The 105,112-nt window shown below is 38.8% G+C and overlaps 3 protein-coding genes across 7 annotated transcripts; 2 read left to right on the top strand and 1 right to left on the bottom strand.

Annotated features, from left to right (window-relative positions):
- Positions 1–742: 742 nt before the first annotated feature.
- MLANA (melan-A) lies at positions 743–7,782 on the top strand. The gene is made up of 5 exons (XM_048290491.1): positions 743–847; positions 1,729–1,827; positions 4,277–4,373; positions 6,454–6,555; positions 7,506–7,782. Exons 2-5 carry the CDS (start codon positions 1,754–1,756, stop codon positions 7,572–7,574), a joined length of 342 nt encoding a protein of 113 aa, XP_048146448.1. The 5' UTR covers positions 743–847; positions 1,729–1,753; the 3' UTR covers positions 7,575–7,782.
- Positions 7,783–14,103: 6,321 nt separating this feature from the next.
- KIAA2026 (KIAA2026 ortholog) lies at positions 14,104–68,414 on the bottom strand. Of its 2 annotated transcripts, XR_007200701.1 has the most exons (9): positions 67,754–68,414; positions 65,072–65,272; positions 56,984–58,416; positions 49,790–49,866; positions 44,224–44,313; positions 32,090–32,205; positions 25,471–25,658; positions 17,946–23,337; positions 14,104–14,497 (listed from the first exon to the last, which is right to left on the bottom strand). XR_007200701.1 is itself a non-coding variant. In XM_048290490.1 (8 exons), exons 1-8 carry the CDS (start codon positions 68,302–68,304, stop codon positions 19,727–19,729), a joined length of 6,267 nt encoding a protein of 2,088 aa, XP_048146447.1. In that variant the 5' UTR covers positions 68,305–68,414; the 3' UTR covers positions 15,154–19,726. The 2 variants fall into 2 exon arrangements, 1 of the variants encoding a protein (XP_048146447.1); XM_048290490.1 differs by lacking the exon at positions 14,104–14,497 and having other exon boundaries at positions 15,154–23,337.
- An 8,534-nt stretch (positions 68,415–76,948) lies between these two features.
- On the top strand, positions 76,949–104,818 carry LOC125320477. 4 transcript variants are annotated; one of them, XR_007201127.1, is made up of 8 exons: positions 77,736–77,814; positions 80,781–80,951; positions 90,157–90,279; positions 92,224–92,295; positions 94,871–94,959; positions 96,868–96,960; positions 97,112–97,207; positions 104,303–104,378. XR_007201127.1 is itself a non-coding variant. In XM_048292849.1 (7 exons), exons 2-7 carry the CDS (start codon positions 80,840–80,842, stop codon positions 104,489–104,491), a joined length of 678 nt encoding a protein of 225 aa, XP_048148806.1. In that variant the 5' UTR covers positions 76,949–77,124; positions 80,781–80,839; the 3' UTR covers positions 104,492–104,818. The 4 variants fall into 4 exon arrangements, 3 of the variants coding, with proteins under 3 accessions (XP_048148806.1, XP_048148805.1, XP_048148807.1); XM_048292849.1 differs by lacking the exons at positions 77,736–77,814; positions 97,112–97,207 and adding an exon at positions 76,949–77,124 and having other exon boundaries at positions 104,303–104,818; XM_048292848.1 differs by lacking the exon at positions 97,112–97,207 and having other exon boundaries at positions 104,303–104,818.
- The last annotated feature ends 294 nt before the right edge of the window (positions 104,819–105,112 follow it).

The raw sequence follows: 105,112 nt of genomic DNA, 5'->3' as shown, positions 1-105,112 counted from the left end.
AGCCTGGTGCACAGCTTTAAAGACAAGTGAAAACTTAAAAGTGTTTAATCCTTCAAACTTAAAAAATCTGTGGAAGGACAGAGAGGCTCAGATTAATGATTCATTAGGATACATGACAAGCAGAACCTAGCTCTTGTATCTTCTCTCTCTTCTAGCAGTAACTAACTGCTGGTATATCATAGTACCCAGACCTCTGAATCAATCACAGACTGCCATTTCTTGCCTAATCTTGTCAATGGAATTACTACACAGTTACCACAGGCAAAGGCCAGGCTTCATTAGTTCTGCAGCCCATGGGGCAGACTCTCTTTTTGTTGCAGTGTTCGCTTCTTTGTATAGAGTTAAACTGTATTTACCTTAATCTGAGACACTTTTGTCATAGTGTAATGAATTTTGGTCCACATATGCTAGTTAGCACAGTGTTAAAACGGTGCAAAAACTGTGCATAAACAAAGCTATAGTAAATACATGGAAATATACCAGTCCTCTGTAACAAAATAACCAGCCTTAGATCAAAACATGTTTGAATCTATAAACAGTCTGCCCACTCTAGGAGCTTGTACTTATTGGGCAGGTAAAAAGGTGTTGGTCTGTCTCTCAGAGCACATGTAAATAATCAAGTAATAATAGATTTTTCTGCTGCTTTTTAAGAGGGAAGAATGCAGAAGAAAATGAGAAGTTGTGTCCTCAGCCCTTTCAAGCTAATTAATGCATTCAGAGGCTGTACTGAAAGGAATTTAAACTCGTGATAGTCATAAGAGGACAGATCAAAGGAGAAAAAAACAGACCAAGTCAAAGAAAGCTGCACATGCCTTCAGTTAACAGACAGAATACAGGTCCGAAGGAGGTAAGATTTATATTTTTTTATTTTACATAAAATTTTCAGTTTTGCTTTAAAGTTATGCTTTAGAAGAGGCTTGACTGTCTCTAAGTGAACTCATAATATTTTCTTTCATTGGCTAGAATTCTCTTCAGTAAAGTCATCATGTTTTATAATTTACCTCTATAGGATAGGTAGGTTAGCCAGATACTATCAAGTAGGATCCGTTGTTGTGCTCTTCAGATTACAGAAACATGATTACTTGTGGATTCCTTCTTCATTATATTTGATTGAACATATTTTTAACTGTTCAAACAGCTGTGATCATCACCTTAAGACTGGGAATTAAGATTGTAAAGATTGGGAATTAAGACTGTAATATAAATTCCCTACACATCTGAGTTTAGACTGTCAGCAGACATAAATCAATATTTCCATCTGAAATTCAACAGATCTCTGAGAGTCTCCAGTGACTGAAAACCTGTCCCCTGAGTGTTTACAGGGAATAACAGAATAGACAAACAACTATTTGTTAGAACAATATTAGTTTTTCTTCTTAATAGGTTTTCTTGACCAGGTAAATTGCCCTTTTTTCTATATTCTAGATTTTGCTTCAGAATTCTGCCATCCCTTGGTACCAAAAAAATCACATCAAATTCTGCAAACTCTGTTACACTCAGCTGCAAACACCTTGATGTCAGTGGTGATACTCATATATATAGTTACGGTTTTGAGTTTTATCTTAAATTGGGACAGTTGCATATGTATATGGATCTAATTGATTCTGAAGGTATCAGATTATCCTGCCTCTCTAAAAAGCTCCCGTTAAAACAAAGGAGCTGATAATACTATGCTTTAAAGGTAATAAATTGTTTATCACACTGAGACACTATGTTTCTACCCTGTAGGTTTGAGCAGGACCAACCTCACAAAATGCCCAGAAGATATAACCACCTGGATGGCAACTATTTCAAAGGGAAAGGACACGCCTATTTTGCAGCAGAAGAGTAAGCATAAATCAAAACCTATGTTAGCATGTAAGCTGGTGAAAAAATTTGCATTGAAAGAAAACCAGAAAATTGTATAAAAAAAGTCACTGTTGGATATAGAGTGAGTGCATTTAACTATCTTTAAGGAGCCCTCAAAGTTAAGAAAAAACAGAACTGTAGAATTCAAAAATCAAAAGTTAAATCATATGATCACAAGTCATTAGCCTTTACCAGGTTTATTGAGGCTTATTTAAAATTTACTTTTGACGCTGTTGCAAGGTGATCTGTATACTAAATTTATACTTAGATTCACAGACCTCTCTTAGGAACCTCAAAGGGACATTGTCTCACCCTAAAGAACGGGGGAAACTCTGTGGAGAAGTGGTTAAAAAAAAAGCAGATGAAGACATCAATGCCATACAAAAGTGACTTCCAAAACTATTTCTGGCTAATATTTTTTATCTTTGAATTACAGTAAAATATGTTTGGTCTGGGATTATTAGAGACACCACCCAGCTGGTGATGTTTTATTACATTAGACAAATAATTCCAGTGTGCTTGGGATGTCTGTATGTGGATTGTACTACTGGTACTGGCTTACTGGGCCTCAAATTTAATTACTTGTTCATACTGCAAGATAGTTGCTCCTCCAGGATCAGCTCTGGCAAAAAGAATAAATAAAGGGGAAAGCTCTCTCATAGTACATACAAAGCAGTTCAGTTCTTTAAAAAAAAAAAAGCTGGTTAGTCATGTTTCAGCACTTGAAACTAGGCATGCTCACCTCTAACTCTAAGTGCTGTGAATTCTAGTGGCTGCAATTATAAGTAGTTTTTCTAGATATGCAAAAATGACACTCTCGGTACAAAGTGTAGTCCAGATATGAGCCCAGATTCTGAGTAGCACAGCTTCAGCTTTAACTGGAATTGCAGAAAGTTGCATACACACTTTCCATACTAGCTTCTGAGTAGTTAGGGAAGGAGTTAGATGGCAAATGTGCAGTCAGAAGTACCAGCTCCAGAAATGACATACGTTCTGGGGGCATGCAGGCTAATGGATAGCTAAAACTACTCAACATGTGAAAAGCAGAAAGTCTAAAAATGTAGAGAGGGCAGCTGCCTGGAGAAGCAGTCTCTCCAAGTTTAAACCATCCTGGCAAGAGTAGCAAAACCAGTGGAGCCATCTCATATCTTTGGCTGCATCAGAAAGTGACTGCTGTGAGCTCTGTTCTTGGGTTAAACAGGCCTCCAGGCCACACAAAGTCTTCAAGGGACAGGAGCACTTACAAGATACATGTACTTCGGAAAAAGAAAATCCCTTTGTCTCCAAGGGGCCTCATGACTCAAATAGCACACGAGACGTTCAGACAAAAAGGCAGCCTGTTCTGCCACACAAATCTCCTTGCATCTCCTTTCAGGCTTCTTTGTTCACTCCTTCATGAGACTTGGGGTCAGTGAAAATGACAGCAAATAGATATAAAACCTCTCTGATAAGTCACATATGCCACTACTCAGTCCCAATGGAAAAGCCTGGGGTAATTACTGCAAGGCAACTGGGCATAAGATACACAGAAGTATGTTAGAATGGGTTTATCCTGATTCACATAGTAATTTTTTCCCTGCATACTCTTTTCCCTTTAACTGTTTCACCATATTCTTCTGTTCCTGAATAGGCAAAGAACAAAAAAAAAAGGGAATTAATTCCATATATCTCAACAGGGAGGATATTAACACTGAAGGAAGGGTTTTTGTGACTAGGAAATTTGCAATTACTTTGTCAGCTTGCTTTTTGACATAGAGTGGAACTGTGCTGCTTTTGTCAAGTGCCCAGTGAGCAGTGGGAAGGATGTTTTACAGCACAGTTTGCAAAGTGCATTTTCCCTAAAATGACCCAGTGACACCAATACTGTGCCTAGTATGTCACACAAGAACTAAATCCTTATAGAGCCCTTTATGAATAATGCAAAGCTTCTTAGACATGTTTTAAGGTTGTAATGTGTTTTATGTATCCAAAAAGCCCTTCCATCAATAGCAGTTGTTGCAATATGATGCAATTAGTATACATTTTTAAATATTTGTTGCCTAGAGAAATTTAGCAAATAAACATAAGCTGCATCATTGCATATATGGCATTTAATTTATTTCACATTCACTTGCAATATCACAATGCTGTGATTTGCTAGATTTACAGACAGGCATGTTTTTGGAATCAGTAGTCACTGGAAGATAATTATTTTCAAAGAAATATATTTTTAAAATACTTAAGAACTTGGTAGAGAAATTAGCTAACTGTGAAATCTACAGAAACTGGCTGAAGTTACTGATACTTTGCCTATTTTCTGAGGTAAATTCTGCTCCATGCCTTCCTCTTACAACAGGATGCTGACACAAACTTTTGGCCTAACCATTCTTGCTCCTGGGAGGATGCATCTAGTTGCAGTGCTAATGATTTTATTTTGCTTTCCCAACAGAGCTCTGGGTATTGGACTTTTCATTTTGGTGCTGGCAATTTTACTTGCCTTTGGCTGCTGGTATTACAAAAGACGTAGTGGCTACAAAAGTCTGCGGGTAAGTGTGGCAGCTCATTTTCTATCATGCTATTATTTTGACAATACATTACCTTGACTTGCATGACATTGATGCAGAGAACATCAAATCTGTAACATGACATCGTTATCTCAGGTAGTGTTTACACTGACATATGTCACAGACAAAACCACACAATATGAAACACAACCTTTCCTGAAGAACTTGCAAGCCAGACAAAGTGGTAAGAGGAACCAGAAACAAAGGGACATTAAACCAGTTGCCCAACTTTGCACAACATATCAGTAGAAAAATTTATTTCTAGGAATTATTATATTTATATTTACACAAAATGAAGAGGTGTTCTGTGTCCTTTCACTTAAATAAAAGTAATATATTCACTATTGATAAGATTTACCCTAAATAAGGACAGATATGATTAGAGTAAATCTAGGAAGCAGAGAAGAAAAATAACTAACTTGTTACAAGCAAGTAAATATGCTCACATATGGGGGATGTGTGATTCATCCATATAAAATTTGACTTGCAGTTTTAAGGCTTACAACAAAAATGGGGCAGGTTTGAGATTCGTTTTCTAAACACTACTTTAAAATATTCTAATCTGTGTCTTCTTAGATAATATTTTTAAAAAAGGTACAACCTTTCTTATAACATCTGTTGTTAAAAGTCCCAAACCTTTTTTTTTGAAGTTTTGCTCCCCCTCCTAACAAAGGAGGTCTATTTTAATCCTTTAAAGTGAAAGCTTGTTACGGTTTAACCCCAGACAGCAATTAATCACCATGTAGACACTTGCTTACTTCCCACTGCCACCCTGGTGTGGAGGAGAATCAGAAAGAAAAGGTGAACTTCATGGGTTGAGATAAGAACAGTTAAATAATTGAAACAAAATATAATCATCTATTACTACTACTACAACTCATCATAGTAATGAAAAAGAGAGAGAGAGAGGAGTAAAACCCCAAAGGAACAAGTGATGCCCACTAGAGTTTCTCACACCCAACTGATGCCCATCTCATTCCTGAGCAGCGATCAGCCCCTCCCAGAAAAATCCCTCATTTATATACTGGGTGTGATGTTCTCTGGTATGGAATATCCCTTTGGCTAGTTCAGGTCAGGTGTCCCAGACATGAGCCCTCCCAGCTTCTTGTGCACCTGCTCTGTGACAGAGCATGAGTCACTGAAAAGTGCATGACTTAGAGTAAGAGCTACTGAGCAAAAACCAAATCATCACTGTGTTATCAGCGTGAGTCTCATAACGAATCCAAAACAAAGCACTGTACCAGCTGTTTAAAAGAAAATTAACTCTACTCCAGCTGAAACCAGGACAAAGCTTTATCCAAATATATGTTTTGCAGTAAGTATCTTTTAGTTTTCCTAATATTTTGAAGATTTGGGATTAAAAAACCCAGCAGAGCTCTCATCTAAGTCAGCAAATCCATTTCCTTGCTGTTTCTGATAACTTTGTCCCATTCCCTTTCCAATTATCTATCCAATACATGTATCAACTGGCAGAATATCTAAAAACTGAACTTTCATAGTGAAATGTTGCAAAAATGAAAGTAATACTTGAAAAACCCTTTCAAAAATCAAACCAAATGCCTGCTTTATACAGCCTGGCAAAAATCATAATCTGTGTTTTAATTCTTGCTCATCACAGATTGCTACTTTCTGGTTTGGAAAATCACATTTTTCTTAGGCTATTTTTGGCTAAGGGAGAACTGGTACAGCATGTGTACAAAAGAAATGTTGAAAAAATGGAAAACAAAAAGGTTGGGGATTAAGGAAAGAAATGGGTGACATAAAAAGGAGGAGGCATTTGGGTACATGAGATGTCAATTCCTGCATCAGTCCAGGACCTAAAACATGTGATACTTATTTTTCTGGCACTGTAATTGGATTACATAGGAGAGAGAGAGTATGTCTCAGCAGAGACAGCCTGAAGTGCTAGGTAAACACACTTGCATTGTGTCTGGCCCTAATCCCAGATTCTAATACGTACTGTAAATGTGCTGTCAAATTTTAAATTATGCATAATTTGCTCCAACTTCACAGTCTTTTCTTCCTTTCGCTTTCCCCGTATTTTTTTTATGATCTGTCACAGAGCAAAAACACTAGTATGAGCACAATACGAAAGGTGGTAGGTGAGGAAGCAATACTGGACTGCAAAATGGCTCTGCAGGACTACAGAGACTTTAATTCTGTGGTAAGTTGCAACTCAAGATCTCACTTACTTAAAACTGAGTAAGACATGGTGAGACAATATTGTTAAACAGGCACTTGATGACTTCCCCCTTGGTGTATGCTCTCATAGACTGAGTCTTCAGTGCCTCAACTTATAAAATAGTATTTTGAAAAATTCGTACTGTGAAAAATTTAAAAAATGTTAAAAATCTACTATTTAGAATTCTTATTTCAAAAATTACTTTCTTCAACTTACATTTATTCTTAAGTCATATGATCATTATGTAATCTATTAGAATAATGCAAAGCTGAAATATACTGAAAAAAACCAAGTATCTCCCTAATTGATTTTCTGCCATTCTGACAAACAACAAATGGATTGTGTCTGGTATACTATACTCTGACAAACATTGTCAGGGAACATTATAAAACTTCAAGGTATTAGCTCTTCTAATCATTATGGAAAGATGAACATTTAAACTTTCAATTTTCAAAAAGGTAAATTAAGTGATAAATACATATAAATGGGTGTGTTCAAATTGCTTTAGAATTGAGAAAACGCTAACTTACAACCAATTTCAAATAAGCTGCTCAAGTTTTTAACACTAGAAATAAGACAATGTGCCTGCATCAGGACTCTCAATGAAAAGCCTCAATATTTATCTGAACTATCAATATAAAACACCCCAGATATACATAAGAAAAATATTCCTGCCTTTATAACACTGGAAATTCTCTCTTTGGATGAACAATAGCAATAAAATGAATCTGATGCAAAACCAGAAAACATACTACCAAAAAAGTAACCTTAAAAAAATAGACACAATGAATGAGCTCAGCTACTTTAAGTCATAGAACTGTAACTAATATGGGGGTAAACAGCTTAATGCATGTTTAATGTAATTTTCTTGTCATTTTTATTGTAATTCAATTGGTTTTTTTGATCTTTCACACCCATTTTCCTTACCATAGGTACCTGATGCTCCACCAGCTTATGACAAAATTGCTGCAGATCAGTCACCACCACCTTATTCACCATGATAACATGAAATTTGAAGTCCTAAACATACTGATTACATTTCTTCATGCTCGCTATTAATTTCCCGTATATGCTTAACTTTCTCAAAGCTCAAATCAAACAAAAGAAAACAACATGTTTTCATTAGCAGTTGGTGAAAAGTATTCCCGCTTAATTTACAGAACTGGTCCTTGAAATGCCTTAATAAATCTGAATGTGCTTTCGTTTAAAGCTTTTTACTTCTTGTAGTCAGATTAATACATTAGGGTCTGGTCATCTTGAATTCTTCATAGGTCTACACAGATCTGTAATCACATACTATTCAGTATCAGTCAGAGTAAAAAGTGATGGCACCTTTGTTTTCATCTTCCTCATTTAGTCTCCCTTTCTTTAAAAAATTTTTAAAAACCCAAACCAACTATTCCTTAGAATGTGAGGTACAAGAATCTGAAACAAAATGAACCAAACCATTTGACTACATGTCTTCTTACAGACTGTTTTCTTCACCAGCAGTTTTAAAATTAACTTCCAAAAAGCGACTGTTTTACAACACATGTTTACCTCACATCACTTGTTTATGTACCTGTAATTAAAAATTCCTTACAAAAAAAAAAGATCAGTCTAGGCAATCTAGGAGTTTCTGCTTGGAGTTCATATTATTTCATACCTGTGAATGGGTATAATGACATCACCTTTAGTTCCTTGTGGCAGTCATGTGAGAGAGCAAAAGAACTTTGTAAATACAAAGCTTTACATGTAATTTCTTTCTAATATGATGAAACTATATAAGAAAATGCAAGAAAACCATGTTTCTTGAAGAATACAGAAGACAGCAGACTCCAAGATGTTAATTTTCCCAGCTTGCCAGAACACTAGCAGTAATTAAAAACAATGAATTTTGATATGCATAAATTGGCTACATACATTTTGTAGTTATTGTTTATTTAGCTTTTTTGTTACTGCTTGCTTGCCAGATTATTACTTAGTATTATATGCAGATCAACAAATTTATAAACAAGGCATGGTATCTCACAGTAGGAGGCAGCTAAAACTATTCAACACTCATTAGAATCAAAAGTAGTTACAGAAGAAAACTGATTTCATAAAGTAATGATTAAGTATTAGTAAAGAATCTAGTTCTTTGTCATCAATTACGCAAATACAAACACCTTAAAACAAAAAAAGTTTTAAACACAAGGCACGTTTACTTGCCTAACAAACTCCATCCATGTTGATAAATAATAAGACATAGCTTTTTTTAAATGTTTCTTTTGTAGTAAGAATGGTTATATAGATTAGTAAAATTGTTGGAAGGTAATAAATATCAGTAATTCCTGTGAAAGGTTTTAATCTATCCAAAAATTTTCATAAATTTAGTTGATATATTTATTTAGAAACTTAAGAGATACGCTTTGACTTAAAAAGCTGTCTTACCTGTGTCATTTCTGCCTGTCAGGAAAAAGACTATGGAATTATTTAGCAACAGGAAGAAGAATACACAGGAAAATATTAAAAATGCCAGCTTATAGCTAGTAAGCACTAGAGATGGAGAACACAACGGCTGATTAATTTTTTTGCAGGACTGGTAAGCTAAAGCTTGGGGCTGATATCTTAAGCAACTCAGTGCTCTGCATTTCTCTACTCTAGGGCAGCATTCCTTCAAAAAACTGTATAGTGCTACAGTGGAATAGAACTGACATACGCATTCATGTCTGAGAAAAGAATTTATTAAAAAATTAATAGAGATTATTTACTATAAAGTAATAAAGTGCTTAGAGTTCAAAAAGCTTCACTTAATTGCACACATTTTTAGTAGTGTCAGAATTAAATATATTACGAGCTGTTGCAAAAGCGTTAACATTGATGAAGTAGGAATATTAATTTCTTTGTGGAACTGTGTAAGGCCAAATTGTTAGAACTCGTCAGCAGCCACAGCTAGAGCAATTAAACTTTGACGTGAATTTATAGGTACTCAAAGGATAGATAAGCCCTCTTGGAAATCTACCCTTAGTTTTCAGAAAGTCCTCTCCTTTCTTCTCCCCATGAAAGCACTATTTTTGCTTTATAGACACAGTTAGACAGTGGTCTCAGATTTAAGCGTGTTAAAATAAGAGCATGAAATAGAGCTACACAGAGCACTCTATTAAATAGGTGTAAACGTCATCACTCATGCTGACCATCACTCTAAATTCCGTTTTTCAAATCTGGCTCTATACCCACTGATGGTACGCTGCAGAGTCTCGTTGCTGACTCCTTAAAAAAATACTGATACAAGACGGATCAGACCTTGAAAACAAGAGACCTGTAATTGTCAAAGCTGCATGCTGCAAGAACTGGTACTTTTGTATTACATTCAATAACACTGCACTTTACCAAAGACTAGTTAAAACATTCCACGACATCTGTTCCTTTAAAGAGAAATGCATAGAAATGTCTCAACTACCATACATGGAAAACATCGTATAGGGCGTTCAACCCCCTTGGAAGTCTTTCAGATTAGACAGTTGCATGACCCCAGAGTAGCAACTGGTCACCAAAATTTAGATTCATAATTTCTTTAGTTTGGTCATGTATGTAACAGGGAGGATGTAAAAGTCACAGACCTCCTACTCCTCTGGTTTTTACCCTCTTTGCAATCAGGCTGCAATCAGATGCCTTGTATTACAACCATAATTCTGAACAAACATGGTATTTGTGCTTCATTTTCTTCCATCAAAAAAACCTAATAAAGAAATTCATGTGTAATTTGAGTTTTTCCCCATGATGCTGATGAAGAGGTGCCTGGTCATAGCTGGAGAATGAAGCTCTGCTTGCTGCTCATCTGCACTATCAGAGCAGCAGATGCACAGTTATTAAAGCTTACCCACACAAGAGGATCTTAGGAACTTCTCCATAGCTATGCATGCAACCCTTACGTAGATGCAATTAATACGGCAAAAACAGACCTCTTGCTAAAATAGTGCGCTTTGGTCTGATCAGTAAATGAGAATGGCAACAGGAGTTACATTGTCTGCGTTTGGATTCCTGGTAAGATCCTGCTGGATCACCTACTTTCTAATGCAGCTACAAGCCTCAATGTAGTCTTTAAAGATTCTAGAATATTGGTCAGCCATCCCAGCCATTGAACAAAGGTAAAATGCAGCAGGTCCTGATGAGTTCAATCTTCCTGGCTTTCTGCATCATGCAGCAAAACACTCGCTGAGCCAAGAGCCAAAAGGTATATTCTACACATGTCAGAGAAATATGCTGAAAGAAAGAACCACAAACTTCCCATAGGAAGCACTTGCTTTTTTAGAGTCTCACTAGTCCAGTGTAACGTGACTGGCATTTGCATCTGGTTGGTAGGACAATCCAGTGACATTGACCTCAGCAATCTCTTTTGGCTTAACTCCTGCTAGAGCTGGGGATGTATGTATATTATCCTGGCCCTAAGAACTGTATTAGTATTAGCCATATTCCTTGTAATTTTCCAGTGACATATTTTGATTCATGTTTATGTCTAATATTGGTAAAATATCCATTACTTTGTTAGTGTTATGTCAATGTACTCACATGACATAAGAGTATATTTTTTTTGCCTTTAAAAGCAAACTTCTTTTTACTTCTTATGTAAAGGAAAACGTTAATGAGTTTCTCGGTCTTTGGAGAAGTAGCATTTATTCACTTGTACTTTTCTGCTGACTGCATATTGAACTGTGCAACAAGGTTGAAAGGTTGTTGTGTGTTCACGGCATTTCATTAAACATATTTTACTGCCTGTTAGAGCTAAAAAGTGCTTGAAAATTTCCAGTGTTGTCTCTTGGACACACATCTGCACTGAACTTTATATGCAGTAATAAAGGTAAACTAGCAGCAGTATAAATTTTAAAAAGCTATCTACAGCTACTATCTACACGTCCCATACGTGATGCCAGCTAAAATCCAGCACTTGTGCACTTTTTGGAATTGACACTCCATATTTTGCATCCTTAGAGAACCTCCAATTTTCACTTTACTTCCTTTCCCCAAAAAGTTTTTGGTTCAAAGGCAGCAGCCTTAGATTTCTAATGAACAGAATGAACTATTGCTTCCCTTGCTGTCAAAATCTAGCTCTTCTAGATGTTATGTCCACGTAGACTCTACTCTTGTGCCAGTACAGAAGACTACATTTTTGGGGGTAGTAGTGTTCCTAACTGCCTTGTGCTCGAAGCAATATGAAAGAGAAAGGCTTATTATCCATCTCATCCTTGTCCACCATGAACCATCTCTCAAATCACACTGGATCACATCTCTCACACTGGAACAGATTGCCCAGAGAGGCTGTGGAGTCTCCCTCAGTGAAAATATTCAAGAACCATCTGGAGCAATCCTATGCAATGTGCTCTGGGATAATCCTGGTCGAGCAGAGAGATTGGACCAGGTGACCTGCTGTGGTCCCTGCCAACCTGACCCATTCTCTAATTCTGTGATTTTATTACATTTATTCATCAAAAAAAGAACCAGACTACTGGGCCCTATTTAACTAGAGAAAAAAGGGCAGAATGTATAATCCCTTGTGGCAACACTATGGACATTAAATGCCACAAATACTATTGACATTAAATGTCACAGTTATTGCCTCCTCTTGTTGCCCCCGAAAGCTCTTTGCATGAGATAGCTGCAAACTCCAGTCTTGGTGGATTCACATGGATGAAAATCTGAACAATGCTTGAACAGCACATGTGTCTTCACAATTCCAAACCATTTTAGTATAGCTCCAATTACATGTTGGACCACGTGCTTTACTTGCTCCTTTCCTGAGAGATACACCACAAGAACTCAAATCAGTACAAAACAAAGAGTGATGGCCTAATATAAATACTTCAGTCTTTCAATACTAATGTTGTAAAGTCTTTTCAACTCCATTAGCTTCCATCTCTGGAGGGGAGAAACAGAATTCTCTGCTGCATGTTTGCTATGTTCTCTGCTTACACAGAAAAGCAAGCTTCCCTCTTCACACTTCTTTTTTTCATTTACCTTACCATTAGCTGCATTCTTGTAGCTATAAGGGGAAAGATCTGACTCATTTTTGTTGAAAATAATTTTCTTAAGAAAAAGGTGTAATCTTCCAAGTTCTATCAAGTTGTCCTTTCTCACTTACCTTGGCAAAAGTAATTGATTTCTGTTTCTCCATAGCACCACATACACCTCAAGTAACTCGCTGCTCCTGACACTCTGGAGCAAAAGAGTGGCCCTTTTTAGACACTGTTCAGTGCTAGGTTTGATTCTATAGATGTTTGCAAGAGGAATTTTAGGATTGTCATCTGGTAGCCATACTCAAAAAAACCTTAGAACTGCTTCAGAATTTGCATTACAACAATGAAATCATATGGTAAGTGTGAATATTCCCTGACATTAATCTCCTGTAGAGAAATCCTTGCAAGGATTAAAAGGTGTCAGATGTCTGTCTTGAAATAAATTACTCCAATTTCTGTATCTCCAGGAAACTCAACCTGAATGTTTTTGGTATTGATACAGATTTAAGAAGACTGTTTTTCTTACATTTGTAATTCCCAGGATATGCAGCCCACATGACCTTCACTTACTGGATTTTGGCCCCAACAACAATTTTGATCAACTCCTCATTCCAAACTTCTGCTGTTTAACAGGATTCATGCACCTTCCTACCACTTCTTATAAATGGAGAAGCAGTTTTATGCTTTTATATCACTGTTTTTCTGCTCTGATTCTCTGAATCACTGCTCACCTTTTTCCAGTACCTCTTTCTTTGGCTGCAAAATTGGCCCTTTCATGTCACAGACAAGCTCAGGCTGAATTCACACAATTCTCCTGGAATTACTGTTGGAGGCTGTGTATACATACTGGGAAAATTAACTCATACTTTCCACTAAGCATTCTCTACTGGCCACTACAGTGAGTGAAACGCCCAGCCCAAGGTGCAGCTCATACAAGGACAGAACTGCTGCACCAGTCATATCACTTGCATTTCATGTGCCTAAGTAAGAAACTCACTTTCAGACATGGGCTCTCTTTTAACAAAATGTTTTGGTTTTCCATCAGTTTCTTAGGCCATGGCAGGAGGCAAATATTTCAGACAGGCCTCTGCCACTTTTTGTTCTTCTAAGTTCACATTGCAAAAAGCACTCTACTGGCAAGAAAAATATTTTGAAGGCATAACATGTAGTTGAACTGTAGAATACTGTCCAGACAAGCCTCAATCATGCTACTGTAACTTTAGTATTGGTGTGTTGCTAATATGAGTTGACAAGGTTTTTTAAAAATAGACAAAGCAATTCCTCCTTCCCAGTAGCTAAAACTGATTATAATACTCAAAATACCTGCTTTTTATATTGTGTAAATGGAATCCACCATGATTATTTATTATAAGGAAGACACCCTGTGGCTACATAGTAGTACCCAGTCACTAATCCCTCTCTGTTATTCAATGTCACTGCTGCATGAGATTTTTAAAAAGAGTGAAAAATGATTTTACAAATAACAGCATGTTATATGGACAGATTTCAACGTATATGCTGGTACCAGATGCCAATGACCTACTGACAGCCAAAATAGTCTGATTTTATAGTTGTTTATTCCGAGATGGAATCAATATGAACAACTAATTAAAGAAGTATATTGTCTTCTTTTCATGGTATCGGCATTGACAAGCAAAGCTCTAAAGCCTGAAGACAATCACAAAAATCACAGTTGCTTCTTTACTATCTTGCTTCCTTTTGCTATTTAATTTTTATAAATGCTATTTGTCAATGCTCCTCACATTCTTGAAAATAATTGCATTTTCCAAATATTTTCTTCATTGTTAGAAGTCGGAATAGGGGAAAATAAAGCAGTAATCTAGGTATCTAACCTTTAGTTATGGATGGGATGCTGGAAGGAGTCGGGACCAAGGATTCTATTCCCAGTTCCTTCATGTTGCTATGAGAACTCAAAACTTCATTGTCTTCATCTGTAAAAAGTGGGAAATCATATTTATGCACTGTTTAATAGACCTTCTGTGTAGCAAATATAATTTCAAGAAATATTATAAGCAATTAATTACATTTTCTTTGCATTACTTTTACATACCATTTTCATTTAATGTGTTTAGTTCAGCTGAGATTTTAATAAAAGATACTGTAAAGAACACCAACTTTCTGAAGAACTTCTGGACCAGTCACATATGAAACAATGAAGCTTCCCGGTTTCCAAGTTTATGCAAGACATTCAGGTGCGATTACTGACCAGACAGTTCAGTATTTTGAGAAAAGAAGAGAATACATAGAGATTTATCAAGATCTTAAAGTCTGCTTTTATGCCATTATAGTTTCAAGGAAAATTTTTTAAAATAACATTGCTCTGTGTCACATTTACAAAGTGGCTTCTTCAACAACTAAAAAATCTTTATGTGGATGCCAATCTGTATAAAATGACCATATACAGACTATGTTGTATCCTATGCACAAAAATAATGAGATTTGAAAAGCATCATGTTGAAAATCATTATAGCAGTTTGTCCTTTTACATCTTCAAGAGAGCTAAACCAAGCAAAAATAGGAATAGAGAGTGCCAGACTTGCAGTCAGCAATAATCTGGTTTAAAGATCATGCCTTTAGAGCTACAATATTCTACAAGTGGTATAGTTTTATTGGATGAGTTGGGTTGACACTGATGCGAAGTTGGTTTACAATTTATATTTCTACAAAAATGTTAGTAAGAGGCTAAATAATAGTCAGAAACCAACCCACAAACATTGAAATAATTATTATGAAAGAAAAGTCATCAACACACTGCTGAATAGCTCATAGGGCTTTTAGAACATGCACTCTTCTGATACCACATCTCAAGGATATAGTGAAATTGAAAAGGTACACACAGCAATGACAGCAACTGATTACTTCCATAAAATAAATAATTGAATTCACAATTTCTCTTTATTCTAGAAAAGAGACAACCAACATGGCAAAGGTCTACATAGGCCACATGGAAAAATAACAAAGAGCAAAGGTTTATTGTATCTTACAATATAAATATTATTTGCATCAAACGAAACTAGCAGGTACCAGGTTTGGAAACCAAAAAGGAGATTTATTTACGAACTCTTTACCACCGGATGCTGTGAATGGTAATAGTTTGTTTACATGCTTCCATGAATTCTTGAAAGGATTGGTATATTTCATCAAGAGAAATACACTGAAAGCTATTAAATTGAAAAAAATCACAGCTGTGTGAGGAAGACTCTGGCTTAGTGGATACTAAAAGACTATTCAGGCCTGTTATTGTGTTCTTTTGGAATGCTGTTCCTGAGTGCTTCAAGAGACTAGGTGATGCTGGGATAGATAGCCATAATAATCAGATAGACAGACCTTAAGTCTGATGCAGTATTATTAATCTTATTTTTCTTATTATTTGAGTCAGTAAACTCATTTGAGGTGCAGCTTACAGGGAGCAGTCTACATGAGTTTAAGTCTTTGTGAGCATCTCTGGCCATTCTATTTAAAAGAAACAGTCCTTAACAAATGCAACAAATATTCATGCTTTAATAAAAATAATTAATTTACTTTAAAATTCATTTGGGCTATTAAAATTCTGCACTACAACATAGTATAAGCAAAACCAACTGTGAACCACACACACTGTGGAAGCTATGGACACCCTTCAAATACTAGTTTTTAGTAATTTTCTGACCTACTCCAATGGACTAATTCTCTTCACTCACTTACCAGGAGAATTTTTGCTTCCCTTTTTGCATTGAACCCTTTGCTATGTCGCATAGTGAAATCAGCACAGGTTTGAAAGACTTGATAGTAACACACTTGGCTTGAACAGATACTTCTATGACCCCTAAGACTTGTGAAATTTAATTGCTTCTAGCGTGGCAGAATCCCTATGAGAAAATGGCAGCACACATGGGGGTTTGAACTGCGAAGCAATATTAGTGTCGTTTTCTACTCATAACAAAGCAAAACTATTGTGCAGAACATGTCCATTCAGGTAAATGAAAGGATGTAATTCAAAATATTCAAAGTCATTATTAAACCTATAATTTTGAATGTAATATAGTGTATGAATACTTGTATACAATATCTGAGGGTGTCTAAAAAGAAGGCATTTTACAAGCTCTGAAAAGCTGAACATGTTTTCTTAAAAGGCTGATTTATATATCTATGTCTATATGTTTCATTAAATGTCTTTTTAACTTCAAGTCAAGATGCAGGCAGTTCTGCTTTTTTATTGTGTCTGTGAATATAATCTACTTTTTTACAGTTCTTTTTGTGCTACTGGTAGCACTACACATTTGCTAGAGAGCAAAAGGTACATAGCAAATTGTCAATGGGTATTCACGTTCATCTGAAAAAAAAGCCTTACCTCTGTCTGACATTCATACTATCAGAGAAGAGTATTGGGAATAGGAATTTTATTCACAAAAATTACTAAAATTTGGTTTTACATAATGAATGTTGCAAGCCCATTACATAGTAGTCTGAAGACTTTCTCCAATAGGATTTGGACTTCAAACACGTCCAGCAGAGAATAAAAATCCATGAAAACTCTAATCAAATGGAAACAAACTATTCATGTTGTAAAGTTTATGTCTGCCAAATTATAAAGTATTTATGAAAATCATAAAATACTATAATATTAATTCAGAAAACTTCTTGGAAATCATTCAAGCAAGTTACTCGAGTCCTGAGTTCCTAAGTTCAGCTTTTCTAAGTTTTCTCTTTATTAGAACCAATTATAGCATAAATCTTCCTACTACATTAGCACACAGAAAAATGCCACGCAAGAATTTTTTCTTCATCAAGAACAACTCCAATACTAGAACCAAGTCTCGAGTTTTCCAAACAATGTAGAGAACTCATGCTACAGTAAACATAAATTTAAAAAAAAAACAGGAAAAACAACCACTGCAAGAAAAGAGAAAAATCCATAAAACCAAGTCCCAAGGTTCAACCAGTGAAATGGAAATAAGATGAGTTGCTGGTATATATGGTTTTAGAGTATGTAAAATGTCCATGAAGAAACTGCCATTCTCTGCCATCTCCCTCTGTTGGAAAAGTCACCTGCAGCATTCAACCGTAAAATGCAGTCAGACTTAAAAATCCGTAGCACTGTAAACTCTGGCAGGCAGACACCCTTACTACCAGGTGTCTTCAAAATCAGTTACAAAACACCTTTCACGAGAAGTAGGAAAAGCATAGCAGGTAGCTTTCTCTACATCTAAACAAACCTTCTCTCCTTCCAAAATTGACAGCTTCCATCTTTCCCAGCCCTGAGGTAAGATGGAGATTTCTGGTCCACAAAGATGCAATTTCCCAATGCAATTTTTTCAGTAAGTGCAAAAGGAAAGGTCCCTATGGAAGGCACAAGCCTTTCTTCCCCCCACTTTCCCAGAACTTTAGCTAAATACCTACCAGGTTACTTTTCAGAACAATTTAAAGGCAGCCGACACAGAGGAAGTAAGATGTGGTCCTGTTCTTCAGCCCAACATCTGAACTGCCAAACTGTGTACAGCAAAAAGGGAAGGGAAGTAGAAAATTCAACAGGATGAGGAGCAAAGGTTGAAGTTTCATCTTTATGAAATTCAGTCTAAGAACACTACTAAATACAGATAAATAAGCTTTTATCCCCTTTGAAGTCATAGCTATTTAGAAGGCAACTATCATTCATAAGCTCTTCTGAAATCTTCCCTTCTAGTTTCTAAAAAAACCCCAAACCAACAAACTTCACAGAAAAATTCAACACATACGAAGACGGCAATTCTAAAATCATCATCTTCCATAAGATGGGCACCCTTTTTCTGTATGCAAAGCCACAAAAGATATCAAAAATCTTATCTCCATGAGCACTGCAGCAGGTAGCTGTGAACTCAGCAGATCTGCAGAAAATAACCCAAAGGCTTTATCAGATCAAATGCTGAAATCTAAGCCAATAAATACTGAATACACTGTACAAAAAGGGAAGGTTTATGCAATGTGTGATTTATCCCCATTCAAAGTATTAATAAAGCTTCTTTTAATCTCATGTGATGTTTTAGCACTCTCCTTCCAGATAGACCACTTACAAGCTAAAGAAAAAATACAGATCTAGAAAGCATGACCAATGAAAAAAATGGGTAGTTTGTTATGGCTAGATGGAAGATGAGTGAGTGACCTTGTTACAGTTACCAGATATGTGGAAATGCATACAAGGCTGTAAAACAGAGAACAATGAATTGTTCAACAGATCTTTGAGCTTTAAGACAAAGCATGGCAGTCAGTGTGACTTAGACTGGCGTTTAGGAAGCCATTGTAGCCTTACCACTTCACTGGAGTTATTCAGGCAACATAACCAAATCATTAAGAATGGATGAAGTATGGGTTATCCTGCCCTATATCATGAGGAACAATAAGGAGGCCTTCCTTCCAAATCCTGTCAAATCACGTGAAACGTAAAATCAGAGAAGAACAGAAGAGATTAAATAATTTCATTCTACCATACACCAAAGAAGGATGTATATATATACACACACACATATATATATATTTATGCATGTACATATGTATGTATGTATGTATTCTCCCACGGTGTAACAGATATACATATTTTTAACTACTGCCAACACAAAGCAGTACAGCAACTTGATTTATTACATGCAGATTCTTCTGCATTGTTGCTAAACAGTACACTGGTCCAATGTTACTAAAATACTTAAAAAACTATACATTATGTAAACAAAACTTAAATAAGACAGCATAGTTCTTTGTACATATTGTTTAGCTCAGGTTTTTAGGAGTTCAGGAATATGTACAATTCTATACTACTGATTGCATTTTTACAATGCATAATTTTTTTTTTTAAAGAAACAAGTCAAAAATAAATTTGACAAATAAAAAGGAGATATATATCGTCATAAACACACTGGCAAACAGTCAACAATGTAAGATGGAACATGTGCAAAAGGCGAGATTTCACCAAACTGTTTAATGAATTCATTGGTCATTTCTTAGCCTTTTACTAGAGAACTCTCTGAAAACTTCTGACAAACTAAAATTTTTCTTTCTCCAAATCCCCACGTGTAAACAGGTAAGGACCGTAACCTTAGTAATATTGAGTAAATCAATGTTTAAAACATTGTAAGAAATTATTCAATAGTTACAACTTCCAAAGTTTGAAGAATGCCCCAGAATTTCAAAGTGGCTCATTTGCAGTAAATTCAGGATGCAGCTTTGTCAGGTTTATCAAGGCAAGATGACTGAGATGCAGGGAAGACAGTGGTAGGATTTCTGCTTGTGGAAACAACAACAGGAAGCAGTGATGAAGACAGGGAAGAAACTTTTGGTGATGGAGTATTTAGAGCATTCAGTATAGCTCCCTCTGGACTAACCAACAGTTTTTTGATAGAAGTGTCTGAGTGATACACTGAAGTGTTGCTTGGTAAATGAGAATTTGGAGGATGAACAGCAGAAACAGAAGATGTGGCAACATTAACAGGAGATTTTGTCGCTGAAGATACAGACAGAGTTACCGCAGACAGTGGAGTACATGATCCAGCTGGAGTACTAAATATCTGGGGTGTTGCATGTACAATGGGTAAAGCATCTGAAGCTCCAAAACAGTTCACAATTTTTGTAGAGCTTTTCAAAGGATGTTTTGGTATCTGCCAACTTAATGAATGACTTGGTGCTAGGACAATTTTCGAGGTTATTGTATTAACAGTTGGTACACCTTGAGGCTCTTGACCATGGTTAATTGTTAAAGGAGTCTGTTTTGTATTACAGGAGAGAAGAAGAACATGGCTGCCAGCTCCAAGGCCTTGCAGTGGAACAACAAAACGAGTACCATTAATCACTATCTGAGTTCCAGGTGCCAAAGGCACACAGGTGTTAATGACTATTTTCTGTTGAATGGAAGGTTCACTCAACTGACCTCCTGTTTTGCTTGTTACAGGTGGTGAAGCATCAGATATCTGAATGGTAGAAGCACAAGTGTAAGCATGACTTTGTTTCTCTGTACTGGGAGGCACCTGCTGGCAGTTTAGGGCAGAAAAATTGGGAAAACTAATGACTTCACCTGTATTGGGTGATGGAGGGGGCAACACACCCTGAGATTTGTGAATACCTGCATGACTTGACACAGCAGTTGAAATTCCTGATGACTGAAACTGAACCAGCGTGGGCAACTGGCTTTTTGGTACTGGAAGAGGAGCTGGAACTGCTGCCAACTGAGGAACTGTATGTAACATCTTGTGGGGGGTGGCTGCAGATCCAGGCAAGCTAATGACTGGAAATTGCAGAGCAGATGCTAAATTTTGAGGAGATGCTGTTGGCTGTGTTGAAATCAGCACAGATGAAGCAAGATGTCCTGTTTTCACAGTGGATATACCCACAGTATTTCCAATATTTGATGTACAAAGTCGATTACCCAGAACTGGCCTTATTCTTGAGGGATCATTGCCACCAATCAAGACAGTAGGCTGTGTCCCAGAGGAAGTCCCACTTGATGTTACTGAAACAGATTCTACGTGTGCACTTGATGTTGTTATTGTAAAGGCATTTTCGGCTTTTGTTGCAACACAAACAGATTCATTAGCTGACAGAGTAAAACTTGGAACAGGAACCACAGTACTACTTGTCAAGGATGGGGCCAAGGCTGTGCTCTTTTTGTCTTCTCCTTTAGAAATGCCAGAGTGCAATATATTAACTGGTAGGCCCTCCTGTGCACTGCCTTTAGTATTTACAATGGTCTGACCTATATTTAGTCCAATTTTCACATCTTTTACTTGAGCAGTAGTTGGTGTTGAATTAATTTTTATCGGTGCTCCTACTGTAGATGGGATCAAAACCAACTGTGGTTGCTCTGCGGCATTAACAAAGTTTTTGGTTAGGGAAGAAGGAAGGTTCTGTTTCAATGTCTCTGCAGGTAGACTGGTGGTTAATGGGCCACTGGCAATTTGTGTGTTAATGAAAACCAGCTTCTGAGCATTAACAGCAGTGGATGCTGGAGAGGGTATAATACTGTCCCCTGATGCCCTAGAGGGAGATAAAATTGGTGGATTTGTGATTAATGTAAATTTCTGGACTGGAGTACCACTGATTAAATCTCCATTTGTTGCGGAATCAGACTCAGATTGTGTAACAGATTTTGTTTTGGTTTTAGTATCCTCTTGATGCTGCACAGAAGAATTTGGAGTTTTGATATTATTACTTTGTCCAGTGCTAGTCACACTAACAGGACTGTGTGGAGTCACAGACACCAAATTGCTAGCTAATGAAATGGAGGATAAAGGAGAAGACATATGGCAGGAGTTCTCTCTTACTTGACACAAAGAATCCCGAACAGCTGGCTGCTGTAGTGTGAATTTGGTACTTTTCTCCATTGTCTGGGTAGTATCAGCAGGGAAAACTCTAATATTAACAGAAGAAGCTGTTGAGGGGGCAAATCCAGAAGGAGATGATTGTCCAATATGTGGGAGACCAGATGTGGCTGTTGCTACAGATGGAAGACTGGAGCATGGTACCGCTGTGGTTTTTGGCACAAGAAAGGCCTGAAGCTGAGATGCGTAAGTGAAAACTGAACTAGGACATAAACTACTAGGTGAAATCTGATCTGGGTTTGTTTGCACTTTAACAATTCCGGTGTTTCCACCTCGTGTTGTGACCAGAATAGATTGTGATTCTCTTACACACACTGTCTTCAGCTCTTGCTTAGTTTCAAGGGATTCAGTTTGCTGCTGTGATGCAAGACTATGAGAGGCAGAATCAGTGTTTGTAGATGCACTTAATGCTGTTGCTGGTGTCAATGATCGGCTAGCTGTGGAAAGAGTAGGTGAAGCCAAAGACACAGGCAATGTAGCAGTTGAAACTGTAGTCTTGATTTTGTCACTTTCAGTTCGGCTTACCTTAATTGTTGACGATAATAAGTTATCTGCTGAAGTTACATCAGGCAATGGTTGTGTAGTGTTCATGGGACCAGCCACTTGTGATGAGTGGGTAGTATTCATGTTAAAAATTGTAGTGGGTGACTGAGTGGCATTTGCAGGGCCTGTTACCAGAACAGGTGTTAAAGAAACACTGACGTTTGACATTTTTGGTAAAGATGTACAGTGCATCTCAAATGATTTTTGTTGTAGTGACTGAATGTCCTTGGACACAATTTTTTCTTCCTTCTCCTGAAGAAGAAAATTCTTAGGTAAAATAAGAACTTGTTGCATGACTTTTTCTCCAGTTTTAGGGTCAATCATAGCTTGCATTTGAATTTTCGCTGAGCTGTTGGGAACATCTATTGGTACACAGTGGCCATTTGGCATTTTGTATACCATTTGTAAAGGAGTCTTAGAACTGGCCTGGCAGGGCAATGCTGGTTTGATCAGTGATGATTCCAAAGGTGGTAAAACTGACTTTTCAGAAGAAGATACGTTCATGCCTGCAGGAGGCAACAGTTGATTTGTTAAGGTCACTTTGTTCCCAGTATTCTTGGCAAGCAAGGCCTGGATGGGTTTGGTCCCTTTTGGAAAGTTTGATACTGATGTTGCAGGATCTGTCAAGGAAAGCAACTCTAGAGTTGACCCTTCAAATTGTTTCAGCTCAGTCACGCAATCTGACTGCAGGCTACTTTCTGCACTCTGGACCACAGCCTCATTAGTGTTCAGTTTAGCTTTCTTCCTTGGTGAAAGCTCATTAGTGCTTTGATCAAGACAACTATTTTGCTTGAACTGTCGTTTAATGCATTTGGGCAGTGTCTTCTGTATTTCTTTAGAAGCTGATTCTTTTTTCAAAATTCTGTTTTTTCCTGAAGGTAAATTCATCTCTAATAGTTTCGTTTCATCTGCAAGGATATTAAAACACAAACACTGTTTTACATGTTTGCAACTGATACCCCTATAAAATAGTTTTACAGTGTCTCGCTAAAGGCAATACACTAGTTTGCAAGAATAAAGGTATGTGGAAGGAAATGTCTGATTTTTTAAGGGCATCTGGTCAAGGACCTTTGCAATACATAAACGGGGTAATAAAGAAAGGAGGAAGTAATAAACAAGAATATACACAGATTGAAACCTGACCAGCAATGAGAGACAGTGAGGAAAACCAAATCTGGTCATTCACATTAATTGATAATAGTATGTGAGAGCATGAGAATGTATATTACAGCAAGGTAATCTGGAGGGGAAAAAGGGAAAAGCCAGGAAAAAATACACAGAGACACAGATCTAACCAAACAAAAATGGAGACAGTGTCAAGAAAAAACTTCATCAATCACAACAACTGACTGGCTATCAGGAAAGGCCTCTTGCAGAAGATCAACTTTTTGAACCTAATATGATTGTAAACCAAGGGAGATCCTGGCGACAAGGCCAGGAAGGGTGAGGAAATTGGCTCAGCTATACAAACCCATGAAGCGATGTGTAGAGGTAAGGGGGGAGCTGCAAGGACAGCTGCAAGAGGTTACAGCATGTGGACCTGGTGCCAACTGCTGGAGGGTGTCTGTATCCTCCCCAAATCCAGTATGAGTGTATTCACTGATAAACTTCAAGCCAGAGTAACTGGTGAGCCGGAGGGCCTGGGGGTCTGGGCTGGCCTAACAGGTGGACTTGTGAGTGGGGGATGCCTGTGCGACACAGATGTGAATGCCATGTTTCATACTGAGCATCAAGCTGGACTAGCCAGTGAGCAGGGGATGCATGAAGTGGTAACACAGCTGAGGATGCATGCAGGAGGGCCAGGTGGACACAAGGGCCATGCACTCAGGCTTTGGTTGCATGGGGCTGCAAGGAGTCCTCTGTGAGGAGAGAGGCCAGGAACTGCCTTGTGCCAGACACAGCTGGCTCTAAAACAAATCCACTGCAAGACACAGTTGAGCCTGTCAGCCAAGCTGGTGATGTCTCACGGATAATGCTTTGCAGAAGAGTGTGACAGAATGGACTGAGGAAAAAACGTAGAGACACAATCCTGTAGACATCAAGGTCAGCAAAGAAGGAGGGGTAACTGGAATGGATTCTCCTGCAATCCAGTAAGACCCCTGATCAAGCAGGTTGACCTGCTCCCATGCAGGATCATGCTGGAACAGGTATGTACATTGCAAATGCTTGAGGACCCCATTCTAAGCACGTGAGTGTGCCTTGATGGAAGTTGCAGCCCATGAAGAGCCCACTCTGGAGCAGGCTCCTGACTGGAACTGTGGCATATGGGGGACCCACACTGGTGCAGTCTTATGCTGAAAAACTCTAGCCTATGGAGAGGACCCACACTGGAGCAGTTTGTGAAGGACTGTATTCCCTAGGAGGGACCCCACACTGGAGCACAGATGAGGAAGGAGAAGAGAACTGACCTCAATCCCCAGGCTCAATCCTTCCTGTGACACTTGACAAGGGAGGAGGTAGAAGAATTGGGAATGAAGATGAGCCTTGAAAGAATGTGGATTTGTGAAAGGGAGGAGGTTTAGCTTTTGTATTTGTTTCTCACCATCCTACTCTTTTTTTAATTGACAACAAATTAAATTAATTTTCCTCAAGCGAGTCTGTTTTGACTGTGACAGAAACTGGTGAGTAATCTCCCTGCCTATATCTCGTTCCCTGAGCTTTTCCATATTATTTTCTCTCCCTATCCTGTTAAGGAAGGGGGGGGGGTGTGTGACAGTGGCTGGATGGGCATCTGGCAGCCAGCCAAGGTCAAACCACCATAAAAGTAAATTCCACACAGACCTACCATGTTATCACAGAAATAGTTAAGCACAAAAAAATGGCAAACACTTGAATAAAGCAGAATTTTCATTTTGGTCATGTCTGCCCTCTTCAAGTCTACATCTGACAGATACGCACCACAAGCTATTTTCATATTATCACAGTAGTAGAATTGAGGTAAAAAGTAGGACACAAGCTCACATGGAAAAATTAGCTTCCCAAATCAACTTGATTCAGCTCCTGAATCAAGTTCAAGCTACTGATTTCCAGTAAATGCTTACCATTGTCTGAGTGATCTTTTTTGGGAACTTCTATATGTTCTGCAGAGTCTGATGATTTACCGCATACTACTGCAAAAGATTCTTTGCCAGAATCAACTTCACTTTCATCATTACTCCACAATTCTCTGGTAAATTTATCATGGTCTGGATGTCTTTTAAAGTCATCATAGTCCTTCTTCAACCTAGACCTTAAAAATAACAAAACTAACTTTACTAAAAAACCACACTGTTTTAAACATTATTTTTATTTGTATTTGCTGCCAAACAAAAAGTTTGTGTAGATTTAATTGCCTGTGCCCTTCAAAAAATTACAGTGTAGCCCTGTCTGCAAGTCTCTAAAACCCAGAAAATGTGAAGTGACAGCAATGTCCCTTACTTTACAAAAACTGAATTCTGTGTCATTAAGTCCTCTAACAATAGGCAAAAAGACTGAGTCAAACGACCATTACTGTTTTACTGCATCCATCTTCCATTTCTTCCTTCATCTTTCATGTGACAAATACATCTGTATGGACTTGAGTATTAACTGTAAAAAGTTTACTCCTTACTTTGAAGACAACCCCAAAAAGAGAATTAAGTGAATCTTGTTTTTCTTAAGCACATCACGCTTCTGGCTCAGCTATGAGACTGCAATGTAACTTTCTCCTTAAGAACACTTTCTTTTCTCTGGTCCATTAGAACAGCTGCTGCTATTATATCCATAGGTTCACGCTCCATTAAAGAATGTGCATATGACAGAAATACATAGGTACTTCACTTACTTGAATGCCATTCAGAAACACGTCCACTTACCTTGATACTGCTAACCTCCTACGTGTTTTCATTGTCCCTTCTTCTAAACCACTGTTTAGATGGGAGGTAGTAGCTATTTTAGTGTACAAATACATTGAACTTCAGGATTCAGCTGGTTGAAATCAACACAATGCCCAGAAGGATTATTCAGCAAATGAGTAAACAGATTATAGCAATTAACACCTTGTGTGGAATAGAATCTAGACTGTTCCGGACCTAACCCTTATGACAGTAAGAATAAGATCTTAAATTTACTCATTCTTTTGTATTAGCATAACAGTTACTTGCATTGAATGCAGGAATCACCAGCTGCTGTTTATGAGATGGGGAGGTAGGAGCCAAGAATGATGTCACAGCTGGCAGGGCATGAGCCTCACCAGTCAGCAAGCCATTCCACTTGCCCTGAATGAGGCAGCAGGGCACGCCTAGGGATGGTAATTGGGTTCAACCAAGAGCCCAGATCAACAAGCAAGTTCCCGGTGCTGAGGCAGGTCTGAGATTAAACTGGGAAGTCAGTTCAAATTTTAAGATCAGGACCAGGTCCAGTGATGGCTGCCAGGGTCAGGATCCAGTTGAGTGATTTCTGGGCATCTCCACAGTGATGATGCAGGTAGAAGGTCAGTCTGAGGGTCAGTCCAGATCAGTAGGACCCATGGCCAGGCACAGTAACTGCTGTAGTTGAGACAAAAACTGTCATACCTACAGCAGAGATTGAAGGCTGCAGAATGACCTGAAATGGGGATCCTGGACCAATGGACAGGTGGCATAGATGGATGGCCAGGTGGGGCTGCTAAGGGTCAATGAGATCTAGTCATTTACTCCCAGCTGTCACACTCTCGACTCAGAGCAGACAATATTGAAGCCTGTAGGAAGATGTAGTGTGGACAATACTTCAAATCTGTCATCAGGGTTTTGAGCCTGAAGTCTAGGTGTAGAAGAACTATAGGAGAACACCGGGGAACCACTGCTGTACAAAAGTTTCTGGATGGAATTTCCCTTTTTCTTTTGAGGAACCTCTGCTGCGAGGCCAGTGAACAACTCTAATCAGTGGGCACAAGTAACTTTCCCTATTAAGCCTTGCTGCTATTCAAATACAATTCAACATTATACTCTGTCATAAACATGAAAAGACCAGAGGACCTTTCAGAAGGGAAAGAAAAGAATTTTGATCATGAAGTCTGCTCCTACTAGTTAAATAACAAAGGAAGGAAGGAAAACTCCAGTCTCTTATTCCATGCTGTAGCATATGGAGGAAGAAGCGCTGCCCAGCCCTTCATGGCTTAGAAGTTAAATACTGTTATTCAATTAGTATATGTTAGTACCTCGCTGAGACACCCTACAGACACAGAAACTTCAGTGAGACTTCTGGGGGAATCGATGTTTACATGACCATAAGCAAATTTTATTCAATTGCTTTTTCCCTTTTACATGACACCTTTCTTCACCACTGTGCTACACTACTGCCTAGCAGCTGCATAACGAACCAGATCAAGACAGTGATCTAGAATCCCCCATCCATCTTTCTTTCCTCCCCACGATTTGTAAACATTGTTCTTCAGATGGACATGCTATGTGTATGTCCAAACAGTTACGTCATGGAAACACTCAGGCTTTCCTTGTTGAATAAACTAGGGTTACAGCCTAAAACACACATACTAAAAACATGAGTTGAATTCAGTTAATTTCATAAGTTAGCCTGTACTCCAAATGCATGCTTCTCTAGCTACCAGCACACACATACATATGATCTCAACTACCCTGTTCCAGACTAAAATTTACTCCTATCAGTCACAGCTCATATATAGCACTCAACACACTCTGCATGATAGTTCTGTGTTCTATAACCACATTGATGCAACACAGGCAACAAACAGAAGCTGGAAGCCACTGTGCCACTAGAAAGTTGTGACCTTCTTGCCATTAGTGAAACTTGGTGGGATGTTACTGAAGTGTGACTGTCGATGGCTACAGGCTCTCCAGAAGAGACAGGTGAGGAAAGAGAGAGGCAGAGGGCTTGCCCTCTACATCAGGAGGTAGACTGAGTGTGAAGAGCTGTCTCTGAAGAACAGCCATGAGCAGGTCAAAAGCCTGTGGGTAAGAATCAGGGACCGAGGCAACAAAGGGAACGTTGTGGATGGTTTTAAGTACAGAACCCTGATCAAAGGGAGCCTATTGATGAAGCCTTCTTGTTCCAGCTACAGGAGGCATCATGCTCGCAGGCTCTTTTCCTGCTGGGGCACCTCAACCATCCCAAAATCTGCTGGGAGAGCAGCACAGAAAGCTGCAGGCAAGCCAGGAGACTCTTGGAAAGCATGAGGGATAACTTCTTGAGCCAGGGAATAGACAGCAGCCCACAGGGGATAAAATTCGGGATGTTATGGGCACCAGCGTAAGTGAGCTAATCCTGAACATCAAGATTGGAGGGAGCCTGGGCTGCAGCAATCATGCATTGGTGGAGTTTGGAGTCCTGAGGAATATGGGCCAGGTGAGGAACAAAGTTACGCCCCTTAACTTTAGGAAAGCAGACTTCCAACTCTTCAAGGAGATAACCAGTGGGATCCACTGGGAGACTTCTCTCAGGGACAAGGGAGTGGAACAGAGCTGGCAGATGTTTAAGGAAGTCTTCCACAGAGTGCAAGAGCTGGCAATCCCCAGGAGCAAGAAACTGGGCAAGGAAGGCAAGAGAATGGCAGGGCTGAGTAGGGAACTGCTGCACAGACTTAAGAGAAAGAAGCAAATGCACAGGCAGTTGAAGCTAGGATGGGTGGCCCAGGAAGAGCACAGAGATCCAGTCTGGTTGTGTAGGGTCAGGGTGAGGAAGTCCAAGGCAAAGCTGGAATTGAACTTGGCAAAGGACACAAAGAATAACAGGAAGGGCTTCTATAGGCACGTTAACCAGAAAAGGAAGGCCAAGGAAGGCGACCCCCTCTGATAAACAAGGGTGGAAAGCAACACGAGGAAAAGGCTGAGGTACTCAACAACTTTTTGCCTCAGTCTTCGAGGGCAACATTTCTTCCACACCCCTTGAGTGGATGGACAGCAGGACAGGGACTTGGGGAGCAGAGTCTCTCCCACTGTAAGTTAAGATCAATTTCATGATCACCTGAAGAACCTGAAAGTACAGAAGAGATGGAAATGGCTGATGTATTTGCCAAGCCACTCTCCATGATATTTGAAAAAGTCTTGGCAGTCAGTTGAAGTCCCAGACGACAAGAAAAAGTGAAACATTGTACCCATCTTAAAAAAAGGTTGAAATGAGGACCCTGGGGACTATTGACCTGTCAGCCTCACCTCTGTGCCTGGGAAGATCATGGAACAGACCCTCCCAGAAGTTGTGCTAAGGCACAAGGAGGTGATTCAGGACAAGGCAGCACAGCTGCACCAAGGGCAGGTCCTCCCTGACCAATTCAGTGGCCTTCTGTGATGGACTGACTACATCAGTGGGCAAGGGAAGGGCTACAGCTGTCATTTATCTGGACTTCTGTAAAGCCTTTGACATGGTCCCCCACAACATCCTTCTCCCTTAAACTGGAGAGACTGGGATTTGATAAGCAGACTGTTAGATGGATAAGAAATCGGTTGGATGATGGCATCCAGAGGGTAGTGGTCAAAGGCACAGACTCCTGATGGATATCAGGGACAAGTGGTGTCCCTCAAGGGTCCATACTCAGACCAGAGTTATTTATTATCGTCATTAATGACAGAGATAGAGGGACTGAGGGCACTCTCAGCAAGTTTACAGATTACACCAACCTGAGTGGTGCAGCTGACACATCTGAAGGACAGGATGCCATCCAGAGGGACCTGGGCAAGCTTGAGAAATGAGGTCCATGGGAAAACTTAATGAGATTTAATAAGATCAATTGCAAGGTCCTGCGCCTGGGTCAGGGCAACCCTCAATGTCAGCACAGGCTGGGGATGAACAGACCAGAGCAGCCCTGCCCAGAAGGACTTGGGGGTGCTGGTGGGTGAGAGGCTGGACATGACCCAGCCATGGGCACTCACAGCCCAGAAAGCCAAACGTGTCCTGGGCTGCATCCAAAGCAGCGTGGGCAGCAGGGCCAGGGAGGGGATTCTGCCCCTCTGCTCTGCTCTGCTGAGACCCCACCTGCAGTGCTGCATCCAGCTCTGGGGTCCCAGCACAGGAAGGACATGGAACTGTTGGAGCGAGTCCCAGAGGAGGCCACCAAGACGAGCAGAGGGATGGAACACCTCTCCTGTGCAAAAAGACCAAGAGGTATTGGTCAGCCTGGAAAAGAGGAAGCTTCAAGGAAACCTAATTGCAGCCATCCAGTACCTCAAGGGAGCCTTCCAAAAAGCTGGAGAGAGACTTTGTACAAGAGCTTGTAGTGAGAGGAAAAGGGGCAATGGCTTCAAATTGAAAGAGAGTAGGTTTGGATTAGAAATTGGGAAGAAATTCTTAAGTGCGAGGGTGGTGAGGCACTGGAACAGGTTGTCCAGAGAAGCTGTTGAAGCCCCATCCCCAGAAGGCCAGATTGGATGGGGTTCTGAGCAGCCTGGTGTATGAAAGGTGTCCCTGCCCATGGCAGGAGGACTGGAACTAGATGATCTTTAAGGTCCCTTCTAACCCAAACCATTCTATAATTCTATGATTCTGTGATTCGACAAACAAGAAGTAATACTGGGCACCAAACCATTCCACAGCAGAATTTACAAAAAGGATTAAATTGTAAACTTCACATACTGGAAAATTAAATTCTTCCTGACAGTAATACTGTCTGCCATGTTTCCAGAAGGATTCTGAATTGCGAAAGAAAGGAAGAAATTAACAGCTAAGGAAAATGAACAGAAATGAGAACAGAAAGCAATAGAAAAAGACCCAAAACTTGTACTTGGGTCCATTATTTAAAGCAAGATATTCAATAATATCCCAGATTTCCAAATAAGAATTTTAATTCATGCATGGTATTCACAAAATGAGCTACCAAGGAACCAATTTAATGTCTTTGGTATGTCCTTGTGTTTTTTTAAACATAATACCTTTCACACTTTTCAGCATTAGCTCTGCATCATGTAACTGTGTAACTTGCTTCCTTCACACTCAGCATTTAAGAAGCAGCCTGTTTTCCTATCCTTTGTCACAGAGCTCAAGCCTCTAATCATTCCTTGCTTTTTAATTCTCTACATGGCAAAAGTAAGGTACGACTATAGCAATACCTGAATGGCTAACAGGCAAGAATGGCACTGAGCTTCAAGACAGTATCTAATCTCTCTATGATTTATAATCAGGGTAGCACCTTCACCATTACTAATACTTGCACTTTACTAGATTTAAACCCATCACTGCTTCACCCGTATTCCTCTGACATACTGCTTTCCAGATTCTTTTTCTTCTTTCTAATTTACTGGGTTACAAAGACCTCAAAACAATGCTTCAAGAATTGCTCCGTGGAGAATTCATTAATAGCTGATTTATGTAGCTTTAGAAAGTAAGTACTCAGAGTATTCTAAAAAGCCCCAGTATAGTTTTCTAAAGAAAGGTCTTCAGCATCTCTTAACCAAATACGCAGCAATACAAATCCTAGCTGTATTGTGATATCCTATTGGTCAGGATGCTTAAGGATTCTACAGTGTTTTAGAGGAAAAAAACATTAGGGGGTTAAGCTCAAATTTTTTAGAGACAGTAATTCTGGAATATAAGATACTTCTTCCAACTAAAGTGCTGCCAGTGCCTCACTCCTCTCCTCAAACAATTTCAATTTTATTTATTTAAGAAGCCAACTTATTGATCAGTTTTTAAAATGTGAATTTTGTTCTGTTTTTCATCCCATGCACCACTGCTGAAAAAAAAAAAGCAGGTAATTACCTGTTTCTTTGAAATGCTTTAATTAGCTTTGGTTCCCATGGTAACAGTTCATTAAGCAGTCGTAACAACGTACCATGCAATTCCTTTACTGCTTGCTTCCGGTGGTACCATCTTCCCTGAAAACATAAATTCCATTTATTTATCATTGCATTAGACCTAAATCTTGTTAGATTGTATTACTACTACAATAACCCCACAAATATGAGGAAAATAACTGGAAAAAAAGACCGGAAACTTTCAGAGTTACACATACCGTTAACCTATGTAAGAAATTACTACTTTTATTTTAATACTACAGGGATAATGTCCTAATTGGAAAAGTAATACTGCAAGCACTCTCACTTTTTACAGGTCAAAATTAAAACTGAAATAGTATTCTACAAATACACCATATGTTTAAAATTACTTAAATAAGTAACTAACGTAGGTAGTTATCCACTCAGGTCAGGAAAATCAACCATGTATGTACATTTTTCTGAGTTAGAGATAAAATTTTTACAGAAAACATCACCACAATCTCATTTAAGAGAAGTGGTATAAATTATAACATTACTATTTGCAAAAAAAAACCCCAACTTACTACAATTTTCAAGGATAAAAATCCTACAGTTTTTCCATTACATTTTATTTAATGTTCTAGAGAAAGGCTTTTTTAAAAGAGAAGTTTAGCAAATTTATCCTTTATGAAGCAACAGACTGTGCAGCAAAGACCAGTTTTCCAAAATAAAATCCTTTAAGCTTTTAATTAAAATGTATAATTAAAAAGTTTTATTTTCAAAAGTGATATATGTAATCTTACATTCATGTTTTCATAAATCTAGAAAGTCTGAATAAGGAGAGAAGACATTAGGAAATGACAATCCTGCTGGCCATGGTGTTGCAGAACACACCCCTTAGCACTCACAGAAACCTCTTGTACATATTTCTTCCCAAAACCTTATTCTGTAGTTCATTGCATAAAAGACTGAACAATGCATATATATGTAACTGATATAAAAGAGATGTGGTATAGCACTTCTGCCACTCTACTAACTCTGTGCATTTTATGTAAATGAGGATTTTTAGCTCTTGACTGGTCAGAGAAGATTTAAAACAGTAAAGAGACTATGGTTCTGCAAGAAAAAGAAGCAAGACTTGGGAACTTACTCATTTCATATATATATTTAGCTTTTGATAGCGCACATATCCTTCACAGCTTCCTGTGGTCTAGCACATCAAGAAATGTAAGGCAGGAAAATCTGGATAAAGCTGTCACGGCTGCCTTTCAGCAGTCTACAAGATTGATCTTCCTAAGGACTTTGGAACAATTTCTCTCTACACATTTCAGCAGATCTCTCCAAAGTACAGCAAGATCACTCATGCTGAATGCTTGTTTGAAGACCGGGTATCTATTTTTTTATGGATAATCATTTACATGTTACATAACAAAACAAATAGTTATCTTCATGCTTGAATTAAAATTACAAAAGCAAAGATTTTAAGTAGGTAATTATGCCACATTACCACACAACAATCACTGCTGAATATAGAGACAAGCCAGTAAACTGTATTATAACTTCCTTCTCTTGTAGTCAGTCACATATGTAAAGCTGTCACTAATCACTACAACAAAAACCAAACCTTGTGCATACTGTAGCCTACCAGAGCATTTGGAATCATCTCTTAGTGTGAGCAAACAACAGAATTAATTGTTAACATATGAAAGAATATTATGTGCACTTATTTCTTTTTCTTGTAAGATAAACAAAACATTTTGCAGACTGTTTTAAAAGAATGAATTTATATACTACAGAGCATTAGTGCATTGCCTCAAAACAAGAATCAAATAGCAAAAAAACCAATGCTACTACTACTGTGAAATAGAAATGCTGTACATGTAGTTGATATTAGCAAAGAAGATGTGTGAAAATGTAATATTGAAAAGATATTAAAAATCACTGCGAAGTAAAAAACCCAAGAAATTGATTTCTGAGACTAATTTGTCTTTAAATAAGGCTAAGATTTTTTTCTGCTTAAGCAGAAAAAAAAAGGAGTTTTTATAAGAAAGATAAATATCAGCTAACCACTGAGTAAATTTGAAGCAGCAACTGTTATGCAGCCAGCATATGTACAATACGTTTAGTCAAGAACAGACTTCAAGACTTTACTGACTTCATTAATACTTAAAAAAACCCAAAATATGTTACTTTTCTCTCTGCTTACAAACATAAAAACCTAAGCAATTCCTGGTCCCTAATTCTACATCTAGCTCTAGCTGGAGGCCTGTCTCTAGTGCTGTCCCCAAGGGGTCAATACTGGTCCAGTATTGTTTAACTTGTTCGTCAGTGACTTGGATGAAGGGGCAGATACCTCCTCAGTGAGTTCACTGATGATGGAGAGCTGGAAGGAGTGGCCAGTACCCCAGAGAGCTGTGCAACCCTTCAGAAGGACCTCAACAAGGTGGAGAAACAGGCAGAGAGGAACCGTACTTCCAAATAATTTAATGAAAATTTTAAAAAACATAATTTTAAAAAACATAAATTAATTATTTCCTTTTATCTCAATTACTTATTTTTCTTAGTGGGGTTTTGGGGTTTTAACAATAAACCTGTTAATGGAAGCATAGACAAATTTAAGCCATGAGAAGAATCTTTTTTCCTCAGAAGTAGTCAAGACAGAACTAATACAGGCCAAGAAAGACTGGAATAAAAATAAATCCTTATCTTTTAAATTACTGTGGTTCAGTTGGTTTTCTGTGCAAACACATAAAGGTTAGATGTTATTATTCCTTAAATACTAAATAGTAAAAAGAGATATTAAAAAAATGTACATAACATTAAGACCCATCACTACAAAATTTAGCATTTCTTTTCATATGCGATTTGATTCTCTAACACAGTGTTGTGTTTGTCTTTTATTTGGGGGGCCAGGGGGAAGGCAAATCAATAATTGATAAAGCTATGAGTTAACTCCCTATTATATAGCTGCCTAATAGTTTCTGTAGATAATAAACTTGTTTTCACAAATGTCTGTGTTGCAAATTCTCAGAAATACCAAATGATATAATGTAAGAGATCAGCTACAAACTGAGCTTAGGAGGTCCAGGCTGGACCTCCAAAAGTATATGTTCATCAGGAACATACAGCACTTGTTCCCTGGGTGAAGAGGCCAACCCCCACCAGGCTACACACTCCTTTCAGGCAGTTCTGGTCTCCCCTGAGCCTCCTTTTATCCAGGCTCAACACCCCCAGCTCCTTCATCTGCTTCTTACAGGATTTATGTTTCAGACTCTTCCCCAGCTCTGGTCTCACTTCAGCACCTCAGTGTCTTTCTTGGAGTGAGAGGCCCAGAACTGAATACAGGATCTGAGGTGCAGCCTTACCAGTGCCGAGTACAGGGGGACAATCCCTGCCCTGGTCCTGCTGGCCACACTGTTGCTGGGACAGGCCAGGATGCCATTGGCCTTCTTGGCCACCTGGGCACACCCTGGCTCATGTTCAGCTGCTGGCACCAGCACCCCCAGGTCCTTTTCCTGTGGGCAGCTTTGCAGCCACTCTGTCCCAGCCTGTGCTGCTGCCTGGGGTTGTTGTGAACCAAGGGCAGGACCCGGCACTGGGCCTTGTAGAACCTCACACCACTGGCCCTGCCCCATGATCCAGCCTGTCCAGATCCTTCTGCAGAGCCTTCCTACCCTCCAGCAGGTCAACACTCCCACCCAGCTTGGTACTGTCTGTGAACTGACTGAGGGTGCCCTTGATCCCCTTGTCGAGATCACTGAGAATGATGTTAAACAGAATTTAGTTACCATCTTGTTCCAAGTAGCGACAAACAAGACACTATTTGTTTTCTAGAAACACAATATAAGGTATTAACACAGGAAAATAAAAGAGAAAAAAAGGACTAAACAGAGAAGTGTAAAATATGACTTTGTGCTGTGTCAAGTTGCAAGTAAATTTCAAAAATGCAAACACAATAAAAACACATTTTAGAAATGGGCTGAATGTTTCCATATAAATGCAGACACATTCAACACATTCAACTGAAAACTTACCTTTTAAAACAAGGTTTCTGACATCCAGAGCAGCCAGGAAATGCTGACTCCACTCTCTGTGACTGATGCCCCAGCATACATTATTCTGGCATATTTATCATGGAACCCCAAAGCAGACTGGAGCCAGGATATTGATACATGGGGTAAGGACTGAACTTTTTATAGGAGTTTTCGTTTTGCTTTTAAATAAACACACACACACAACACCACAATATTATGCAGTTTTATAAGATTGTCTGTAATCTTTACTTTCTATCCCAGGGACATAAAGTAAAGAAAACTAGTAATCTTATAAAACCATGCAATATTGTTGAAAAGGGGTGGTGGTGGAGGGAGAAAACTTACCCTTAGTAGGCCTGCTCCATTCTGCTGCGGGGTTCTGTGGTATGTGTGACATCACCAGTCTAGTGTTTTCTAGTGATGTCACACAGAGAGGGAGTTGGTGATCTCCAGCTGCTTTGGACACCAGATACCTAAAGAAAAGAGATCAGTAACTTTTTCAAATCATATATGGATTAATGTTGAATGTTCTTAATAACTGATTTATGGGCCAAATACTACAATTTCAGACACTTACTTCCAATTTTGACTGAATAAGAATGCATTACAAGATCATGTATTCATACTATGCAAACTCATCTATTACTGAAAGTGTTTTAATTTTGAAAATGCTTAGAGTTATCTTCTACGATAAATTTCCTGAAAGTTACTATCTTGTATTTTACCTTCAGCAACATAATTCTGAACATTATAAATGTATATCAACAGCTAACTTCTGATACTGTTTGAAGACTGGGATTAAGCAGAGTCAGAAAGAATGACTTGTAAATTATAGAACAAATTCACTTATGACATCTCTGAATCAATTTTATCATTGAGCATTTACCAGCAACTAGCGAAAAATCCTGAGTCCAGCTTGCACTTCCATGACCTAGATATCTGATCGCACCAAGTTATATCCTAAAATGGTATCTCATACTCTCTTCTTATACACTACAAGCAAATACAGTAAAACAAAAAACAACACCACCAAAACAAAGTGCAATAAATCTCTTGCTACCAAGACTGTCTTTGTCTCCTGATTTAGTTCTGATTTAGTTCATTACTATGAAATGACTTTTCATTCAGATGTTTAGCCACACGTTCTAATTTTCTTTAGGGAAAATTACTACACAATCGTCATTGTATTGATCAATATATCACACTTCTTTAAAAGATATAAACCACAAAAACACAACAGAAAGTTTATCATCAGGATGAACTTACTGTTGAACTCAGAACAATGAAATTATCCAAGCACTGAATTGTCACATTTTACTCCTCCATTAGAAGACCTTCAAAGTTATTAACTGATTTACACTTCTGCAACTTACAAAGAAATTGGATGTATGCCGTATCTTAAACTATTTACAAAAAAGCTATGTCTTTTAAGTGTTAAGATCTTACTTAACTCCCTCTCATATATCTGAGTATTTTATCACATTAACTCTGAATATGTGTTTCTCCACTCTTCAGCTGAGCAGCTTAAAAACAGCTGTTTTGCTATGACTGTGCGCTGACAGGAATGCCTTGAATTATTTCCTCAAAACAACATACTAACTGACCAAAATCCAAAGCACTGTGAAATGTTCTGAATACACAGTAGTATTTCTGTGACAAAAATGTATAAGTACACATTCACCTCTGATGCAGAACCCACACTTTCACATTTGGAACTGTAGAAAGGTATGTGGTAAAAGTGGCTTAAAGAAAGCTTGTTAGCATACATATATTGGAGGTTTAGTCAGTTACACAAGGAAAGGCATGAAAGATCAAGAGAAAATAGTTGAGAAAAAAGTAGACAATAAAGACAGAAAGCTGGAGAAGCTAAGAAAAACTGAAGACTGACAAAAATATTGAATGTGAGTGAGATAAGCCAAAGTTAAAAATATCAGAGAAGACAAATTAAGTCTTGTGGAGAAGATTTCAAAAACTGAAACCTAAAATTGGCTTTATTCATTCATATTAAACAACTAAATAATACAAATGCTCCACATCTTCCATCTGTCCTCAGAAGTACAAGAAGCTGCATGGATGTAAATGTGCAAATTTCTGTCTCAAAATTCAGTATTTTGGGCTCATATTAGTGTTTTCAAAAGATGCAGGCAAGACACAGAGAAGCAATAACAGTATCTGGAAGTGACTAAAGCACAAATCAAGTGTTCAGGATAAGGATGGAAAAAGAGAGTGTTAGACATGTTATAGACGAAGACACATACTAACAGAGAACCCAGGCTTAAATTAATAGGAAACGTTCCAGCTGCAAGACTTCAAGTGTGTATATTAATACTCGCAAACTCTAAGTATTTATTGGTGTCTCTCTTATTGTAGCTCTCTTTATCTGCAGTTTAAACCTGCAAATGGGTGTGCATACACAGATTTCTCAGATCATAGTATTTTCTGTTTGTGTGTACATTAATGTAAATATAGTAAGGCTGATGAAAACAAGTGTAACTGAAAACTGTTTACATCCAAAAGTCTCAAGCATGGTACGTATTTCATTGGGGAGGGAGGAACTGGTCAGGACAAGAGGAGGCAGGAATGGGGAGAAGGAAGTCAACCTCTGAATAAAAACTGAAAAAGATTTAATCCAATAATAAAGATGTCTCCCTGGGCCTCAAATGAAAAGACACAGTAGGTTTTTCCACTTAATTGTTTGTAAAATTGAGGTCTGATTGACTAAAATATTAGTAAGAGCCCTAAACTATTTCTGATGTTTACATAAATTTCTGCTGAAGGGAAGTTCTTCAGAAGTCCCTGTACAGTCTTGTCTAAAGACGGTTTCCCTGCCAAACACTTTCAAACGTGACAATTTTTCCCATTTCTTCACTGAACAGAGAGGGAATATTTTATAAACTTTTTAAATAAACCATTTTGCATTATTTTTCCCACACATTAACATATTTTTAAAATAAAATGTAGCCAATCAATGAAAAACCTCAGAAAGCAGTCTTCTAGTTTAGATGCTTACACCTCCCAGGAACAAATTTAACAGTAGCCCATTTGGAATCTCAAAAAAAATAACCAGACAAGGGAAGTTATGTTCCACCCTGGATCAATATATTCCTTTGAATAACCCCACAAATTAATTTCTGTCTGAGGTTTTAAATATTTCTGACCGAAACCAGTGGGTTTTTCACTTTAAATTTTCAGGCAGGCTCTGAAATACATTTGCAGAAAACCTCAGTTTGCTTTCAGATCTTTTGACTCACCTGCCTAAAAACAATATCCACTTCCAAAGACTGACAAAGGCATTCAGCCTCCTGGGACCATCTCATTATAAACTCCAGGAACAATAGCAGAACACAAAACCTTTAAAAGGGAGGATTTTACTTTTTTTTACTTTGACTCTACTAAGTCAAGAACATCAGGATGTTACAGACCTCTGCAAACTATAAAACCTTCAGAGCCTTTTCTCCAAACCATAATTAGTTGTTACCTTGCCTGGTGTCCTTTGACTAAGTAATTCTCCTTCCCTTAACCTTTGTCCAACTTTCTCTCTCTATAGAGACAATGTGATTTGCTTCTCAGGAAGGTACTGCCCTTTATTCATTTTAACCTTCTCAGCTTAACTGTGGGAATCCTGGCCTCCAGCCTCCCCTCTCACCTCCTAGACAGCTATGCATTTATCCATCAGACTTAGAGGGCATGATTCAAATCCAATGGTGCTACCAAAATAAAGTCTTGCACTTCAGTAAACAAGAAGTATTTCCACATTCACGTTAAAAACCCCATTAATCTTACTGCAAGTTCAGCTGGCACCTGCAAAAAAGCCCTGAGTTCATTATTTCATACAAGTACCCGTAGTCCTGTCACTTTAATACCACACAATGTCAAGAAGGGTCTGAAAAAAATTTAAAAATGAAAAATAAATTTCTGCTATGATATGCAACAGCTAAGTACATACAACTGATCTACTAAGTAGCTTAATTAACAGTTTCACACACACAGAAAATTACTTCAGATCACAAGAGAAGTTAATTATCTGAAAGGCAGTAAGAAGACTTAAATTCACACTGCAACTTCCACTGATTTGACCAGACAGAGAAGACCTAGGGAAAAATGGGATCCAAAATGCCAGAAACTGATAGTTGTTAACTTGCGTACTGATCTGACAAAATGAGCCTCTTCTCATAAAATAAATTTCATATATTAGATAGAAGTCTTCTTGTGATCCTAAATATACTAGCAAAATGCTTCCCTATCACGTGTTTGTCAAAATTATTTTTTCAGCAATACCACTGCAAGTGTGGAATTAAGCTACTTTGCATACCTTGGTCAACTTGCTAGTTACAGCAAATTTCTAGGAGGTCACATTCAACAGAATGGTCACACATATTATATATCAAGCCCAAATTTTACAAAAACAAACAAGAGGTAAAAATGCAACAAAATATCAATAGAATTTTTATCCAGTATGTTCCTCTACTTCAGGTTTATAATTATCTACTGACTGCTTGTAATATCACCTACATCTTTTCTATGTAAGTACTAGCAACAAAAGAGACCTAATTTCTACTAGCATCTAATTTTTGTTGCTGTAAATTCTGGTTTTTTTCTATTGATTCAACTTTTACTCCAGTTTTTAGCCACACTATTTTAAAATTAAAGGATGCTGCTTCACATGTCCTAAGCAATTTACAAGAACTAGAAGATACTCTAGCTTAGACATTCCCTAGGGTATCAGCCTTTCACTACGCAGTGCACAAAACATTGAACTTTAAATCCCCTTTCTGCACCTTTCACACTCTTATTTCTAGTCAGGTACTTAAACAAATAGTAAATCTAACTAATTTCTCCTCTCCCTCTGGATATGTAATATGTGGTAAGGAGAAGAACTGTTCAGTAGCTGAAGAATAAACTTTTTAGAGCACCCCTGATAGTAATATCACATACAACTTCACCTGCCACACAAAGGCACTTTTTCTGTCAAAATCAGTCCCACTTTCTCTTGCCCACTTTCATCCTGTTAGATGGCTGTTTCTGTTCTTACAATGACCACTCAGACTGTAGCAGAATACAAGCACAGGTATATTTGCAACTCCACGATAAATTGCATTTGAAAACTGGTCTGGCTTACAAACAAATCACCAGCAGAAATAAGTGTTTCGGTTTATCACAATCTCTCACCACACAACTGAACAAAGAATTTTGCTACCCTCTCTCATGGGATAGCACAGAAAATAGGAGCTTCCAGAGACACAGGAAGTAGGAACTATTTATTTGGCAGCAGTTTTGGCTTATGTCAGTTGAAAGCATACGTAAAATTGCAGCATCAGTTCAGAACTGTGGCTAGACTTCAAGAGCAGAGGGGAACTCTTCAAAATTAAAGAACTGAGGTCAAATTTAATTTTCCACTCTTAACAGTCGCAGCAAACTAGCACAAAGCAAATCTCATCATGGGTATAACGAACTCACCAGTAATCAAGAAAAAGCGTAAGGCTTTTTAAAGGCTTACTACTCATACCTAATTCAAAAGACATTAGAGGTGTACAAGAACAGAGAACCAAACTAATCAACCAAACAGTGAAAATATTTTCCAACGGGTTTATTATTTCATTGTTCTAAAAGAAACTTGTAAAAATGCCAAAATTTAAAATTATCCATTATTTTCTACTACATAACCCTATCCTAAGTTTCTTCTAACTTGCCAAACAAAAATCTGCCATGTCATTTGTTGTCCCAAGTTGATGTTCTGAAAAGTATCAGACACAACCAGTCCAACTACCTACAAAAAATGAGGGAAAATAGTGTAAGTTTATTCATATTAAAAAGGTACTGTAGCTCAGCTCTTTCATTATACTCTCCACTACTTCCAAGTTCAGGAGAAGGAATTCCGTTTATATTCTCTAGAATGGTCTTCTAGGTAACAAAAGGGAGGTTATGACTAAAAAAAGGTTATGCTTGAAAGGCTTAATATGAAGTTAAATAAGCGGTACTTGTAATATGTGTTAGTATTTAACATAACAGTAAAGCTTGCCTTGAAGGTTTTCCTCAGTATCATGTGCTAGCAACTACTGCAACTGAAATTACCAAGGAGATTAGTTGTGAAGAAGGAAGATTCCTATGGCTTCACCCAGGTCATTATTGCAAATAAAAATCAATATTAAATTATCATGAAGTAGTAAGAACATCACCACCTTTCAGTCAAAACAAGAAAGAAGTCCATGAACAGCATGTAAGTGCCATCATACTAAAATAAACTTTCACATTAGGTCAAATTTCCATTATCAAATTTAAAAAAATGTTTTACTTAACAGACTACGCACTTCAGAAAAACTGACCAAACTTTATTCTGGATGCTTCTGAAACTGACAATGTCATTTGGTTAGAGCTGAAGAACGAAAGTTCTGCATTTTCTCCAGTTTTTAGATAGTTGACATAATTACATATTGTGTTAGACATCAAAAATAAATCCTAAAGACTTTCCTTACAAAGCAAAACCTCATTTTAGCAAGTCAAATTTATGATTATTCACCTAATTTAGTACCTTTCTATTTGTATGTTTAAAATGAAGTTTCTCTGATAATTATTTTTTTCAAAATCAGTATCTCGCTTTACTGTTTTCTCACAACCGCTTCTTCAGCAATTAATCCCAACCCTTTTTCTTTACATAAAACTTCTAACAACACAAGTGTTTAGAGACCCAGAATCATGATCTGATAGGTCTATAAAAGCACAATGAAAAATTGTCCTTACCTCGTAACTTCTGAATGCTGAATGAGTTGTATCTTAACTCCCCTGTACTTATGTGTTTGGTATTTTTAAGATGGTGCAATTCGAACTAAACATAGTATTCCTGCTGAAGTCATGCAACTTACTTACATAATGACATTATCAGATTTCAGTTTGAAGAGCAATTATGACATATTTAGCATTTGTCCACCCTTGAAGAAGTCTTGCTCCTGCAGTTTTACTAGCAGACTAAAAGTCTCATCTATACTAAGATTAATGATATGCTGCAGCACACTCTCATTTTTGGCTTTTTATCCTGTTGCTGACATAGCTTTTTTGATAATCTCTTGGCATTCTTATGATAAAAGCAGTTTGCAATTTAGCAAGTACAAAATAATTTCAAGATTAGGCTGGTTTTATTCCTTTGCCTACATTAACAATTATTATGCTAATTATCTCCCCTGATACCTGTCTTTCAGAATCCAAATTTTTATTGTCTCTCTCTCCTACCACATCTCTCTCCCCTATTTAAATAACTTAAGAATATATTGATTCTGCATGGGACTATAAACTTTCACTTGAATTAAAAGCAGCCTGATTTCTAACGTATAGAAAAATCAACACCTCTATCTACTTCTTTTTCATAGAAATGCCACCACAGAAGTTACTACCAAAGGTTCAATAAACAGAACTACAATGAAAAAAGTAGTGAGAGTTCACTGTAGAGGGCTGTTTAAATGAGTAGCAGTCATGTCTTTAAACCCATCCATCAAGTTAATTAGAATCACTGCTTCCTACAAAAGCCCAAACATGCTGAATTCTCTTATCTGTTACTCCTTTGAGGTTTTCAGTTGCATAGACTCAGTGATCCAGTGTATATTGGTAAAATTTGTATCTCAATCTGGTATCAAAAGCTAGACAGCATGCTTTCTGGTACAAACTCCTTCAATAAATACTAAACAAAGTAAATTTTAATGACACATGCCAAAAAAAGGAATTAAGAACTCTAGCTCACTCGAAGTTCTGATCAGCACTGCATAGGCAGATACAAGAATTCTATCCTGTAATTATTTGTTGGGAAGAACTTGTCCTCAGGGCAAAATAGTCATATGTTTAATGGAAATGAACGACTCATTCTAAGGTATTACCACTATCCATAGTTTGTTTCAGCAGGGAAAAGTGCTAACACAGTTATTGAATTCACTTGTCATAAAAACATTGAGAACAGAGCATTATATACAGAAAAGATTAAGATTACAGTCCCCAGGTATCCACCTTAGGAGGTTTCATGCAGTTACTGAACAGCAAAAAAAACTTCAGTTGACAGGCCTCAGCAAGTAACTGGCACTGTTTCATATCCATACAAGAGAAAGCTTTTAATGTCACATACCGATTTCTTTTTAATGTCCTCCAGATCTTTGAGTTCATTCTCAATCTTTGTGATTAATTCCCTGAGTTCATCAAGATTAGTGCAAATAAGCTAAAAAAACAAATGAACACAAACACTTGGTGATGTGGGACTTGGAAAATGTACAGTGAAATTAAATAAAATTTAAAAGTACATTATTGCTTAGTGCCACCATTTGATTTTTATTTTCTCATAGTATTTTTAAACATTAAAAAAAAAAAAAAACCAAACAAAAAACCAGGACTTGTTGAGAGGAAGAAAATCTAAGAAGAAAATACTCTTATTCTTCAGACATAAACCACATCTCTACCGGTAAGCTTCCATTTCAAAATATAGGTATTTTCTTAAAACTTCTGTGAATAACAACCAACAAATTTGTCTCAAGTACAGTAATGAGTTAGAACAGCTCTGAGTATCAAACAAGTCCTTGGTGAACTAAGTATACTAGCTTTGTAGTATGCTGTGGTTATAACATATAACACTTCTTACAACTTTTCCTGAACATACCTTTAAATGCTTACACAGAGTATTCCAACCCTGGATATGTTCAAGAGGCATCTGGATCTGGTGATGGGGTTTGGTGATTTAGGAGTGACAGTGGTAGTACTGGGTGGACAACTGGACTGGATGATCTTGAATGTCTCTTCCAACCTTGATGATTCTAAGGCAGCCTAGTCATCTACCAAATCTACCTACTTAACATACGTTTTGAAAAAGTATTACATTCTTCTTATTCTTGTCCTTAGAAACCAGCTTTTTACATTTTTTTCCTTTCAGAAAATGGACATTATTTTCTTGAAAAAAAAGTCAAACAAAGGTGATCTGTCTTACATATTTTGTCTTACCATCATCTAGGGCAAGTTAAGACTTAAAAAACTAGACATTATTAAGATGTTAGGTTCTTTCAGGTTATCCAATATTAATAAAGACTTGCTTTTTCTGAACAACCTTATTATTGAAAACATGTTGAAAAAATTTCAGAAAATTAAATAAAAAAACCCCTACAATACAAAACTCACCCTCAACATTAAAACATTTTTATCAAACAACTGCTAAGTATTTTTTCCAAATCAGCAATTTATAACAATATATTTTTATTTCAAATTCATGTGCAGTTCCAGATTTTCAGCAAATTCATATTGAAAAAGCACCTTTGCTAGTCATGATTAAAACACTGAATCGACACTTTTAGCAAAACAAATTTCAGAAACCTCTAATGCACACATGCCATTATTTTCATAACATTTGTGTGCATTTGAAGCATTGAGGAAATGGAGTGACTCAAACCAAAGCTTACAGTTTTCTCATTTATCATGTTTAGAATAGGAAATTAATAAGGAAATTGCAGTGTCTTGCCACAGACAGTGTATACAAAATTTGCTTAGGAACATATCTCTCTTAACCCAGAAAACAGAATTACTACGTGCAACTCTACTAGGTTCAACATGCATATCCTGCACTTAAAGAATACATAAAATACAAACTGAATACATATACATAAAATATAAACTGAAGCCAAATTCTGGCTTTGTCTGGCCTGTGAAGAAATCTATGACACTGCATTATTAAGCAAAAAAGTACATCACAAAATCCTTGACAAAAGTCAATAAAGGCATGGATAAAAGTTTTCCCTACACAATTATAATCCACTTGTTTTGACTATACATACACCTGACAATTCAGTTACTAAATTTTATTGCTGCTTTTTATTTTTCCTATGTGACCAATACAAACTACATCAATGGGAAAAACAATGCCAATAAATACAGTTTAATTTTCTTGGGGGTGGGGGTGACAGGCAAGAGTAATCAAATCTCTAAGTCACAATTTTCATCCGATGAGATGTACATTTGAGGGTCATAACTGTGTGTCAATTACCTACTGGTAAAACAAGGAAAGTAACAGCACCTGAGTTTGGAGGATTTACGGTCAAAATTAGTTTAGTATTTGAAATACTCGAATACTCTACTGAAAACCACTATAAAAAGGGTTCAAGAAAAAACTTTGATTTTTTCATTCACAGTATGACTTGAGATGAGAAAATAAAGATGCGTGCTGACTGGGAAGAAGCTAATTCTGAAACTTCTCTCACATGGTTAACATTTCCTATCTTATAGAATGAAGCTAGCGTTTTGAAGAAAGGATGAAAAAAACAGTAATGAAAACAACGAAGTGTACTTCACATGATCATTTTGATATGGACTCTAGATGCTATTTCTCCCAATGAGATTCTTATTTATGTTTCAGTGTTCTTTGCTCATGGTTGGTAATTGGTGGAACTTAGCAATTCAATTTCCTGCAAACAAGATTGCCTTCTGACTTGTTTTGTATGTTTTTATGGGTAAGTTAACATTAAGGCAAAGAAAAAAGTATTAATGTTACAATCTAATAATTCTGTCACATTCTGATAGCTTACTGGCAGTTTCACATATGGCTCCTGAAGAACACACTTTCTAATCACTTATCATAAAAAAAATAATCAGAAGTGAAAAAAAATTTCCTTTTTGAAATACCAGAGAGAGTGAAATATTTGCCCCTATTCTCTAGAACACTACATGGTAGCTTAAAGATTCAGGTTGTAAACATTTACATTAATGTAATCTCATTAGTTGTGTACATGTTAACATGAGTACATGCAACACAGACACCATCACATCCAGCACAGTACTTACTACATAGGGACTTATTTTTCATAGGCAGTAAGCATCCTGTTTTTCAACTGTATAGAGTGGAAGCTTCAGGTACTCAGTATTCAGTAAAATTTCAAATTCAGTGTTCAACTTTCATGTTATGATACAACCTCAGATCTCAGTAATCTCTCAAAGACTCTCATGACTCCTAAAACGTCAAGGAAGAAATACAAAGAAGTCCCCCCTGAACTTTTAAAGGAAAGACGGGGAACCAAGCTCCATTCCAACTTGGGACTCTCCTGTAATCAATTTATAAATGAACTCTTTAGCATCATAGAACCATATCTAATCTGTGGATCTATAGATAAATACAAACCTAGTGTACTCCCCCAGATCACTGATGTCTTTCCTTGCCCCCTTAACTTCAGACAAACTTTTCACACAATTTTTACACACTTCAACAGGGTCTCATCTTTATTTCAGGTTCTTTGTGTAATGACTATTATTTATAATTGCATTTCCTACGAAGCTGCTCTTTTATCACTGATATCTACACGTGGAAAACGTTCAGATATCCCACTTTTGAGATCTGCATTTAATATAGACCACAGCTGATAACACTGAAATTGTTCAAGACACACTGAAACAGAGTGTTCACGTTCCTTTTCTCCTTAATTATCATACATGTAGGTCCATATGGCTAGGTGTGAACGTACATGAGGCGAAAGGAGAAAAGACTCAGGGAAGCACTGGTTACCAAACCTAAATGTACTCTGTAACTGGAAAAAAACCCCAAAACACATTAATGTCCCTTCTGTACAGCAGTGCAATTACTGTTAATTTCTTTAAAATGTTAATGAGCAACAGTAATAAGTAGCTTGGAACTCAGAATAATAAGCAAGAGACAAATCATGATCTATGAAGCTGTAAACTCACTTCTCCAATAATTTTTAAAATATTAAAACCAGGACTTGGTTTTTGTGCCTTTTTATTTGGTAAAAAGGATTTAATTTGCATCTGCTTTCGATTTGAGTTTGTTTTGTTTTGGTTGTTTTTAGGGGTTTTGTGGGTTTTTTTTAAAGCAGCCTTGAGCTATATATTATAAAAATGGCATTCTAAATATTAGATTAGGTAGCACTATTATCTCCTGAATTTTTGTTAGTAATTGATTTTGATTTGTGTCACTGCACACATTAGAAGACTTATTAATACTAATTTACTCAGCTTTAAAACTAAGTCATAATTTTCAGGTAAAAGATTTATCTACACTTAAGTATAGAACCTAATCCTACAAAATAAAGTGCCTTCTGGTTGGGTTTGGGGTTTTTTTACACTTGTAGGCTGCATATTATGAAGGCTGCATATGGAGGAAACATATTATACTTTTAAATTTATTAACTTTCACTCCAAAAGAACTGATGGGTAGACATGAATAGCAATATTCTTGTGGTTATACCCTCCAGTATATCTCACAAGGCCTATAAGCCCTAAGCCGTTTTACCAAGCATTTGAAAAATATACTTGCATTTTTAACCAGTTACATCATTTCATAGTTTGGCCATTCATGTATGTGGGGAAGAATGTATCGAAGCACACCTTACCAGACTCCAAAAGTCTAAGTATTCTTCCAAATATAAACATTTTAATATTTGCAAATTCTTCTAACAGTCATACCTCTTGAAAGAGTCAGCTTAAGTTGCTAAAAACTGTTGTTAAAAAGCTCCTCAATAAGATTAAACTGCTCAGTACTAATCAGTCTGAGCCTCACCTAAAACAGATATGAGTCCTAGCTTTGATCAAAAGAGCCAGAACTATTTTATTATATTTTAATGTAAGGTTTTACAGATGATAATTAATATACACTTAGATACGTAAATGTACCTATGTTTTATCTACTAAAGCTAAAAGGTTGGGCTAAGTTTTAGACAGTGTTTTTGACAGACTACTTAACTGTAGTAGTTTAATTATGTAAGAAGTTATTTCTAACCTTACTGTATATATCCATGGCATGCAGGTAATGTGCTTGGAAAAAAAAAATTTAGACACCATACCTATTTTTGGAGCTGTTAGGAAACATTTTACTCACCACCATTACAATATAGACAAAGTCAGTGTACACTTAAACATCAGTTGTTTCTCAACGCTGACTGTTACTAACCATTTTTAACACCAGAAATTCTACCAGTTCCATCTGAAACACATGATAATGATGGAATCAGCTGATTCAGGGTGACGGTATTACAAAACAGTCATGATTCAGCTGAGTCTACTGGCCAAACTAGCAGAGATTGCTTTCTGAAGAAAAAAAAAGATAGCCAAAGGAGAACTTCAATGGAAGCAGCCTTGCACACATAGAGAGCAACTTAGAACGGAAGTGCCATAACACTTCTACTACAGCACCATAAAACCGTATTAGCATAATTCATACTCTTGGTGCTTTCTAGAGCCTAAGAGATCCTAGAGGCCTAGAAATCACATGGTGATAAGGAATAACAGTTGTAAGCAGGGTGAGCGCTGTTGCTTATCTTGCAAGTCCTTCAGTTAACCAAGCCAAATTTCAGTTCAAGAACCACATTGTCACACCTCATACAAAACCAAGTAATTTTATCCCAGAGAATCACATCTACCTTGAAAATGTTTTTAACAAGTCCTAGTATTTACAGGTTTTATACTGTAACAGATATATCTGGGATCATAAACAACACTGAAAACAGTGTTCAAGCTGCACATAATAAAAATTGTAAAATATTTTTTACCAAGAGAAGGTGAAATGTACTTCTAAAAATACTATCAGTTTAAGCCTTTAAAACTAGAAGAAGCTTCAGTTAATATTTCCAAGGTCTCTATCAGAAACTAAAGGACTTATTTAACAGACATTCAGATTTCAACTGATTAAAACAAAAATAAAAATAATTTACCTGAAATTCTGGTATGGTAGACTTTCTGACACCTTTCCTCTTCTTTGTGATTGCTTTTTTAGATAGCGATTTTTTTCCTTGTAAGATTAAAAGAGAAAAGCTTCATAATGCTGTTTGTTTTACTTTATTAATAAAACCAAATTACATGCAGACTTGAAAGTTAAACTGCAACTGATGATAGCTTTCAGTAAAGCATGTAAACACGATGCATAAGAACTAGACTCAGCAGAAGCAAACATTAAACAAGTATCTGTGTACTGCAGTCTTTTGTGTGGGGTAGAAGGAAAAAAAAAGAAGAAAAAGAAAAAGCCTACTAAAATTTCAATAATACAGACTCTAAAAATCTAAGTCATAAAAGTAACATTCACACCACTCTTTCGAAAGAAGTGAAATCTAGAACTTAAGGCACAAATGTAAGAAATATAGCATCTTACCTGCAAGATTTTTTTCTCTAACACTGTAAAGAATCACATTAGGATCTGGGATCTCAGTATCTAAAAAGACGCACTCAAAAGACAAGCAGTATCTAGAAATCCCTGATTGAACATACTGAATTTACCAAGGAAATCAGATTGATTTGTTTTTTCTGCCTGTGGCAATACCTAACACTTTTAGAAGAATGCAAACAACTTCCTATAATGCACTTCACACGCAGCTGTGCTATATACAAACCCGGATGTAACAAAAAATCTCTTTGAAGGTAAGGCAAGTGCTCTACTGCCTACACTATCAGAGTTCACAAGTCATATGCATTTCTCAAATCAAGTAGTTATGTCACAGCAAGACAGCAAGGTTTCTTATATGGTTATTTCTACATTTATACCATAAATTCAAACAAGATCACTTTTGACTTGTTCACTCAGGCCAAAACCATCACTCTAACATTATCACTTGTTCACATTCTGGAGTCCTAAACAATAATTAAAAACCTTAAACAAAGAGAGAGCATGAAGAAAATAATCATACAATGTAGAATTTGTTGTCAACTAGCATGATTGCAGACACTTGGTAATAAGCACAGGCAGATTTGATATTTATATGAACGAAAATATTGGCAAAAATTGCACTTAACCTTCTTCCTAACAGATGCTTTAGGCGTGTGCATATGTGTATGTACATGCACATACAAATATTTATAGATGACTATGCAACTATATTTCCTGTTTATTACACTGTGAGTTTTCTGAACGTCTTACCTGACTCTGAAATAAACACAGCTATGGGACAAGGCACTTGGCTTGAAGAATCTATAGCTGAAACTCCACACAAAATCAAACTATATTAAAATCAATAAAACAACCTAGAAACTCCCCATACCAAACATATTAAAAAAATTAAAGAGCCCTCAACTACCAAAACCAAGCACTTATATATTTCACATTAGAGAGCAAGTGATAACACAGAGAAGCTTATTTATTAGAACAATAACCCAAACATTCTGACAATGGGCAAAAAAGCCAGCATTTTTGTTATATACTTTATGAATACAGCTGCGCGCTACTACTGAGAACAGTGCTGTTCATTGAATGAACTAAAGTAGACGCTTAGAAGCTTTTTTGACAAACTGACTCAAAAAGAAGCCTGGTCATATGGCGGCTCCTTGTTATAGCCCTGTAAAAAAATGTTATCTGGAAATAAAATGAAAAGACAAAAAATAAGGCAGCTAGACTGTCTTGCTTCTTTACAAAAAAAAATTTTAATATGTTTAAAATAAAATTTTCATTTTACTTGAATACTCTCAACTATTTTTCAACAAGTATTTCCTTGACTATTTTCAGCATCCAGTGCTATATGATGTATGATGCAGTACAATTCAAGATGTAACAGTTAAACAGAAATATTCTCTTTTCCCCAATATATCCTTATGAAAATGGCGAGGAAAATTTTTAGAAAGAGTTACAAATAATTAGAAACCCAAATAAAATAAACATTTCTTCCTTCACATCAGCATGAAAAGCTGAAAAGCATGAAGTAGGAAATACATGGAGATACAGACACACCAAAAATTCTTGTCCAGAAGCACAAGAAATATGAGCCTTACGTCATTAAAATAAAAATAGAATCTGACATATCATGAAGCATACCTGTTGGAATACATACGAAAAGACCTACACAGCTCCCAGGCTAGTAACTGGTGTGAGATAAGCATGAATCTGTATAGACCAGCAACACAGTCTTTTTCCCATCTTTTTGACACCAGATGTCCTATGGTGCAGGCATTTTTTGATATCATGAATTAAAAGCTAAGAAAAAATCTACAGATATTTGTGTGATGGGAGAGAATTAATATATACAGCAAACTAATTACAGCAAATTCATCTTCTACCTCAGTAACACCCTTTTAAAATACAAAATTGATGTTAGAAAGAAGTTGTAGTGGTAGTACTGGTAATTCCTCCCTTTTAAAAAAACTTGTGTATGGTTTTCCAAAAATCATTTCTCAGCTTCAAACAATGGTAACAAAAACCAAATCTTTCACAATTGGCAGTTATCTGTAATTCATATGTATTACATAGGTGAAATACATTATTAAAAAGTGTATAAAAACCCATCTTTGTAACCCAGAGGTGTGATGGTTTTGTGGATTTCCTCTTAGCACCCAGACTTGCAACCGTGTAATAAACTTAAGTATCTTGTCTATGTAATTGGTTATACACACCCAGCTACAAACCCTGACTGGATAACAAAATCATTACTGAGAGGCAACTTCTCAAATCACTTCACTGAGGTCTGCTAGAGATCTTTGGCCCATAATCCCAGGTGAAGAAACTATTTCAAGGGCTTATATTAATTCCTGAGCAGATCAAGTAATGTTTCTAACAGCAGTTAGATCACAGTGCATTTTGAATCATGGTGTACTGTACCTTTCAGAGCATACTCAATTACAAATATATTTAACTGCTGACTAAAAGCAATCAATTAGAAAAACCTTAGAACCTTATTAGAACCTTATTAAACCTTAGTAGAACCCTAAGTCCTTACTAGAAAAGTATTTCTAATTAAGAATCTCATATACATAATCTGTTTAGTTCACTGACTCAATTCAACACAGCCTGCTTCCTTCCCACATTGAAAGACATTCCTGTGTAACTTTACGTTTACTAACAATTTACTGTGATATAATTACTAATTATGTCTCCACACAGCCTTTTGCAAAAGGCTCCACACTTCAGTTTGGTTTCAGTTCAGAGCAGAAGAGACAATGAGGCATCTCACCCCCAAAAGGAGTTCATAGGAAATCAACATTTTATTAACCAAGAGCCCCTTAGCCAGCTCTGTGAAAATTCTTATACATTAAACTTAAATTCAGTAGGTGCAGGAGATACCTGACTGCTATAGGTTTTCATTTCAAGCCAAAACAAATTCTACAGATAATATCAGTGAATAGATATGCAAGCAATTAATAAAGTAACATAACAACTAGGGCCTGAACACTAATTATGAGCATCCAAAAAACACTCTAGAGAGATTAGATGCAACTAAAACATAAGCCCTCTCAAGTTGGTCTTGCATCTAAAGGTGAAGAAGGGGAAACAAAGAAATAATTCTGATCTCTTCTAGTACTAGTTTAGGGGCAAAAAAATGAGACTAGTAAAACACTAAACCCCAAAAATGTTCCTGATACTTGTAAATTACTTCAGCAAGATCAGAACAATACAACCTATTTATAACTTGTTCACATTGGGATCAATTGATTCAAAAACAGAAACTTTTTTACAGATCTAGTAAAACTTTTTATTGTGAACTCTGCTATTTGAGTTCTTGGGGTTTCTCCTTGAAGAACAAAAGCAATGCCCATCCACGCTTCAAATTATAAAGTGACAACACAGAGCAATTTTTAATAAATACTTATTTTAATAATTATTTTTATAAGAATGAAACTTATTTGTTGGATATGGAGCAGAGTATCGTTATCCCAGATGGGGCAACAGATGTTTTTAATATCAAACACTAACTCAGAAGTATTTGTCATGGTAGAATACAGTTAAGTTAGCCCTGTCCAACTGCAAGAATTTCTGTTTTTTCATTACATTCTAGCAGCAACTGCAGTGTTCTCAAATTAAATAACAGGCCCTGTATCTTTCTGTTAACAAATTTGTAAGACACACTTCATATCTTTCAAAGACTTGGCAACTACTGAGAATATCCTGTTTCCTTTTACTCTCCTATTCTTCTATCTTGCTTCCAACAGCTCTTCTTTTAGAAAATATAACATGGTACAATCTGGAAAATGAAGCATTATTACATTTTGAAGCTTCCATATTGACACAGCATACACTTTTACATAGTCAAATGAGCTAAGTCAGTCCGAACAAGTGCATTAATATTGCTGATTTACAGAACAATGTAAAGAAACCCTATAAAACCTATATCTCTGAAGACAGCGGCACTGAAGCTTAATGCATGGAGTACATTGTTACAACTTGCTGGAATACCTCACAATGTTTCAACATGATCAACAGGCTGTTCTTTTATCTACAGGCTTGACAACACGACAAAGTTTTTACAACACTGAAGAGAAAAGTCTCCAAAAGACTTCTGAAGATTAAACTCCCAAGGACAGTAAACCAGGCACTACAAAGTTGCTGCAAGGCTGTTAAATTTATTTTCTTACGTTCAAGCAATGTTTGACTTCACACACAAAATGCAATGGTACTCTAAAGAAATAAAATATATAGTAAAATGGACTTCAAGCAGGCAGACTATTATGAATCTTCCAGAGCATGAGTACAGGGTATGGAATTTACAACCAAGGTTCTTCTAAACTAGTGTGCTGTATTGGTGTTTTCTATACCAATTGGAATAAAAAGAGATTCAATTTACACTTACTTCAACCTCTGTTTCAGGCACATCACAGTTATTTCAAATAGCCTCTGGTCCCTCTTATTTTCTCAACCCTACAGATGTTCTGAATTTCATCCAATCCCCTTTTCAAACATGCAGTTGTAGGATTCTCATGCTCTTGTACTGTGCCTTGCACTGAAACTTTTATTTATCTAACTCCAGTAAGAAAATAACATTCAAAAATGAATGCATAGCATGCAATTGTTTACAGAACTGTTCTCTCTGATTCTGTCTTTCCATTACGTTTAGTACTACTCTGTCAATAATACTGACACAGAACACTGCCACAATAATTAATAACCATCACCTTGTTTCAAAGACATAGATTCAGTAAAGTGGTTACACCTTTTTATAAACTGTAAGAAAACTGTGTCTTATGGTAAAGGTCGTAACATAGCTGTATTCTCCAGTAAGTTTTGCTCACAATATTTCTGTGAGGTTTTCAGATGGAAAAAACTGTCTGACCATTCTATATTCATGATGGGTACCACTGCCACAGCAAGTCAGGAGTATGCAAATCATCTCAATAGAAACACAAACTGTGACTCAGTTACTTTTAGCTGCCTAAGACAACTAACAGCAGGAAAAAAAAAATTGTTGAAAACTAATGAAAGGTATTCACTTTTACATTCCTGATGTTCTCTTCTACTCACTGAGTACAGTTCATTTAAAGAACATTGTAAAGAGTTATTACGGTTAGGATCAGATTTAAATCAAGTGTCTTTGTGGACTCAGAACAAGATTTACTAAATCACTTTTTCTGCTCTACAATGTAAGGGAATCTTTAAATAGAAGATTTAATTTCAGACAATCTTTAAGAACTACTACTTAGCCTTAAACATTACGAAATACTACAAAACAAGAAGGTATTAGCATTAGTTGAATCCAATCCTACCCATTTCAGCCTAGCAGCTACAGGAGCAATGGACATTTAACAACCATAGGAAGAAAAGTGCTTTCTCGCAATGCTGTAAAGTTATTGCAAAATTTTCTCCAGCAAGGTCAAATGAAGAAGTAGTCAGAATAAGATGGGAAATGCCTCAACATATCAGGAGATAAAGAACAACAGTTCCATAAACTAGAGTCCTTGTTTGCCATTTGGGTTATTATTCAGTTTGCCTGGTTTTAAGAAGAATGAAAACATTGATGCATTTATGGAACTAACAGTCACAAAGGTGAACGTAAAATACATTAGTTTCCCTGAATACTACATATATGAACTTCAACTGCAACTCCTAAAGTCTCTGTTTAGATGTGGGCAGTGAAATATTTTGGAAGGAGGAATTTATGATTTAAATGGTAAAACAGTTCTTTGGATGTTATGTGCAAATATTTAGGATCTAAATATTACTTGTTCTCTTAGCCTTAGATTTTGACTTCTAGCTAAATGCACTGCCAGCAGATCTTGGCTAGCTTCTTACCCTTCAGAAGACATTTTTTTGTCACCCGGATTCTTGGTTTTGGCTTTCTGCTTTTCAGATGAAATCCAGTATTTATCTGTCAGTCTACACCATTCTGAAGAGCAGCCTCACACTTCAAAAAATACAATGTTTGAAGGAGTCTGCTAAAATCTAGCACAGATAACTTAGCCCAGGACTCAACAGGATGAAGCTTCTTTGGTGCTTCATTTGACATCAAAAACACTACAGCTACCTGAACAATTCAAATTGACTTAAGGATTTTGTAACTTTACTGCTTGCAAATACCTTTGAAATTTTCCAGTGAGTTAACTGAAATCTGGGTTGTATATCACTTACCTGAAACACTTAACTAGATGCTATCCAATTCCATAACAAAAATGTCATCAGCATAAAATCTGATGCTGATGCATCCCTATTGTTGGACTCAATCAGGCCCACAGTCAAAGCAGTACTGTTCGGTGACCTAAGACTGCACAGTTCCACTGAGTGATTTTAGATTTATGATCTCATGTAATTACTCCGTGTTTCTTCATAATTTGGATAAGGTAGTATTACCAAAAAGGGGAGAAACATTTCTACAATCACTGTAATATAACATACCATAAAATGCCTTCAAGTGACACTCTGATGCTAACCAGTCAGTCACATTCATTCTCCTCAATATTTTTTGCAACAAGTGAACTCTTCCAATTAATTATGTTCTCTAAATATACATTCTGCAAATTAATTACAGTTTAATCAGCTGATGGTTTATATGCTTGTGTTATCAGGGAAGTAACTTTGACTCTAAAATTAATATCCAAGTTGTTTAATGCAATAAGGTTCTGCTTTTTCACAAAATAAAATGTAGACTTATCAACTAAGGAAAAAAGCTTTTAAAAAATCTGTGTCCTCCTAATTTTTACTGTAAGTAAAAACGTCGACTTACCAGACTTGTGCTTCTTATGTTTTGCTTTCTTTTTAATTATAAACAACTTGTTCTGGATCTCAGATTTATATGATTTGAATGAATGAAGATGAATCTCACGCTTTCTTTGCAAGTCATCAAGTTTTCTCTGTAGATTTTCATTCAGAATATCCTTCAACTTCTTTTTTTTTTTTTTCTTTTTTTTTGCCAGCATCTTACTTAGTTTCCTATTATTTTGCAGTGAGGTTTCTAGCACCACTTCTTCAGTAGATTCATGGTAACTTCTGTCTTGGTTGTCATTATAAGTGCCGTTGACGTGCATTTGGCAAGCTTTCAGTGTGTTCTCCTCTAACAGACTCAGCTCAGACCTTACTCTGGCCATTTCAGTGCAACCTTGTCCATTCTCCACATCTGTTATTTCTTCTGAACTAGGGTGACCACCCATATGAACAATCTCTCCTGAAGTAATCAAATTCCTGAAGTTCTCTATAAAACAACCAGGTTTTTTGATGTCACAAACTCTTGAGGCTTTTATTTCACAGTCAATCTTCATCTCCTCTGTAGTGACTCTAAAGCTACCTAAACATGTTTTTTTTTCTGGACAGGTAACAATGGAGTCCATACTTTTCTCTCCTTCTGTCTTGGAATGACACAGCAGTTCTCTACCAGCAGAACTGATCTCCCCATTGCTTTTGCTTCCGTATTCATGTTTTACTCTTTCTGATTTAATACGTGGCACTTTTTTGACTTTGATGGGAAGAGATGGGAATTCAGGAGCCTGAAAAGGTTTTTGTTTGTAAATTCGAACATCTGCACCACAGAACTGTGGAAAGTGAACATATGCATTCTCCAAGCAGTCATAACCAAGAATTACTTCTCTGCATTCATGGATAGGCTGACCTAGCACCGCATCCTGAACATCCTTTTGTGTTTCATACACGAAGTCACAGAGACCTTTTAGCAGCCATACTTTTTGGTGGAATGGTAGCTCATGAAATGGTTTTTCTCCCAAGGGATTAACTTCTCCAAGCACTTTGAAAAACTGGGGACATAATCCAAGTTTTTCTGCAGCACCATTAGGATTGTCAGTCTGCCCTACAATGGTATACCAGTGTTGCACTTTCTTTCTGAGTGCTGCTTCCCAAGTCCTGTAGGAAAATGTAGGCCTGCGATGTAATGTAGATCTGCGATGAGGAGGACTTAACAAAGAAGTCATTATTTTAGATAAAAAAACATTACACTGAGGCATCAGAAGACAACGTTCCAATTCATAGAATACTATTTCAGGTAAATTTAAAATCTGTTGTGCTAAACAAAGAAAATGACCAATAGATGGAATCTCCCACATTGTCTCCATCCTTGTAGGTGCTGCTTGAGCTAAAAGTGATTTTTCCCATTCTTCTATTTCTTTCTGAGTAGCTTCTTCTGCTTCTTTTCTTTCTTGATCTCTCTGCCTATTAAAAGAAATTTCATGAAAATTCAGATATTGGGTGAACAAAAAGAAATGAGGGAGAAAAAACCCCAAAACTACAGTATGACAAACATATTTCTCTTGAAGTAATAAAGGGCACAGTAAAACTGAAGTTTTACTTCAGTTTGTCTTACTTTGCAGTGCACAACACATCACTGGACCAAAATGGGAAATTATAGTCTTTTGTTTCTATCATCACTAGTTTAAAAAAGGGGAAAAGGTTAGAAAAAAGCCTGGCAAATATCAATAGTCTGAGTTCTTTAGATTTTTGGATTTTAACAAAAATGTATTTCCTTCCCCAACCCCTTTTTATCAGAATTGTTTCCAACAAACCATCCAACAAATTCCAGGTAAATCTCGCTTTCAAATGGTTGCCCTGTGGCTTGCATCACCTGCATTGTACCTCCCTTGCTCAGCCCACAAGTGTACATACAAACTCCTTCACTTAAATGCACAACAGCCATTTTCCCTCCCACCCAAAGGTGTGCTACTAGTTAGTTTGCAATGGTGGTCAAAAAAGAAACAAGTATCAGGACGCATGAAGAATGTGATGGAAAATAATACTGAAAATAAAATGTTATTACATTAATTGGTTTGCCCTCACCTGAAAAAATGTATTCAGCTCTGGTCCCCCTATCTAAAAAACAGGATAGAGCAGAAATAACGTGCATTCAGAGAAAGAGGTTATCAGAAATCAGAGGCCTCTAAAAACTTCTGAGTAATCTGGGAGTCCACACAAAACACTAGCAAGAGGAAACATGACAGCAATATGTAAACTTCATATGATAGACTGGGAACGTCTATTTGCTTTTATTTGTAAATTCATCATGAAATTTAAGGGCAACAAATGTCAGAAAAAGAAATGCTTCCATTTCAGATAATCAATTACATGCAGCTTACCATCTATCTAAGACAGAATATATGTTAATTTATTTCCAAAGCAGAAAACTGGATATCTGCATGAATCACACAAATATCAAAGACTACCAACAGAAGGATATTTTATTTAATGCTGCACTAACATTTTTGCCTGAAAGCACGACCAGATTCCAAAAGACAGGATTAGGATACAGCTGCACTTACAGAAAATTTATTAGAGCTCATCCTAAGCTTCTCCTACCTTTTTCTCTGAAGCTTCTATCACTGGTAAAAACTATAATCTAACTCTTACACAAACGTGACCTGCTACCAGAATTTACACATCCTCATTTCCAAATTGCAAACCTCCAATTTTATTTCTTCATAAAAAAGTAGCAAATAAATGTCATGTATCCATTCCAAATTCAGCAAAAGAGAAATGAAACATTAAAATGTTTCTTTTGACAACATGATGCTAATAGTGGCTTCTAGCTTGAAGGGCATGTATTTCAAGCATTAACTATTGACTAGCTATCTTAACAATGTAAAAAATGCAACAAACCTAGCTTAGTCCATATTTTAGTATCAGCACAGGAGAAACATGCCATATGTATGTAAAATAACATAAAATACAGTTATGATTCCACCGAATACTTTATATTCTATAATCAAATTAAATTTTCAGTGACTTGTTACCATACTTGGAACAAAAATTTTTAATACCACATACATGCATTCTTGTTATTTAAACATCTAGTAAGTGCAGAAAGACAGACTCATGTAAAACATAAAAGGTAAAAGCAAACAGGTCAGTAAATTCTTAACTTCAGACTCTCAATGCAGCATTAACTGCATCGAATAGAATATAAATTATGACATATAAAGAATGGAATATAAAGACAAAATCCCACTTTTCAGCACAAAATCTTACTAGCCATTCTTGCTGAATAAACCACTAAATTCAACAGTTACTACTTGCACAGGTAAAGTGGGCATTATTTTATTCTGATTTATGTTCTATTTCAATGTGCTAATATTGCATTGATATAATAAATAAAAATAACTGAAAATAATAAATAAAAATAACTAATGTCCAAGTGAGGCAGAGGGAGAAATGATATTAAGCACAAAGTGGTCTCAAATGTAAATCTCATAGCACTCCTGGATCCCACTCCCTCACTCCTCCTAAATGTATGACATACTTCCTAATAACTTCCTGCCTTCAAAAGGTGTGAAACCTATTAACATAATATGGAAATGAGACTAAATTAGTGAGTACATGGTGAGATGGAACATATGTAGAAACAATAGCATTTCAGTATTGTCTAATAACAAAAAGCTGTAGATGATGCAAAAATACCATCTTTGCAAAGAGTTTCAACTTCCTACCAAGTAGTAATTTAAATCAAGGTAGGATTATCAAAATAAATACAATACTCTAGATTCACCTCTGTCTAGATAAAATTACAATTACTGTATCATTTTTAAGAACGTTTAAAAAGGTTCTTTAAAAAGAAAAATATAAGTTTTTTCACTAGTAAAAATTTTGCCTTGTTTTTACACTGTTGTTTTATCGTATCTGTTGTCATTCCATTCTCAGCAGACATTCAATAAAAAATTTCATATCTTCATTATTGAAGTCTTCCTGCTAGCATGTTTTGGAGGGCACAGCTTTTTCCTGGGGTGGTTTTTTTCAAGAGGATAAAGGGAAGTAAAGAGGGAATAGGAGACAGGGCAAGGGAGCAGGGGTGAAGGAAGAAAGAAACTGGAGAGAGGGGTAAGAGAATGACATTTGATATTTTAGTGGCACAAATATCTTTACACTGAGAAATTCTCTGAACATACAAATTTGGCTTTTATGCCGACAGCAATTGTAAAAAACCCTGTTGTTTCATACTTTCATTTACATTTACCAGAAATATGTTTGCAGATATGTATTGGACTTCCAGCAATAGCAGAACTATTCTAAGGTGAAGCTGACTTTCCTAGACTAACAACAGCCATATTTCTAGAACACACCTGCATCAGTTGTTTTGCAGCTCTCGTGCAGCATCTAACCTTAAAACCCATCAAACATGATACCCAAGTAGAGACAACACCTAAAAGAGAGTCCAGACATAACTCCCTACTTTTCTTATAATTTCCTCCCTTATTTAAGGCAGCAGACACAAATCACCAGCAAATTCCTTCTTGCTTGCAACAGGAGACTTCTTGGTGAGGAAAGGAGACAAAGACTAGATTTTACTTTGTTCTCCCAATTATCACTTCTAACCTTAGGTGTTGATTCACTGGTAAAAGGTCAGACACTGGAATCTAATGACAAGATACAGACAACTGTTTTAATTCTACAATAACTTGTTTTTTCAAACTTTCTTTTAAAAAATAAAGCAGAAAGTTACATACAGACTAGCAATACATATTATTCTAAATTAAGCCAAGGTTTAGTAGTCAGAAGATATTAAATTTAGAGATGCCCATGCAACCTTATTTCTGTACCCCCAATACCTTAAATCATATTATTACATACTCTATATTTTTTCATAGAATCCAGTTAATTCCATACTAACATCCTCATAAAAAGCAAAACTGATTATATAGGCATACCTTGTTCCACAATTTCCTTAATTAAATTACCAAATTGCAACCAGAATTCAATTCTCTAAATGTTTTAATGACCATGTCTGAAACTTATCCCAGGATCATGTTTTCAGAGATGGTAAAGACACAGAACTGCCTAGCATAACTTTCAACAAACTAAAGCCACACAGACACTTAATTCCCACTGAAATCAACCAGTTAATTATCTGCCATTCACTGGTGGTTTTGAAAATTTCCGTAGGAATCTATCTTATACTTCAGTATCTAACTAGTCACGCATTTCCAATTATAAAATAATTCCACAATTACTTATTGTTAACTAATACGTAAACTAGTTGATTTGTTACTTACTTAGCATGTAGCCAAGCAACTGGGTAGAAACTCATAGAAAAGTAATTAATAATTCGAAAAATATAGTCAGTATTCTGACAATTACAACAACTGAACAAAAGGAATGCTTAAAAACAAGACTGACAATAATAGTAAATCAGATGTTGTCATATATGTACTTTGGCGGGAGAGGAAGTGCTTTTTCCGCTGTACAAAAACTATTAGGTGCAAAATAGTGAAATCAGCTTTGCAATGGTATCTTCTCAGTTTTTACATGTTGAGTCTACTATTATGAATGTATCACCTGGAGAAAGTTACAAAACATCACATAAAGAAAAGTGTAACTGATTGTGCAAGAAATGGATAAATTACAAGAAAAAGAGAACTCTCAACAAAGGATACCTATATAACAACAGTAACTAACGGATTTGAAGTAGAATTTCCCTGAAGATAAATGCAGAAGAGAAGATAAAAATCCCACTTCAGAATGTTCTTCCAAAATATACAGTTGAAAAAAGCTCACAAAATCAATTTCAAGGGTTTTGTGGGGAAGAAATAATCAAACATTATTTTAAGGATTTAATTTACTAATTTAATTTGTATTTTATTTTTATTTCTGTACAATATACATTATAATATTTGTTTATATTTTTGAATATTTAAATTTAATTTTAGTTTTATTTAATTCTCATCATAAGATGCCTGTGTCTTACAAAAGTACCTAAACATCTAAAACAAAGAATTTATATATAAACTTGGACTTCAACAGACAATTTCTTTAGCTATGAGGCTAAGTTATGTAGAAAGGCCCTTGCATTTATACCCTTATTTATTTGGGACTGAAAGCATGCAACTCTTAGCATGCAACTCTTAGACATTCTAAACTAAGATAATTTATGGCTAGTAAGTACAAGCACACTGAGTCACCCACTAGATGGCCAGAAACGGAGCGCTTTTCTTTATGCTCCTGATAACTCATCTGAAAGTTGGGTGAAGAGCAAGTGCTGCCTATCCAAACATAACTGTCAGTACGGTGCTCTCCAACTAAAATACCCAAGGCTGCAATCTTCCATATTGTTTAGAAAGCACCTCTTCTGTTCCAACCTCAGTGTACCAGATTTCTAAAAAAACAAAAAAAAAGTAGAATAACCATTTTCTCTTCTTAATAACGTAATACATACTTTAGCAATAAGCCAAAGTAAGTTTAGAAAGTTGCAATACATTTTCAAATAAAAACAGTGTTGAAAGTATGTGCATTTATATATGCATCACTTTGAAAATTTATATACACTATAAAATGTGATCTCCACTGGAAATGTACAATGCCTTTTATAGGCCTTCCAATTTCCAAGCCCTTTTCATAAAACTGCTCGAAAAAGGTACTTTGGGAACTTTTTTGGTGAGTTGGGAAACAATTGGTACAGAGAGGTCCAAATTACTTTGAAAACATGGTGCGATTAGGCAAGAAAACTTAGACAAGATATCCAAAGCATGATTACTTGAGGAGGTCAGGAGAGTCAAAAAAATATTGAACCAGCTATCTACTGACAGATTTTTATTGCCTCTTAATAAGTGGTACGGTTCAAAATTTTAAGGTGTAAAGAGGCAAGCTAGTCATGGTCTTTTTCTGTTATCATGGAACATTCTGTAGAATCAACCATCCTTTGCACAGGTTCTGGGACTTTTGAGTATATCCAGATACACAGATTTACCAGTTAATTACTACAGTTTTGCAGCAATGTGCTTGAAACAGGTGTATGAAAGCATAATTTTTACTTTGTTTGGTAAACTGTTCTGCAGACTCTATCAGTGAATTAAAATCCAATCAAAATGTCCTTTTCCATAAAATTGTTATCAAATTCTGAGTTCTAGAACACAAAGTTGAGCAAAAATCAAGAGAATTTTACCAAAGAAACAAATCTTTGCGCTTTTTTTTTTTTTTTTGCGAAGTGTGATTAGAAGATTAGTGGCTTAGAAGAAAGAAGAAAGTTCTAGAGAAAAAAAGTACTAACAGTCAAGTCAGCCATAAAGCTCCAAATCTGTTGAAAATGAAGATTACCTGCAAAATTAAGAGTGAGCTGGTTACATATGGGAAAAAGTCTACAAAGCTGTAAACTTTGAAAAAAGCTAGAAACATTTTGCTTCCTAAAGCAAATACTGTCTTACCATTTTGCTCCATGTTCAGACAGTCACTCAAATTACTGTTAAAGTATACAAACTTATAAGCTTCACTTTCCTCAAAGTGAAACATATTAACATTAAACACTGCATAGAATTATTTATCTCTTAAATTTAAGAAGACCACAAAATCTCAGAGTTATTTACAAGTACTATCTAAAATTGTTACCTAACTCACAAGCTGAAATGCCAAATCAGTGGGGTAACAGCAGTGGCACTGGCAAAGATAATTTGCTTCTGGCTGTCAGTGAGGGAAGCAGTGACAAAATCATGAAATTAGACTGTAGTTAAGCATTCTGGTAGTTTTTAATCTAATTGTTGCATGAAAAACTGTCCAAGGATACGTATGAGAAACTGTAAGTGCATCAGCAGGAAATTACTGTGGATGCTTTTAGTTAATATTAGAAGTTTCACAACACTAAAATAAGAGCATCTGTAATTTAATTCAAAGCTTAAATGACTTCAGTAATTTTTCAAGGAAGTGGTACTAATTTTTTGCTTTGTGTATGCACTGTATTGAAGTAATGAACTTAAGACCGTAAGAGCACCACAACATTTATTTACCTAAAAAAGCCATAAGGAGCTAGCCTCTTTACAAAAAGCTAAAAAGCCTCTTTATATCTTTAGGACAATATAATGATTTAAAACTAAAGCAAAGCAGTTTTTCTTATTACCTCTTTTCCTCTTTTGCTCTCAGTTGCTCCTCTTGTCTTAGAACCTGAACCATCACAGACTCAAACATGCCTGTTGACAAGCCTACTAAATTTCGAGGTGTGGAACGACGTCTTGTAGAAATGCATGCTGTTGCTTTCTCATCCTCCTGCCCATAGCATCCTCTAGATGTTACAGCCAATGATGTTTTCTCTCTTAAATGCCTAGAAGAAAAAAGCAATCCAATTCACAACTACAAACTTCTGTACCAGTGACACATCAACGCCTAGCCTATGAACTATGAATTGAGCATCTTTACTCAGAAAAAAGTTATTTTTTCACCTGTCATTTTTTCCACTTTGAAAGTTCCTTTATTAAATTTTAAACTTAAACCCAACACACTAATACGACCTATGTTTACACACCAGTTAAAACCAGTGTATATTTACTACAAATTACCAAATATTATTTGGAGATTGAATTATCTATCTTAATCCACATGTATTTAGAAAGAAAAAACTTCCACAAGGCCTAAGATAAGAAAGTATCCTTTTTAGCAGACACCTAAAAATAGGGGGCTGGGTGGTGGGCAGAAAGGTGTATTAGTTGTTTTAGGTTGGGGAAGAGTATGTTAAAAACCAGTTTTGTTCTATTTAAAACTACAAAAAATGACAGACAAAATGCTACAAATTTGTCTGCAAAGTTACATTTCTTCTTACATGGTTTCAAAATACTCCATTAAAACTAGTATGAGTTTTTCACCACCTGTGAAAACATTTGAGGGACAGAGGAGAAAAATCCAATCTCCATTCAAAAGGAATCTTCATTCTAAGGTAATTTTCTGTGGCTTGTAGGATCCAAGAATTATACAACCAATATTGATTGATTCCCTTGAGTCACTTGAAGGGGATCATTGACCTAAACACTGCGCTGTAACGATGAAAGAGTGAGTGTTCCAAGAAGTAGTTCTTCAATTTCATTTTACAAATAAAATTATGTTAAACACTTCAAGCAAATTTGTCTGATTAAAAATTGTAAAAGAACTTTGAGACTTTTAGGTTCCATAATCCTCTATACTTACAGTTACTAGAAACTTATTACTAAGCTAGTGCACACAGACATATGGAATAAATCTTAACAAATATCTGAGGAGCTAATACAAGACACATTCTCTATATACTGAGACAGGACTGTTTTCAGACAGTTCAGTATTTCCTAATACTTATTTGAAAAAGACCATGCATTGAATGGAAGAAGGACAAGAGCAACTGAATTTATGTTTTTAGTCAATACCTGTATTGCTATTTGTTAACACAGTGCATGAACTAACTACACTTTCTCACAGAGTTTCTAATAAAAAGGCATCAAGCATTCTCAGGTCCTACCAAATCCAATGAGGAGTCATTTAATTCAACAAAGAGCCTTCAACAAAATGCCCCTCAATTCAATACAGTACAGATGCTACAGTCACACAATATACAGAAATCAACACAGCACAAATCTTCCAAGTTGCTATTGGTTATTTATCTGCCTGCAGTAACTCTATTAAGCCGGGAATTCTGGTATTTTTTTTTAAATCAGGTTTTACTCAAGCAAACTAGGAACCCTCATGCCCCATTACGTTCGGCTCCTTCCCTTCTAGGATTTACCAGACTGTCCCAAAACTGCTGTTACGCAGAAACAGTGTCAAATACATTGTTGCTACAGCAGCACTGAATACATTAACTCTGCTTTCAGGTAACTTCTTCACCACTCTCCTCAAGTGTTCTTACTACACGAGCAAGGTTCTTACCAGCTGGCAGTTCATACTGTATGTCACTAGCAAACTTAACGCTGATGGACACGCACAGCTTTACACGTTTCCTAATACTGTTCCTTCTTCACCTTCATCCTTCACAAAAAACACCTCTTGGTTTCTACATGCAGAATACTATGTCATTCAGAAGACCGGTGGGCTTTTCACTGTAAGAAGCCACCACGGTTTTCTGATAATGACTAAACTGTGCCTATGACAAGCTCATGAGAAAGCATGTACTTCAGTTGTGATTTAAACTCGGCTTTCCACTATGAGCTCGAGAGCTTTCTATGTTTTAGCTGCTTTGGCTGATAAGAAAGTTCTTGCCAGGGACTTACATTTCAATTTACCGCGATTTCCATTTTGCCATTTAAGACTACAGTATGCCAAGCATTGTCTCTCATTTTATGATTATCAAAAAACACACCATTTCAAGGCAGGTAACTTCGGCTTAATATTTTATTCCTACATATTTTAAGGGCGGTAAAAATTTCACAGATCGTAAAAATAACAATTTCAAAGAACCAAATATTCATGCAGAGTTTAGGTAGTTTCACGACAGAATAAAATAAAGAAAGAAGCATTTGACATCTTGTGTAAACAAGTGTCCCTCCATGTTCACAAAAGGCTTCTTTCAGAAGGAAAATCTTAGCCAGGAAATGCTGTGCTCTATTTGGTATTTTGAGGTTTGGAATTTCCAAAGGGTTTTGAATTAAGATTTGAATAGTTCTCAGTAGGAAACGCTCGTCTGCATGAAAGTATTGAAAGTTCCAGTGTTCTTTCTGTTGTGGGGTTTTGTTTGATGCCCGTTTTCTTTTAACGAAACTTTTTACGTAAAGAAACACACCCTCCTGTTCTACTTTATGTAAACAACACGTGGCATGGACCCTATAGAGTTTTCTACACCTACCGGGATAGCAGCGCCAGCTTCTGTTCCAGCATCATCTCCAGCTTCTGGGCCTGTTTGGAGAGCCAGTGATCCACACCGTGCAGCCGGTAGCAAGTCTCCAGCATAAGCCGGAAATCACACACGAAATCTGCTATCCCTGTGTACTGCCCACTGGAAAATTTCTCTTCCATTTTCAATAGCCATATTCCAGCTGGCAACTGCTGCAAGGACTGGCTGCTCTTATGGCCCGAGAAGGATCCAGCGCCTTCTTCTCCGAAAAATGCCTGATCGGCGAGGGGCTTCAGGAACGGCGCCGTCAGAGGCCGGTACTTCTCCAGCAGGAACTCGCGCAGGATGCGGTACCCCTGCTGCAGCTCGGGATTCAGGCTCTGCTGCCAGGCAGTCTGCCCTCCCGCACCATCTGCCTCCTCCGCGGGCTCCTCCATCCCGCTCCGAAGGGCCGAGGGCCGATCCGCCGGGAGGTCTCCGCCGGAGTCCATGTCTCCCGCCCCGGGCCCGTTCTCCGGCACCTGTCGGTGACCGCGGCGCTGCGCCTCGCCCGGCCTCCGCATCTGCACAGGGCTCACCTGTGCACACAGACACCGCTCAGTGCCCCGCCGGCCCGGGGGGCGGGACGCGGCCGCCGTGGGGGAGGCACCGACCGGGCTCGTGCGCGGCCCCGCCCGCCCGGGGACCGCGCCCTCGCCCTCAGGGCCCGCCCCCTTCTCCCCGCACCGCCGCCGGCGGCACCGGCGCATCCCGCCCGCCGCGTGCGCCCTTCCCGCCGGGCCGGGCCCTCCCTCCGTGCCGCGCGCGCGCTCCCGACGGGCAGGCGGCGCGTGCCGGCCCCGCTCAGCGTCCGTCGGGTAACGGGCGGCGCGCGCGGCAGCGCGGGCGGCGGGGAGGGAGGGGCGCGGCCCCCCCCCCCCCCCCGGCCCGGAAGGGGCGCGGCGCCTCTCGCCCCAGCGCGCATGCGCGTTCTCGGCCAGCGGCGGCGCCCCTGCGGTTGCGTCGGGGTCCTGGTTTGGGTGACGTCATCAGAGAGCGCCCAGCTCGGAGCCGGCGGGGGCGGGGCGGGGCAGCGAGCCCCTCACGGGCCCGGGCCGGGCGGGGCTGCTCTCGGCGCTTTCCCTCGGCGCGGGTGGCCGTGGCAGCGGCCTCGCAGAGCTCTGGTGCTGTGCTGCGGCTGGTAGATTTTGGACAGGTAACGAGTCTGTCGTCCCATGTCAGAGGTGTGCCACCATAAGTGTTCAGCCGTCGAAGCGAGGCAGCAGCTCACAAAAGCACTCAGTTCTGTATTCCGTTCTGCCTGACTTGCCTTGGGAGTTGGTGCCTTTTGGTGGGAGGCTGCTACTAACGAAGCTCACCTGGCCTGGGGTGCACCTGTAGTTCTTGCACGTTTGCCCTCACTCACCTTCCAGTCCTGCTCACCCCTGAGATCCTAAAGGACATTTCCCGGGCACCAAGGAACTCCACAGTAGTTGTTGTCTCCACAGCAGTGCAAAGCACCTGGAGACACACGTGTGTGTGTGGTTTTGGTATTATCCTTTTCACATTCCTACCTACACGAAAAGCTGAGGGCACCCTGCTGAGAGAGAGAGAGAGAGAAAGAAAGTATGTGAGGGAGCATGAAAAAAAAGCCCCTTCTACTTCTGTAGGAGCATTCTTGTCCTTCAGAGATCACTCAGAGATCTTGCTAACCATGGAGTTCTCTTAATGGGAATAAATGCCTCCACACTGCAGGAAGGTGAACCTTCTCAGAAGGACCATTGGACACTGAGACTGTAGTGATCCATGCAATAGTCAACCCAAGTGTAGCCACATACAGGATGGCCTTCGGGTCTGTGTTGTGCTGTGCATATCCCACGGCCACAGGACAAATTCAGGCAGCACATCGTTAGAGCAGCTATGGGCAGCTCCCACCCTCTACTGGCATTTCTGTGATCTTGCTGCTATCTAAAACCGCAGCAAGAAGTCCTTGTGCAAACATACTCTCTGACAGTAGAAACGATGAATAAAATTGTTCTCTTTTAAGGAAATCCTCTTATAGCTTGAATGACCACAATGGGACAGCCCTTCCACAGACAGGGTCTTTGTGATGCACCCTCGTTACAGACCCTCGTTTGATGCTGCATTGCTCATGGTTTGTGGTGCTGTAGGATAACAGTTACCTCTTACTTACGGTGTTAACTCTAAAAAATGGCATTTGAAGTCATACTTTGCAGAGTTTGGATGTCTCTCTTGTACTGGGACCAGAAGGACCAGTATGTCCTGTTGCAAAACAGAGGGAATGCTGTGTTGTGTTTTCTTCAATAACTGATCTCAGGAACAGTGTTCATCTTGTCTAAGTCCCACTCCAAGCTGAAGGTGGAGGGTCATCATCAGAGGGATGGAGGAATTCCAGCAACATGTGTGGAGATTAAATCAACTATAGGAAAAACGTAATTGAAGAAAGCAACTGTTCAAGTTACAGTGAGAATTTCTAGTATAAATTAAATAAAACTAGGTTAGGCTGGCAGCTCTTTTAGAAGTTTTGTGCCTTTTGGATGTCTGGTCTGCAACACTCACTTCCTGGCTCATTTATACTTTCTGCAACAATACCGGGTAGCCTAATAAAAGTTTTTGCTTCTTGCTAAATATGGGGCCTTGCTTTGCGAATATAAGAACTTGTATTTATAATTCTGCATACAATTCATAGGCTGAGTAGCCACAAAATGTGATGTTCAGAGATAACATCTCAGCTATATTCAGATATCCTGTCAAAAATTTAACTTTTATGGTAATGAAAGAAATTCAGATACCGAGTTTACACTCTAAAATTAAATTTCAGTGAAGAAGGGGCCCCATATGATGAAACAAGATGATATCCTTTATTGGGAGCTCTGACTTGTATCATCAAAATACATGAATGAGAATTTTTTTCCCAGGTATGCAATTAAAGTAGGTTAAAAAAATTTAAAGAAAGGATTGTACTGGGAAACATCACTGTATCGATCTACAAGACTTTTTTGTGTTTTCCTCTGTAATAAGAAAAATACATTGTATTCAAGGATACTTTATGTATGTACTGCCTGAGTTTGCCACACGAGTGCACTGTTGAATAAATGCCATGTACCGTTCCTGCCTTAAATTAGAGGTAATACTCCCATCTCAATGGAACCAGGGTGGAACTGCTGAAGCAGAAGCAAACATTTTGGAAAACCTGTGACAATGGAGTTTCATTTTACATATTCAGTATTAATAGGAGCTATGACTCACATATCAGAAAAGAATTTCACAGAATCACAGTATAGTTGAGGTTGAAACAGACCTCTGTGTGTCTGTTGCCTCCATGTCTCCATGCTCGAGGCAGGAGCAAATACAACTGCTTGTTCAGGGCCTTGCTCAGTTGGGTTTTGAGTACCTTCAAGGATGGAGGCTCCACAAAAATTTTGCATGCAAAAAGGCAAACTGCTGTAGTCCAAGAAGGTATCCTAATAGCCTCTGTATTTTCCTCTATTTGCAGTTAAAGTACCTGGCTTATAGCACCACAGGGTGTTATCAACACAGAATATCCTGAGTTGGAAGGGACCCACAAGGATCATTGAGTCCAACTCCTGGCTCTGCTCAAGACACCCCAAGAGTCACACCATGTGCCTGAGAGCATTGTCCAAATGCTTCATGAGCTCTCTCAGGCTGATGCTGTGACCACTTCCCTGGGGAGCCTGTTCCAGTGCCCAGCCACCCTCTGGGTAAAGAACCTTTTCCTAAAACCCAACCTAAGCCTCCCCTGATACAATTTCAAGCCATTCGCTTGGGTCCTGTAACCAGTCCTGTCACAGAGAACAGATCAGTGCCTGCCCCTGCTCTTCCCCTCATGAGGAAGTTGTAACTGCAGTGAGGTCTCCCCTCTGTCTCCTCATTTCCAGGGTGAACAGACCAAGTGACCTCAACCACTCCTCATATGGCTTCAATATGTTACTGTCCAGTGGACCCCTTTTGCTGAATGCCTTTTGTGGTCTTGTGTGTCTTCTAGCAAGTGAAGGGAGGGCATGTTTTGTGATCTCAATTTCAAGAGGCATCATCCTTCTCTTATTCCAAGAAACACAAAAAATAATATAACCCATCACAAGTAAAAAACATTTACAGAAACATTTGATGTAAGATCTCTAGACTTTGAGAAGTGTTAAAAAATAGTAATTTAGCATTGAAGCTAAATAGTTTTCATTTATACACGCCATTTTTTCACTTTTGTGTGTATGTTTTTAAGAACAAACTTTAAAAAAATTGTAGATTTTTCAGCAGCGGTCAGCATAGACTTTACTATGTCATAAGTCTTCCGTTGTAAACAGAAACACACGATGGTTTAAATAAGTTCCCACTCTTTTGAGTAGTAGAAGTCTTCACTACACATAGAACTATTTAATGACAGTGTGGAAGCACTGGGAGCAATAGATAGGCTACAGTAGGCTCTGTTTAGTCCTATATATGTCTTTGGCATGCCATGTTAACAGGATGTGAAACAAGATTAAGTTGGAAGTTAAGTGCTCACGCTATAGTGTTCTTAGAATATTAAAAAAACCAACAGTTTCCAAGAAAAAATGCATTGATAGATTACCATGTCAGTTTCTGTCAGTTAGAAAATATGTAACTGTTAAATATATTCAGTTTGGTATTTTTATACCTTTGGGGGAGAAAGACCTCAGTGTGAAAAAAACCAAGAACTTCTCATGCAAATGTTAATATATATTCTGGACTTTAGAATAGAAACCCTGTATTCAAAACTAGAGCAAGTTTTTGTGAACTGACATCTCCAAAATCTGAAAACCCTACCTTGTGCAATCTATTTTAATGTTTTCAATCACTTTCACTGAAAATGGTTAGAAGAGGCTTTCTTCACAGTATTACTACTTGTAATCAGCCTTTTCCCCAGTGTAAATCTGACTATTCAGACTAGAGTCTGAATTATAAATATCTAATCTTTTTGTCTGGTGCCATCCATTGGCTATGTTTCAGTTTTGTTCCAGCTTGAGAGACTTTGAGTTAGGTCTCCTGTAAATTGTTTGCAGATTAAGTGGCTGATAAAATGGCTGGTATTTACTGTATGCTCAAAATTATTCATGCAGTAGCATGTGGTACCAGGAAACTTTTCCTTCTTCTCTTTTCTACAAATAGGTACTTTTTGCAGATGAATATCTAAAACCAATAAAACAAACCAGTTGTCGGCAGCTGCTTTCCTTGTTACTTTACATGCCAATAAAGTTATACGTAAAATATTTTTTTAGTAATTTCATTGATGTTTTTCTCTCTATCACTGTTTTCTAGAAACTGTTGCCTTTCAAGATAATTTAATATGACATATTAATTTGAATTAGAAGAGAATTTTGAAAACCTGTCCAGTAATGGACTGAACATAATGTTACAACTGTAGGGATACTGTTATTAAGAAGGGTCCATGACTGATGCAATACATTAACTCAAATGGTGAAGCTTGGGGAAGAAAGGAGAAAGAGAGAAAGAAAGAAGGAAAGAATGAAAGAAAGAGTGAGATTGAGAAAGGGAAAGGGAGACATAGGTGCCAGGGAGTAGGGGTGGAGCAGGCAGTGCTGGAAAAAGACAGAGAATGGAAAACGCTTCCCAGTGGCCAACCTAGAAGAGAAGTATTCAGGGTTGCCCAGATGAGCATCCTCCTCTGTTTCACTTCTAACATGGTAACTTGATACTTTTCATCAGGGTCTGCACAAAGTTGTCTTTGGGCTTTTCTGCTGTTGGTGCTGTTATTGCTGATGGGACCAATAAAACAATAAAGTTTAAAATAAACTGTAAAGGTTAAGGTGGAAGACCAGCTGCAATGTAGACGCATCCTCAATATTTCTATGGCTTAATCCCCCCAGATTGTACCAATTACAATTAGCTTTTGTGTGTGCGTGGCTGCTGATGGCATATGTTATTATTTAGCTCTTCAAGAGTAGTGCTGACGTAGCACATTATGATGTCCCTAGAGTTGCTCATTTAAAATAAGAAATTGTCCTGTGCTATGGCTATATTGACGACACACTTAAACATGGAATTTTACCTCCTGGCCCAGGTACATGTGCAGCCTGCAAGCATGGTTCATGTGGTATGCAGTCTACCTTTTACAGCCTGTATTCTTACCAAAAAATGCAGTAGCAGCAGCAGCAGCAGCAGCAGCAGCACCAAATCTTGACTCAGTATAGTCTCTGAACAACTGCATTAAAATAAATTACAATGCTTTTGCCACATGATACGTTTTTCATTGCATTTGTCCTTGTTGTGGTTTAATCTGGAAGGTAGCTAAACAGCTGTGGGCTCACTTTCCACCACCACCCTCTCCCTGTGTCTCCTCCAGCTTCTTGTGCCCCATGTTCCTCATTGGTGTGGCAGTGTGAGGACCTAAAAATTCCGTGACTTAGTGTAAACACCACTTAGCTATATCTAAAACATCAGTGTGTTATCAACATTATTTTTGTCCCAGAGCTGTAACACAGTACTATACTAGCTAGGGCAAAAATTAACTCTGTCCCAGATAAAACCAGAACAATATCCACCCTTTATTCTATATCATTTGTCATGCCCAAGTTTCACTCTTCCCAATACATCCTTTCCTGTCTTTTGATACATACACGCAGGTATCATTTCCTTAGTCTGTGGGTCATCCCTCTAAAATGTCTGTTGAATAAATTTAGTCCATGACTTTGGGCTTCATCTGTTGTAGTAGACCTTCTGGGCTGAAGAGATGGTGCATGGTATTGGACGGTGCCCATGATAAGTCCATCCTTCATGCACAAACCCATTTGTATGTTGCATCCCTTCCTCAATGGCCCAAGGTGTCATAGGCCCACCAAACTGCCTATCTTCCTTCTTCTCTTCTTGTGATTGCCCTGTTTTGGAGTAGTCTGCTTCCTGGTTCCTCTTAGAAGCAGCTCCTTCATCCCTTATCAAATGAGTCAACTTCTGCTTCCAGTATTTCTCCTTGTGTACAGGGGCAGATAATACTGGCACAGGTTGGTGCTCTGGTTCAGCCACGGGCTCTGTCACTTTGCTCTCAGTCCCAGAGACCTTCCCTCCCTGCCATGGGCACTGAGCACTGTTGAACTCAGGCCCAGGCTTGGCCCCAGCACATTGCAGTGATTTGTGTCTCTCTGGAATTATCTGGTGACAGTTTGTCTTTTCCAAATATTTTAATACATTTTTCTGCACTTGTTCAGAGATGAAGTTCCAAAACACTGGAGGTTCCCACTGTCCTAGGCACTTGCTCATCCGGCACCACACTCCCTGCCACTCATAACTATCTAGCCTTGGGGCAGATCCCTGGGTGATGTTCTTACCTAGTTGTGTAACCTTACACAAGACCTCAGACACGTTCATGCGTCATAGCAATGCAAAGGTGCTGGTTTGGACACCCTGGCGTTACTTTCCAAGAACTGTTGTAACTCACCTGGAGGAGAAGGGAATGATGGCAGAGGGTGTCATTCCCATTGATGGGCCATCGGAGGTGTAGTTAAGGGTTATTCCCAACAGGTAGCTCCTGCCGTGTGGGCGCAGTGACAATGCCGAGTGCACACACTGCCTCAGTCCTGCCAACAGGCATCATATCAAAACCCTGTGTTATAAAGTACAGCATCATAACCTTAATGCAGAGCTGAGAAATGACACAACAGGGATTGCACACAGCAAGTAAGATGTTACATAATGCAACTCTGAGAACACACGACAACACTGAGATCAAATAAATCAACACTGTGACCAGTGACTATTAAACTAATACAACTAACTGCTTATGACAAATTTGTTTTAACATGTTAGCACTGTGGTTATCTTAACCCTTCACACTCCAAGGGCTGGGTGCCAAAAGAGACTGCAGTGGTTTAACCCAGCAGGCAGCTAAACACCACACAAACCACTTGCTCACTCCCCTGTCACCACCCCAGGATGGGCAAGAGAATTGGGGGGAAAAACCCATAAAATTCACCCATTGAGATAAAGACAGCTTAACAGGCCAGAAACAGGTGGGGAAACAAAAATAACTATCATAAAAAGATTGGAATATACAAACCAATAATGCGCAATGCAACTGCTAGCCACCTGCTGGCTGATACCCAGCCAGTTCCCAAGCAGTAGCCCCCAGCCAGCTTTATCCCTAGCTGGTATTACTGAACTTTACACTATATAGTATGGAATATCCCTTCAGTCAGTCAGGGGCAGCTATATCACTTGTGTCTCCTCCCAGCTACTTGTGCCTCCCAGCCTCCTCACTGGTGGTGTGGTGTAAGAAACAGAAAAGTCCTTGTCTTAATGCTTAACACTTCATCCAGCAGTGGGTTATCAACATCATTCTCATCCTAAATCTAAACCACAGCATGATACCATCTACCACGATGAAACTTACCTCTATCTCACACGAAATTAGGACAATTGTGTACTGAAAGGACAAGCTTACATCATGCCATTTAGAAACTTTCCCACATTTTTCAGACTGGTTGGGTAATGGACAAAGACTTGAGATTTCAAAGTTTCACATTGCATTGTCATTAAATATGCATTTTAATAAAATCTTTCTGCTGACCTGATACACTACCAGTGTCTGGTGAGGGCTTAAAAATTTAATAAAGACTTTCCTAAACCAAACACAGCTAAAATATAGAACTTTGTTTACATCGCAAACAAACTCTAGATAAAAGCAGTAGCTCCTTGATTTCAAGAAAACTTTGGCAAAAAATAGTCAATATAATTGTTTTTAGAGGAGTTTCATCATTTCAGTGAGGTAAATAAAAGTGTTATTCACTCCTATAAAAATGCAAAGCTCACTAATTAAAAAAAAAAGTTAGATAATGTGATAGGGAGGCCTCACCAATAGGTGAGTGAAGGGTTACAAATGTAAATATGTAGATAGATAAAGCCAACTGAACATACTAAATTTGTTAATAAAAACTTACATATTACCTGTGCTTCACAGGCAGAGAAATGTATCACATCTGCTTTAGCCAGTTCACTCACGTCACAAGCAGTCCAAGTATTCCCATTGATGCAATGCCTGCAAAGCCCATTTGATAGCTGGGTTAATGTTTTAGCAGTTTGTTTTGAGTGAATTGCCCCAAACTGGGCCAAGAGACACTTCAGAGACAGAGTCCAAGAAGTGGGTATTTGCTTTATTCGGTGTGCCGGGTGTGGGGGATTACTCCTCCAAGCACACACACTGGCACTTCCTACAACACAATATTATGGGTAAAATTCATGAATTGTCATCACATTCCTTGGGATAGGAGTGGTTATACAAATCAGTTCTCGGAAGTCATTAATATCATTAGCATATGTGTCACACATGCGTGGTGTGTCCTGGTGGTCGCACTGAGGAAGGCTCCTCTTCTTCCTCGGGAGTCTTTCTGATGAAGGTCAGTAATCTATCACAATGCACTTTTCACCTCTCTTTCTGGAGCATGCGCAGTCCTTTGTGGAATGATTCAGCAGGTTCTGTGTTGGTTTCAAGTAAATTATTGTTCCTCTAATCTTGACAAGATTAAGGTGAATCCTGCTTCTTAGGTTTTGTAATTAACACTTGCTGTCTCTTAATAGTTAACTCTGCTTACATGAGTTAACTATTGATCAACCATTTCTCATGAGCTCCCTAAAACAGAGGCTACAGTTCTACTTTTAATATGTTTATATTGCTATAAACCCAGTCTCTGCACATGGCTCAGCCTTGGAAGAATGACAGAAAACAAGAGCAATGTTAGTGACATAAAATATAGGAACAGAATACACAGAACTAGTGGCTAAAAATTCGCATGCAGTTCTAGGCACAAAATCTTCTGTGGCATCTTATAGAAACAGACATTTAAAAGTTTGTTCCTGCAATTTCCAACACTCCTGTAATTCCAGGAGCAGTTAGAACCATTAGAATGTGTATATAAACGAAAGTATGTAGAGATCTAGGAGATTAGGTCCACGTCAGACTTTTGTTTTATTCAGAGGTTTGGCTTCCTGCCCTCCCTTCAGGCAATAAATTGGCTGTAACAGAGCTGCTTCTAGCCTTTTGTTCAGTAGAAGTATCTCAGCAGAGACAAAAACACACACGAACTAAGGTAAGCAAGAGTGGAAGATTACAGCAGGGTTAAATAATTTAAGATAATATCAGAATGTTTGTTGAGATTCTATGAAATAGCAATTTTTTCAGTTGTCTTTAAAGTTTTCTTAAAAAATCTCTTCATGTATTTTATGTGTATTTTTGTGTATTCCTCTGCCTAGTTTAGATGATAGATTTTGTAAAATCTTATTTGAGAGAGACTATAAACCTCATTTTTTATTAGCTATAGGATGCTAAAGATTCTTTTTAATCAACTGTTAAATTGGAACAAACTTGGAGGAGTTTCTTACTATCTTTGCTAGCAGACTAACAGCTGCAACTCAATACACTCAACAAAAACAGTTCTGACCCTGTAAGGATCTTAGACATATCTTGTTATGAATTTATCAATACAATATGAGATAATATTTGGGACATACCACCATATGAATGAACTTCAAAATTTTAAATGTTGTTTTCATGTACTGAATTTAGTTTTATGATCACATGTGTCTTGGGGTTAAGTGAAAGCAAGAGTGAAGGCTAAGAACAAACTATCACTAAGGGGGCAAGAGAGGCTATGTAACAGATTTTCTTTGCTGTCTTCATATCAAGGAATTCATATAATCTATGTAATACAAAAAAATTTCAAATTTTCTCTGCTTTTAGTGTGATCATGTTGTCATTGGCCATAAACATACTCACTAATACCTGATTTCAGCAGTTTAAAGAGCTTTAATTCCCTTGTTCTTAGCTTAGATGCAAAATGAAATGAATCAGATCCAAGTTTCCAAAACAGTGGTTGACATGTCTGCAGCCGAGAACAATATCCAGATCTTCCTAGTCCTCTTCAATGTATACATTACAGAAGAGAGAAAAGGAAGAAATAGGTATGAAAGATCTTAAGATACAGAAATCAACATAGGGAGATATACACAGCATAAAAACTATGACAAAGAATGAAAAACGTGGGCTTGGGCAACATCTATATAAGAACATGTCATGACAGGAAAGGTCTATTGAAATGGGAGTATTTATATGTCACTCAGTCTTAAGGAATATATGAGGCATTTCAAGGTGTGAAAGCTTCTGTTATTTGTTGTAGGGAGTTTTATTGTTCTGGAGACCCAACAGAAGTGAAGTTCCACCATAGACTTTTCTATTTTCTACTTGTTTAAACAAGACAAAATAAATAAACTTTAGCACTGTCCTTAAGAACATCACTTGTCCATCATTCATCATAGAAAGTTTCTTAAGAATTTATCCACTGCCTAAATATATTTCTGAAAATATCTTTGAGCTGTTCTTGCCCTCTTCAGGAATCCTTCAGTCCTGACTTGTCAACATTCTCCTTTTCTTACAGTTGTGAGTGTAAGTAATGCAGGTGCAAGACTCTAAACATAGATAAAAATCAGGAATTGAGATCTTCAGAACTTCTGATCAAGAGCAGCCAAACTAGCATTACACTTGTTTTCAGTAGGAATCTTGAGTAAGTGATTGTCTGTTCTTGAGCCTCTTAGACCTAGCAAAGTCTGAACGCTTTGTTAATGAGCACCGACAGACTTACATCTCTCAAGATTCACAAGGTGGTATTACTGTCCAAACACACCACAGAGCCCGATTCAGGTAGAAGTTTCCAGAGACCAGGTTCCAGTTAGGGCACAAAGAATGTTTTCTTTTGTTGAGAATGCTCAGTGATAAAGCAGTTTCAGCAAGATGAGGAAGACCCAGGCCTTTCTTTCTACCTCTGACTACAAGTTATCAGATACTCAAAATCCAAGACCTATTTACTAGGAAGAGCAATCCCATATAGTAAGTGTTTCACTTTTCAGTGTCCTAACTGAATGTTGTTATAACTAGAGTTGAAGAGAGTGAATAAGAGCCTTAGTTATCCCTTTTAGTCTATTAACAAGAGAATTGACAGGGACAGAAGTCTTTAATTTAATGTAAAAATTTAATATGAAGTTTTGTATCAGGGAAGTGAACCAAATCAGAAAACAGAACTGCCCTACCCTTCCTTGGGTGAATTTAGAAGCCATTACACTTGCGTCAGAGCCATGATCTCTCTCTCTCTGGCCTACCAGATATTTAGTTAGTCCATGCAAAGCTGCACGGGGCTAAAATTGTACCCACCTTTACTTGGTTCATTCACCAGGATACCAGACAGAATTGAAGCTCCTTGTTTTCTTTGGTCTGCACTTGTCATAAAGACTTGTCATAAACAGGTGACTTCAGGAGAGCATGTAGACTTCAGAACTTCAGTTTCCCTTTCTTCAAACCGAAGTAAGGTCTTTAGCTTTTCTGAAATGCAGTGATTTAACTTGCAACTTCAGGATATCTTGATAGCCGCCTGTGTGGTTTCACCACCAAAGTAGTTAATATTTTTAGACATCAACCTCTCCTTCAGATATCTAACCTTACTGATATCCCTTAATAATTATAATATATTCCTCAAATTTCCAAATTCCAGTCCTCAAGATTTCCTGAACCTTGGTTTAAGATTGCAATATACTGCATATACCTCTGAGAGTCAGATTATGCTGTGTTCAAGTTAGCATCATTTTCAATCACTTATGAATACTTTGACAATTATCTTAGACTGAATTCACAAAATGAATGTGATTTTTCAATTCAGTTAGTAAAATGTAGCTAACTTCCTATGATTGACAAACATAAAGAAATTGAAGTCACAAACACTGCTTATGTCTTATCTAAGGGGAAGTCTTTCAAAATATATTCTTTCAACACAGCTGTGTTATCCATGTTAGCATGCGTCTTAGTGGAAGTTTAGAACAGTTAACTGATTTGCCATCACTGGAAACACACTGTTCTTGCTTTGCAAGTCAAAGGCTTGGGTCATGCAAGCAGTCAAACATTTATTGAGTTTATCTGCTTCCATTAACTGTCATTTATCAAAATTATATTTGAAAATTTGTTTCTCAATGGAAACACAAAGTCCTGTGACAAATTCTAACTCTACTTTAGGACTGGAAAAGGAAGTCAACTGATGTCATCATCATCAGTATTTCTTGAGTGCCTCTGCAATGCTGCTCCGCTCAGGCCGTGAAAAGCCATATCAAATTCCTCTCCATGGAAGCCAGTCTGTGGAGAAGCAATTACTGCTTACAAATATGAGAACAGCTCATGGAAAGCCAGGTAACTCTTACCTGAGTGACAGGTATGTCTGTTATCTTGAAGAGAATATTCCAATCCAAGGTAAAATCCAATGAAATTAAGCATGTGGAACAATTTTTCTGTAATGTTGTCAAAAATAAAAATACTTGGTGAAAACAAGACCTCAAAAGCTACCTTTAAAATAACCAGAACAACAATACTCCTTAAAATACTGACATTAGATTTTTCTCACCACCATGTTCAGACCAGTAGTTCCTTACGTACAAATGTACCTCCCTGGGAAAGAGTGAATGACATAAGCAGACCTGCCAAAAATTTTAGTGTGGGCGCTGCACTAGTTCTTGTAATTCTAGTTATAAGTAAAATTCTTACACTATAACTTCTACAATACACAATTTTTGAAAGGTTTGCTGTATTGATTATTGTAGCTGTTGTCCTGTTGCTTTTTAGAATAACCCATCATTTTTTTCTGGAAGCCTGATCACCAGTTGCCTTTGAAGAGAAAACCAATCATAAATTAGCTAGGCATGTAATCAAAGGTCCAACACAGAACTTGCCACTTCTGGAGGATGTGACTCAGGCTGTCAGAATGTGCATCATCCTTCTCTTTGATTGCATGTGCAGAGTTTCTGCTCATCCTAAACAGGCTGGAAAGAAAACTTCTTGGAAAAAACGTAATTTTTTCAAAATACTTGCTTAAATACAGATGTTCCAGATGAGGTATCTCTATATAAAATAAGTAACAAAGTTTTTGGTGAAGTCAGACATTCCTAGAACATTATGCCACTGCTGGTGCATTCTGTGTATCCTGTTGTTTTGCTTGCCTAATTATTCTGGCAAAGACGGAATTTTTTGTCTTGGAGCATACCCTGAAGCTCTGTGTGATCTCAGAAATGTCTTAACTGCATTTGAAAGTATCAAACCTCTTCCAGTAAAACGATGTTCAGCTGAACATAATCAAAATTGTTCCTTAGAGTGTTATTCTGTAGGTGTCTGACATCCAAGTGTCTGGATATCCAGAACAGCACAGTTGTGTTCAGGAGTGAAAGGGAACAATTTCCCTCCTGGCAGCTTTCAGCTAGAAAGACCTGGGGGTTTTTGTTTTATTTTCAGTAAGAGATGTCTGATCCCCCAAATAAATGCTGCTGTTTTAGGCAGCTGTATGCACTCTGACCTAAAAGTCCTGTTGATACCCAGATCCAATTTTCAAAATGCATAATTGGGAAATGGGCAAGTACTTACCTATGAAATACAGGAAACTAGTCTATAAACAGTATGCTGCAGAGAAACATTCCCTACTTTACCTCTTCTTTTCTTCATAATGAAGCTTACAACTTTATTTTTCACATCTCTCCATTCAAAGACTTCTGTGAACAGCCTTGCTTTGGCTCAGGCTTCCCACAAAGCTCCATTGGCTACTTGTCTCGGTTTTGAAAGACAGGTGTCTGCTAAGGAAGGCAGAGGCCCCCCTTGAAGTGGCAGATATAACCCCTTTTCCCTCCAAGTTATTATATTTTGAAATCAAGAGCCTTTAGGCAAAGATGTGGGAAATAGGAATAACAGTTCTTTACTATATATATATATATGTATATAACCAGTCAAACAAAACAACAACAACTATGGCAGTAACAGCAATCACAAACCCAGTCCCAGCCTTCTCGGCTGTCAGGCCCTTTCCCCTCGGGTGCAGTTCCGCTCGCAGCCGGCAGGGGCGCTGGCGGCTCCCGGTGAGCAGGGCAGGTGCGATGGTTCCCCCGCGGCTGCAGGGGGCGCTCCGGAGCGAGCTCGGGAAACCCGCGGCTCTGGTGCCCTGGGATCCCGGGAAGGGATGGGACAAAGGCTTCACAAACCGCTGGGCAGCCGATCCCGGACTCTCAGGAACAGCAGGCTGGAATGGCAGGGACGAACGCAAATCCCGGGTGGCAGACGAGATGTATCCAGATGGGAGAACCCCACGGAGGCCCAGGCAGGCAGGGCGAGCAGGGCTACAGCGTAGCGAAAGCTCGAAGCAGCAGCGGGGCAGGGCAGCCACAGCCCGGTCTCCAGCAGGCCAGGGAAAGCGGCTTTTGGGGTCCCGGCGTTGTTTCCAGCAGGAAGAAAGAACGGCCAAAAAGAAAGCAGCAGCAGCTCCTTCCTCTGCAGCTTCTCTCTCCGGACGCTCAGAGCGAACTGTCCCCACACCCAGGTGTAGACAAAGGAGTAGCCAGGCCCGCCCCACTCCCCTTTTTGTCTTTCTTAAGTACAGCTATTTGTCCCCTATCCACATGCATATGGGAGAAAATTCCTTTAACAGGAAAACCTAAGACTAAACTAAAACCCCAACATTATCCACCCCGAATTTTTTCCCATACTAACATGTTACATGAAACTTAACTTTTTTTTAACCATATAAATCTATGCATTACCCAAATTATATACAAATATGCATGCTGATATTGATACAAGTACAGAGCCATGGGTAGTTCACCCTAAAACAAGGTCCTCTTGAGGTAAGCATCGGGTCTCTCCATCCTTTTGCATCACCCACCAGGTGCAACCTGGTCCCTGAGCAAAAACAACCCCACGGATGGGTTTGTCTTTGCTCAAGGCAGACTTTACCCAAACAGTTTTTCCAAGCATACCTCTCATGTGCACCACTGGAACCTTATCTCCATCTGTTGTTTGTAGGGGTTCGCATTGGGCAGGGCCTGCTCAGCTGGTGGAGCCTCGAGTGTTAACTAACCAGGTGGCTCTTGCTAAATGCATCTCCCAGTTTTTGAAAGTCCCCCCACCCAGTGCCTTCAAGGTGGTTTTAAGCAGTCCATTACACCGCTCAACCTTCCCAGCTGCTGGTGCATGGTAAGGGATGTGGTACACCCACTCTATGCCATGTTCTCTAGCCCAGGTGTTTATAAGGCTGTTCTTGAAATGAGTCCCATTGTCAGACTCGATTCTCTCAGGGGTGCCATGCCTCCAAAGGACTTGCTTTTCCAGGCCCAGGATGGTGTTCCGGGCAGTAGCATGAGGCACAGGGTAGGTCTCCAGCCACCCAGTGGTGGCTTCTACCATTGTGAGCATATAGCGCTTGCCTTGGCGGGTTTGAGGCAGTGTGATGTAATCAATCTGCCAGGCCTCCCCATACTTGTATTTGGACCATCGCCCGCCATACCACAGAGGCTTCACCCGCTTGGCCTGCTTGATCGCAGCGCATGTCTCACAATCATGGATAACCTGGGAGATACTGTCCATGGTTAGATCCACCCCTCGGTCTCGTGCCCACTTATAGGTGGCATCTCTGCCCTGATGACCTGAGGCATCATGGGCCCATCGAGCTAGGAACAGTTCTCCTTTATGTTGCCAATCCAAGTCTATCTGGGACACCTCTATTTTCGCAGCTTGATCTACCTGTTTGTTGTTACGATGTTCTTCATTAGCCCGGCTCTTGGGGATGTGAGCATCTACATGACGGACCTTCACGGATAGCTTCTCTACCCAAGTGGCAATGTCTTTCCACTCCTCAGCAGCCCAGATTGGTTTTCCTCTGCGCTGCCAGTTTGCCTTCTTCCACCTTTCCAGCCAACCCCACAGAGCATTGGCTACCATCCATGAATCAGTGTAGAGGTAGAGCTTTGGCCACTTCTCTCTTTCAGCTATGTCCAGAGCTAATTGGACAGCTTTGAGCTCAGCAAATTGGCTCGATCCACCTTCTCCTTCAGTAGCCTGTGCAACTTGTCGTGTGGGGCTCCATACAGCGGCTTTCCATTTCCGGCTAGCGCCTACAATTCGGCAGGAACCATCAGTGAAGAGGGCGTATTGTCTTTCACTCTCTGGTAGCTCGTTATATGGTGGGGCTTCTTCGGCACGTGTCACCTGCTCCTCTTCTTCTTCAGAAGATAACCCAAAAGTCTCACCTTCCGGCCAGTTTGTAATTATTTCCAAGATCCCAGGGCGACTTGGGTTTCCAATTCGGGCGCGCTGCGTGATGAGGGCAATCCATTTGCTCCAAGTAGCGTCGGTGGCGTGATGCGTGGAGGGAACCTTTCCTCTGAACATCCACCCCAGCACCGGTAGTCGGGGTGCCAGGAGGAGTTGTGCCTCTGTGCCGATTACTTCTGAGGCAGCCTGGACTCCTTCATAAGCTGCCAGGATTTCCTTCTCTGTGGGAGTGTAGTTGGCTTCAGATCCTCTGTAGCTTCGGCTCCAGAATCCCAGTGGTCGGCCCCGAGTCTCACCAGGCACCTTCTGCCAGAGGCTCCAGGACAGACCATTGTTCCCGGCTGCAGAGTAGAGCACGTTCTTCACCTCTGGTCCTGTCCTGACTGGGCCAAGGGCTACGGCGTGAGCAATTTCCTGTTTGATCTGAGTGAAGGCTTGCTGCTGTTCAGGGCCCCAGTGGAAATCATTCTTCTTGCGGGTAACCAGGTAGAGAGGACTCACGATCTGGCTGTACTCGGGAATGTGCATCCTCCAGAAACCTATGGCGCCTAGGAAAGCTTGTGTTTCCTTCTTGTTGGTCGGTGGAGACATTGCTGTGATCTTATTGATGACCTCAGTGGGAATCTGACGTCGTCCATCTTGCCACTTTACTCCCAGGAACTGGATCTCTCGGGCAGGTCCCTTGACCTTGCTCTTCTTGATGGCAAAACCAGCTTGCAGGAGAATTTGAATTATTCTCTCTCCTTTCTCAAACACTTCGGTTGCGGTGTTCCCCCACACAATGATGTCATCAATGTACTGCAGATGTTCTGGAGCCTCACTCTTTTCTAGTGCAGTCTGGATCAGTCCATGACAGATGGTGGGACTGTGCTTCCACCCCTGGGGCAGTCGGTTCCAGGTGTACTGCACGCCCCTCCAGGTGAAGGCAAACTGAGGCCTGCACTCTGCTGCCAGAGGAATGGAGAAGAATGCATTGGCAATGTCAATAGTGGCGTACCACTTTGCTGCTTTGGACTCCAGCTCGTACTGGAGCTCCAACATGTCTGGCACGGCAGCGCTCAGCGGTGGAGTCACTTCATTCAGGGCACGATAGTCCACAGTCAATCTCCATTCCCCGTCAGACTTGCGCACAGGCCAGATGGGGCTGTTGAAGGGTGAGTGGGTCTTGCTGACCACCCCTTGACTCTCCAGCTCGCGGATCATCTTGTGGATGGGGATCACAGCATCTCGATTTGTCCGATACTGCCGGCGGTGCACTGTTGAGGTGGCAATTGGCACTCGTTGCTCCTCCACTTTCAGGAGCCCAACTGCAGAAGGATTCTCAGATAGTCCAGGCAGGGTGTTCAATTGCCTAATGCCCTCTGCCTCCACAGCAGCAATCCCAAATGCCCACCTGAGTCCTTTTGGGTCTTTGTAGTAGCCATTCCGGAGGAAGTCTATGCCCAGAATACACGGGGCCTCTGGGCCGGTCACAATCGGATGCTTTTGCCACTCCTTCCCAGTCAGGCTCACCTCAGCTTCCAAAAGGGTCAACTGCTGTGATCCCCCGGTCACCCCAGCGATGGATACAGGTTCTGCCCCCACATGTCCCGATGGCATTAAAGTACACTGTGCCCCAGTATCAACCAATGCATCATATTTTTGTGGCTCTGATGTGCCAGGCCATCGGATCCACACCGTCCAGAAAACTCGGTTCTCCCGTGCCTCTTCCTGGCTAGAGGCAGGGCCCCTCTAGCCCTGGTTATCATTCTTTCCCTGGGCGTACATGCTCGAGGTACCTTCAAGGGGATCCGACATATCATCCTCCCTTCTGTAATACCTGGCAGCTCGGTCACGGGAGGCTGAGGCTACCTTCACCTTAGTGGAACCCCCTCGGTTAGTGCCTCCCTCCTTGAGTTCACGCACCCGCGCTGCCAGGGCAGAGGTGGGTTTCCCATCCCACCTTCTCATGTCTTCCCCATGCTCACACAGGAAAAACCACAGCTCAGCTCGTGGGGTGTACCCTCTCTCTCTAGCAGGGGGACGACGGGCTCTGACTTGGGGGCCTGTGACTCGCACTGGTGCCACACTGACCCTCCTCATCTCCTCCCTCATCTCCTCCCTCATCTCCTTCATCTCCTCTTTGAGGTCCTGGACCACAGCGGAGACATGAGCTTTCAGCGGGCCATTGATCATGCTGTCATAATGCCTGAGCCTGTTGGCAACAGAGCCCACTGTTTCTCGGGTATTGTCAGCATCAATCGTTGCAATGAAGGTGGTGTATTGTGATGGCCCTAGCCTTGCCAGGTTCCACATCATCTGTCCTGTGCACCTGACCTTATCGGGGTCATTATCATGCTGTCCATCCTTCCCAAAGAGTACCTCTAATATTGCCACCTCTCTTAGCTGTTGGATCCCTTGCTCAAGTGTCTTCCACTGCATTCTATGATGATACTCCTGCATTCTTTCTTTGTGAATGAACCTTTCTCTCACACTCATTAAGAGCCGCTCCCAAAGAGAGAGAGGCCCTGGCTCCCTCACAAATATCTGGTCCACACCTGGGTCCTGGGTCAACGATCCCAGATACCTTGCCTCACCACTATCCAGTTGCACGCTTGTGCCCATAAGGTCCCAAACCCGAAGCAGCCAGGTGGTATAAGGCTCACGCCCCCTTCGCACAATGTCGTTTCGCATAGCACGGAGACTGTCGTGCGACAGGGACTCAGTGATGACTTCTGGCTCTGGCTCTCCTGCTGGTTGTGAGGGCCCTGGTTGCCCATCATCATTAACTGGTCGTACTGATTTGGTCTTATACTTCCTCCTTTGCACAGGGGCGACTGCTGCTGGCTGTGGTTGTCCTTGTGGTTCAGCTGAAGCCTGGACGGTTGTAACATCCGTGGGTTCCACTGCTGCACCATCGGACTCACCCTCTTTGGGGCAGGGAGAGGGTTTTTCACTAGCTGAGGAGGTGTATTCCCTTAGCAATTGGCATATCTCCTGGCGCACCTGGCCCATCTCCTGGCATATCTCCTGGCGCACCTGGCCCATCTCCTGGCACATCTCCTTGCGCACCTGGCCCATCTCCTGGCATATCTCCTGGCGCACCTGACCCATCTCCTGGCATATCCCCTGGCGCACCTGACCCATCTCTTGGCACATCTCCTGCATCCCTTTTGCCAGTACCCCCACCCAGTTTGGGTAGTCCATTTCTGAGGTGGACTGTTGGGCAGTATCAGTCTGTGGGGCGGGATCTCTAGTGTCTGGGGCTGTGGCAGGCTCTGCCTCTGGGGTAGGATCTCTAGTGTCTGGGGCCGTGTCAGGCTCTGGGGCAGGATCAGGCTCTGGGGTAGGAACTCTACTCTCTGGGGCCGTGTCAGGTTCTGGGGCAGGATCTCTAGTCTCTGGGGCTGGTGTCCGGGTAGATATCCAAGCCAATCTCAACTTATCCTTGAATGCTAAATAGAGTAGGCCTATCAGCAGCAGATGGTTAGTATTCAGAGGGAATTTAAACCCTTCGAAAATTGATGGGGTGGGCCCAAAGAACTGGTTGAGGGGTTGGGAGAAAACTTCCCCTGGTGTCATTTCCTCACAGAAGGTACCATTGTTAACATAACCCCAAAAACATGTGCTCAGTGTGTGATAGCTGTTTATCCATGTGCCCACATTCCGGAGGAAGTTAAAAACCCATGAATTCCTCACCTTCTCGACCCATAACGCAAGCTGGATAACAGCAATGGTAGCCTTAGTCAGAGGACCCATATTCAAGTAAGGAGCTGCAAAGGGGAAGAATATAGCCACGGCTACATGCCACCCAAACCAGGGTAAACTAGACCACATAGTGCTGCCTAACAAGGTTCCAATATCCAGCACACAAAATAAAGTTATCGAGGAACTGTTATTCCTTTTTCACCTCTATCTCTTAATGCCCTCAGGCCCCACGTTGGGCGCCAAGATCTGTCTCGGTTTTGAAAGACAGGTGTCTGCTAAGGAAGGCAGAGGCCCCCCTTGAAGTGGCAGATATAACCCCTTTTCCCTCCAAGTTATTATATTTTGAAATCAAGAGCCTTTAGGCAAAGATGTGGGAAATAGGAATAACAGTTCTTTACTCTATATATATATGTATATAACCAGTCAAACAAAACAACAACAACTATGGCAGTAACAGCAATCACAAACCCAGCCCCAGCCTTCTCGGCTGTCAGGCTATTTCCCCTCGGGTGCAGTTCCGCTCGCAGCCGGCAGGGGCGCTGGCGGCTCCCGGTGAGCAGGGCAGGTGCGATGGTTCCCCCGCGGCTGCAGGGGGCGCTCCGGAGCGAGCTCGGGAAACCCGCGGCTCTGGTGCCCTGGGATCCCGGGAAGGGATGGGACAAAGGCTTCACAAACCCCTGGGCAGCTGATCCCGAGCTCTCAGGAACAGCAGGCTGAAACGGCAGGGACGGACGCAAATCCCGGGTGGCAGGCGAGATGTATCCAGATGGGAGAACCCCACGGAGGCCCAGGCAGGCAGGGCGAGCAGGGCTACAGCGTAGCGAAAGCTCGAAGCAGCAGCAGGCAGGACAGCCACAGCCCGGTCTCCAGCAGGCCAGGGAAAGCGGCTTTTGGGGTCCCGGCGTTGTTTCCAGCAGGAAGAAAGAACGGCCAAAAAGAAAGCAGCAGCAGCTCCTTTCTCTGCAGCTTCTCTCTCTGGACGCTCAGAGCGAACTGACCCCACACCCAGGTGTAGACAAAGGAGTAGCCAGGCCCGCCCCACTCCCCTTTTTGTCTTTCTTAAGTACAGCTATTTGTCCCCTATCCACATGCATATGGGAGAAAATTCCTTTAACAGGAAAACCTAAGACTAAACTAAAACCCCAACACTACTCTAAGTCTACTCATTCACCAGCCAACTGCAAACGTGGACCCACTCTCCCATGTTCAAACTCATCCTGTTCCCATTAGTCTTTAGTCTTTTTCAACACAGCTATCTGCACGTTGCCCACCATCCCTCTTTTCACGCTACCCTCAGGTTCTTGGTTTGGAAGCTGTTTTGTCAAACTCAAGTTTTCACATCTTATCTCTCTGCAAGTTTGAGATACATATTTTCTGCTCACTGGCATAACCTTCTAAGCAAAAAAATACTTATTTTCCTTCTTCACACTGACATCAAGCCCCCAAAACAGCTGCTTAAGCCCACTGTGAAACTTCTCATACATGTTGGCTATACTGCTCATAGTTCAAATATACATAGATTATCAAGTTAAGATTGTTAAGAAATCACACTTAATCTTTTTCTAATGAAATGTTGCCATTTTTCTGTTGACAGTAAAATTAATTACAACTCATTTTTTATTAGTGTTCAGCCTGCGAGAAACAGTGAAATGTTACATACTAACTGAAGACTCAAAAACAGTGCATTTTGACATAGATGAAGATGGTCATCATGAAATATCTACCAAGGATTCACAATCCCATGAAGGTAGTGTTCTTTATGTACCAAAACTCGCCAACTGTATATATAGTACTCAGAACATTTTAAAATGTACTGTTATGTACATTTTATTATGTAATTTGTCCAGCCCTGGGCCCCTCACTCCAGGAAAGACATGGAGGTGCTGGAGCATGTCCAGAGAAGGGCAACAGGGCTGGTGAAGGGTCTGTAGCACAAGTCCTTTAAGGAGCATCTGAGGGAGCTGGGGGTGTTTAGCCTGGAGGAAAAGAGGCTCAGGTGTGACCTTATCACTCTCTACAACTCCCTGAAAGGAGGGTGTAGCCAGGTGGGGGTCAGTTTCTTCTCCCAGGTAACAAGAGACAGGATGAGTGGAAATGCCCTCAGGTTGTGCCAGGGGGGCTTTAGATTAGATATTAGGGAAAATTTCTCTACTGAAAGTGCTGCCAAACTCCGGAACAGGCTGCCCAGGGAAGTGGTTGAGTCGCTACCCCTGTAGGGATTTAGGTGTGTGGATGTGGTGATTAGGAACATGGTGTACTTGGCAGTGTCAGATTAGTGGTTGGATTCAATGATCATAAGGGTATTTTCCAACCTAAATGATTCTATGATCCTATTCTCTGTAGACATTACTTTATACTGGATCTGAATGAATATTGATAATGATAAAAGAAAACTTTTATCCTGATTTACAGCAGGTACCTAATATACATAAATGACAAGATTATATTGTTCACACTCATTTGACTTAGCAGGAAAGTCCAGACTAAAGAGAGAGAAAGGAAGGATAATCCTCAAGAACAAGTGCAAAATGGAGAAAATTAGAGCACAATTTGGAATTTGTGGGGTTATTTTATTTTTCATGAAAGTCTTTTGTCTCAAATGGGGTTTCTCTATTTGACACCAAGGATGTTATCACAGCTATCATCATGCGAACACTTGTTAGAGGATGTAATGTTGGTAGAGAAGAGATAAATAATATCAAATGCAGTTATTCTAGAATGATGCAATTATTCTAGAATGGTACAATTTCCAATATTTGAAAGTAGGGAAAAAACCCAATAAAACATATTTTTGACAAAACCAGAGGAGAAAGTCGAAATCTTTAAGTTAGCTATTGAATTACTAAAACTTTTAGTCTATTAAATTGTGAATAATAACAGCTGCACTGACAGGGTACTTAAGTGTGCTTTATGTATTTTTCAGTATCTTTTTCTTGATAACTCCATAGAATTTTGAAGTCACTCAGACAATTAGTATTGTTATTTTATGAACAGAACCAAAACCTGTATAGGTATACAATGGAAGCAGTTTGTGAACAGATACATAGTCTGACAAGCCTAATGTAGAAGATAGTGATACTCCTAGAAGACAAAAATAAAAAAAGGAAATTCTGTGTAATATTATTGTGCACACAAGCACCACAGACATATATTCATGATGCAGTTAGGACAACATAATATTAGGTACCAGTTGTAACCAGGATGTTTGTGATTTTGACCTGAAGTGGGTGATGTTTTCCCCAGCTGACTGGCTGTGTGATTCAGGCTGTAGAAAAGCCAGAAACCACCTGCTATTGTTACCTGTTACCTCCCAATCTCGTACATTTCGTATTAAGGTCCTCACTTTCACTGCCAAGGCACTTCAGGCTCCTCTTTAACAGCACACTAGGCTTTACATCTGGTCACCAAGCTCTTGTTTCTCAGGTGCATTCTCTGTAGCAAAAGATATTTAAGCAATCAATACACTTTTTAGACTCAGACTTCACGGTACCTGTTCACAAGTCTAACTGTACAGCCCTCCAGGGTTAAATGAATTCAGAAACCCTCAAGAAAAGAAATCTGATGTCTGTTGCTATTATACACTCCTTCTCAGATTGTTTCAAAACAATTCTTTAAATAATCTGTATTATTTTTAAATTTGAGGAATGTAGCTCTCTAATTCCACATATTTGTTAAATACATTCTATTTTAGATATTGCGTGGTTAAGCGTGTTCACAAGGAATGAAGCAGCAGTTACTGATAAGCCTCTTGTGGGAATAAAAGGTATCATCTCTTTGTTAGGGTGTGGTTATGAAGATACATTTGAGAGTAGGAAATGAAGGTAGTAGTATTTTACACATAAACTTGACATTAGAAGTAACATATTGTACCAGGTTTTTCACTTAGCTCACATTACTGGACAGCTCTAGAAATAAAAGTGCCTTTCTGTGTTCCGTAAGAAGAAATCTTCAAAGTTACAAAATTTTCAAATTAGGAGTAGTGGCTTGGACTGAACACAAATGCATATAAGGAAATAAATTGCGTGCAAACTAGAACATACAATTTGTTTTGTGGAAAAGTGTTGGTGTTCTATTGCTCTATTGCATATGAGTCTTAACTAGCAAAGACCTGTTTTAGCAGGACAGGAAAACCAAAAAGAAGTGAATATGAAGAAAGAGGAGGCACACTTTTGGAACTTTCATATTGCACACGTGAGAAATGATTGAGAAAATCAAAGATATATTAGTTCAGGTATTACAGTGGAAGAAAAACGCACTCTAATTCCAGCCATTGAGGGCTCCTGTAACCGATGAGAACAAATATCCATCTGGTCCAGTACTGCACCTTGAAGAAGGGCCAAATGAGGATTTCTAGGGAACAGTATAAAAATATTGATATCCTCCCAAATCCCAAAGCTTTGCATTTTAGGGATATCCCAAGCAAGAAGTTATTTAATTTATTTAATTTCAAGACATTTTATTTGCATGAATTTTAAAATTTCCCCTTAGACACTGGTGAGGTTTTAGTGACCAGAGAGATGAGGTAATTCATTCATAAGCCATCAGAGAGTGGAAGCATCACGTATGCAATCATGGAAAGGTCCCTTACTTTCATTGCCATTCACTGGCTGTCTGATAGACCACTTGTCATGTCTTTCAGAGGCGATAGAGAAAGTTGGGCTCCTTTGGACTTCCTTAGACTAAACAATGTGCAAGCAAGTCACAATAAAAGCTATTGATGGAGAAAGCCAAGGATAGTTAGGATACAAGTCATGTTGATAGATGTCCCTGGTCAACTGGATGGACTCCTGCATACCTTTTTTGTTGTCACTCTTTCTTCCAAATGAGAATACTCTTGACTTGGATAAGAAGTTTCTCTTGCCTGTTGATGTGTCTCTTTAAATGCCCCAACTGAAATTGGACAATTGCAGCTGAGGCAATCTAAGGTGATGTCACAAAAAGTAATAAAAATGACAGAATTGTAGACCTAGTCTACTATATCTATCTGAATACCCATGTAAACTGAGTAAAGCACACTCAGTTTAGCCTAGAGAGTTTTTTCTCAATTTTTGACAAGGATTTTAATGCTATTTTCGTGCTATAGCTATCTCAGAAAATTTGCTTCAGAAGAATAATACAAAAGCATTATAGTCAAGGAAAGTTAAGGCAATTAAAATCAGGGCCATGAGCAGCTAAAATTAGTCAGGTGGGATTAATATGGTCTGCTAATTCTGAATATACTTCAGAGGCTAGAAAATGCCTTTGGTAATACATAAAAAAACCCCAAAGTCCTTAACTACAGCTGTTAATGCATAAAAATCTAACATCTTTAAAATTTGTATTCAGTTGCTGCAGTGGTAAACATATAGATCAACTGCCACTTTCTTTTATATTTTTTGCGTTAAATGGTACGCTTGAGATACTTCTAAAAGCACAAGTGGTATTATTTGAAATAAGTCTGAAAGTCAGTCAGATAGGTATAGCCTCACTGAGTAGTCATTAATGTAATGGGTTTTGCCAGGTAGTGCTCTTGTGTGCTGTATCCGCTGGCCAAGGGTACCTTTGTTTACTTTTCGCTGAGGCCTTGAAGTACCAGAAAGTAGCAACGAGCATTGTCAGTTTATCAGGCTGAAGAATGTCCCATATTACTGATATTGTCTTACTTCCTGCAGCTGAAAAAACGGTATTTGCTCAAAAATTGAATTAATCCAATGCATTCACAATTATGATAGTAGGAGGATTTTGATCTAGAAACATACAGAAAATAAAAGGGAAATAATTCTACATTTTCCATAGTGACATATACATAGTCAAGTATATACCATAAACCTGTTTATTACACAAATGTGTTATCTATCTACTGCATATGCCTTTGTGGTTTATATTAATGTATAACTGATATTTCACACATTGAATATAAAAGTAGAGAAATAAAATGTATATATTGTATATATATGTATATATGTATATATATTGTATATATATATGTATATATATATATACACATATACATATATATGTATACATATGTATATATGTATATATGTATATATAAATGTATATTTATATACATATATATGTATATATACATATATATGTATATATACATATATATGTGTATATATATACATATTTATATACATATATATATATGTATATATGTATATATAAATGTAAATTTAAAGCCTCACAGAGGAATAGGCTTTAAACACTTTAGACAAGAGAATGGTATCAAAAGTGATTTTATTTATTTCCATTCCTATGCCGATAAACGAATGTTTTCTCTTTGTACTGTATTCAGCTCTGCTTCATTTAATAAAGTAATACATTATTACAGTATTCTCCTCTGTGTAAAACAGATTCAAAAAATTTGGTGATCCTCACACAGAGATCAAAGCTTAATGAATTTGTTCTGTTGTGCAAGGGTAAGAAGCATCTGTCTCTGAAGGTAAGAAGTCATTTATTTTCTTTATAACATGGGGGTGCTCTTCCTTACTATGGGAAAATTTCCCCCACAGACCTTTTCAAATTCACTTTACTTACCACCTTCCACATTTCATAACTTCCAAGTACATCCCTTTATTCTGTCTTGGTAAATACTCAGAGAAGGTTATTGCAAAAATTTTTGGGTTGGGTAGTTGACTACTGCGACTAGAAGACAGTCAGGGATGTTGGGGTCCAGTCTCTGTGGAGGAAGAGGGAGCTTCTTAGCCAGAACACATACAGGAAAATAAGAGGGGAGTAAACAGCAGGAATCTTGCCTTGGAAAGAGATGAGTTTAAATGGAAATTATTTTCTTCCAATGAACCCACATTACAAGATAAGGAATGTGATGAAAAGAAAACACAGCTGAACATCCTGTTTCAAGCATTTACTGGTGTCTAAGCATCCTCATTTTCTCCAGTCCTGTGAAGGTTTGTTTCTGATAGGAAGAGAAGGCAAGCATAGTCTTCCCTAGTGAGGGATTATAACCATTGTTAAAATCTGTCTGAGGAAGAGTGCTACGTTGCAGTTTACCCTCTTAAGAGCAAAGGTCCAAGAAGCTCTGTTTACACAGGTATTTTGAGATAAAGAATGACACTTCATCTAATGTCAGCCATGCATGATGGTGTAAAACACCAAATGCTTCCTCAAAAAGTCTTGGATGTTTTTCATTTGTTTTTAACTTACAAACAACTATAAAATCTATTTCCTGAATTTTTCTAGGGAAATGTATGGTGTAATATTACCGCAGGCCTAGGCCCTAGGGTATATCACCGTGTCCTGCAGCCATAGGGAGGAGGAGGAGGAGAGAAGATCCAGCAGGCAGGAATTGTGCAGCAAGATTGATGATTTTAATTATTTTACAAACTCTTTTATAGACTTTTTTCTTCATAGTCTAATTGGACAAAGGATCAGCCACCCCTTGGGGTGATTGGCTAAAATCCTAAAACATCCATTTTCAAAATATTTTTCTACTATACCATAAACAAGACTTTTCAAGGCTGCAGGTGTTTGGTTGTTCACATACTCTGCTACCTCTTCTGTGAGAGAGAAAAATCTCTCACGGGCTTAGAAAATAGCAAGAAAATCCTTGCTAGCAGCATTTTTGTATCTACAGTGTAAGATGCATACATTATATTAATAGCCTATTACTCACAGAGAGGGATTTTCCTTTCTGTCCCTAAAACAGCAACTATTTTAAAAGGATTTTTCTGATTCAGAGGTTACTTTTTCATAAATTAGTTGTTTGAAGGGTGTTCCAGCAAATCAGGAGAAGAACTGAGTGTGTTGAGCCCTAATGGGTTTTACTTTCCAATGGGCTATTTTAAGATTCCCAGTCATACCAGATTATGTTTCTTGACGTAATTGAAAGCAGTTCTTATCGGAAGATGAGGTAAGATATACTTGGTGTCTACCAAATACGTGAAAACCTTGGAATGATCACAGACCTTTCTTTTTCCAGCACAATACAAATAATTTCCCTAATCCCAACAGGAATTCTGGTATGGAACACGACAAGGCTTCTTATCTGGAATAAAGTTTTGTTATCCTGGTACAATATGGTTTGATCAGGGCTGCATTTCTAAATAGAATCTGGGCATTAAACAGTGTGAAGGACTGCCTTGAGTATTTGCTTTCAACCCAATTCATTTTGCTTTGCAAATGGTAAAGGAGAAATATAGTAATAGAAGTTTTTCAAGAAATTATCAATTTATTAATTTTGGATAATTTGAATGTAATAATTAATGAACTTCAAAAAAATAGTTTTCTTTAGAATTAATGCCACATTTGAAGGGTTTAAAAAGCAAAATATGAAGAAAAAATTACCAAATTAAATTACAAAATTAACCAATCTGTGTGGTTGTAAACACAGGTCTTAAAAGCATCCTGCTCAGAGCCAGATTATCCTTCAATGGAGAGATGCAATATGAAAACATGCAACCATGAAGATCCTGACTTTAAACAGGTATAAATCATGATCAAACAAATAAAAACCTGTGTGTGAGACTGGGTATGCAAACATAGGTGTGTAAAAAGAGCTGCTAAATTCATCCTGTTACTCATTAAGTGACAAATTGCTTACTTTTCTTTCAACTGATCTTTTGTATTTTCCTCAGAAAAAGGAAAATAAGACATTTTCCCTTGACTTGTATTTATGAGAACATCCTTCAATCTCCAGGCAAAATACCTGACTTTCAGTTAAAACATGAAAGGTAGATATGTTTCTTGTATTATTATGCTTATAGAAAATGGAGGGAGATACAAAGTAGATTTCATCCAGTACCAATTCTTAGGCAAGACCTAGAAAATCTGGATGAGTGTATTAGCAGATCTAGAAGGATCAGATCGCAAAAGTTATGGCGTTTTAAGAACTAATGAATCCATCAGCCATAAACTTCTGGGAAATAATAAAGCCCTGTCTTATTTTCAGAATGATTTTCTTATTGTCAGATGATTATAAAACAGGAGTGATGCATTGTGGACAGAAATGCAGATAGCTGGGTCATTTCTTAACATGTTTTTGTGACAAAAGCTTGGTTTTGTTGGCTCTTCTCTAGATAGAAATGATAAAACATAGTACGCACATGGAGGAAATTATTTGCCCTTTAGGATATCTTACCTAGACATGTAAGGTTTAGACCTTAAAACTGAGAGAAAATGCAAAACTAAGGAAATGTAACTAATAGTAATTTCTATGTGGGTTTATTATTAGACTGAAAAGACAATCTTTCCAATTTCAATAGGCAAAATTAGAGCTATTTGGGCTCAGATAGTTTCAGAACTTCATAATAGGGACTGTGAAACCATGAAAACCTGAAATTCACAGCCTAAATTTTCTAAAATTTCTAACCTTTCTCCTAAACCAGAAATTATTAAATTACCAATTCTGAGAAATCAAAGTCTCTCTGAAATGGTTTTCAAAAGGTATGAGCTACACTACTAGTAATTAATGAACAAATCTCCTGAATTCTGGGCCTGGAAAATCTAAGTGGGTCCTTCAGTTTAAGTTCTGCTGATTACTCATCTGCCACTAATACTCCTTGGCTCCACACAGAAGGAGAAAGCAACAAAACTTAGGAAAATTACGAGGCAACTTCTAGTCCCCTCCTTGTATGCTGCAAACTATCACAGTCATATTGATTCTTGCAAATTATATTTCATACACTCTTTTATTTCAAGCACTTTGTTTTTAACATAAAAATACATGCCTTTTCTGTGGAGCTGTTCACAAAAAAAGACTTAGTGTCTTTATGCCTTCAAGTTTTGGAGGAACATCTGAAAGAGCTGTAACAGTTGGCTGTAGGGACATATTTATCACTTTGGGTTTTTTAAATATAGTTAAAATGAAAAATTCTTTCTGAGAACCCATTCCTTTCCTAACAAAATCTGGTCATCATGGTTTCTTGTTGATACCCTGAAATAGAAGAAAAAATGTTACTCATTTGTATGAGCAGAAATCAGAAGCCTGCACTTGAATCACATCTGGTGGGAGAAAGAGGCAAAATCATAGGCAACTCTGAATCATGAGATTCTTAATAAACCTTCTAAAATGAATGTACTGGTCAGTAAATATTTTCTGGTGTGATGAATAGAGCCTGCATTGTCCTTAGGATGAGAAAGTGTGGGAGTAGTGCACTGAGATGGAGAAATATTTCTCATGGATAATGACAATGCTATGCAAGGCTGGAATGTGATATTTAATCTGCTAGCTTTGAATAGTTAATCTTAAAGACAGTAATTTTCCTGGTTTTTATTTGAAGACTGCCAGTAGAATTATCAGAAACGTGAGAATCTGTGGACCCTGTTGTTATACCAGGAAGAGTTGCATATAGTGTTGTAAACATTCATTTCTGTAACCAAGGCTGTAGAAATATGGTTCACAATCACTATTACTTGAAACATCTTTTATTAAATTTAATAAAAATATTAATTAGGTTGTTATAACAATAAAATAATTTTTTAAATTTACAGCAAGTAATAATCTACAATAACATCAGATTCTGACTGGGGATTAAGTCAGCAAGGTAACACAGGTGACAACCAATATTTATTGCAATGCTGTTGTGGTAAGAATGGAAAACTGCACTGTAGACACAACTATGGCCACACACAGTTCACACAGTGGCAGCATCCCAGCCAGAGCAGCAGTAGAGAAGCCAACCCCAGCAATTCACTCAGGAGCATTTACTTATAACCGTGATTATTCTAGCTCTATAATAGAGCTAGAATATGTTTTTCATAATTAATAATATCATTGAAGGAAGTGCAGTTAACTGTGGGGTATGCCCAGCCCCTGCCCTGGAGGGATCTCTGCTGAGATAAGAGATTGCTCAATCAGCCAGCAGGACTCCCTGGAAAGGCAACCACTTCTGTGGTCACGGCGAGAAAAGACAGACCCACAATCCTTTAGGAGACCTTATGCAGATCCTTTGTAACCCATTGGCCTTTACCCTCTGACACCCACCCCCTCTATCCCTATAAGAGCTAGCCCCCTGCCCCTGCGAGGGAGAGTCGCTCATCCCTGGTTTTCCCCTTCGCTGGAGTACAGACCAATGAAGCTCCCTCGTGCAGAACCAGCCACACGAGCCTCTCGTCTCTCTCTGGCTTGGCCTGGAGGCTGCCCCGCAGAGCTGAGCTGGAATCATGAGCTGATAATCACTAAAGAGCTGACATCTCTGCAGGGGTCCTCCTGCCAGCAGCTGAGGGAAGACACCGGGCCTCGGGAAGACGATTCCTTTCAGGACCATCTCTCCAGACCGGTCGCCTCTTCCTCGGTCAGAGCTACTGACCCCATCTCCAGCTGTAATAGTTAACCACACAACAGGATGAACTAAGAGCTGCAGAACAGTATTTCCCTTTAGATCCTCCACGGAAAAGGTTTTCCCAGTTCCCCCACCCTTACACATATTTCTCCCTGTAAGCAAGAGAGCTCTCATTTTACCATTTTCATTAATTATGTGTAAATTTTTACTATTCTTCTTTTTCACTCTTCCAGAAGTGCAGGAATTAGTGAGTATATACTGGTTATCAAAGAAGTACATATCATCTTCAGTACATATCTCTAGTATCTCACTTCAGTGTAGTTTCTGTTCCTGTTCAACCATAATATTTTACTTGACCTATTACTACCCTCAGACTTTCGCAGATGTATTCTTTACTCTCTCAGCTTTTCTTAAGTACTAGTAGCACTCAGTTTTCCCTCAGTTTCAAATCTTCATGAATTAACACATTGCTTAAAAGATGACCAAAAGATAGAAGTCAACAATTTGAATCACTGGATCTGGCTGCTTCTCTTCAAGTTGTTCCTTGCTGGATAATGCAACGTTATTAGGTGATTGTATCTGGACAGCATTTTCCCAAACTTTTGACTGGAATACCCCAGCCTGGATGAACTGGAATGTGAAGGACTGCAGCTGTAAAAGTCCTATTAAGAGCTGTAAAAGTTTTTATTCTATAGTCCTCTCTATTTTACTGAATAGATTAATGAACCTAAATACGAGAGAGATTACACCAGAGGCTATGCGGTCATGAAAGACCTTATTAAGAGACTTACTCTTTACTCTAGTTAAGTAGGCCAAAATAAACTCTAAACAGGTAAAATCTGGCATGAAAGGCCCACTAAGATATCCTTGTTCAGAAGTTTTGACCTTGTAAGTAGTGACAATGTCATGTTTACTGTGCTTGGCAGCAGGCTGTGGGGGCACAGTCCTTTTTGGCACCCATCATGCAGCTAGAGGGGGTCTTCTTTTTTGGCTCTGAAAGTTGATTCATCTATTGAAAAGCCAAGGAGTGATCAGCAAACCTCACTCACCCTTCAGTAGTCATGTATGGCCAGTGTGGAAGACTGATGGAGGGTGAAAGTGGACTGTTCTGGGCTGAACAAAGTCACGCCACCATTGATGGCTGCTGTATCAGAGATTCTATACCTTCAGTATGAAAGGAATCAAAGGTGGCAGAGTGAATGCTACAGCTGATAATGCCAAAGCATTTTTCTTGATCCCCTTGGCAGCAGTGTGCAGGCCAAAGTTTACTTTCAGTGGAGTGATGTCCAATACACCTGGAGCTGACTGACCCAGGGCTGGAAGCACAGTCCTACCATTTGTCAGAACAGGACCAGCTGTAGTAAAAAAAAAGCACTGAGGTGTGCTGGCTCCAGTCAGCATCCAAGACCCTGCCCCAGATATTCACTCAGACCCACTCCCTGCCAGTGGACAGGGGAGAGAATAGCAAGAGCAAAAGTAAGAAAACTTTTGAGTCAAGAAAAAAACTCAGAAGCAAAACATATGTAGGTCAGAAAAACCATCACAAGTGATGCAAAAGTACTTAGTCATTTCCTCCCATAAGCAGACCAATGCCCAGCCAGTCTCTGAGCAGTAGCCTTCTTGGAAGCAAACACCCATTCCCTCAGCCTCACATTCTCCTTCCTCTATACCAGGCTTTATGACTGGCCATGATGTTACGTGGCATAGAGTATCCCTTTGCCCACTCTGGGACAGCTGTCCCAGCTGTGTCCCATCCTCTTGCCCATCCCAGCCTATTGAGGCTGAGTGGTCAGAAAGAGAAACGAGTGATGCTGTGCATGCACTGCACAACAACAGCCAAAATTTTTACTGGTGTGTCACCAACCCTGTTTTAGCCACAAACCACATAATTAATTTGTAATATCTTCCAAAGTCCATAACTTCTCTGATGTAATTGGGATGGCAGCTCAGTTTTACTAGTTCGCGTATCATCACTGTATGACTCGTGTCTCTTTGATCACGTGCTCATTTCCTTGCTTCATCTGAGGCAAAATGTAGATTGCAGTGTGGCCTATGCTCCTTTGTGTAATGTGTCAACACAAGATACTCTGTTTCAGCTGGCCTTCAAATCCATTCCTTTTTATCTTCTAGTTTCTTCCTAGTTTAGAGTGCAGCACTTTAACCAAGCTTGGAGTAATGCTCATTGTGCCATATTCAATCTGACTTCATATAACGTTGATTTTAAAACTTGTATACTACTCTCTCACATCTCTTTCTGTAGTTTCCATCACTGACATGTTTTTCTTTAGCCTGTGAAGACAATATTTGTAGCATTTTTCTGACATGAGCATATGTATTCTATTTCAAATGCATTGTGAATCACCTCTGGGACACGAATAAAGGTGTAATTTTTGTCATTAAGTGTGAAACTTAAGCTGCATATTGGTTCTTCATTTAATGCAATGGAAAACAAATGATCAGATTTTAACTAAAAATCAGTAGCTTTTTTCTTGGAATTTGCAAATTATCTTGACTGCTACTGTGGAAGCTGTCCTGCGGAGGACCTTATTCTGACAGTAGTCCACTACATTCTCCAAGTTTCCTCATCATCCTTCCTTACAGGTCATAATAGAAAATTTCCTCTGCCATGATTTCTTGCAAAACATTTTGTTCTTCAATGACCTGCTCCACCTCCCAGCCCTGATGGTGTTTCATTATGCTTCTAGTTGGAGTTCCTCTTTCTTCTTACATAATGTCATTCACCAAATCATTTTCCTCTTATAGTTTTCCATCTAATTTTCCATCATTTCATGCAGGTACAGCAGGTATTTTAAATTTCTGGATCTCAATCTGCTTTTGCAAGCATGTAATTTTTGCTTTCCATTTACAAGAGCCCATTGGATTCTCCCTTGTTCTAGCATGAATTTTGGCATTATACGTATGAATTCCTTGCTTCTGCAGGTTTTCTTTCAGCAAACATTCTTATTCCATTTATGTTTACTTTTTACCATTCCTAGTCCCTAGAAGGTATTTCATTCCCAAAGACAAATTTTCTTCAACTTTCTTAATAGTACTTTTAAAAACAGACTTGTTGGATTGAAGCTCCTGATACACTGTTGTTACATTGGCTTGATCAGGACAGAGTGTTTTAGCTGCTTCCCACTATAGCTTTGCTGATAATAGAAGGTGTGCCCTCAAGTTTCTTTCAGGTACTCTGCAATAACTGCAGGATATTTTCTTTCTATCTCCTGTTGTCATATGGGCTGAAAGAACACATTGCTCCTTCCATGGAAAGGTTGTTATTGACAATGCTGTAATCTGAGGCATAGATGGTACCTTTAAATGTGCTCCTGGTTTTCCTCAAGCATTCAGTTTTCTTTTAGAGGTCCTCTTAAGCTATGATAATACACCAGACTTGTCAGAGTTACAGAACTGTCTCATGGGTAGGATGAGAGTGTTCAAAGAGGTCACTTAGAAGGAAAGTTTAAATAGTTTGATTATGATACGTTCATTCTTTCCCAAAAGATACTATAAATTCCCTGCTCTCTGACAGGAGTTTGAGGAAACACAAATCTCAACCTTCTATTAGTTAATATTTTACTATTAGGAGCAGATAACTGTTCACACAGTATTCTCAGTGCACTCACACCCACACTCCAGAGGGTTTCAAGCAGCTGTGCACAGTCACACCCAGGAGCCCCAGTTTCAGGAGCTGTGTTCACATACACTGCCCTGTAATCTTTGTCCAGCTGTAGCAGCTGCTGCCCCCTTGGATGTGGTATGGATTACACGACCCGTGGTAGGTGCCAGAGGTGTGCTGGAGACCACTGGCAGGTTCAGCAGCCCTTTGGTGCCCCAAGCTTACTGGTTTCTGCAGATTTCAGCACATACTCTTCCTCTGTCCAGCATGAGGTGTTTTTGTAACTACTTCTCCATCCCCACCCTGAGGTGCCTAGTGAGCCCAAATACATACATACATAGACACACACACACACACACACACACACACACACACAAAGGAGCTCATTAGACAATAGCTATTGCTCCAGACATGAATCTCAAAAAAAGTGCATTGGAAACTAGAGATGTACTGAAAAGCCATAGGTAACAGAACAGTTGTTTAAGAGTAATTTCTACTGTAATATTCTAATTTTACTTCAAAAGAGGCAAGAAAAACTGTGGACTGACATTTTATTGCTAGTGGCAGTTGACAGGGTAGGCCTATAGTAAGAAAATAACCAGATGAAAAACCGAAGTTATTGTCATGACACTGGGGAAACTGTGCTGGTGTTTTTGTGAAGCAAAGGAATGCATCTGTTAGTCTGGTATTACTCAGTCCTTTGAGGGAGATGGGTATTATTTATTCATAGTTATCACAGAATCTATCCCAAAATGATTAGCTGTTGTCTAAGGTTTATTTAAAAATTGGTATATATGAGTCACTAGGGAAAAGCATAAGAAGCATAAAATACAACAAGCCAACAACATCCATGATTTTTGTCACATTTAACATTATAGAAAGGCATTAGAAATATAACGTGTTCTTTACTTTGTGTATTTTCACAGCTGAGTGAAGATAATAACTTTTTCATCATGCATTACCAAGGAGATTCAGTGCAGTTCCAATGCTATGAAGATACAAGTTACTATCTGTGTGTGAACGACGACTCACTTGATATTCGCAAGCTGGAAAACAAAGAACCCAATGAGGACAAAAAGTTTTACTTCAGGGTGTCATATTTACAAGAAAAGTAACTTGTCTATCTTTCAGTGGCCTAAGTGCCCATACAGCTCCTAAGAAGAGCAGGAAGTTTGAAATCAACTAATTTCTGTTTGAGCTAAATTCTTGCATTTTCATGATTTCTAAGTCACCAACATCCTTCATTTCTGTACTTTCAGTAGCAAAAGACGAAGGCTAAATTTGAAAAACATATGAACTCATCAGTCTCTGTGTCTTACCTACACAATTATGTTTTTAAGGAAACAAAATATTCTGGTACGGGAAAATATACAGGGGATATTTCAAGGATGGCAACAATAAAGAACATATATGAATATGATCATAAAATGTGCAGTTAATTCTCCATGTGGTAACATTTTACTTTTTAAAAATGTCTCTTATAAGCTCACCTGAATTTGACAAGAAAACATTTAGAAGTTGTTAAACTCATATGTGCATATTCTGACTGACTGACTTAAGAAAGAGGTAGAAAAGGTGTCTTGGGTCTATCTGAGCATAAGGGAAGATGCTGAAAGTTAGAAGATCTCTCTGCATCTGTAGCTAGCTCCAAGTCAGTCCATATACTCCATTAGGCAATTTCAGCATCTGTCCAGCGTGGCAGCTTTCTAAGAAAATACACAGAGCATCAGATGCAA

This window comes from Corvus hawaiiensis, chromosome Z, assembly GCF_020740725.1.
Source record: "Corvus hawaiiensis isolate bCorHaw1 chromosome Z, bCorHaw1.pri.cur, whole genome shotgun sequence".
NCBI lineage: Eukaryota > Metazoa > Chordata > Aves > Passeriformes > Corvidae > Corvus > Corvus hawaiiensis.
The sequence above is the reverse complement of the archived record's forward strand: the minus strand, read 5'-3'. Positions and strand labels throughout refer to the sequence as shown.

Coding starts and splice junctions, on each gene's coding strand:
- MLANA (XM_048290491.1), top strand. CDS start 1,754: ATGCCCAGAAGATATAACCACCTGGATGGCAACTATTTCAAAGGGAAA. Junction 4,374..6,453: donor GTGGCTACAAAAGTCTGCGG/GTAAGTGTGGCA, acceptor GATCTGTCACAG/AGCAAAAACACTAGTATGAG. Junction 6,556..7,505: donor ACAGAGACTTTAATTCTGTG/GTAAGTTGCAAC, acceptor TCCTTACCATAG/GTACCTGATGCTCCACCAGC.
- KIAA2026 (XM_048290490.1), bottom strand. CDS start 68,304: ATGCGGAGGCCGGGCGAGGCGCAGCGCCGCGGTCACCGACAGGTGCCG. Junction 65,273..67,753: donor AAGCTGGCGCTGCTATCCCG/GTAGGTGTAGAA, acceptor TTTTTCTTCTAG/GCATTTAAGAGAGAAAACAT. Junction 25,659..32,089: donor AAAGCATTTCAAAGAAACAG/GTAATTACCTGC, acceptor GTTATTTTTAAG/GTCTAGGTTGAAGAAGGACT.
- LOC125320477 (XM_048292849.1), top strand. CDS start 80,840: ATGCTGCTCCGCTCAGGCCGTGAAAAGCCATATCAAATTCCTCTCCAT. Junction 90,280..92,223: donor GGATTCACAATCCCATGAAG/GTAGTGTTCTTT, acceptor ATTCTATTTTAG/ATATTGCGTGGTTAAGCGTG. Junction 94,960..96,867: donor AGAAGCATCTGTCTCTGAAG/GTAAGAAGTCAT, acceptor TTGTAAACACAG/GTCTTAAAAGCATCCTGCTC.